Source organism: Thermobia domestica, chromosome 8 (assembly GCF_964235325.1).
Source record: "Thermobia domestica chromosome 8, izTheDome1.hap1.1, whole genome shotgun sequence".
NCBI lineage: Eukaryota > Metazoa > Arthropoda > Insecta > Zygentoma > Lepismatidae > Thermobia > Thermobia domestica.
Window position 1 is genome coordinate 198,934,810 of NC_137461.1, and position 144,179 is coordinate 199,078,988.

Sequence of the window (144,179 nt, forward strand, 5' to 3'; positions counted from 1 at the left end):
GGATCTGTAAGTTTGGTACCAGATCTTCACTGTGAATGTGGCGAAACTGATAATAGAATCATGAAAAATATGTAACACATGGTCGATACTGATTCCACTGAAAGAGTTAATATTGCCTCAGTTGCTACAGATGTTACGATTTCCACACTATACCATTTCAAACAGAGTTACCAAAAATGTGGCCTGAATGATCTGTGGATTGTCAAAGACACACGAATCTATGAGGTGCATACCACTTCACAAAATGACGGAGAGCATGGACAACAATGTTCTTAAGATTGGGACAAAACTTGTATCACTTAAAACAGCAATGATATCAGGAACCCAGTTAAGCAAATTTAAGGTTGCTTCCTTAGATGAAGAAATGATAAAACATGCCGAGATTTTTATCACAAAAGTACTTGGTTCATCAAAAACAACTTGTGACAACTTTAACAATGCCACAAAACGAAAGCTATCAACTTTTCTGAAATACGTCCAACATCATCAACGACAGTCTTTAATATACAGAGCGCATATCTTGAACCCTATATATGAATGACTGTGCCGAATGAAACCCAACCACTGAATGATTTAGAGTATGGTTACAGAAAAGAAGCAGGAGATTTTAAGCCTATATTAAAGACTGAATATTTGAGACCTCCTGAATTAGTCTCCTTTGTACGTGTAAGACATGGGCAAAAGTCAATGATTGTCTTTACAGAGTGAAACAAGTATCGTGTTGTCCAATCTGCAAATGTAAGGTGAAGAATATTTGTGTAAACGTGGGGTGAAAATGTCAGTTTATCACACATTTTTGCACTGTTGTGTAAGAAGAATAACAAATTGTTGTTTGAGAATATCACTTGATATCAAATTTGGAAAACATTTCTTAGTAAAAAATATGAAATATTTAAGATTTCTTGTTTTCACTTGGAAATTAAATACTGGGTATTAATATTTAGTGAATTTCTAAGATCAAAGTGGCATATAGTTCTACATCTATCTTTTAGTGTTTCCACGTCATTAAAGGAAAATATCCAAGAAAATATTTTGTGGGAATTTTATATTTATTTCCCGTAGACCTATACATCCTTGTCATAAGGTATAAAGGCACATATGTTACATTAATCCACACCATATATTACATCTAATCAAATGAATTATAAAACGAGATACTATTTTTTTTTATCTCTAAGACAGTTACAGTCTGAGCTGGAGATCTTTCTATGTGACAAAAGTACTTCCATTGAAACGAAAGATTGTTACAGTTACCAAAATAATAAAATACAGAATACGTTACTACGCCACTGCTAGTGAATCAATCAAAACAAAACTTTCAGTATACATTTACCACGTAACAGAAAATCTACATACATTTTCTTCCTTGCCTAGAACCCAGCGTTGCTATCTAACAATAGCAAAAAAAATCGGTAAAAGGGAAATTTGCAACATTTAACTCTTTTATTTCCCTTTGTGTGTACTACTGACAAATAAATGACCTCAACTAAAAGCCTATACTATTGGAATTCGAACGAAATATAATTCATAAATTTGCATGAGCTAGATCCATTTTCGAGTGTTAACTGAAGATAAGTGGTGTGTGAGTTCTTTCAAAGTGTTACTTTCGTGTAACTGAAATGCCTCAGAAAGTGTACATGGAGGACCCAAATGAATATCTCTCACGAGATCCGCGGTAGAAAGAGGGGCCGCGGTGGCTCAGTGGTAGAGCGTTCACCTCTGGTGCTTGGGGTTCCGCGTTCGATCCCAGTCCCCGCCAAGTGGACTTTGTGGTGGACAAACACCGTGTGCGTGGGTTTTCTCGGGCTTCTCCCGTTTCCTCCCACTTTCTTCATTCCACCATTTCATTCATTACTCATCATCACCGTCTCCTTTAGCCTAACCGGCATAACCGTGGGACGTAAAACTCAAATATTTCATTTCATTTTTCCACGGTAGAAACACATCTCGTTATAAAGAGTCAGGTGTCTTAATTTTGGTCGATACTATCACTCTAGTGTTGCCCTATCCTTGCATTCACAAATAATGTTGTAAATATTGCGTTTATAATTAATATTTAAGGAAAATTGCTTTCTGAATTTGAAATAATCAAAGAAAAGTTTAGGAAATACCAAAGGACTATTCAAGATGGCAGCCATTGCACAACAATGACCCTGATTCAGAACATGTAATCAATATTTCTAAACAGTAAATATAGTAGAACCCGATAAGAAACAAACCTCCTGGCTCTCAAGCTCCCACCTTTACTGTCCCAGCTGCGAGATTAAAAGAAAAAGAATGATTAAGAAGGAATTCGTGGACTGAGATAAGATGCGAAAACTCGAAGGAAATAGCAATGTAATAATGTTATGCAATAATGTTTTGCATATTATTAACGCATGTAAATAATACCTTCTGTTTGACAATGTCGAAGGTCTTATCATCATTCATGACCTGTTCTCCGATCGCAAACTACATCATACACCACTGGATATATTTAATGCTGATTGATGGAAGTACAAGCTTATATTATATAACAAACGGTGCATCTATTATCATAATTTTCGTTTTAGTTCAAATTAAATAATGAAGAACTTGAAGTTTAATTTGAAGGCAAATATTTTTATGTTTTCTCTCCGGATCATATCTTCCACTATATTGAAGTATAGTATGTAGACTGTAAAAAGATCAACCTAAAAAAAACACCAATTAAGGAGCTTTAACCAAACAAGATGAGAAACACTATATCGGCATAAAAACAATTGTTTATAATATTTACACGTCACATCCTTTCTATTTTGTACGGTAAGAAACAAACGTCAATGTCTGTATTTATTTTAATCTTTACTTCAAAACAAATTATGTTAGTATTGTATATCAGTAACTGACATAATATTGTGTTCTCTCTACATGATAAATATACTGATTAAAGTGATAGGTATAGATGCTTACATATGTATATATTGCAAACTTATGAAAATTGAAGCCAAGCATTGAAATCACAGCCGAGGGAGTAATTAAGTTTATCTCAAACCATGTTCCCCCAGGAAAGTGTTAATGTAAATCGTAATCATGAATAACCAATACGGCATCTATGAGGATACGGGAGTCCTTAATTATCAAAAATGTAGAGGACAGGTACGCACATTGTTATTAACTACACTTATGCTTTTATTATTTCTTCAACATTAGAAATGAAAGACTTCTCATGTATAATAGCTATATTTTACTAAAGTTGCATGACTTTGTTACAAATTATTAAATCATACAAAAACGAAACATAGAGCAATGGTAGCTGGTCCATTATTATTACGGCATTCCTCCACAACATTGATGACATGAATTTCTTCCTCTACTGTAAGAGCCCTTGTCAAGAAGTTCCTGAACATGTTTTCTAAGTTGTTCTTCAGATATGTAGCGGAATCACCCAACTGATATGCCAACCCAGATCTGAAAAAAAGATATATGAATTCAAGTTACAGTACTTCTCAAGGATAATATAAATTATTTCAACAGAAAACAGTGCAAATAATGAAATGCGAAATTGTGTGCACTTTATTAAGTTGATATTATAAGTAACTCTCTCAAATGACTTTGAGACAAAAGTATTCTAATGTTGCTTATTAGAAAATAAACGGCATTAACCTTCTAATTGGTTATAATGTTTTCATTTTTTGTTTTTCTTCTTATCCTTGTATAAATTATCTTTGTGGGTTAGATAATTGATGATCTAGCATTATATAAGCGAACGATCCTTCTTTTCTCCTCTCATTAATTTCAGCCGAACTGTCCTAAGAGGGACGTTGAAATTTATCCTGAATCTTTTGCAGAAACAAAGAAAAACAAACTTCAATGTGAAACTGCATTTACTTGGACACATTACCCCCTGCAAGACTATAATTTTATCCCAGGGTATAACTAATGACAAGTAAGCTTCGGAGTAGAAAGGTGTGTCAGTAGAGACAACCCATTCGAGGAAAGTAAGCTTCACTTTGTAAGCTGTGGAAATATTGAAATCTGAGGAATTATTTGAGAGGTTGACTAACTAAACTAACTAACAAACTAACTTGGCAACTAACTTGAAATCACTTGGAATTTAATCAATGGTATAAGGAGTGTGTTACAATACATCCAACGCGGAAAGCTGTTTTTGAACTCGATATACACTCACTTTCAGGAACAACAAATGGTCATGAATGATGGTGTTTATGGTTCATAACGAAATATTAAACACTTTTGTAATTTCTCACAGATTATGCTACGATTCTCAGCAATAAGTTTGTCCAATGCTCTGAGTGCCCCTAGGAATAAATACTGTAAACTCGCATTCACCAAAATGTGGGTAATTAGTGAAATAACACAAGTCTATCTTAGAAGCACTTTCTCTATTCAAATATCTTATTATGGTCGAACTCGAAACAAAGAGAAAATGGCCCACCCCTATTTATATGTATCATTTGTAAGATTTTTTAAACAGTATATTGTAAAACCTTATAATACATAGTTGTGGTGTCATTTGGAAACCTAACTGAAGTAATAATTGTTCATGAGATATTAAACTTTTACGCTGGAAAATTTCAGTTTTGGTGTTAGGCCGTGTGGCATTCAAGCAGTCTATATGTGTGACTCGTTTGAATTTTAAATTGTACCATTATTAACTTGACTTGCATAGTTAGTAGCAGGAGTGAGGTTCACTCCCTCTCTCTCTCTCTGTGTGTGTGTGTGTGTGTATGTGTGTAGCTTTTCTTTTCAAAGGCCTAGCAGGATATTAGTGCCCTCTAATACCTTAGTTTTAACCAATGGCCAACTACTGATAAATTAGTACAAAATTTTAATAGTTCGCCTTTACAATCGATTCCCCTATGTTGCCAAAAATGCCTACTGCAAACTACACTACGATTGTTGATCAGATAGTTGACAAACTTTAAAATGACCAAAAACATCGCATATAATAGCTTTTAAACATTCGTCTCTTAAACTTATATATATATATATATATATATATATATATATATATCGGGTGTTCTAAAAATGGCGCCCACGGGTCACAGATCACTATTCTACAGGACAAAATAAAGCGAAAATACTATATGCTGGTGTTTGCCTTCCGGGGCTTCGTTCAGCCGCTATTGGGAATCACAATTTCACAATCTGGCAATGTCGCAGATTAACTTGGAGTCATTAGCATTACTCTACAAATACAACAATCAGTTGAATCGATTGCTACACTAATAAGTGGTGCTAGTATCAATTCATATCGACTTTAGCTATTTGGAATGAATCGATATAAGTATTTGGTAGATTGGTAGATCTAATCTATGGTTCTTTATTTGCAACGTTGCCACATAGTGCAATTTGTGTGTCCAGACAAGGACTCGAAAGGTATACAATTATATATATATATAGCTTTATTTTAACTTGTAGAATAATTCCCTGTGGTACATGGGTGCCATTTTATATTTTTTCTTGGTTTCTTTACACCGATTTCTAGTTTACACCCATTCAAGCATTTCAGTTGCTATAATTATATTTGACTTTATATATTTTAAATTTATTTATCTAATTACAATTCCGAATCAATTAGTTTTATCAAACGATGAACTCAAAACAACAAGTTCCCAACATATATTAACTTAGTGTTTTAATTATGCGGTGGTATATAAAATGCTTATTTCTGTTCCTCCTAGTATACACCCACAAGTTCATCAACCTAGGTGCTTGGCATTGCAATAAAAGATTTCATGAAACTTTCATCAATATTTTAGTAATATTGTTCGAAAAAGCTCAGCACTATTTAATATATTAGAGATTTAAAAATCGTAATCCAAACTGCAAATAGACACTTGTAAACGATAGTGTATATTTTGTATGTATTTCTAAATATTGTTTCTATTTACGCGCTAAAGTGTTACTTAAAGGCCATAAGCTATTAAAAAGAAGAAGAAGAAAGTATATGAAGAAATATTTTAAATTTTTGTAATATATCGAGGTATTCGTTGCGTTTTCGTTGATATGGTAATGTAAAAAATATGGAACGAAGGAACATATTGTTATAATTGGATGTATATTATTTTAATGTGACAAATAAGGTATATGTGGACACATAATCTAAAAGTGCATAACTGTGGTGCAATTCACTTGTAATCTCGTGGACTTTGTAAGTATTGAAAGTGTTTTTGAATTAGGGAATGCAACGAAGAAATAACGATACACATTTATATGCCGGAATCGTGGAACCTTGAGATTAGTCAGAAGTTTAGTAAACTATCTCAACATCACAGAGCACATCTTACTACGTAATAAAAGACAAATATTTCGAAGAGCCAAAATGAATACCAGTACAGGACTTGAAGATCTTAATATTCCAGCAATTGAGACTTTAACTGACGTGATTGATCTTTTACGACAGCTAGGTCAGCAGAAAAATTCCATGACACAAAATTTGGATTCCAGATTGGAGCGATTGACACAACAAATAGGACAGCAGATGGATTCCAGATTGGAACAAGTATCACAAAATTTGGATTCCAGACTGGAACAAGTATCTCAACACGTGGACTCTAGATTGTAACAAGCGAAACTACAAATAGGACAGCAGATGGATTCTAATTTGGAGCAAGTAACGCAGCAGATAAATACCAAACTGGAAAAAACCGACAATAGGAAGAGCAAATTAGTAATGATGTAGTAGAAACGCAAGTCAACGAACATACATATCAAACTCGGAGATTGCAAGAAGAGGTGCAGGCCATGAAAGAGAAAATCAGTACTGCAAAGTGTAATCCTGATCCTTTCCTCAACGTGGTGTATAAGGAACATAGGACAAATCAATCAAGATCCTATGAAGAAGACAGCAACCCAACAGAAGGGTATTCTGAAAGGGAGGACACGATCTCTAATATTGAGGACGAGGAAATAAGAGCACGTCGAAGGAACCATACACACGTAAACTAATACATCTAATGTATTTTAGTACTAAGTGTAATCCCGTGAAATTTAGGGAAATCAGAATCTTAACTAAATTCAGCGGTAGAACTGAGGGCATCGCAACTAGTACCTTTTTGGAAACATTTGAAGAAGAATGTGATCTAATTGGTATGGATAAAGGTTACTTTCCTTAAAATATTGCCACATATATTGTTACCACCTTATTCAGTATATTATAAAGCGACCAGAGGTAGTCTGCGTAGTTATTCAGGTTTTAAAAATGAGCTGTTAGCAAATTTTGAAAACGATTTTATGTTAGCAGACCAGGATGCTCAAATTAGAAACCGAAGATTTGATCCTAAAGTAGACAAAAGTCTTACAGATTTTGTAACTTTAACATATAATGATTTGAAGCAGATCAATCCATATCAGCAAGAATCACGTATTATTGCATCAATAAAAATATTATTACCGTTTAGGCAACAGCAAGTATTGATCTCTTCTCAGTGTATTAATTTCTATCATTTAATAATGATAGTTCAAAATTATGAGAGTCAGCCTAGATTGCAAGGTAATAATAACAGAAAAGAAGCTAACCCTATTTATGTAAGAAATACCAATGTTAGAGGAGATTATAGTAGTAATACGAAAGGTAATGTTGAGTTTCTCAAAATAGCAATGCAGCCGAACCTAATTTTAGAAGAAACAGAAATAGTAGTCGTACTGCTTTTAGGAATAACGTAAACATACGATCTAATTTTCCACATACTTCCATATTTCGTATTAATTACATAGGTTACAGAAATTTTCAATATAATAACCAAAGAGCTGGTGGCGTAAATAACATATAGGACTGTACTCAAGATTCTGCCGTTCAATGCAACCTAATCGAATCTTTTGGTAATGTCAGTTAAGCTAAAATTACGGCGTCCGTCAAAACATATTCCACTAGTTTTGTGTTTTGTTTCACTTCGAATATTGTTATGATATCTTTGTAAGTTTTATATTGTTATGATATCGTGAACTCTATACAATTACATCTATGCATCAATACAAATATTGTCTATCAAATTTATGCTAACTATGCCCGAATAAATGAAATAGGTTATGTTGTATTTTAGTTTACATAAACTTTATTGTTAACAAGTGTAAATTATATTGAATTAAAACATCTATCTAGGACCTAAACAATAAGAAAACTTACCACATTTTGAATATGCCTTTCTCATCAATACTTTTATAAAATTAAAATAAAATTGATTATTGGATAAATAAGAATGATATTGAGATAAAATGAAAATAATATATTATTTCATGAATTGTAACACTGGTCTATATCAATTTTGCTGACTGGAGGCTACTAGCTGTTCTTCAATAATTCGAGTGTGCTAAATCCAAAAATGAAATATGTTTTTCTCTATCACGTCAGGTATTTTCACAAAATGAAATTTTATCTACTATTTCATGTATGGTTTAGAATCATAAGTCGTAGCGTAGTTCTACAAGATATCACAAGATGGCAGCACATACACTGTTACGTTTAATTTTATTTTTACGAGTTATTAAATAATATATTAAATAAAGTATAGGTAATTCAAAACCATTTCAATTAAAATTGAAGAGGATAATACATATGTAAAGGGTTGAAATAAGGGAGCACTAGCAGCTGAAATTTTATGCAGGGTGACTAGTTACGCTGCACTCTTTGTTTATGGAATACACGGCGAGTTAATAGATTGCGAAATGTGTGCTAGAATTTTGTGGAAGCGTTGCTAACATTTACTGATCTGGTTATTTCTAGTATTGGTGCACTGTATTGGTGTAGTGATATCTACAGGATTACAACAACTATAGTGTAGACTACACACATTCTGATCAAGTTGGCAGCTGTATCGAGTATAAGTAACATGACATCTATTCGTTGAAAGTGTAAGAACGATCCGGATATATTTTGCTATATTTGTGGTTCTTTCACAATCCCGAAACATTGAACAAATATTTCGGAATTTATACGAAAAGTGTATCATGCATATTTCGGAATTAAATTGGGCGATCAAGATAAACATGGGCACCACATAAAATATGCAGGACCTGTGGAGAAAATCTCAAACAATGGGGCAAGGGTCGAAGAACAAGCCTTAGTTTTGGAATACCAATAGTGTGGCTAAGGCAGCAAAATCATGTAAATGACAGCTATTTCTGTATGGTAAATGTATCTGGTATGAGCAGGAAATCTACAGTAATGAAATTCATATCCCTACATGCAGCATAGTTGCAAGTTCCAGTGATGATGACGATTGCTCTGTCAACACAAATTCAGAAGTAGTGACGATGATTTTGTGTTGCCTGACGAATGCAATTCATACAAACCCTTCATTCAATCAGAATTAAATTATTTCATTCGCGACCTTGCTCTACCAAAAGCGTCAGCAGAATTGCTGGGTTCAAGACTGAAAGAAAGGAATATGTTGCACCAGGAACAACTATCGTATATTGGGACGGAGAGAAGCTATAGGATCTATTACAATATTTTCAAAAAAGATGAAAAACTTGTGCATTGTACAGATGTAAAAAGACGAATTGAAGCTATAGGATGTGATAATGATGCCAAAGAATTCGTTATTGACTCTTCGAGAGGAGTTTAAAGTGTGTATTGCTGCATAATGGCAAAAAGTCGGCATCCATTCCTGTTGGTCACTCCGCACATTTGAAGGAAATCTACCAAACGTTGAAAATGTTCCTTGAGAAGATAAGTTATGAGAATGATAGATGGCTTGCGTGTGGGGACCTCAAGGTAATTTCAATGTTACTGGGCCAACAAACAGGTTTTACGAAATATGCTTGCTTTATTGGTTTATGGGACAGCCATGCAAGTAATGAACACTGGATACGAAAATTGTGGCCTGCCAGAGTAGATTTTGAAGTGGGAGTGAAAAAACATCCAGATCGAACCGCTTGTTGACCCTAAGAAAGTGTTACTTCCTCAACTATACATAAAGCTGAGATTAATGAAACAGTATATAAAAACTTTGAATCAGGATGGTGCTTGCTTCAAATACATTGACACAGGAGAAAGTGAAAGCTGGTATTCTTGGCGGCCCCCAGATAAGGTTGCTAATGAAAGATAAAGATTTCTTACAAACCATGAACCCCACAAGAAGAGATGCATGAGACGTTTTTGTGCCGTTCTTGCAAACTTTCTTGGAAATTTTAAAGCGGACGACTATGAGAAACTTGTCGACAATTTGTTGGCCACATTTCAGAGGTTAGAAGTAAATATGGGTATGAAGCTTCACTTCCTACACAGCCATCTAGACTATTTTCTTTCCAAACTTGGTACCCTTAGTGAAGAACAGGGTGAACGATTTTACCAGGATATCAAAACCATGCAGAACCGGTATTGGGAAGGTGGAACGTAAACATGATGGCGGACTACTGCTGGTGCTTGCAGCGTGACGTTCCGGAGGCCACTTACTCCAGAAAATCAGAAAAACGAAAGTTTTTGCCTAAGTAGGTAAGCAGGTTGTGTTATTTTGTTGTGTGCATTTATCAGCTTCAGGTCGTAAATGAAATTGAAAAATGTATTGGATTATACTACATATATATATAGTATAATATGTGTGGGTGGGTGTCAGTAACAACTTTATCGTAAATTGTTCCATATTATATTAAGTCAACAGTACAATATCTAATGTAAGTTTCCCACTAAGATATATGGAACATATAAGAAACTTCTATCAGTGTAAGTATGATCCGATTGTGTAAAATTCTGACTTGATAGGCAAAAACTAACTACACCATTGAAATCAGCGACTTAGATGTTTTAAGAAACAAGTCAAATATCTCAGTCAGCAGAAAAAAGTTTTGATAAGTAGACAAGTGTAATATATATATATATATATATATATATATATATATATATATATATAAACTATTCAGAAGTAAGGTAGCTAGGTATATGAAATGTTTAACGGTCCAGAAATCTTTCTTTAATTGTAATCAATTTAAAGACGTCCTGTAGCTCTGGAGCCATTATACAACGATAGTGTATATTTTGTATGTATTTCTAAATGATATTTCTCTTTACAGGCAAAAGTGCTATTTAAAGGGCGCAAACGATTAAGAAGATAAGGAAGAAAGTATATGAAGAAATAATTTATTTTTTGTAATATATCGAAATATTTGTTGTTTTCGTTGCTATGACAACTTAATTATCATCTTGATATGGTAATGTACAAAGATATAGAACGAAGAACCATATTGTTATAATTAGATGCATATTATTTTAATGTGACAAATAAGGCATATGTGGAAAAATATATATATTCTGAAAGTGCATGCCTGTGGTGCAATTCATTTGCAATATCGTGGATGGTATTCAAAGTATTTTTGAATCAGGGAATGTTACAAAGAAATAACGTTACACTTGTCAGAACATATACATAAGATACATCACAGAAACTGCTAAACATTTATTTGGATGTTTAATAGAGATCTGCTAAGCTATGTATTCCTGGAAACTCGTTTGCCAAATCAATTGTATCTCACCCCTTCTGTGAATGCTACTGGCCTAATATTATTAGATCAAAAGAGGACGCAATACAAGTAATTGAATGATGCGTTTAGTTTTCTTACATCTTTTCTTTCTTTCTGAGATACTAGGGTAAATCATTACCTCTGAGAGGTATAAACTCTTTGAATGTTGATGGAGCACGTAAATGTTACGTCTTATTTTCCATTCACAAATATACATAAATACTTACGATATGATAGCGTTAGCTGATGAATATAGCAATAAAAGTCGATTCGTATTTATTTTTAGATAAAGATCAACGTACAAGTCCGAATTAAGGGGAATGGAATTCGAGCTGTAGGCAGTGTCGTTACCATTCCTTCCTTTGGTTTCCACAAAAATCTAAGAGAAATACAAACAATAAAAATAAGGTTAAATAATAGGAAATTAAATACCTTCAAAAAATTAAATTAAATTAATACTAACATTTTTTATACAAAAGTACTGTGCATTAATTTATTTACTTCCTTCTTCAACAGTTATTATTCACAACACTGTTAAGTGGTAACTCGATTCCACTTTTAATAAAATTTATTTTTAAGTTGGTGAAAGTGAGGAGAAACTATGAGAACATTAATTGTTGATTCTTGTAGCTAAGTAAACCCACATTCAGAGAAGTTTTAAATAAATAATTTCAAATATATTGAATGAAAGCATTATGGTTATAAGGGTATACGAATCCATAGATACTGATAAAATAAAAGTAAATTAAAATTTGACTGTGAAAACAGTAGTTAGTTGAAACAAGAATGTTGTTATCATATTCAATGATTTACACGAATGTACAAGTGAATATGATGTATGTGATGATCCAAATATAATTGTAAGTATGGAAAACCCCAGTTACTCACACTCGTATTTGCCTTTGACAATCCATTGTGTTTATTCAAAGTGTCCTTTTTTATGTTTTTAAGAATACAGTGGTTAATTTTGTGTTGAACTAAACTTTTTATCGTGATTAATGAAAAATTATGAAAAAAAAAAACTTGTACAACGTACGATATATATTCCACAATATTTATAACACATTAGCTAAAGACTCGTTTCTTCCTTTCGCATGCTACCATTATTTTCATTTTTCACTGAAAACTAAATACTAGGTATTTTTTACTAACGACGGAAGGGAGCCATGTCACTCAGAGATAATTGCACCAAATTTGGTGTAGGAGTCGGTAATCAGAATAGGAACGAACGTGCGGAAGCATTCGTTTTGCTGGGGATCGGAATTATTAATAAGGAGCTATACGGTTCTGAAAAAGTATGACCTGTCAATCGGATATTGATGGGAATGAGTCTTTGCTAGCCTTTGCACCCAATGCAGAAGAAGTTAAATGAAATATAAAGAAAACAGTAAAGATAAGCTGAACAGAAATTGCATCAATATCCGCCCTCAGCTCCAACAGGCGAATGTCCGGATACTAAATCTATCAAGTGCCCTTGGAATTACCCACCTTCTCTTGTTCATTGGGCATGCGTCACTAGTAAGTCTAATGATGCATATATGAAAAAAATAAAAATATATATACACATATGAATACCTCATAATAATGATTCAGGTTTTTATTTAAATAAATTGTCTAAACCTACCACTACGTTTACTTTTCATCCAGTTGAAGTGAAAGATATTGAGATAGCGATTACTAAAATGTGTAGCAGTAGATGTGAAGATATTTATAATCTGAGTCTTATTCTGTTAAAATATAGTGTAAATTTCATAAAGGAACCTTTAACTCATATTATAAACTATTGTATATTAGACTTTTCTTTTCCTAAATGCTTTAAAGTAGTGAAAGTAGTACCTATAATGAAAAAAGGAAATAAGTCTTCTCTTGATAACTATAGACCAATTTCACTGGTTCCAGTTATATCTAAAGTTTTTGAGATAGTTTTGAATGAACAGATTGTTAACTATTTTGAACATGATAATTTATTTAGTAATTCTCATTTTGGCTATAGATCCAGACTAGGAACTGTTAAGGCTGCTGTCTCATTTTTGGTAAATTGTGTTTCTAGGTTGGGCAGTAAAAACTTTGCTCATGTAAAACCATATGATAAATCGAAGCATTTGATACGGCGTCTCATGATATTATGTTGCAAAAACTAAAATTCTATGGTTTTGATAATGCAGCACTATCACTTCTTCATACGTATTTAAATGGACGATATCAGAGAGTATTGTTATGAAGGGGAAAAGTCTAATCTGTTGCCTGTTAGACACGGAGTACCTCAGGGATCTATTCTTGGTCCGATTCTTTTTATTATTTATGTATATGACCTCCCATACAACGTCGCTTCACCCTTCGTTAATAGTTATTTATTGGCTGATGATCTGAAAATTTGTGTTAACTCACGACAAAAAGACTCAGTTCTGTCTATATTACACATCATCTCAGATATTATTAAGGACTGGTGTACTTCCAACTTGCTTTGTATTAACTCTGATAAGATCAAAACTTGGTGGTGAACTAAAATAACAAAAATTCGAATGCAGAACTTAAAAATATTCCACTCCTTTTTTGAGGTTTTTAATTGATAATCATTTGAACTGGGACGACCATATCCTTAACGTGGAATCTAGAGCTAGTAAAAGAGTTTATCTAATTCGTAGATTAAGATTGTGTGTAAGTTTAAAGGTACTTAAAACTGTTTATTATGCACAAATTCACAGTCATTTAAGTTACGGAACGATACTTTGGGGTCATCAGTTCTCCATTAAAAGCCTATTGAAAATACAAAAGATATGTGTAAGATTAATGCTCGGTCTCCCTAATCGTGCACATTGTAGGTCAAGCTTCGTTAAATTAGGAATTATGACAGTACCTGCAATTTTCATATACCAATGTTTGCTTTACGTCAAGGAAAACAATCATATTTACAATCAGTTAGGGTACTCTCATACGTATCAAACTAGAAACAGGAACCGTTTAGGATTATTTAGATGTGAACATAGTAAGACGCAAAAGACCTTTTACTATATTTTATAATTTTCTTCCCATATTTCTAAGAGAACTTCCATTTCTGGCTTTTAAGAAAGAAGTACAGAAATTACTTATTAATAATTGTATATATAGTGTTGAAGATTTTTTTGAACTCAAACCTGATAGTTAAAATATTTGCGTCTGTAATTCAGTGATCTTTGTTTATATTCTGGTATATTATGTTATGTTATATAAGCAACCCTAAAACTTTCAACTTCTATTTCTGACGATTGTAATACATCTGATGTTCTCAGATGTTTCTGCAATAAAATTTATTATTATTTATTATTATTATTATGAGTCATGGGGGTCGCCAGAAGTTTTTCCGGGAAGGAGTCGAAATGAAGGTGCTGTATTTCTTCACACTATAAGATGCTGTCACTACGCAAGTATTAAATGTTTGAACCCACCAATATTATCCGCCTACCAAAATTGAAGTATTGTGTGTTTGCGAAGAAAATTTTAATATATAATTCGGAATTAGTGATGTTTAAAATCGGAACGAGTGTGGACGGCCATAACAAAAATAACCGTTTGAATACATACAAGACTGTTCATTAACACAATTACTTTAAAGAAAAAGATAAAGGAAATATTTGAATTTGGACTACTCACCATTAGAAAGCAGCGAATTGTATTGGACAGAAACAGCCTCATAAAAACTTCGTTCGACTCCAAAAATAACTCACGCATGTTTGACCAACACTGCCATTTAATTGTGTGAACACAAAGCGAACATGAGCGTGTCCTGACAACGATTCATTTCTCTGTGTAGATTTTCTTTATTTGCTTACTATCATGCTTACTATCATGTGCATGTTTTCTGGAATGATAGTGAAAGTGAACAAAAGGTTTTGAATGCCGCAGAATAAGGAAAAGAATATCAATCCTTTTAAAATTAAAGGATTGGCTTTTGATGCTCGGGAGTGAATCTGATAGTGAATTTAAAAAAAAATGTTAAAAGTAATGTTTGAGGAGTCACTACATGCTAGGCATGCTAGATTTGAGAGGACAAAAAAATCCTGTTCAGAATGCTCGTAAATGCTTGGTTAAATCGGTTTTTAAAGGCCTATTGAATGAATATTGCCTTCTGTAACTTTTTCTCTAATATTCCAATTACATCGTGGTTCAGAGGTTGCATGCTAGATATGAGAGGACAAAAAGGGTCCTGTTCATGACGCTCGCAAATGCTTTGTTAATATTTTTTTAAAGATCAGTTGAATGGTCATTTGCCTTTCGTGAATTGTTCTTTAATAAGGTATTTGCTTTGTGGCTCAGTGGTAGTATACTTATAAGAGTTAATGTCTTTAATAGTAGAACAAGAAAACTAGATGAAGTAGCCAATAATTGTTCTAAATTTATTTTCTTTCCTATCTTAAATTCTTAAATTCTCTTTTCCGTTCATTTAGGACAATTAGGTGACTATTATTTTCCGGCTCTTTATGTCACTCCTTATACAGATTAGTATAGGAGGCATTCCAATCAGTTTGTTCTGTGAGTATGTATGCGGAGTAAAGTCAGATAAAATTCCAAAGCAGCTGCCGAAGAAGTATAAGAGGAGGTAAAAAAAATAAGAACGGGAAGAAGAAGTCTGAGAGGTGAGTGATGATACACCTTTTTTTATTAATGGTAATTGTGTTGTGTTCAATTTACATTTGTGAAGGTTGTCCTTTTGGGAAATCGTATTTCATTCCGTTTTGTATTGGTAAACCTCAGAATTCGTCTCAAGAGTCTGTTCGTCAGGGACTTGTATTATTCTCCTAGCCATAGTTAATTTTTCCTCCCTCATTTTCATTTTCATTTTTTATTTTTTTGACAATCTTATTTAGATTTTTTTTGAAAATGAATGCATAATAATAATCCATCATTCCTCTCAAAAGAAAAAAAAATTCTAAAAATTTTTCTTTACTTATACATTTCCTTTTGCTAGTTTTTAAGTTTCCTGGCCAGAGAATTCGAGTTTATTTTGGCGTCTAAAGATTAATTGATCAGAATCGACAATGACAACTCTTGCATTGACATTTCTGAAATTTAATTTAACTGAGTATTAAATTAAGATCTTAATACGTTAGAATATTTTCATGGAAAGAGTATTTGTACAGATATTAATAGGGTGTTTAGGAAGTAACGTTTTTTGGATCCTAAAGAGATTGCGAAGACTTATTAAATTGAGGCTAGAAATATTGAATAGACTTTTGAATAAAATTATGGAATTAGGTTAGAATATTTTTCTAAAAGATTGAATTATAAATGGAAACAAATAATTTTAGATGGTGTATAAAATTAGAAGCCAATTGAAGCAAGAATTGGTTTTTCGAAAATATTTTTGAATTTAGAAATTTAAATATCAATTAAATTTCTTTCGATAAAGAATACTGTGTGATAGTTAGTTAATTTAGATTGTAGAACTAGTTAGTGAAATTGAAGCGCATGAAAAAAATAATATTTTAAAGAAGATAATAAGAATTCTGAAGAAATTGCAGAAAAGGATTAGGCTGTATAATATCTTGACTTATTTTTTTTATTATTATATTTTTCTTTTCCTTGGAGACTTCAAAACTATATATATATATATATATATATATATATATATATATATATATATATATATATATTTATTTATTTATTTTTGCATATATATTTTCGGTCATTTTTTTTAATTTTACAGGATTAATTGTTGATTGTTTAAGATTGTGTATATACATCAATCTAACGTTTTGGTGCATATACACGACCCTTTATTTGTTGTTAATAAAATTATTATTGAAAGTTTATTTTTTCTTTTTTATTATTTTCTGTAATATTATATTGTATATCCTGTGTTCGTTTTGGAGAGGAGTATTGGTTAAATAGATTAATTTAGCTAATTGTCACATCACTAGAGGACGGTTGAGATCTTAACGAAATTAGTTCCGTCTTCCTGGGTTTACTGGTTGAAGTTAGCTTTTTAAAATCTGAATTCATTTCGGATTTTGCCCTGGGGGACAGGAGCGTTACAGGATGTTGGGCCTGGAGGTCACAGCATACCTTAGATTCCAATCTTTTGGCTATTTATTTTGTTTTTGTTTGAAACAATTTTGGTATTATAAAATGCAAGGGCTCTCGGAAGATCTGAGATCTCTATTTACGCAATTGCAACAAAAATACGAAAAAGACTTCTTCTGGAACATGACGCTCTGTACTGATGTAATTCCACGGCTGAAAATAATTCTGCACATGCCAGAAGTTGTGGGGTGTGTTACTATTCCAAAGAAGGGATTACCTCTAATTACGTATGTCATAAAGTAGTATATTTTTATCGGAAATATAAAGAAAAACTTCTGCCGATTCACTTCCTGAGTGGGTAATCCTTTCGTCAGACAGCGCTTATAAAAATAAGAGTATAAATTCCCTTAGTTGTGGTGGTGTTCCTTATCTTGTGCTGTGCTCGCCTTGTGCGGTGCTTGGTTTAATGTCGTCGTACGGAGTGTCAGTTAACACTTCCTGTTGAAGTTATGTCAGGTATGTAAGCAATGAAGCTTTAATATTTTCTACTCAAAGGCAAAGAAGGTGCAGATATGAAGGTAGGGAGGCTGAAACTTCGCACTTTAATAACTTTCCGTCACTCAGAACATTATGTCTAGCTTAGTAGATTATTTTCGCAAATCTCCATTTTATGCGTCGGTAGAATACCTTACAGTCGTGAGATAGCCATTGAGGTAAGGGCTATTCAAGCTGATGTTTAATATTAGATAAAGAAACTACATAATTGGTCAAAATATGACAATGAAGACGACCCTTGTAAACCTTAATGGATATTTGAGTTATTTCAACTTTGAAGAATTCTTTTTATAAAAAAAGTATTGTGTAAATTATTATAACTTATCTCGTAAAAAAAATTACTAGCTCAAAAGGATTATTTCATTTCTTCAAATGGTTCTAGAGTGAATGACCACTAACAGCTATCTGGAGGATCAGTCGATAGATATATTATGCTAGTCGATCCCGTTAGTGATTTAGCTAACGTCCCCCTTTTCTTTATAAATTATCCTGTGAACTTGGCACTGATGACGGAAGGTTTGACCGAGACAGGCTAGATAGCGGACTACATTGTATCTTATCCAACTGACATGATACTGGGAGTTGCTTAAGCAAGTACTGAATTAGAGTGTAGGACGTCGCTGTGAACGGAAGGATTGTCGAAATCGAACCTCCTCGGAGGAATCTCACTCTCTTCCTAATATTATTGTTGCGGCACTTACTCTGTGTGCATTCTCAACAATAAGAGGTTTGCTTAGGGAAGATTCCCCTAGAAGAACAGCCTAGGACTAACCTCGATAATAGCAGACAAGGGAATTCAATCCGATAATGGGTAAAGTAAGTATTTTTTTTTCAGGATCCTTCTAGGCAATACATAACTAGTGTTATACATATTTACTTGGTTACTAAGATCGCTGCTTGACCATTGTCAACTCTCACAGTTTTTCGTACTAAATGCGGGGTGTAAATACACCCACACAAATATATAGTAATAATATATAAAGCAAGAGAGAATCAGGTTTCAACAATGATTGGAAACAACTATGCTGCTGCAACTCTGGGGCTATCAAGTACTTACAAGCAGCAACACTGACCGAAGACACATATTTGATGGGAAATTGCAAGTTTCTTATTCTGTGACTGTATGTGGGAATCTGCAGCAGCATTGAAATAATGGCAGATCGTCTTCTTCGCCAAAGTTCTATTGAGAAAGAACTTAAAGAACTATTAAATGAATCCAATATAGAAAGTAGTGAGCTCGAAGATAGAGTCTGGAAATAAACCTGCCAGACTTTGATGTAGAAGCCAGTGATTTAAACATTTTATTTGATAAATGGAACAAATGGAACAAATGGAAACAGTGGTACATTTGTTGTAGTGAATACCTTGTAATATTCATGATGATGTGGTGATGTTAGTTTGCAAAACTGACAGACAAGTGGTACCTTGTTTGCTTACGTTTTACATGTGCATTCTACAGGTGCAAAAATCTGACGTTGCACTAATAGAAATATTGTAACTTTATGTTTGGTTGGCAACTCTGCTTTTCTGGTGACATCCCCTATAGAGCCCGATGGAAGCGCCTCACGTTATCTATCTTCTTACGGAAACAAAATTTAAAAGAATTTCCCCATTCCAAGGATAACCGGCATATAATGTATAAAAGGTTTTCCCTGAATTGATTGGAATACTGAAATATACCCCACTCCATCCTACTCTACCGTACTACTTCCGAAATGAGGTTAGAAGCCGCCTTTGTACACGTACTACACTATTAATCTGTATGACAGTTTTCTATAGATTCAAATAAAATAAATATCTAGGTAGATCATAGTTACTAACATAAATAAAAAAACTTAAACAATTACACACACATACATTTGGTAATACTGTATTTAGAAACCTACTAATAATAGAGAATAAAAATATATGTCTTAGACATCTCAAGTTTATATCAAACAAGATAAATTATTTTCTGTAAGAAATAATGAGCTGTAAGTTGTGGACCTGTAACCTTGCTGTTTAGCGGGGAATTAACTTCAAATCAAAATCAATGCATTTAATGTAGCTCGTTTTTTTGGTTTCTAACTAAGGGACAGTTTTCGTTTCGATTTATAATTTGTCTATCTCATTACCCCATATAAGTATAGCGTTTGTGTTTAATATTGGAAACGGACCTACAATGGAAATGAAAATAATACTTCCAGTACAGGAAAAATAGTCCAAACTGAAGACAAATAGTATAACAAGCTGAAAATGTATGGACTTGCTCTTTGAATAACCGTGAGTACCATCTTCAAAATCTTGCAAATGGTCTGCATTGAGAATTTTATTACTCAGATTTTGTCGGAGGGTATATACTGAAGCATCACTCTGAGTTTTGAGAATAATTTTTCAATGTGTAATTTATACAGGGGAAAAAGTGGATCCGAAAAGGTAGGGGGACGGTAGGTAGCGACATGACGTCACACCGTACCCTGCCTATCTTTGCCCATTGTAATTTCTTAGGAATATGGGGGAAGCCGTACATCTTTTGGAGATGGGGAAGCGGAGTCCCTCGCGTTTCCCCGCACTTTTACCCCTAAATTTATATATCTATCATTTAGTTAGTTAGGATAATGTATCAGAAACAGAAAAAGTTAGAAAGAATTCAGAAAAACAAAACGAAATAAACTTTAAGACAATAGAAATGCAGACGCACTAATATTGGAACGCCGAACTACCAAGAAAACACTGAGGTTGTAATTTCTTGTATGAGTTCAAGGAATGTTTGGTAGAGTTCATTTTCTTCATCATTTTCTTTATTTCATCATTTTCTTCAACTTGCGGAGATTTACCATTTTGGCATCCTTCACTATTACAATGAACATAGTCCACAACTCATTTTAGGCTGTACTTACGACCTAAAATACTTGTTCCACGTGGCAGCTTGGAGAACATATTACATTTACAACGTTTGACTTCCAGCAGGTCTTTAGAAGCAGGAGCTTGGTCAGTCGTAATGAGTACCAGCTTCCCATACTCAAGCATCTAGCCCAATTCCGGTGAAAGTTGCTTCCATGAAATAATTTGAAGATTCACTCGTTGGCAGTGCAATTACGATACTCTTTCTGTAGGTGGCGGTCTCTTAGATTGAGGTAGAGTACAACCATTTTCATGTATAGTTTATAAAGCACGGCACTAAATCGGTCTGAGTTGTTTCCACCATATAATTTAACAAGAAATTGGATGCCACTGGATGCAATAGATTCTTGGGAGAAGTTAACGTCGCCAATATGTTCACTGAGGATTTGATGATGATCCTTTTATGCTGAGAGCATTTTTACACAACTTTATTGAGGAAATCCAAACAGAGTGGATGTGGTAGCACACACAGTCGTAGCATGGCTGAACAACAGATTCGGCTGAAGACTTTCCCTCACATTCTGTATCATATGGCGCTTCGTATAGTCCCAGGCATCAAGTGGACATTAGCCATTTCCGTTTCTAGATGATGAAGTAGCATATTGAGAATATCTGCAATATCAGCAACTACGGTCACTCCATGAACTTCTAAAGCTATTTGAAGTGAGGCTGCAACGATTTCAGTGTTCGCGTCACCAGAAACTTGGATCACCTTAAGCCATCGTCTGAAAGACGATTTCTGAGTTTGAAAATGTATTGTCTTTTTTGCATGGATTTACAAGAAAAGCATTTTGGTTTGTTTGGATTTTCGTATTTTTAGTAACTTTTACATTGATTGACATGACTTTAGCAGAGCCCATTGATTTTCAGGGTCTCTAATGAAACGCTGGTCACGGTAGCCATTAAATACTACTATAATTTGACTGGACCTTCCATATTTACTGTAAATATATTGTCGGTACTGTTTGCAGACATCTAAGTAGCTCCAGTTGTAGGCGACCGAATGTGATGAAGAAGTACTCAACCATCTATGACATTTCTGTCACACACTTTCAGTTGTGGAGCATTAGACATATCCTTTATTAATATTGTTATTAGGTTAGCCTTGTCGGTCTGTCTTATTAGCCATCTTTGAACAGTGCTGCAAGGTCAGCAGTAAGCTCACATTTGAGTTGCTCAGCCACATTTTCATTTCATTTACCAACTGCAATAAGTCGCAAAAACAGTAGAGATGGATCAATATGGAGCACTGTGTGTCCAACATTAATTCCTTTCTGCGAAGTTATTAGCGTTTGAACTTGATCTGCTTTTTGAATTGATGATTTGCAAAGTTTCTTGTTGTCCAAAGTCTTTTCTACTCTTGCGCCTACAACTTCAGGATTATCGCAGTTAATTCCATCTCTCAAAACAGCACGATTACTTGATGAAAACTTACTGATGTCATTTGGGTTGTGAATTTCAGGAAACTCAAATCCTTATTTTGATCAGCTGCATCACGGCTTCTTCTAGTCGGCCTCATTTTTAGCGTGTTGTTCTCCGTAAATGTGAATATTTGCAGTTAGTGAAGTCATAGCTTCGTGGACAGAGGAGCACACAAGCATAGTGGGGACCCAATTCAATCTCACATTGTCAAAGAATCCCCTTTCTTCTCTGTTCTTCTTGCGAATATCCTTCATCATTTTCTTTAAGTTCCTTCATTAATTTCGCACAATCCATTACGGGTATGCAGGTCGTTATCTGCTTATGTTCCTAGCCACTCGCATAGTTGAGAAAATGCAGCATTCATATCTGTATTTTCAGTTTTTCCCCTAAGGTCCTTTTCACTAGTGATTACAGGCGTAGCCTTTTTCCCTGATATGAATACAGTGTGACAGTATTTGTGATAGACTGCCTCTGCATTCATCTTTTTTAACATCCAGGGGTAACATTAGAATAAAGTAAGGAACGCTCTTCTACGGCAAAATTTCCTCCCTTTTTAGCTCTTCTTTTCTTTAATCTGGTTTTCAGCAATTACTTCAACATTGATCAACAATTAGACTGAAGGCGTTGCGAACAGCTAATAAAATGAAGACCAATGTCACGCTTGTTCATGTCTCTGGAGTAATTAATCAGGCCCAGATTCGGTTCACTGCGTAAACTGTTTAAATTGGATGTGTGGCAATTGTAATGAGAACACTACAGACCATAGGCACCCGAAGGGAAACAGGGCGGAGACCGGACCCCACCTGGCACACGACAATGTACGTAATATAGCAAACAACGTATATTAAATACCAGAAATACCAGATGTAATATAGCAAGCATGGAGATGCCCCCCTAGAAAATTTTCTTTGGGCTCCACTGCTACAGACCCTTATTATGAATGTCCAATGTGCAATACTGCTTTACCTAATTGAGCACTTCCAGTTCCGTTAAATAATTCAATACTCTATTTTTGTAATTTTCTTCACTCAATTATTGTAATCTAGGAATGTATGTTTTCCTATACATAAATTGTACAATTAGTGGTTTTAATAAACTAAAAATAGGGTAAAATATTTTTAAAACTGTTTTTAGGCGCCGATGTAGCCTCCATTAAGGACAAAGTTTCTAAAAACAAGCCTTATAAATGACTTCCCAAAGTTACCCGTATACGGGGTAAAATTGGCACCAAAACCTTTTTTTTTAAATACAGGTACAAATTCGAATTTTGTAAAAGATATTACAGATATTACAAGAGGAAGGTTCAAATGTCATGTTGACTTTTTTCTTAAATTGAATCTTCAATAGGTTCTGAATCTAGAAAAAACTCAAAAAAACTTTGCCACTGTTCCCCAATTTTACGGTATTCATACTGAGACGTTCTAAGAAAACTTTAGTTATTTTAAAGGCAAAACTATTTTAGAAATGATCTTATTCCTATCACACTTCATATTTGATTTAGTTTATTTTCTGTCAGTATAATAATATTCAAGGAAATGATTAACAATATATCATATATGACCCTCAAATGTCAATTTGTGCTCTATTTGCAAGTCATTGATTTGAGCGATGGAGTATATGTACTACAGTGGCACTGTGTATTTAATAACACAATTTAGTTTTACATGTTTTTAACTTACCGCGGCAGATTGGAAAGTAACAGGAACATGCAAGTTCATTATCTCAGGTTTGCTACTGTTTAAGACTATAACTCCTCCTAGGCTAGTTCGCATCAAAGAAGATATGCCTTTCAGAGAAATCTTTGTATCAAACATTCCCCATTCCTTCCCATCTGGATAATTTGGTTCAACCTACAACAATTTATACATGTAAATTAAAATGATATATTTTGTTTCTAAATATTTTGTATATGATGTATTAAATGTTATCCAGTGTTTCAATAATGCACTTCAATTGGCTGAAATATTAAAGCAAAGATGTTCAGTTTCGAACTCTTTATTGCATAAAGTGGTAAATACACCTAGTTGGAAATAATGTCAAAATATAGCATTTAATGTTGACTTCAGAAACTAAATATTTAATATATGTTCTCAGATTTTGGAAAATTCACTCTTGAATTATCTCTTTGTTAAGTGACACATCTTTTCTTGAAGTGTCAAATTTAATGGTGACAAGTCAGGCGAATAAGAAGACTTAGTAATTTTACATCGATTTCAGTCAAGAACTCAAGTGTCCATGCAAGTTATTTTAGGTGAACTTTCGTGTTGATCGAAACTTCCTGGAAGTTCTTTATGAAGTCACTGTTTGTCATTAAGTCGTTAAACGATAGTTAACATTTTACATTCTTAAATATCTAAGTATATTCCTTATTACTATGAATCCCCCTTGTTCCTGCGTTTTAATGTAGTATCAATGAAGAACATTTCTTTTATTTATCCATGCATTATAATGCTATGCGGTACAAACACAAATTATCAGTTCCTACTTTAACTTCTTATAATGCATGGATACATGTATTTTGTTCTCAGATACATTTTATTAGTTCAATAGAAGGTTGTTTGTTGTTCAAGGTCATACTTGTTCGTCAGACTGCCTTTCCTTACTCTTAAGAAATTATCTTAATTAGGAGCAAAGTGTTCCTTCGATATCGAAACATTCTCGTATCTAAGCATACTTTGAAATTAGAAAACAGCATTTGGAGAATATACCCTTTATTTATGTCACACTCAGCAATTTTTCATGGGACACAAAAAGAGCTTAGTCAAGTCTGAACATACTTTTCAATACAGATCACACTTATAATACATTCATCTACAGCAGAACTAAAGTAGTATCTCTTGGTTATTTATTTTCACTACATCAATACTAAAAGTTCGTTAGAGTACACAAATACAAGGAAACATTGAAATTGTATATACTGACAGTTTTTTTGTAACTTTCAAGATCTTGGATAGGGCGTGTTAAACACTCTTTCCATGTTAGCTTTTGCCATTTGTCTCATCAATGTTAGTTGCAAAGATTAAATGTACTAGTTTTTATTTTACTTTTATATAAATAAATTGATATATACTATTTATTTATTTAAACAGAAGTAGATGAATAACTACAGAAAGAAATTATGATTTAGATTTGGTTCTATTAAGTACGAGATATAGTACAATAAATGTATTTTTAACCCTTTTGTGGGCTAATTTTTTCTACAAGTGGTGGGACGACCCAACCCACACCATGTCCATGTTACCCAACACACACTCAAAACAACCAAACAAACAAAAGAAATGATTTTTCTACCGCAATTCCCATTTCCATAGTGAAAAGACTCATAACTAATGGGAATATTGCTTCCCAGTTGAGCAAATAAGAGTGTACTTATGCTCCTTTGGCGGAAACGCTTCTTCACATTCCCCACGAAAAGGTTGGGTGTAGAACTGTAGTCCATTAAAACAAATGGACTTCAAATGGCCATTCACATATAAAGAAAGCCAATAAATTTTTAAAAAAATACGGTGTTTCTCAGAAATGAAATAAATAAACTGAAAACGATTTATTTTAACATGAGAAGAAATACGTATTATGTAATAATTATTCTTGACTTTAATTTATTCTATCCATGAAATATTTGTATTCTTTGTATTGTTACTGTTCATGTAATCGTCCTTTTATTTATTTTTCTAACGTTTTACTCTTCTTCTTACTATAGAGACAATAATCGAGACTGTTATAAATAAATATGAAACATAAAATAATAACATAAACGAAATTACGCTGTTCAAAACTACTGTATAAGGCTAGTTATTGAAAAATAGAATAAATGTTCGCTCGTGTTACGGTTATGCTTCCTGTTCATTACAGCTAATAAAACTATATATCTGGATAGGTAAGTTTATGAATGTTCTGTCAAAAAACAAACTCTATATTCTCATAATAATTATAATTGTTTTAGATATAGTACTGAAAACATCTATCAATCTATCAATCTATATATATATATATATATATATAGAGAGAGAGAGAGAGAGAGAGAGAGATCGTTATTACATAGATATAGATATAAATATGCATTACCTTTATTATCTCTGAAAAAAAGCAACGTATCGTAAAGGAAATCACGAAGTTGTTGAGATGCTTTTTGAAAAATTTTGGATACTAATAGAAAACCATCTGCTTTCTCAAGTGTTACATTAACATAGGATCTGGAAAGAAAACCAGCTGTATATTTTTTCTATAAATTTACATAGATGTAGTTTCATACTGAAAATATATTTTATTGATGTATGTTACACAACTAAAAGAGTGAAATACAAAATAAAAAATCTTAAAACTCCTCTAAACCACCTCAGTAATGATTTAACTAATTATTCTTAGAAATTATGAAAAGTTCCTTACAACTTAATTTGTAAGATTCTATGTTATTCTCTGTGATATTATGGTAAAGACGATGCTTCAACCACTCATTGTTATCTTATTATGCAATAATTGTGCTTCTTATGTCATAAAATTAAAGACTAAAATATTTTTTACTTAATATTATGAACAAAATATGTGTTTTATATATGTATATCAATGTTTCTCGTAGATAATGAAAAATGATGTTTCGTTTAGGTAATCTTATTAATAACAATTTCTCTTTCAACAAGTTTGAAGAAATATGATTAATAATTGTTCTTAAGTATGTGTATTTACATGTTTAAAATAAGATAAATTTATCTTTATGAAGAGTAATTAATGGTGTGATTGTTTAGTTAGCTTCTGCCTCTATTATGCAATAATATGTCTGTATAATGAAAAGGTCACATTAAGGTGAACAAAATTAGATGTATGAACGATGTAAATATTTATGTATAGCTTATATTGACAATATTGGAATATAAGTGCATGCAATCTTTAAGAAAAAATGTTTGGTACCTGTTCTATAATTATTATAGCTGCAATTTTGTTGCAGTTTTCTACATAGTGTAAAACTAAAAATTAAACTCAATTCAAACCTTTTGTCTGTTTGTGATTAATAATCGAAATCAGAGTAAAATCACTTTACTAACCCATAGTCGGATTCTAATTTACATACATACCACCACAATGTCATTGAAAAATACTTCTCTTCGAGGAACGTTCAGATGAAATTCATCTATACGAGATTCGTAGATCCTAGAATTAATATAATTATATGACACTTTCTTCTAAAAGATACATCTAAGACAGATTCTGTTCTAGTTTGACAATAAGCACTATTTATCTGTTAACCGTCTTCACCCATTGTTTCTACGCTAATCTAAATTGCAGCTTCTGGAGGGAATTTTAACATTAAGGGCTCGGAAGTTGAGAACAACCTCCGAAAAATTAGAATGAAATAAACGTTACAAAGACTAAAGCAACGGTTGTTATCAGATATCGATCTCTATTAAATATAGAATTAGAAAAGGGGGAAGCAAAAAGTTACTGCTCTTTGATATATAGATTGTATTATCGGTGAGGACATGGAATTGTGAAAATAAGGATGAAACTATTTAATTCAATCAATTGCATGGATTCGCAAACATATATCCGAAGAAATAGAAGTGGGTTAATTTTACTATGATTGTATGTTCTTTTTTTTTATATTGCTACCTTAAAAGATACTGTATTTAACGTACGAATTGTTATCAGCATAGCATTTACTAGTAGTATTACTCTACTATATTCAGTTGAACGGATGAAATTATCATGCTGGAAAGTCAGTTAAGTTATATTCAGTTAATTTAAAACACAGACATAAAGTTGGTATACAAGTTTGTTCTTATTGTTCCATTCTGATTCTCTAAAGAATTAAAAGAAAGACATATAATCTATTTGCGTTTGTTCTCTGCAAATAACTGATACTTTTACACACCGATTCGCACGTTGTCGTCTTCGCTAGAGGCAGTACAGAAACGCATTGTTTGGAATGTGCTGGAGTCTCTTCGTTGTGTTATTCTGGTTGCCTTTGATAATGACTAGTCATTTACCTTTTAAAGAAAATTTTCGTGTAAGTAACTGGAGCTAGAGCCGATGAGTAGGAAATAGTGCGCAACGGTGATTTTACTATTGAGCAAGACGTCAGACAAATCCTCTTGGTTTGGCTGATTTATTGAATAGGTATTTTCTATATGTTGTTTTAGAGAACTCTCAAACCTCTATGCCAATATTGTACTCGCTTTTATTAACTTTTATATTTCTTCCTCAATTGTCGGTGTGAAATCAATATTAAGGAGAAAGAGGTAAGAAAAGAATCTGATCGTTTGAAATAAGTAATGAAATAGTAAGGATAAGCTTTTTGATACATCCAATGCGAACAATTTAAGCACTTCCACAGATATAGAAAATTAATCCGAATGGAAATAAGAGTAAGAACTTCTGCGTTATGTAATGAACCTAAGTATTTTCACCCCAGAGGGCCATCTTATTTTCTTCTAATTATGGTGAAAGGAATAGACATTTTAAATTTGTCGTATGCTTCAAGAATATCACATAAATATACTTATAGGAACTACATATACTTTATAAGTTACTTATAACTTAATAAGTAATTTATTAGGACATATATACTTACTGCCCGGGTTCAGGATTCGGTACTTCGACACCTATAAAATACAAAAGTATTTGATTATTTATATAACATGTGCTCATAAAGTAACCGATCTTTTAGAGTAACAGTCACCTCTCTTAACAATACATTCTCATAGTGTAAAAATACTGGAAAAATCTATATCTAAGCTGAATATTATAGTCAATTTAACTGGAGTGATGCAATTAGTATCTAGGTAAGCGTCCAGACAATGGATATAGTGTGAAATCGTCGTACGAAACTGTTCAATGCTTAGTTTCGTCGTCCTCCATGACACAATTCTGAAAATAGTTGTATTACACTGCAACATCCACCAATTTCTCACAATACACTTTCTTTCGTTGATTTGCTCTTGTGTGAAAATTTCGAAGCAACCACGCGCTTTTTTCATTTTCAGATCCGTGCTAAAATTAACTTAATTTTTTATGAGTTTATTTGACGCATGTGCTGTTAATCATACATCATATCTCACCCTTCAGGAAATGTCTTCTTATTTTTTCTCATTCTTCGGCGTTCGAAAGAGATCTAGTCTTACCCGGAATGTACTTGAACCTGAACCCACAAAGTGAGGGTGATGTATATATTTCCTGAAAGCCTGGGTCAAAGTAAGATCAAAATCAGTTACCAAAATTGGGGAGGTCTCACGCATTCCGCTTGAGGGCAGCACTTTACTCATTGTTATTATAATCTTTAACCGTGTCCATAAAGTCCGTTGGAATCTCAAAAAACCTGAAACAGTGAGACAGGTATGAAAATAGAAAAACATGTCTTTCCTCATTTCAAAAGTACAACGTATAAAAGTAAAATAAATTGTCCCATTGTCCCCGCAGGCTCCCAGAAATATTTTAAATGGAAAGTGGGGGTCAACTTGCACTTCGTATGAAAGTCTGTGTTAAATGAAGTAAGATAAATCAAGTCTCGACTAACTACGATAAGCCTGTGCAAAATAGTGCCGGGTCAAAATATCAACACACTCTTCATTGCAAAGTCTATGGCTACTCGTATAAATCTGAGAGGTGGGTTAGGTTTAATAACAAAAACACGGATATGTCATTATTTCAAAACTATAATGATTCAAAGTAAACAAGATGTTTCAGGTTCCTCGTAGGTCGCATATTGAACGCATATAACTTGTGAGAAAAAAAAAAAAAACTTTTTGCAGTTGATCAATCAGAGCAGGTAACTTCTATTATAGATACATATTATAGATAAGGGTATATATCCCACTTGCTTACTGACTAGAGCATGTGATTTTGATACTTGTGGTCCTGGTTCGAATAGTTTCCTGGAACACAAAATTTAATCATCATTCCCTTTCATTAACCATCCTTCTCCTTTAGCTTAAAAATAATAGCTAAAAGTTTCACACTAACACATAGACACACATTCTGTGGGAGAGTAAGAGGGGCATATACATCCAGTAAATATGTGCCTGGTTAACTAAATTACTTGTTATAAATGACCATATGTATTATATAAAAATCCCGGTAGTATTTTACAACAATTTTTGTTAAATCACAACCGTCAGAAATACGTCTCAGGAAACTATTGTGAGCAGGCTGCAATGCTTTTACAGTTTGTGATATAATTTAGTAATAGGTTTCTTATTGATACTTTCTTGATATTTAGTTCTTATTACCATTTTAAATTTGTTTTCAACAACATTCGTCCTAACAACATTGCATTGCACTATTGCATATAAAATTCGGTTAAGAAGTTTCTAATGACTATGACCTACATCAAACCTATATTTCAATATTTGTGACAGTAGTTCCTTCGTGTAAGTACTGAGATGTGGTAAGTGTTATTCTGATAAAGATGTTTCACTGGGAAATATGGTGCATTTATTGAGGAATACGGGAAAATATTATACCAGTAAAAACCGACACGAAATAAAACGATCTACTTAGAAGTTATGCTAATTCTGCTTGATTCTTCAGGGAGACGGTAGACACAGCGGATGTTTCAACCAAGTTGCAGGCAAAACCAACACTTTCATATATCAAGGAAAATAGTTACATTTTAAGGGAAAGAATGAGAGGATATAACGAGTAAAGTTGTACAGCTTCAATATAACGATGGTATACCAATTTTAATTGTTTCTCAAGTCTATGATCTTTTAAATGCCTCAATCTTTCAATGACTCAAGAATACAGAAACATTTATATAGCTGCATCAATGAAAACGTCTTGGATATATTAAAGATGCAATTTATTATATTAAAAATCGGAAACTTTATAAGAAAATCGATTAATAATATAAATTAGAAAATTAATATAATAATATTTCCATCGATAGAGCTGCATTGATGTGTCTGGAGTTTACAAACAACTACTGTATCAGTTTCTTGAAAATACCTCATAGTACAGCGCGTTTTCAAATACATAAAAAAAATCTGACGCAAATTTTAAACGCGAAAATATAAGTACAAATAAGGGACGTACGAAGCCAAGAAATGAATGTTTACAGAAAAACAATTTCTTCACATACTTAAACGTAGTGTGCTATGTATTGAACACTGAAGAGTACCATTTGAGTAATACAGTGGCCTCACTCCCGAAGAATATGAGACCTAATTTAAATAACATCCACCTATCTGCTCAAAATCATTGCTCTACCTTCAGGTTTACAACAAAAGTGTGAACAGAGGACAGAAAGAATAAAGGAACCCTACAGACCCGAGTCATCCAGCAGAAACACGACATACTGCCTACTGAAAGTAGACTTCGTCAATCCTGAATCGGAAACTCAAAGTTGGAAATCAATATTTATAAGACAAGGGACAATGCCCAATATTGACATTAGCCCCGAACGTCCGTAAGCCAGGATCGATCCCTGATCGGAAATTGGACTAATATACAGAACAGCAGAGGAAGATGAAGAGGAAACCTTTTCATCCAGAAGTGATGACTCAGGAGACCTACGTATAAGCCACATGAAGCGGATTATGTAATTACTTTCACACATAACTTCGTTCATATCTACTCCTAAGTCCAAAGTATCATGACCGTATTGTAGTATTTCACTATCTAAGACAAATAAAGCTAAGCACAAAAATAGACGTTCAATGTGATTACGTAGTACACGTGCACAACCTCTCAGCATTGAGAGGTAATTTCTTTTTATAAAAAATAACAAATAACCTAGATACAGTCTTTAAGAGTTCCGTCTTTCTAGAGTACTTCATAAACAGCGTGACTAAAGACAGGCAAGAATGTAGTTGTCACTTACGCATAGGCAGCCTAGTACAATCATCAAATTCTCAGAACCCAACTGCTTATACTTTCGTTCACACTGACGTAAAAGACATAGGCCTATTACGGGAAACTGATATAAATGTACTATAGAAACAAGCAAATAATCTCTTAATAAGAAAAGAGGAATATTGGAAGATATAGTAATTATGGAATTGGGTAAGGACCTCAAACATCAGTAAAAATTGAAATACGTGAATATTGGTGAAGTGAGCTAAAGTTTAACGTATAGATTCGTGAGATATGAAGAAAGAGGCTATTACCGCAACCAGATCGAAGGTAATATCCTTATTTGATCAGTTCAAGTTGCTAGATGATCTTCCAATAGGTGGGAAAATATTATACTTTATATCTGAATATACTCCCTACTGCTGTGTGTTTACATACATAATAAAATCACTCGCATTATATAATTACCCATCTATAAGTGACACAGTACATATATCGTTATAGCAGAAAATCAGATCCACTTGACATCCCCGAGTTAAATTACGATGAGCTTGAGAATTAGGCGAAGATATTCATAAGCCTACGGTCCTGGAGACATTACATGTGTCTTTAAATATTAACACTGATACGCAATCTATAACACAAGAGACGTTCTTCTGGGTCCCTTAAAAATCTATAAAAACCTCAAATCGCTTCTAAGCTTTATAACGACCTTGAAGTGACATCAATATTCTGTTATTGCGTTACTACAGGATAAAAAAAAAACTTTAAAGCCAACGTAACTACATCTGACAATATATTTCAACCAGCGCAAGTAACTGTCTCTTCTAGGACATCTTAAGAGAACTTAAAAAGCCTCCAGAAATTATTGCAGCGAAGTGCTGACAAAAGAAAAAATAACTAACTAAATAACTGTATGGCCTATGGAACCCGGAGGTTCAATGCCGTGTTCATAAAAGCTCTCCACTGACTTCTATCTTTACCCACATGGATCCAGTTTCTACTTTGTACTTTTATCTCTGGGAGATCCATATTAATATTGTCCTCCCATCTGCGCCTAGGTCTTCCTAATGGTCGTCTTCCGATTGGTCTTCCAGTAAAGACTTTGAAAGCGTTTCCACTTTCCTCCATTCTAGGTACATGACCTGCCCACCTAAGCCTCCTAGACTTGACGACCCTAACAGTGTTGGGTAAACCGTATAAATTATGTTGTTCCTCGTTATGAAGTTTCCAAAATTTCCCTTCCCGTTCCTCTTGAGTCCGAATACTCTTCTCACGATCTTGTTCTCAAATACTTTCAGTCTATGTTCTTCCCTCAGAATAAGCGACCATGTTTCGCAACCATACAGAACAACAGGCATGATTATCATTTTGTACATTTTAAGCTTTAAATCTCTCGACAGAATTCGCGACGACAAGAGATTTTGAACCGAATAGAAACAAGAATTACCTACTTTTCGTCGACATTTAATTTCTTCGTGAATATGATTTTCGTCTGTTAATATTGATCCTAGATATTTGAAAGTATCCACTTTATCAAAAGTATTATTTAATATTTTAACGCAACCACAATTTGCCGTATTACGGTCCCGACGCACTTCCATGCACATATTTAGTTTTCTCTGCATTTACTTCTAAACCCATGTCCCTGCATGCGTTTAATAAGATCTCTGCATTTCTTTCTATTGTTCTCCTATCATCCGCTATTAAATTTATATCATCAGCATATGCCATAACCTGGTAAATACCGTTCAACTCTACGCAGTGGTTGCTATCTTTGATTTTCCTTATAGCGTATTCCAGAACAAAGTCAAATAATAATGGCTACAACGCATCTCCTTGTTTCAGGCCATTTTAGACGTGAAAGCTCGTGGACAAAATTTTTTCTATCCGGACTTTACTTTGGTATTCATTTAAACATATCATAATTAATCTAATTAGCTTTCTCGGTATTCCAAATTCTGTAAGAACGATGTATAATATTTCTCTCCTAAGCGATTCGTACGCCTTTCTAAAATCAATAAATAGTTGATGTACCGGGGTATTGTATTCCCACTTTTTTCGAGTATTTGCCGAATGGTAAATATTAGGTCGATAGTTCATGGATTTCACCTAAATCCGTACTAATAATCTCCAATAATTTCATTTTCGTAGGAGGTCAATCTTGCTAATAGAATATTTGAAAGGATTTTATAGATGTTAACAGAAGAGAAATGCCTCGATAATTATTACAGTCAGTTTTGTCACCTTTCTTATGAATTGGAATAATGACTGATTCTTTCCACTGTTGTGGCAATTCTTCCTTGTTCCAGATTAGGAGAATGAGTTTGTGTATCTTGTTCCACAATTTTCGCCACCAGCTAAAATTAACTCAGCCGGAATTTCATCTACACCCAGAGATGTGTGTTTCTTTAATTTCTTTATAGCGGTTTCTACTTCTATTCGGTTGGGTTCTGGAATATACGGTTCTGCGGTGTGTATCACTTATTCTCCACGCACATTAGTTTTTGGCTGCGTGTTCAGCAAATCGTCAGAGAAATCTTTCTGTTTATCTAAGATGCTATCCGTATCAGTGAGAACTGTACCGTCAGCTTTCTTTATTGTATAAGCACGAGGTTGACGTATAGCCAATCTTAAATACGCTGATCCCCTTATACATGTCCCGAATGTTTTTATTTTTGCTATTATCTTCAAGCTCTTTATTTTAGGTTTTAAAAAATCGCGTTTCTTTCTTCTAATAATTTTGGAAGTTTCCCGCCTGATATTCGCGAAATTTTGCGTAGTTATTTCATTCTCATTTTGTAGCCAGCGTAATTTTGCCTGTTTTCTGGTCTCTGCTAGCTTAATGCATTCCTGGTCGAACCATGGTTTGTTCCTACGTATTTCCTCGTATCCCAATTTTTCTTTTGCTGGAATTTTAATGCTATCTCTAATTTCAATCCAAGTAGCCTGAACACTAGTGCACTCCGAATCTTTTAAAACCGAGAATCTATTCGAAACTTCAATGTGGTATTCCTCTCTTACCCGCCTCTCTTCTAATTTCTTTAAATTAAATCTCTCCGTTTTCGGACATAGAATATTACTTTTATTCAACGATAATCTCTCTTGTATTATCGCTGCTACCAGGTAGAGATCATTGTCACAATCAGCCCCTCTAAGCGACCGGACATCAATTATCCTAGATTGCCTTCTTCTATCTACTAAAACGTGATCAATTTGATTATGTGTTTTTCCGTCTGGTGATGTCCAAGTGTATTTATGAACGTCGCGATGTGTGAATTTTGTAATCTTTACGATTAGGTTTTTGCGATGTTGCAAAGTTCACGAGTCTAACACCGTTGTTACTACTTTCCTCATGGAGACTTTTGTTCCCTATAATCGGTTTGAAAATACTCTCTCGTCCTACCCTCGGATTGAAATCACCTAATAGAATTTTCATATGGTATTGCGGGAGTTGGTCAAATATCCATTCTAGTTCTTCGTAAAAATTGTCTTTTTCATCATCATCCTTATCTTCAGTTGGGGCATGTACATTTAAAACAATAATATCACACTACCGTCCGTTAAGAGTAATAAAAGAAAGTCTGTCAGTAACAAATTCAATCCGTTTAATTGCTGGTAATATTCGTTTGTGAACGAAAAACCCTGTTCCTAACTGGTGCCTTTTATTTCCTTACCCGTAAAAGAACGTAAAATTTCCGGAATTCACAGATCCATTTCCTTCCCACCTAACTTCCTGAGCTCCTTCTAGGTCCCTGCTGTACTGCCCTGTCGCGACAAAACGCTGTAACTTTGGCGAAGCAGTTTTGAGAAAAAGAGCCGTAAAGTCGCTACAGACCGCTTAATTTCCTACCTACATCGAAATTCTCTTTGGTATATTTTCAAAAGTATTTGACTCAGCTCAACGCTGGGTCTGGTGAACATAAGTATCGGTGGGGGAAATTCAAAAATGCTTATAGCGACAAAACGATGTAACTCAAGTTACTGCGTTTTGTCGCGACACGGCAGTGTATTTCTCTAACTCAATCGTTATGGATTTTAAAACGCCTGCCCTATAAAGACTTCTAATATTCCATGTTCCAAATCTCATGTCCATTTTCTTTTGCTGAGGTCGTGCCAAGTTATCCGTCCTTGTCCGAGGCTTTTGAGAATATTTCTGAACAAGTGACTTTTTTACAAGTTGAGGTTGTTAGCCTTACCCAAACACCCAAGCTGGAAGACCACACCTAGTCGGCTGTCCGCGTCTGATTATTCAGTATATTCGCAGCTACAAACTGAGGACGCGCCATGCCGTGGTGACAGGAATCCACGTTAAAAGAAAAAATTGTAACTGAAAAGAATTCAGTGGAGGCAACAGCTAATATTGAGTGTCTCTATCCTAAAGCAAACCCATAGCAGAGGACTTCTACGTTCAACAACTACAGAAAACCAAATAAACTGATTCATACCTAATAAAAAATATACACTCACAAATGAAAAGACAATATCCGAGGAAACAAATAATTAGGAGCGCCAGAGTGATCACAGGTTGACTTGGATAATATGATCAGTAAAAAGTTTTAATACGTTAGTTGTTAATATGTTAGGTAGATTAAATGACAACTTACTGTCAGATAAATATACGTAGAAGAGTCATTGTAGAGCCTTCTGGATGGGAAATTATAACACTTTGGTAGGAACGTTATCTTTTCACCAGAATGTCTAGTTTGGGAGTGGTAATACCTTCATAGTAATTCTAGAAATTTCGACTATCCTAAGAAAACAATCATTCAATATCTTCATAATACAGAACTTTAAAATAGAGTTGTAGGGAATCCAATATGGACACCAATCGCTACACCATTAAACAAATGCCTCACTAAGTCAGCAATGGACTTCGATACCATATACTCAAGGATAAAATAAGGAACTTGATTACTTTATACAAAACAAGAGTAAGGTGCCGAAATCTATATTATAAAATTGAAAGTGATTATGTTTGTGACTCTTAATCTCTTGAACCACCGGACCGATCTCAAATTTTCAACATTAATGAGGTTTGGTCCTGGGAGTGTTTTCATCTATTCACGTTGGTGGTGTAACTTATTGAAATTAAGAAAGGGGAGATGTAAAAAAATAAATAAAACTTAGTAACACTTGAACCAAATGACCAATCTCTATAAACTTTTCAACATGGATGAGGTTCTTGCCCAGTAACGGATCTAGTCTGGGGCCGGGGGGCCTAGGCCCCCCAGTTCTCCGTGTGGAAAAAATAATTTAAGCTATTATTTATATATTTTTGAAAATTTATACTAAACTCATGATATACCTATCATAGTCTGTGTTCTGACTGCCCCAGAGTTTTTACCTTCTAGATCCGCCACTGTTCGTGCCTCGGATGGCTTTTATCATCTCACTTTGATGAAGCAACGTAAGGCAGCGAGAGGAGGATGATACAAAATTCAATATATATATAAATAAAAGTGACTATGTTCGTGAGTTAATAACGAACCGCCCAACCGATTACGATCAAACTTTCAACATAGATAAGGTTAGGGATTGAATTGGTTTTCATCATTTCACTTTCGCAGTGCAACAGAGGTGAGGGGGATGGGGATAGATATATAAAAATGAAAATGAAAGTAACTGGCTTTGTGACTTCATGACTCTTAACCACTTGACCGATCTCTATCAAATTTTCAACAAGGATGAGGTTCAGAAGGATGAGGTTCAGACCTGGCATAGATTTTCTCATATCGTTTTGATGGTGCAACTCAGAGAAGAGGGAGAAGAAGATACATGAAAATTACAAAAGTGACCAATATTAGTGTTGAATCCATAGTTTCGGGGTCACTGAGATTAATAGTGAAACTTCCGATCAAGTTTAAATCCAAATTCATTCCCACAATTTGGGGATGGAGATGGAAGCGAAGAATAAAAATGATAAAATGATAACCAATTTTAGTGTCGAATCCATAGTTTGCGGGGTCTTTGAGTGACGTTTCTGATGGAGTATAAATCGAAATTCAGTCATACAACATGGGAGACAGGAAGATATATAAAAATGATCGAAAGTAACCGATATTAGTGTCCACTCCGTTGTTTCCTAGGTCGCTGGGATAAACAGCGACACCTCCGATGCCATTTAAATTCAAACTTTGTCACGCAACATGGGGAAGGAGGTGAGGAGAAATATAAAAATGAGTGGAAATGGCCTATGTCAAAGAGCGCTTTAGTAATTGTCAAAAGTGACAGAATAACGAAATGTATTACAGGTTTTTCTTAATATAACCCAGTGAAGCGGGTAATTGATAATAGTAACTACTAAAGGAGTAATATCAACTTTCTTTGTGTTGTTTGATTAGGATGCCCAAACTTAAAATACATTTGTCTGGAACAAAGACGTACATGGTGATAAGTTATTTGATATATTCTCACAGATTGTCTCCAAACTTGAAAAAAAAAGAATGAAATGAAATCTGTGAGTTTTACGTCCCACGTTTATGCCGGCTAGGCTAACGGAGACGGTGAGGATGAGTAATGAATGAAATGATGGAATGAAGAAAGTGGGAGGAAGCGGGAGAACCCCGAGGAAACCCACGCACACCGTGTTTGTCCACCACAGAATTCACTTGGCGGGGGCTGGGAACTAACCCGGGATCCGAAGAACCAGAGATAAACGCTCTATCACTGAGCCACCGCGGCCCCACGACTCCAAACTTGTGTTGGAATGACAGGGATTCTGGCTTTTTAAGTCTAACTATGTCGAAGACATAAGATGCCGAAAACTGAAGGTACACTATTGACAGTTTTGCTTCAATGAGTGAACATTCTTCTAATAAGACCGGATGTTTAGGGGAATCTCAAGCCGAAGGGCAAGTTAAGAACGAGGTTCAAAGGTTGGAAAGAGGAATACAAAAGCTTTTATGAGTATCAGAAGCGACAGAAGAAGTCTTTAATATAGTTAATTTTATCTCTAGAGTATGAAATCAGTTGTATTTTGCAGCAGAATAATGGATGGATCATTACACTAGTTCCAATCGTGACAACTAACACCAGAAACTATTCCTAATCAGCTAAGAATTTACTTGAAGGCGATTTATTTACCCACAGTACCAATACGCTTTCATTTGCTTCTCACTGCTGATATCAAGTAACTTTATTCTAGTAAGAGTTGCAATAATGACATTAACCCGAAGCACTTCTGAGTGATAACTCAGTACAAGCTACAGTGATAAAGATGAGATGTTTAACTTGTACTCCGTACATACTTTTTCGAGGCAAACGCAATGGAAGGTTAGATCATGCAATGTGACATTCGACAAGAATAATATTATCATATTTGACAGGGATTGCTTACCGAAACAACTAAATTCAACACTGCAGTTGTAATATTAACTACAACTCATATAGTGATACTTAAGTTCAGGTTCCATCTTTATTTACAGAACAAACACACGAGAAGCACTTTAAATCATTCTTCAGACAGTTCAAGGTATCTAGTGTCATGACTAAAAATATCACTCATTAATTTCATTGTCATGGATTATCTTATAAAGGGCATGTTGATTTTGTGGCGCTAAGAAATAAAAGAACTCGTGAATGTTGTTATAAATAAAATTTCATTTCAAATTAATACACTTGGTATAGACTTTTTGGGCCTGTTGTAAATTTTGATCAAGGTTTAGCAAGATGTAAGAGATGTGTTATTGCTATAGACAAATCATCTAGCGAGCACTCCATTGCCTATAGAGATCATTCCAGCGTTTAATTAAGCAGATACTTAAAGAATTTCAATGATAATCTTTTTCTGGGATATTACGGACAATAATAGACAAGTTGAGTTGTTGGGAGCTCTAGCTATAACTAGCATTTTCAAGCCAAATCTAGAACGTGGATTAAATTATGACAATAAATAATACGCAGACAAAGAATAAATGTGCAGTCTAATAGTGTATATTTCAGCTAAACAGTTACTCATTTTAAAGAAAGCGTATGGAGTCTTAATAAACATCATGTGCAACGATGTTTAACAAGAGGCACTGGGGTTTAACAAATCTCCAGTGTAGAAAGGTTGAAACGTTTTAAGAAAATGAATAGAAGTGGCTTTGTGTTCACTATGCAAGTTATACTAGTAGAGGATCCAACAATAGGATCCTAGGAGGCTCTAGCACTATTCCTCTAGCGATATACACTAAAATACTTATAGAGGAATATAAGGAATATGAGAAGTGACGTAATATTATAATTTAAAACACATTGCTTAAGTTCATAGTCTGTAGATAGATTAGATGTCTTTGTCGTATAAATTGATGGTCCAAGGAAAGCAAGAAATTATTATTGCTACTTAAAACTCCTTACCAACCACGAATATATATATATATATATATATATATATATATATATATATATATATATATATATATATAGACAGAGAGAGAGAGAGGAATAGCTTAACATCCAGCACGTTCGTGATATGTTTATGCCAGTCACTCTTCCGAAAACCAACACAATGCTTAATGCATACGTTGTTGTAACTTTAATTAAACATACTACACCTGGACGCATTACGCATATTACTGCAATGCATCTTAATTCATTAACAGAAATTGTGTTAACAGAAAACCTATACTGATACGATACACTTGCGGCAAAAGAGAGCAATATAGTGTTGAGTGCCTTCATGGGTTCAATTTTCTTAATTCTGGTATTAAAGTCATTATCTGATTCTTCGTTTTTAATAATACACACCAGCAAAGTTCACAAAATATTTGGTCTAGGAGTTAATTCGTGCGGTTGGTACGCACACATTGAAGCTGTAGTACAAACACAAAATACATAAATACCTTAAGAAAAATATTGTCCATCGCTAGCCACAACTTTCGGCCATCTGTCAGGCAATGTACGGATTCCGTGGCGAAAGAAGTCCTCATCCTTGGAAGCGATCCAGTCAGAGACCCATGTTTCGATATCTTCTGAAGAAGTAAACCTCTGTCCAATCAAATCGTTGTTCATGCAATCGAACAAGTAGTAGTCCGAAGGAGCAACGTCTGGTGAATGAGCGGGAGGGGTAAAACTTCCCATCCGACATTTTCTAAATAGGCTTTGACCGGTTTTGCGACATGTGGGCGAGCGTTATCATGTTGAACAATAAGTTTATCATGTCTGTTCTCCCATTCTGGTCGTGTTCTGGCCAGAGCTTGCTTCAAACGCATTAATTGTCGTCGATAACATTCTCCATTCATAGTTTCACCCGGTTGCAGCAGCTCATAGTACACCACACCTTTCATATCCCACCATATGCACAGCATAACCTTTGCACAGTGAATATCTCGTTTTGGTTGTGATGGACCTGGTTCACCTGGTTTCACCCAGGCCTTTTTTCGTTTAGGGTTCTCGTAATGGATCCACTTCTCATCACCCGTAATAATTCGATGCAGAAACCCCTTTCTGCTCTGTCGTTGAAGCAGCAATTCGCAAATGGTTTTTCGTCTTTCAACGTCTCTGTCTTTCAATTCATGTGGAACCCAATGTGACATCTTTTGAATCATTCCCATGGCTTTCAAGCGTTTGGAGACTGTTGTTTGATCAACGCCTAATGCTGCTGCAAGTTGTTCCAGCTATTGACACGAATCCTGCTCGAGCAATGCTGTCAATTCTTCGTCTTGAAATTTTTTTGGCTGTCCAGGTCGCTCTTGGTCTGCCAAGCCGAAATCACCACTTCTAAACCGTGCAAACCACTTCTGACACGTTCGATCAGCTAGAGCATGGTCACCATACACTTCCACCAAAATACGATGACTTTCAGTCGCACTTTTCTGCATGTTAAAGTAATGCAGCAGGACACCCCGCAAAAACACTTTATCAGGCACAAATTGCGCCATGTTCACTTAATTACAAACTGGTGTTGTTGACGCTTTAATCCACTGCCCTATACTACGAACGATACGCGATGACAGGGGTTTGCAATACATGTGTGGATACACGGAACTGTGGGACGCTCCGTTCGTTGCGCCATCTCTTGTCCACCCGCACGAATTAATTCCTAGACCAAATACTATCATCAAATTATTGGAACATGTATGTAACACTGTTCTAACGCTAAAGTAGCATCTGCATAGCAACATTCACAACGGTCACTATAACTTTAGGGTAGATTTAGTGTTTAGATGTCAATCTTATTCAGAACAGTACGACGGTTAACAAAACATAAAGGTTCTTGACTGACCAAATTAGATATAATGGCCTACATAGTACACTGTAAAACTAAAACACTTTTTACACACTTTCAGCACCGATGTTTAGGGAAAATTTGATGAAATGGTGCTGATAAAGTGTGCTTCACGTGTCAAAGAGCGTCCATTCTCAAAAGGAGAATATATCTAGTGTAGCATATTCAAAACACTTTTTTCTGGGCAACAAGTTTGAAATCTAAGTGATGACACATTTTTCAAATACGTCTGGGACATATCTTGGAAACACAGTATCTAAAAGGGGTGAATATGTGTAATCTGTAGGTTTTCAAAGTGTATCGGTAATGTTCACTATATCCTACTCTGAGTAAAAGTAGTTTCTTTTTTTTTTTCAGTGTAGTAGCACGTTGGAATCAAACTTTCTTAAAGAGTTTGTCTTGGATAATAATGGTACAAGTCATTACGTAGAAGTTGAGCATAGTGGCAGAGATGTTAACTTAGAACCTGATATATATTCCTGGAATTGAAAATTAAATACTACTAATGAATGATAATGTGAATGTTATGGAATCGATAGCAATATATTTGACAATTTATACGTTCAATATTCAGTTGAACATATGACGCTAAATGATCAAAGATGGCGACTACAGAATAGACGCAATGTTACATTCAAACCACATAGTGAATTCTAGGAGCCAATTGTGTATACACAAATGATACTATTATTCTTTGTCGTACAACAAGACAAGATCAGGAATATTGAACCTAAAACACAAGATAAAAATAACGATCTAGTTAACTATCAATGAACTGTATTCAATAAAGTTACCACTACAGCTATCAGTTTTACAAAACTTGAAACGGAAATCATACCCAGCCCATTCTTTGTATTTTCAGTGTTATTATTCGTCAGCATGTATGATTTCATTTGACAAATATTACGGCCTAAGTCCAATTCAAAATCTTACTTTTAGTACAAAATCATTTAAGGTAAATACAATAACATCCAAATCCTATGGACCAGGGATTTATTGAATTAAGTTGAGGGATATAGGAAGTTTTCATGTTCAGGCAAACAATGTTGCTGCAACTGAAAACTTCAATGATTATAAAAATGTATTTAACTATATTGCTTTAATCGCTAACAAACAGGAACGAAAGTTATTAAATCCCACACATTTGATAGCAACTATATTAGACTTTTTCTCTTAGTTTTAAGATCGGAGCGCCAACGGCTTTCTAGCTCCTTCGTTGTGGTACATTTTTATATATGGAATATCACAACAAAATGTAAAATACAGCAGTCACCCTACACTATTATAACACAACATAGTGGGATCATTTCAAAATTTGTATGCAAACGGGAAAACAGTCTAAAATATAATTAGACTTTTAATATTATATATGCAACCAGTTGTTCAGTCATTGAACGTGTGACGCTACTTCATAACACGAAATATTTGACATTGGGCACTTCAGTTGAAAAATCATCCTAAGTCCATAGACATACGTATGTGCATATTATTTACGTTGATATACCATTTTACTTTAGGGAGGGACAAGAACAAAGATAATTAATTAAACAAATCGCAAAAAAGTGCTTTCAAAAATATGCATTTTTATGCTTTTCCTTCTAAATAAAATACGCTGCTGGACTACGTTTTTCAGTTGAGGTTTGCAATTAGTACGGATTCATGTATACAAAATTTCAAGTCGATATCACAATTTCATAAAAGACACATAGAAGGATGCTGCACTTGTTAACTAAAACCAATTATTTTGCCTCTTGAACTTATTACTCTTAGCGAGAAGTAATGCAACTAGTATCTACGTATGTCACACTGATAATTTTTGATTTCAGGGTAATGTTCCCACCGAAATAATTTATATTCTAATATGAATCACTTATCATCGTTAGGATCTAATGCCATTTTATTTATCATTTCAGTTCTTGGATATTTTTGATAAGAATGTATTTGTCATTTGCTTGCCAAGTTAATTTGCGGATTAAGGTTTTATCAATCACAGACATTGTAATTGATTTCTTAGCAGTGTTATCAACACTTATGATTTACTTTAGCCACTCCTTGTTTACCAAATCATAACATAACATATTTGCATATAGTCTTACAAACTGTATAATATAATCCGAAGTAGCTTTATGCATAACTAAGTTTGACGATTCAAAATGCTCTTCTCCATCATAAGTGTATTTGTCTAGGTAAAAAGACATCTTCTTCAAATGAAATAGTGTCAAGTTCTCATATGTGGCGCTCCACTCATAATTTCGTTGATACATTATCTTCATTATTAGTACATTTTTGTTATACTTTTTCTGCTTTGCACTAAGCCAATATCTAAAGATTTTCGTACGTTTTAAGTAGATTCACCGTTATTTACTAGCTAGCAATATCCTTCTCCATACTGTTTATTACAATTCCCAGCAAACGTCTTTTCTTGCACATATTCCTTTCAACCAAATAAATTTCCTTAAAGACAGCACAACATTCTTTTCTTTAATATAAGCTTATGATCCATAAAAAGCTTCAGCAAACAATAGTGCAATATACTTCTCCTTGTCTTTCAACGTAAGAATAATTTGTTTTTCTTACTGCCTGCAAGACATTGGTATTCTCGACCAAATGGCAAATCATAATAAACAACACGAAATTCAATTGTATATTCCAAAATCAAGTTAAACAAAAGAAAAATCGCATTATTTTCAAATGCCTTAAATATATACCTTAATTCTGAGTTTCCCTACGAAAACCACATCGTAGTAGATATGTCTTGATGGGTTAATCGAAATTGCTCTGTTCTATGTTGTCCTCATGTATATATTTTTGTTAGCTTTCAAATGTAAAAGTGACATTTGCCATATACCACGCATATATTATAAATAAAATATTTTTCATATTATTGAGAAGTACATGTCAGGATTTATAAAAGATCAAGCCTGATTTTGCAGTTAATACTGCGTCCTATGCTATCTCCAGCCTCAAATAATATTTGGACGGATGACTTTTGTGTTCCGTAAAGCAGACAATATATACATTCCGATATTTTGTGAAAGCATGGTAGATTAATTTCCTTACCTAAACTATGCAAGATGTAAGGAATACACCGATATAATTGAACAAAACGAATTTGGTATGCATATCTTGAAAAAAAGTGGTTTAAAAACTGAAGTACCGTTCTTTACTTTGTGTATCATGTTGATATCTTTCGAAGTGTATTTCCAAGTAGTTCCACGAATAATTATGAATCGTAACCAGTCAATTTATGGCAAATAGTAGGTTGCATTTTTTAAGTTTTGAAAATTATATAAACTCCTCTATCTAATGAACATTGGAATAGAAATGCCTTGCTTCAACAGAGCATCATTTGCAACACTCAGCACAATTAGATGTGACAACACTGATCTAAGCTTGTTCGAGATGTAGATATAGAATATATAACATTGTCCAGTTTGTTTCACTTTCCATAGATTCTAGAAATTTTTGGGCTACTTTTGAGCCTTCATATAAACGAAGATCTGGGCATTGTCTAAAGCTATCTCTTGCCAGAACCTGGTAAGCAAGACTTCATGCTCCATGTTACAGATGGGATGATGTATATGATTTCAAACTGCCTGATATCCTTAAGACTATTACCGTCAAGGGAAGCTTGAAGTCACAATAGATTACAATCTGAGCCTTGAACAATGATTTGAACTTTTTGAGTGTTTATTTGTGAGAGGTTTTGACATAAGAGCAAGTGTTTGTTAGTACTTCTCACAGCATTTACGGTATATGCTATATTTTTCCCTCTTAATAATGCCACAGAAGAATGAAATGACAGTAATTACACTTGCATTCGAACAAGGCTCGAAAAACACTTCACCCACATTTAATGTGAAGTATTTTGTTTCCTTGATTCAGTAGATTAATAGGATATATTCTTTCCATAAGATGAAATTTCATATCTGCGTAATATTTCCACGATCGTTCTCCCTTTACAAGTAAACAGATATAAAGGTGTTGTTTCAACGTGACATAGTCTTTTGTACTACTGCTCAAATTAGCACTGTGATGCAAGGTCACAGAAACTTTGATGCCATTGAACACTATCTCAGTCGTACGCTGCATGCGGTATAGATCGACACTAGATTTAGATTACTCTCAAGTGGTAAAAGTCTACAAATATGTTATAAACAAACATTTGTATTCATTGTTTCGATATTAACAACAACCTATATATCTTGTATATCTTGAATTTTCCTGGAAAATTAATCTACTTAAAAGCTCAACATTTAGAGTATTTTCCTAATATTACTTTCAATTTACATGTTGGCTCTCAGTGACATAATGTCTATCCAGAACCTTCCACCACCATTTTATTCAGCAGCATAATTCTTAAAGTTGTTCATATAGAGTTCTTAATTCACTGTTTAAATGTACAATTCTATTGCTATTCTAAACATAACAGCGATGGATTTCACTACTTGGTACTTAGAGGTTAGACACTAGTCCAAATTTAGGTTCGTTTGACGCTAAAAGTTCATTTTCTATACCTTGAATATGTTTAATACCAACTAGTCTGTAATCAATGAAAAAATTGACATGTTTTGTATTATTGTTAGTGATAGCTAAATTTTGTAAATAATTTTTAAATTCAATTGGGTTAGTGATGAGAAATTTCATCCATAAAATTGTTTCCTTCAATAATGAAGTTCTCGATACCATATAGTCTGGTTAGATATACAGTATTTATCATAGATATGTTCTTATTACAATCTGGTCTACTCACGTTGTATACGTATACTGGCATGGGACGATATTTGTATTATGGCACTTGTGATGGTATTTATGAAACATTTGAGTGTTGCATGCAATTATGACTATATTTCTAGATGAATTCTACACGGATTATGCTTACACATACGATTATTCAACAGAGCCATCCCTTCCATTGCAGAAGTATTCAATTAGATTTTACTTCCTTTCAAGTGTATGTTGGTTCTCTTGATCTCCGCACTTTTGGGGTAAACAACAGCCTTAGGCATTGACATAGAACTATCGACGTTCAATTTGGATCTTCTTCTTTTGAATTGAGGAGTTGTACTATCGGATATACACACGTAAGCTTCATTTCTAATCTCCACACCGACAAGGGATGAGTGGTGATCTTGCACTTCGCACTTCTGGTATATTGTTTCATCTTTGAATGACATTTAACCGGCATATTTAGATATGAGTAGAAGTTTTTCAGTCTAATAGTTTCATTCAGTACCAGCAAGAACAATCCCCAATACATATTTCGCACGTGATTCCGGAATGGTTCGCAGGAGAATCTGTGACTGATTTAATTCTCTTTCTGAATCATGGAACACACCTCAATCCCATGCAAAATGTATAGGCAGAGATGAAGCGTACTCTAAGGCAGTTGACCTGAATCAGATACACGAAGATTTTGCAGTGACCTGTGAGGTTGGTTTCGGTAGTATGGTTGAAGATAGGGGAAGGAAATAAATTCGTCATCCTTGTAATAGATTCCATGCCAGAAAAATAAAGCGTATAATAACTGTAAAAGAGTGTTGGATACTATATTAGTGTTCCAATCCCAATTAACTATATAGCTGCTTCTTGGGCTGTTTCTTGAATCAGATGCAAATGTCTCACATTTAGTGATTATAATACTACTATGTATATCTAAGATCACGTATTCCATGCTGTATTGTGAATGTTGAAAAACAATTTCGTATTGCAAATGGCTGCAGACAAATATATAACACACATGTATTGCTTTTTCACATTTTGAGCTCATCAGTGGCTAAGCGGTTAGCGTACGCACCTTTGGCGCGGGAGACCCGGGTTCGATTCCCGGCGGGAGCTCACGTGGTTTGGATTCCACGTTAATCAGGAGGTACACGTCTCATATAGCCTCGCTGCTGAAAAGGGACGTTAAACTCAAAATCAACTCAACTTTTTCACATTTTACTTAACCCTAGGAGCACCAAGGGGGGCTCTGAGGCCCACATATTATTTTTGTTCTATATCTAACATTTCTAATTGCATAAAAAATCTTAAAAAAATGATATTGTCAAGCTTGACCCCATTAATCAGAAAACGTACTTGCTTAGTCTTTAGTGTTGTGTTTTTTTATTTATAAATAAAGTGCTGTGGGTTATAAATAATGTCTATTTATAAATACTAAGGAGCTATTCACCGCATACACTGACTGTTATATTCCAGTGTTTTCGCTACTTATTTTACTTTCCTTTGAAACAGTTTCGGTATTACAACATGCAGGGTCGCTCTGAGCTATTATTATGGTGCAGTGTTGCCAACTGCACGCTATAAAAATTAGAATAAATATTATTTTCTGATTACACTGTTCTACAAAAAAATAAAAAAAAGTTTTATTTGTGGGTAACAAAGTAGTGATTCTGAAAGGAATTTCACTCCTGAATTCAAATCTCATTTTTAGTTTTTCTGCATCAGGGTTAGTTTCGGAGTAATCAGCACGTAATGTTTGTGTTTGTAAAGCATTACTATATATTGTTGACACTATACATTACATAGAATTGTAGGTATGCGAAACAGCTGTCGACCGTACATAATGGTTTACTTTTTTATTTGTACTGAGTGTCTCTCTTGTCTCTAATGATACCCCAGCTATAAGCTGCCAGCACGATGGGCATCCACTTCCCTTCATAGCGTTTTTCAATGGTGGATACATCTTTATGAAATCTTTCTCTGTGTTCATCAGAAATGTCACAGCAATTACTAGGGAAGTAATCCAGAAGTGAGTCCATGATATGCACCTTCAAGGATATTTTTCTCCCTAAATCCTGATAAGCTAGAAGCATTTCATCCACCATCACCTTGTATTTAGGGTCCCGTCTTCTCCCGAAGAAGTTTTGGGTTACTTTCGTAAAACTCATCCATGCGCGCTTTTTTTTTTTGTGTGTGAGACATGCCTCAAAACCTCTATCTTTCTGACCTACGAACACGCCCTCTCTTATTTTTGCAGCTGACAGCCGAGGAAATGTGTCAGCAAGATATGCAAATGCTGGCTCATTGGGATCCATTGCCTTTACGAGCTGTTTAATAAGTAAAAGTTTTATATGTAGGGGTAGAACAAAAACATTTCTAGGATCTACAAGACTGTCCCGTTGCACATTCTTTTCACCAACTGTCCATTTGCGTTTAGGCCACTCCTTTGTCACAGAGTGGGAAGTTCTTTCCGGACTATCCCATTCACACAAAAAACATGCATACTTCGTGTAATCTTGTTGCATCCCTAATAATAATTCTATTGCCTTGAAGTCACAACACAACTTCCACTTATGTTCATTGTACTTAATTGAGGTCAATATCTTTCTGAAAATGTCATAACTCTCTTTGGTAAAAGTGGCATATGCAAATGGAATTGAAGGTAGTTTATTCCCGATATGGAGCAATACACCTTTTAAGTTATTCTCCGAAGCATCCAAAAATAATCTCCATTCACCAGGTTCGTATGTTATGTGCAAGGCTGTTATTAATCCATGAACATCATTGCAGAATGTCACTGTCAAAATAAGACACAAAAGCACGTTCTCTGTTCCTGAAGGTTATGTTGGTTGTTTCGTGGAGAAGGTTATATTCCTGTAACCTGGAGCCTAACAATTCTGCTTTCTGCTTACTGAGTCCTAAGTCTCGCACTAAATCATTTAAATCATCCTGCTGTAATACACGTGGCGTGGGCGTACTCGTGCCTTGATACGGGGGATCCCTTCTTTTTCCGGAGAAGATGTAAGTTCTGTAGTGCAACTTTCTTCACTATCACTCATCTATTCTATATCTGTGGGCCTTGAAAGAACTGGTAAAGTTTCAGAATGTGCCACAGGCTGTCTTGCTGACGGCAGATCCGGATAAACAATATGTTTCTTTGATTTGCTGTTCGTGAATCCCTGAATTTTGGTTAAGCAGAAATAACAGTCTGTCAAATGGTCCCTTGGTTCCCTCCAAACCATCGGTACAGCAAATAATGAAACATTTTTCCTTGCCACCACTTAATTAATTTGCAATAACATGTAGCATAACACATATTAGGTGACCCTTCTTATGAAAATCACCAGCTCCGACGCCAAAGTACTGGTTATATGCTCTCTTGATGATGGGTGTCATTTTTTTCCTGTTCCTCACGAAGGTTGACTCTCCACAAACATAACAAAAGTTGTTAGCTGCGTACTTACAACCACGACTGCGATGCATTTTTTTACTTTACATAAACACGAACAAAATGAATCCACAGCATTCAGTTTCCATACAGCAAGTAGTATTAACGTCCAATAAAAATACCAGATTCACACGCTCAGTTTAAGTCACAAACTACTCCCAAAATCCCATTGTAACAACAAAACACTGTCGGGCAAGTTTTGCCAACCTCTCGAAAATGAAAACTGTCAATTTTGCAAGGTCTTGGTTTCCAAATTCCCTTTTGCCACCATATACTGTGTTTGGCATGTATATGAACATATGTAGTACATAAATACTTGTATTACTCGTAAACTATCCCTGACGGATCAAATCGGATGTCTCATTTGAACTTCCATGTCTCATTCCTTTCATAGTACAAAATTTCATTTCATAAATACAACCCTTGTAAAACAGTGTTATTTTTGGCACCTAAATATTTTATTTTCTATTAGTTTATTCCTTCAAACCTGCTACACACACACACACACACACACACACACATATATATATATATATATATATATATATATATATATATATATATATATATATATATATATATATATATATATATATATATATATATATATAAGAAAGAGATAATCAAATTTCAATAGTTTCCATTGTGATGGAAAGAAACTATGCCTTGCAGTGAATCCCTTGTAATATTCATGACGCTTTGGCGGTGTTAGTTTACAAAACTGATAGACAAGTCGTAGCTTGTTTGCTTACATGTTCAGGTGCAAAAACCTGATGTTGTGCTACTAGAAAAATTGTAATTTTTGTTGGGTTGGCAACAGAGCTTCTCTGATGACATCCTCTATAGTGTCTAGTGATCGTCCCTCATACTGTCCATATTTTCGTGGAAAGAAAATTTGAAAGAATTTCGCCATTCGAAGGATAACCGGGATGGAATTACGCAAGATTAATCCTGAATTCATTGGAATACTGAAGTATACCTCACTGGTCCCCATTCTACCCCATTTTATTGTACCACACCAATATGGTTTTAGAAGCCGCCTTTGTACACATACTATACTGTGCTAAGTTGATATTGATCCGTTTGATAGTTTATCTACACAAACAAATAAAATAATAGGTCATAGTTACTGGCATAAATAAAAGAGGTAAAATAAACAACCACACACATATAGTTGGCACCACTGTACTTAGAAATCTAGTAGTAATAGAAAATGATAATATATGATGTCTTAGACACCCCAAGTTCATATCAGACAAGATAAATTATTTTCTGTGAGAAATAACAACCTTTAATCTTTCGGCCTCAGAGGCCCCCTCGTTAGTGTTCCATGTAACCCAAAAATACCTTTGTGTTCCTAGGGTTAATTTGTATGTAATGCTAATTTTAATGTAATTATTTCATATAATTATTCATACATGGTGGAATATGTCATTGCGTATCAAGAAGTTTACTCAAACGGGAATTGAACTTACGATCTTACGATAAAAAGTCCCACGCTTTACCACTGAGCTAGCCTGAAAATTTCTGCCGAGCTCTTTGTGAAGAAATACGCATAAATTTCCAATACAACGGCATTCATATCTGTTACTAATACTGTTGTTATTTCACTTTGACTTTTTAATTTACCTATGGATGGGAGAACTACGGTAGCTGTCTTTTCTTCTCTACAAAAGAATACTCTTGCCTTCTTAGATTGTCCGTTTGTTTTTTCGACTGCATATTTCGATCATATTGGAAGCCAATAATGCAACACCGCAAAATATTCTTGTTAACTCTAATGTGTAAATGACTCATAATAAGAATATTTTTTTAAGAAAAAAGGAAGAATACGGTGCTTTTGAGGTTAATTTTTATTTTTGCAAAACAAAAGTGGGAGTGAAATCACCACGCACGACGTGATATATTTTTCCATAAAGTCTTAAAAGGGAACTGTACGAATGGGGCACTCGAGTTGCCGGACGAGGTGCATCACATGTGAAAGAGGATATAAAAAGATGTCCATATGCAAAGTTGTAGCGGCTGAGGGCAACATGGACGAGCGTGAGAGGCGGAAGAATTGGGACCTACAGTGGGACTTAATAACACAGAAATATGCAGAATCACACGTTTCGCTCCCGAATGGTGAAAGAAATGCATATCAAATGTATAGGAAGTGGAATATAAGAAGAGGTGCTATATTGTGGGGGATATGGACATCATGGGCTCCATCTTGAAAGTAGCCATCTTGAATTTGAATCCAAAATGTTAAATGAAATGTGGGGCATGTTGTATATCAATTAAGGCTGAAATTTTACCAGAAATGCATTGGTGTGAATAACTTTATAGTTTCTTTATTGTAAGTTGAGAAATACGAACATGCAACAACGTCTGGAGGGGATATATGGATATAGGCAACATAACAAATGTTTCATTTGAGTCCTGTTAAGATACAAGTCAATTGTTCAGCAAAGAATACATGACAAAAAGATATACTGTACGCATATGACAGTGTTCGTGCGGAAAACCATATTATCTAAACCATTCGCAGAATGTAGTCACTGGATGCACCTCTATAAGAAGAGTACAAAAAGTGTGTTCACATGCAATTCACTGGGAATGTTGCAGGGGATAAAGATTGCTGTCTGTGTGTGAACAATATACGTACTTGCCTAAAACACGTTTCATTACACCGTGAGTCGTTTGAAATACAATAACATGAATCATAATATAGGCAATTACAAGTAAATATAGGCGCAAAAAGATACCGTACCAGTCTATGAAACACAGTTGATGTGGAGGGTATCGATAAGAATGTGCTGGAAGCAAAATACATTTTCGCAGTGTGCACACCTGACGAAGCTGGGATTAGTACACTGATCTTCCTGACAATCTGCTGCTATGTCAGAATCAAAACAAAAGGTCATTGGAGTTTGGAATTTTCCCGGATTTTCTTCAAGATATTCAGCTACGTAGAGCAAATGCCTTGATATTCGAAGGAGTGTCTCGCATATTCGCGGGGAATTTACTTGTAGGTTCAGCAGATATTAGAAATAATGGTGATAACAGTTTACCATCCATCGTTATAATCGGCATTATCATATAAGAGTGCGTAACTGTTGTCGGTGATCCAATGCTAGAATACACCCGTTTGACGCCTTTAGTTGCCAGTGTTCTGCCTGAAAGAAGTTCCTTATCAAATCGACTTTGATCTGTGTTAACCACTTGGCCTAAATAGAGGTTTTCTTCCACGATTATAGCCTTTGTTTCCTCGACAAACACGTCTGCAGTTCTCATCTGCTAGACACTCGTCTATGATAACTAACGTTTGATATTCTTCGAGCACCGTATCGTTATTTACTAATAAGCGTCTGATGCGTTCAAAAGTATTACGATCTTCTCGACGGGGATTATCATCGGACGTCCCAAACTCACGAACTAATAATGCTACCACTACTTGGGGATTCATGTTCACGAACAGCGCCCAAATACCTTCTACACTTCAAGCACTACAACACAAAACGTCACTTTATAACACTTATTTACCAGAAAGTGAACGACTTAGGTCACATTAAACTTCGCACTAGTCACTCTCTTGTCTCTGTATTTTCGTCTACTTGCTGCTGACGCACGTCAGTTATCCATATCGCTCGCGTAGTCTCTCTCTGTCAACACAAAATGTTGTCGATGGCTCTGTACTACCTGGTCCGACCTCTATCGTTTGTAACTTCTTTTTCTTACGCACAACTGGTTTGCATCTAGCCACAGAGTTTATAATGATATACATTGAATTGCAATTGAAATGTAATGCAACAAAAAGCCACATTTACAATATTTTATATTACAATATCTTATAATATTAACCAATTAAGTCTATAAATCACAGCATTATAATATCAGTCACTTTTTCCGACATTCCTTGTGTTGTCCAGTGTTCAAACTCCTACGTGCCAAAATTCCATCATTGTAGGCTTGTAATGCAACAAACAATATTACGAATCAGAAACTGTCGTCAGCCTCAAAATAATTACCTTTGGATTTTTTACTCTTAAGGTTTATTTCATGGGTATGTGACATTTGTTTACCAATCTCTGTGCTCTTTCTTACATGCTCGTTTTTTCTAATTCACAAGACAGTTACAATAGCAGTTTTCACACCAATGAATTTCTGGTAAAATTTCAGCCTTAATTGATATACAACATGCCCCACATTTCATTTAACATTTTGAATTCAAATTCAAGATGGCTACTTTCAAGATGGCGCCCATGATGTCCATATCCCTCACAATATAGCACCTCTTATTATGTTCCACTTCCTATACATTTGACATGCATTTCTTTCACCATTCGGGAGCGAAACGTGTGATTCTGCATATTTCTGTGTTATTAAGTCCCACTGTAGGCCCCACTTCTTCTGCCTCTCACGCTCGTCCACGTTGCCCTCAGCCGCTACAATTTTGCATATGGACATCTTTTTACATCCTCTTTCACATGTGATGCACCTCGTCCGGCATCTCAAGTGCCCCATTCGTACAGTTCCCTGGTTAGTAGAGGTATTAAAACTGAAAACTAACTAAAGTGAAGGGAACGCTGAAACAAGTGTCGTAAAATACCAGATATTTAACAAAATACTGTGTCCTGAGTAGAGATGCAAGGGCTCGGAAAAAAACCGGCTTTTTTTGGAAAAAACTCGGTTTTTTCTGCTTCGCTTTTTTGCTTGGGAAATTTTGGCTTTTTTCAAAATACTGCTATAAATTGATAAAACAGACTTTGTATCGCTTCTCTATAACACAAAAAATCATTTAATTAGTGGTTGATGCTGATAATAATATAAAACATCGAAAATAAAATATGAATTTTGAAAAGATATTTCAAACAATTTTTCTTCAACATATTTACATTATAAATTCCACAGGATTAACCAATGTATATAATAAGAATTTTTTAACCTCCTATATACAAAAGTAAGCAGAGTTGGCAAGAACCGTGGTTGTTTTTGAAAATGCCAAAAACCCGTTTTTTGGGGATGTTTAAACCAGGCTTTTTTGGTTTTAACCAGGCTTTTTTGGTTTAAACCAGGCTTTTTTGATTTAGATTTTTTGCTTTATGTATTTATATTACATATTCACAGAAATAAGTTTGTTTCGCCTTGGTGTTATTATGCAACAGCGGGGTTATGCCGGAAGAACTCCCATAACCTTAAAGAAGTCCGGTCAGTAAATTTCTTAAATTGAGAATCTCCCACCCTAGCCATTGGGAAAATCAAGTCATTACTTGAAATGTAAGACAATAACGGGAAAATCCTGTTATTGCTTTGCATGTAAAATTTAAAGGTCAACAACGTACCATAATCAGTACGTTAAAACTAAGGTTTTAAATTACAAATTTAGTACGTAAATATCATTGAAAGTCCAATCCAAGCTAATGTTGGAAGCTACGTAGGCAATCGATAAATTTTGCCAATTTGTATCAATATATTTAAGCAATCTTGTCTTCTTTATAAAACAACACGCATTTAGGCATGCAGAAATATACAATTTGGTTTGTTTCGCATATTTAGGCTTAACATCCTTACGAAATTCGAGGTTATCAAGGAGAAGACTTTCGCTTAAACTGACATCCGAACCGCTACTTGGGTTATGCATGAAAGGTTTGTGGTTCGATCGAGAATTGAACATGGGACACCTTGATTAAAAGGTGAAAGGGAAATAAAACTATTGCAGGTGGTTTGATATTTGGAAACGTCACCATGAAGTTCACACGATTCGCATTTTTCATTCTTTTTATTTTTGTGGTTTAAACCAGGTTTTTTAAAAAAAAAAAGTTGATGTAAACCAGCCAACCCTAAAAGTAAACACTTCTTTTAAAAGAATACACAAATAACTAGCAAAATAGTATGTAGTATTTTTACTTCAAAATATTCCATATCCTTTTTTTGAAACAAAATAAAATTAAAATAAAACATAAGAGAAATACTTAGATTTATATGATACACTTAAAGGCTGCACATCTAGAGCTTTTGGTTCTGTATATTCTTGAAATTCTACAGTTAAGTTTTATAGAACCACCATCACAGTTTAACCAATCCTCAAGTTTTCTGAATTTTTAACAAGAGGGATTCAACATACCATTACGGAATTCCCCCCCCCCCAAAAAAAGGACTACGGAATATATTTAAGTTAAGCTAAATACAACTGCACAACAAACATGACTGAGTTATTAGCTTTTGCGCTTCTATCGGGAAGTCCGGGATTCAACCAGCATTCGACCATTCTGACAAAGATTTTCTTCATTCCATCTGTGAATGTAGAAATAGTGCGTATACTGTGAGTTGGGCGACTTCCTTTCTTATTGTTTTTAAATCGTTATTATTACTAATTACCAGCAGTGACGGTTTTGCGAAGGTTAGGGGGGCGGTCTTTCGGACTGAAGCCCGTTCCCCAAAGTTACGGAATGTCTGCAACAAACGAAATAGCTATTATTTATGCCTTTACTCATAAACTTTAAGCTCCCGTCAAATAAAAATTACGAATGTTTAAAAAAACTAAACATTAGTAAGAGAAACCCTTCCCAAAATACTTTTCTAAATCCGCCACTGATTCTCAGTATAAAATGATTTTTAAAGTTGTATCCGGAAGATTATTGCTAAACATATAAACGAAACGAAATATTAGTTATGCCTGTACTCATAAACTTCAAGCACCTCCCAAATAAAATTAGGACTTTTTTGGAAACGAATCAATCAGAAAAAAACCCTCCTAAAGTACTTTTCTAAATCCGCTACTGATTATTTGTATAAAGTGGTATTCAAGGTTGGGTCCGGAAAATTATTGCTAAATCACTTCACAGCTACAGTATAACATAAATGTGGAAGTACGGTTTGACGGATATATTGAAAAACGTACGCTTTGACCGATAAATAGAAAAACGGGCAAGTTTAACTTTTGCGCTAGAAGCTAGAGTACTAAAAGCTCTTAGAAATGAAACACGGATGACAAACTAAAGAAGAAAAAAGATGTCGATAACTCAAAAGTTAAAATAAAGTTAAATAGCCTCTAAAATTACCCTCAAATACTACATTCTTCATGTTAGCTTTAATTCGTAAAACATGTGCTCCATCCATCTTGATAGTGAATTTCAGAGCGAAATATCACATGCAGGTCATGGAATTCTTATCTAACTATAGAATATACTATAAGAAAGCAATTTAGATAGAAAAATCATGAAGTTGAAAAAAGCCAAAATTTCCAAAATTCTCGTTGTTTTCCCAAAAAAGCCGGCTTTTTATGTGAAAAAAACCATCGATTCAAAAAAGCCGGCTTTTTTGCATCTCTAGTCCTGAGACAATTAAAATTTGAACAACGTTAATTTTTCCTTGATATACCTTAGGTTAAATAAGATCACTTTGCAATTTTCTCATGATATCAATCGCTTTGTATATACTAAATAATGTCTTTTTTTAAAGATTTTTTGTTCGTTGCAGTGACAGGTTTTATTCTACTTTTTAATGCAGTATGCTACACCAACATCTTTCCAAAACGATAGAGAACTTATAGAACACCGTATTTAAAAGAATGCTGATTTCTTAATTCTCAATTAAGAAATCCCTATTGCATTCTTGGTTCTCTAATGTTGAAGGACGTGAATAATTAGAAGTGTGAGTGCACTTCTGTTCGTGTAAATACAAATTTATCAATTCTAATATTTGCAAATATAACTTTATGTGGTATATAAAACTGCTTGTATATTAATATTTAATATGAGAAACATATAAAGTGAATCATAAACCAAGAGAAATAAAAAATATAATCAATATAATGAAATTGAGAATTAACAAAGCGAGGATAAAATAGAGATTTAGATTAATAGACTAAGGTAGATAAATGAAAATAAGTTGAACCTTTCTGATAATAGAGTAGGATTGTATATAGTGCATATTAATGAGTGCCTATTAATCATTATATATCTTGTAATTTAAAAGACTGCTTATTCATGTGCGTGAAATATCATGTTGTATTCTTGGATAACTGTGATTTGAGTTACTTTGTGTATAAGTTATATTGGTCTTGATTTAGATTATCAATGATTAGTTCTTGTAATATTATATTTACTCTCTACCTTCGCTTACATTACATGTTTTAAGGCTATTTTTAATGTACTCTTTACGTGGTTTTTGCCCCTATACTGTTTATTACGTTCTAACACAATATCTTGTTTATTTGTCACCACTCCTAACTGCAAGTTTAATGTGTTAAATAATTGACAAATTCTGCTGCCTTTCGTTCTCGCACTTGTATCACAATCAAGTGAAATGAGTGTTGTAATATATTATTTAAATGTAATGGCTAAATAAACAAAAATTTTATAATAATCACCCGGTATTAGGGAAAATGCCCAAATGATACGTTATGCATACTCATATTTAAAAAATGTGGACATTAGGGATAAAATTCTTAGTTGTAGTTGAAACTTCGTCATTTGATCCCGATTTTATGATCTCACAGTATCATTAATTTATATTTTTCGCTATTTAGAAATATCTTGAACACTATAGTTATATATGCAAAAATGAAAACAGTAAAATACTTAATTTTCCAAAATAAATGCTTTCCATTAAGGAAAACAGAGAATATGACACTTCTGATTATCTTGAAATGAAAAATAAAATGAAATGCAAACTTTCGGTTTTACATCCCCCGGATATGCCCGCTAGGCTAAAGCAGACGGAAATTATGAAAAATGAGTTGAATGGTGGAATGAATAATGTGAGAGGAAACGGGAGAACAGCGAAAAAACCCACTCACAGGTGTTTGTCCACCTCAATGTTGACTTGATGCAAGCTGGGATCTAACCAGGGACCGCATGCACCAAAGATGAACGCTCAACCACTGACCCACCGTTGCTCCTCCAATTACTTTGAACATTTTGATGCTCTATACTCAAAATTAAATTATTTTAATGAACTTTTCTTGTCAAGGAAATAGAGATCGAAACTAATCTATTTCAATATTTGAATAGTTTCTTTATGTCTAAATTTCTACGCCCAGAAACCTATGGTAAGGTACGAAATAAATAGTTTGATTTTAAATATTTTATAATTCGCTACTAGTGTTATGCAGGAGTAATAAATCTGAAATACATTAAAAGTACTTATCAACAATATATATATATATATATATATATATATATATATATATATATATATATATACCGTGAAGAACGCAAGATCTATTTTTAAGAAACCTAGTTTAAATCTACTTACAGTTATCAGAAATGAAACGTGGGGTATGAATATGCCACACACCCAAAGAAAATATTGCAGAAGTAAACATACCTGGTGCAGGTACGCTTTCAGTAGCAACTGCTAAAGCCACTAAGAGAAGTAAATGTTTCATTTTTGAAGTTCAATGAGATATATCTAAAAGAAGAAATACATTAATGTTAGGAGACAAGATTTACAACATTCATATTGTAACGTCATTTCTTCTGCTACGTTACATCCCCTGATTCCAAATCTATATATTGAATATTTATACAGTTCACGAGATTATCATGAATCACACAACGCGGTTATATACTTTTATATATATACAAATACTATATATATATAGGGTGAAATGCACAGTTATTGGCCACTTAAGAAAAATTTTGAATTTGGAGTTTAGTAGTGCCCTTATTTCTTGCAATTTAAAACTAATATTTTTTAAGTGGACTTATAAGGATATTAGCTTTCGACTTCGGTTATTCTTTTTGCTCTAAGTTATACAGCATTTTTACAGAATCTCTTTTTGTAAAAATATGCGAAAATGTACAGTAATTGGCCACATTTTTTAGTGATTGGAAGGGGTTTGTACTAGTGATTGGCCACTAAACGCAATCAAAAATTTTTGAGCTTAATATGAGTACAATTTTGTTCTACAGGCTAGAAATTAAACACCAAAGTCACTATTATATTGCCAAAAGTAGTTTAGGATTGTGAAAATGAAACAATGCATTTTGTGGTTATTTTTTTAAAAATCTATTAATTTCTAGTTAACAAAATATTAATTTCTATGTTTTATGTTTCTTTTACAGTTTTAAAAGTTTACAATGTAGAAATTATGAGAAATACAAAAGTAACTTTACTTGAAAAATATTTGAACATTATATAAATTAGGCTTATATAATATAAAAATAAATAAACAGTTCTTACATTTAGTCCTTCTTTCATATCATACTTTTTGTAACACTCTTTCTATTAGCTTTTGCAATTAGTTCCAATATTTCAGCCAATGACTCTGTATCACTGTCACCAATCTCGAAGTTGCTAGGTACATCACTTTCATCATCAATGTGGAAACACTTGTGGCATACATAAATATCATCATCTGGTGAGAGTGAAATGTTTGGTTGATGATTTCTGGGGACACATGATTCATGAGTCGCATTATCACATTCGCTACAGATTAACATATGCTTAGAATCGCTACCTTTACAAACAAAACATTTCTTACTTTCGAAAGTGTTACTGAGATCTAATTTTCTTTTTGTTCTCTTTTTTGGGGCTAGAGACTTCATCGTTGCTTTGGATTTTCTAGTTTCCTCTCGTTCTCTCTTTTTGCGTTCTTTGTCCTCATTTAATTTAGCCTTTTCTGTTAACTTCTTTTCACATAACATCCTATATTTTTCTGACGTTATTGCATAAGGCATTCTTTCTATGTTCCTCTTTCCTTTTCTTTTAGAGGTTTCGGGCCAGGCCAAGTATTCAATTATTTGGGAATGCTGGGTTTCCAAAAGAGGGCTTTCTGTTTCTTAGGTGAAACTGCACTGCTAATGCTTGGTAAAGGATCGATTATTCCAATGTTTTCACTCTGTTCGTGAACACTTTCATCTTGCACATAACCATCGTTCTCAATATTCGTCTGTATTTGTTTTGTTGCAATCGGGCTCCTTTCCACATCAGCACTATTAGTTACACTCAAATGGTTTTGATTGAAAAATTTCCATATATTGTACAAGATGACAAACTTGTTGTCTTCATTTACATCTTTCTGTTGAAGGCCATTTCTATCGTTTTCTTCAAATTTTTGAATTTTATTGTTACCTACAATACTGCAAAATTTCTCAAATGAAAGAACGGGAGTGTTTTCTGTTAACTTTGTGCTCACTTTTGTTCCTGAAGTTGTCAGACATTTAGAATAATCAACGGCATTAGGATCCCAAGGTATCAACCCACATGCTCTAAAACCGTTAATGATTACTGCAGGTCTTAAATAAGTTTGTATTACATTCTGTAATACTTCGGAAAAGGTTACCTTTGTGAGTACACAATTAGGATTTTTCCTGTACCAATCGCTAACAGCTTTCTTTCAACCAGAGTTTATTGGTTTAAAAGCAGCTACATCAGCTAGTTGCAAAATACGTGTCGAATTTGGGTAAAGGGCAATAAGTTCTATTCCTAGTTCTCTGCAAAGCTGGCTTAACTGATACGTCAAGTGAGTTTTGTGGCCATCAACGAAGAGGATGACAGGGAGCTGAATCCCTTCTTTTACAATATAAGGATAAAATATATTTGCTATATATTCATAAAACACTTCAGATTTCATCCAACCGTTTTCACTTCTACCAATTCCCCAACCTCCAGGAACAGAGTTTATTACTACACTTTGAATTCTTTTATATGGATAAACAATCATCGGCGGACACAACTTACATCGGCAATCATCGGCAGCAGCGAAGCAGAACATCACTGTCAGATTTTCTTTGGAAGAGGACGTTTTTACGTCGTAAACGTTTTAATCACCTTTGAATGCAAGAACTTTACCACTCGAAGAGCAGACATGAAAATTAGTTTCATCTCCGTTGAACACTCTCCATGGCTGTGTTAGGATGTCTTGCAGTCCTGATTCCTGTAAATAACTGTATATTTCCTGAAACCAACTGCGAATGTCGTTCTCCCTTATACAAGCACTGGCGTACGTTACATCTTCTGCAGTGTGCTGACTCAGTTCCGGATGTCTCTTTAGAAAAGCCTGCAATATTGTAAAAAGAAAATAAGTTAGTCGCTCTAATAAAGTAGAAATAAAGTTTAGAAATATAGGCCCTATCTTTAAATTTTAGATTTCCGATATAAATTTCTACACTGAAAACAACAACATAAGAAATCACGTTTAATAATGCTATGAATGTCACCAATACTATTATTACCATCTCTTAGTGGTCGACTAATGTTTGATTCCATGCAGTTTGAATTAGATTTATATTAAAGCATAGTAATTCAACTTTTATTAAATATAAACCCTGGAATATAAAAAAGGTATTAATTAAAATGTAGCTAATGATTCCAATTAGTTGCTTGAGATGAATACTATGAAAGAGTGAATGCTACTAATAATATATCGAAATATTAATGCAATTTTCTGTATTTTCCGTTTTTGTAAGTGAATACATAGATTAGTAGACCTAAGTAGAAACATAAGTATTAATGCAGATATCAATTGGGCTTACCGAACAATAGTCTCTTCTTCCTCTTTAGATAAAATAGGGGAAAGACCAAACCTGTTGTTGCAATCAGAGTTCTTTATCTCATATTGCAACGTAGCTCTTGGAATTCCATATTTCTTTGCTATGGATCTCTGAGATGCTTTTGTTTCATGTAACTCACTGAGAGCCTTCTCTATAATATCCTTATCGTAGGGTATTTTAGCAACTTTTGGCATTCTTGCGATTACGACTGCAAAGCCAGAAACAGAAAATCGAGAAATCAGAACTGTACATAGTGATTGGCCACCCGATATATTTAGTTATTGGCCACCATGCCAACAACTGGTAAATACATTCAGATTAACGTGTGAAAAAGATATGTTTTATAAAGTGCATAATAAAGGCTCAGAATATTTTTAAATTGCCACATTTATTAACTGCGTAAATACATAGTAATTGGCATACGTGGCCAATGACTATAAATGAAGAGTAATCAGGTTATAGTTATTATCCACCCCCCGAAAATGAAGAAAATAAAAAATAGATATCAGAAATTCTGTTATATAGTGCTTCAAAGCTTAAGAAATCCATTATCATCAATTACCACAAGAAAAACAACTTTAAATCCTGAAAGCAATTGGTTTATTATTAGAATAATCCTTAAGAATTTCATAAGACTTACCTAGAATTTCAGACTGATCCGCACATGTCTTCGCTTCCTACATTACAAAGCATTACAAACGCGCAATCTTGCGGAAGAATGACAATTTACAAACAAAGAAAACACAATCGCCGTCCGCTTCAACAACATAATTACGAGAAATTTCCAAGCACGTCCTTATTATTGTACTTTTAATCGCAATGTGGCCAATCACTATTTGATGGCCAATGACTGTATGCTTTACCCTATATATATATATACAAAACTATACTTTTGTATATATACAATGTCTATATATATATATATATAGACAAGTGCTTGTGTCTTTAAAATAACACTTTTCCCGTAAATATTAACAATACTTAAAAAGTACGTATAAAAATAGACACTATCGTTGTATAATAGCTCCCGAACTATGGGGCTTCTTTAAATTGATTACAATTAAAGAGAGAATCCTGGACTGTTAAATATTTCATATACATAATTACTTTACTTTTTGAATAGCCTTCGTATATATAAAAACTATAATTCATAAGACAATATATTATTTTAATTTTATCTCAATATCATTCTTATAATTATTCAATAAGCAATTTTATTTTAAATTTATAAAATTATCGATGAGAAAGACATTCAAAGAAATAGGATAAGTTTGTTCGTTATTGTTAAGTCCTAAAGAGATTCTTTAATTCAATGCCTTTTATAGTCGTTAAAATAAGTTGGTGTAGGCTAAGATACAATGTAACGTTTAATTTATAAGGGCATATTTAACATAAATTTGATAGATAATATTTGTGTTGATGCTTAGGTGTAATTCCACAGAATTTGAACGAAGTAAAAATTACAATAAAATCATAACCTAATAGATTCTAAATATTTTCGTATATAGATTGGACATTATGATTAATTCTCATGCATTCCGCGCAATCATTAATATAACTGTACATAATTTGAACGAAGTACGAATTACAAATGAAACCATAACAATCCCAAGCGGCATAAAAACAAAAATTAATTGGGTATGTTTTGACGGACGCCATAACTTTAGTTTAAGTGACATTACCAAAAGATTCGATTAGGTTGCATTGAATGGCACAATTTTGAGTACAATTCTGTATCTTATATACTTCACCAGTTCTTTGGCTTCTCTTTTGGAAATTTCTGCCACCTTTGTAATTACTACGAAATCTGGAAGTTCGTGAAAAATCAGCTCGATTATTTACATTATTCCTAAAAGATGTATAATGATTATTTCTATTTCTTATGAAATTAAGTTTGGTCGTATTGCCATTACGAGAAAATATGTCATTACCTCTCGTATTACGAACACAATCTTCTCTCATATTGATATTCCGAACATGAATATAATTAGCTTGATTTCTGTTATTATTACTTTGCAATCTAATCTGACTTTCATAATTTTGAACTATCATTATTAAGTGATTAAAATTAATACATTGTGAAGAGATGAATACTTGCTGTAGCCTAAACGGTAATAATTTTCTTATTGATGCAATAATGCGTGATTCTTGCTTATATGGATTGATCTGTTTCAAGTCATTATACGCTGAGATTACAAAATCTGTAAGACGTTTGTCCACTTTAGGATCAAAACGTCGGGGTCTAATCTGTGCATCCCGGTCTGTCAACACAAAGTCGTTCTCAAATTTTGCTAACATTGCATTTTTAAAATCAGGATAGTGACGAAGACTGCCTCTGATTGCTTTGTGCCATACCGAACAAGGTGGTAACAAAATATGCGGTAAGATTTTGATTAAATTAACCTAATCTATGCCAATTAATTCACATTCTTCCTCAAATTTCTCTAAAAACCTACTCGCTGGGATGTCCTCAGATCTGCCGCTGAATTTAGTTAATGATCTTATTTCACTGAATTTCAAGCGGCTATTACTATTACTAAAATACCTTAGATGTCGAGGTTATACGCGTGTATGTTTCCTGCGACGTGGTCTTCTTTCTATATCGTGTTTGTCACATTAAAATATTATACATTTGGTCCTTACAAGATGGCTTCTCGTTCTATATGTCTTTTCTTAGTTACCGTAACAACGACATCAACTAGGTAAACAAGTTGTCACAGCAACCAAATTAAGAGGTATCTCTATACGATACAAACTCTTAAACTATTTCTTTATATTTTCCTTATTCTTCTTCTTAAGTGCTTGTGCCTTTAAAGTTACATTTTTGCCCGTAAATATTAACAATACTTAAAAAGTACATAAAAATAGACGCTATCGTTGTGTTTTCAAATCAATTATACTCTAGAATCAGAAACAACATAACACAGTTTTTAAAAACTGTCTCTTTACATTTCCATGCTAGAAATAGTTTCTAAATTCCAGGCTACATATAGTGTAACTTCGAGCTCAAATATTCAGTTTATAAGAGTATTTTTAAGTTCTATAAGCTCCTTTAAATATACAGGATAATAGACATTAAATAACATTTCAATTACTCTTTCGTTGCAGCTTGTTCTTGAAAATCAGCATAAGATTTACTCCTGCTACATATTGATTAATATCAATTTAGAAATACTTACTTTCAAGATGCTGAACTCAAGTGGATGTGAAAGTAGTATCCTGGTAATGCTCTATTTATGCAAACCGATAGTTGAATTCACTCAATTGAGCAATATCACAGTTGGAAATCCAGGTGTTTTGACAAAATATGCAATGTACTGAAAATTAACTAAAAGAGCACGTGTAGATAAATTACAAAAAAACTGAACATTTACAGCTGTTATAAAAACCCTTATCGAGAAGAAATGTTACATCTTCAATTTGTATATTGTTATAAACATATTTATATATTTGAACAGTTGCAATGCATATGCAGATTTGTTAAAAATTCTGCACATATTTAAGGTTACGCAAGAGTAAATGGACTGGAATTTATTTGAAAATAATTATACAATAAGATTTAGTTTATTGACGTTACTTATTAGAACACACATAAATCATTGTTAAGGATCATTACAGTAACCTGGATGACAGAATAACAAGTAGAATACTGTCTTTCTTTTCCTCGTGCTAACAGTTAAAAATGAACACTACAGCGTTTGGCGACTTAAGCAGTCTAACTAACGAGAAACATGATGCACAGAACTTGTTCCTTCATTTGAATATTTTTTAAATATCTTTATGTATATTTGAAAGCTGAAGTATTATTATCTGAATAGTTCCAAAAGTATAGAGGAATATACTCTAATACTTGTAGCAGCAGAACTTAAACTCAGTCGTGTTTCAATAATTAACAATATCCAAAGAAAATAGGTTTGTGCAATTGGCAAATAAGAATATACAGAATTTTTAAGGTTATCGGATCAATCAAATTTACAAAAAGAATTCCTTCTTTGGTTTGGGTCGCTAACTCCAATGTGAAGTACACCAAAGTTTGTTAATAGTAAAATGGTGTGAAACACTGATAAACCGATCAGAATATGGTCTAAACCTCTCAGATCAAGCACTAAAATGTTCCGGAAGCCCGTAGTAGAAACTCTCAAGCATATCTCAATCAGATTTAAAACTGGCCAACTTTACCAAATGATTATGATATGATCTAATAAGCTAAACAGCATACAACCAAGCAAGGGTCCATCTGTTTTTCTCCAGTCTACGTTCAGTTGCATATATCAATCATTATTTCTCATCACTACGTTTCATATAAACTTAAGTTTACACACTGTTGGAAGGGATGAAAAGAGTTAGCCAGCATGGAGGAAAGTTATACAATTTTGAGCGAAAATGACATATTGATGTGTAATTCGCATAATTATACATATATTAATTAACTACATTCATTGCATAATTATATATTATTTAACTATATTCATTAAGGTTAACAAAGTATAAAGAAACAAGACGGCTGCAGACATCCAATTCTTTTGTCCTTAAAAAAAAAGAAAGAAAGAAACAAGATAGAAGGTAGTCCTAATTTTTTACGGCCACACACGAGAAAAAAAAATAGGCAACAAGCTTGTAAGTTCGTGGTTTCTTTCATGAAATTTTAGACTGTAGCGTCTTTACCACCCTGGAGAGGAATTTTAACATAGACAGTTCATTGACTGATTCGAAACAGACCATTTATTTATTTTAAGATTGTTACTTGTAGCTTGTCACCAAAGCATTTTCAAGAAAATGACCATAGACATAACAGACGAACTGCGGTTTTAAACCATGGGTGAACCATTCCCCAAATCTAACTAACATACACACAGGCCAGACTATCTGGAGACATACTAACAGAAACAGAATGCCCAATATGTTGTCACATTTATAAGATCAATAAGCACGCAAAATTTTAATGTATAAATAAAGCTTCGGTACTAAGAGAGTATAATAAAATAGATAACATTGCCGCGAGAGGGATAGTACTATTTAGTAATGCGACGAGCGAGAATAATGAGCTATATAATGGATTATTAGAATTAGACGCGTAGAGATGTGGCAACAGTTAAACACATGTTTGAAAGAAATTACCCCAACGCTGTGAATCTGACACTTCGCTTCGGAAAAGAAGAGAAAACCACCCAAAATCGGCTACGTAAGGGGTCCAGAATGGCTGGCCATGACGCTAGAAAAATATTTTAATTATTCTACACATAAGCGAAAACACGAAACGCATGGTGACAGAAAAGTAACACGGCTAAGTTTTGTGGTCATTTTAAGAAATTTTCTCAAGACTCTCTGGCGTCTTGCGATATTTATTAAGACACGAAACATGTACCACGAGGAGACATAGTCCTCAAGAGCGGTCAGTCTCCAGCCGAAAAAGGGAGAGGAAAAGAAAAGAAAAGGTCTTTGAAAAGCAACCCTAAGAAAAAAAACACCACAGAACAAGGAACGTAGAAAGAATAGGGGGTAAAATACACAGGAAGAAAAAGAGAGTGGGGGAATTTTACTAACTAAAATTACTATAATACGTAAGAATGATCAAATTGAGTATATTTTATACGCAAATGTAAACAAATAAATGGAGCACTATTTCTTTGAAAGGATGTCTGTTTGTCTGGCTGGCTGTCAATCTCTATCTCTATGTATATGAGATCTATATATTACATATAATCATATAAGTATTAACAACATCAATTAAGTGCTAGGCAAAATGTCATTCCTGAACTAGTTAAAAGCTGTACATAATCTGCGAAAATATTTAGAATAAAATCTGATTATTATTATTATTATTATTATTATTATTATTATTATTATTATTATTATTATTATTATTATTATTATTATTATTATTATTATTATTATTATTATTATAACGATTACTGGTAACTAGTATTTTGCATAAAGAATTATAAAAAAGGAGGATCATTTAGCTGTGTATAACATATTCAAGTAGATATAGAAATTTTATAGGGATACCACAATTGTCATTAGTCTTATGTAACCAACAAATATTATAATTATTAACAATATCAGTGATAGAAATATTGTTTTATTCAGCATTATTAATACCACCACTCTTATAGCAAGACAAGATTGTCATAGAAATATAAATATTCGTATTCCAGTAAGAAACATCTGAGAAAATCTAAGAAAATTGTCATAAAAGAGTATAATATTTAATAAATCGGGTTTAATAAATAGTAAAATCTATATTTGAAAATAAGATAATTTCGTAAGGCATTCACATTTGGCACTGGAGGATCATTCAAAATTGGTCGCGCGGTAACCTCAGCAGGGGTCTCTGGCTAAAGAGGGTGACTTTGAAAAAAAAGGGGAGGTCTTTCTTAAGAAACAGGAGAAAAACCAATGAAAAGAGAGGGTGGTCAAGAAAAAGGAGAGAAACCAATAAGACAGAAAACGAAACTTAATGAAACAAAATGAAAAGAACAATTATTGGTTAGATTAGACAAGGGGTGTGTCAAAATGGTCAGAGTGTGTAAAGGACAAATAGGAAAGGAGAAACAAAAAATGAATAAGTAATTAGTGTGAAATGATAAAGGAAGAGGACAGAAAGAGGACGAAAAAGTTTTTAGTTAGGTTGAGAGAGTCAAGTTGTCGAGATCATCGAATCGCGAAGTCCAGACCGAATTCAGGGGTAACAACCCGTGTGTAAAATTAAATTTCCTCCCTCTTGTTTTACAAAATAGATGTAACTATTGGTGTTAAAGAAAAGGCCAACTTATATTTTGTGTTAAATGAAGTATAGAATAATTCCAACCAACCTGTAAAGATAATAAGACTTAGACACAATTCTACATTTAATATAAAGTTGATTCTACAAGTAACATTTATCATTCAACAACGTGATAACTGTATTTATATTTGTAACTTTTATTTTATCTTTCATTTCAATTATTAAAGTAACCAAATGAACAATGGAGTTTTCATTATCCAAAATTTATTGTTGAGCAAATAAAGAGTTAAAAGAGTAATGGTACAGGTAGCTTTAGATGGAAAGCTAGCAGCAAACGGAGGCTCGACAGAAGCCCGAGGCCACGAAACCCTGAGATAAGAGTAAGTAATATTTTGACTTTAAGTTTCAGCAATTTTCACTTTATTACACAGTACGCTTCCAGCCAGCGCGGCTCATTATACTATTACACATGGCGCTTCCATCTTTGGGGCCAATGAGCTTCTGTGCAGAGTGTTTGCTATTAGTTTTCCCTCTTAATCATGTTGGCCTAAGTTGTTAAAGAAAAAAAAAGTTGGTCCTTTTCTTTAGCAAATGTCACTTCTCAACGTCCAGTACCCCGTGTGTAGGATTTTGCTCGTAATTTTTTAAATAAGTAGCATGATTTCTGATAACTTTGGTATTGATGCAAAATTGATTTTCTCAGATGTACTTACTATTTAAGTGTTATTATGTGCTATTTAAGTTTTATGAGTGATTTACGAATTTGAATTTGGTCATTTTTTTCTCATTTTTCTCTGCTCTTTTAAAGAGATAGTGCTTTATTTGGTTATTTTGTTGAACTTGATTAGAACGAAATGTTGCGTAAGCCTAGAAAAATCCGCGAAACGCGAACTCAGAAAGGGCCAGCTAAAAAAACTAGTAATTTAGTTAGTGAAGAAAGGAATGAACTACACAACATGGAGCAGGCAAATAGTAGTCAGGGAAGTAGTAGTCTTAGGTTCGAAGCTAGTGGTAGTGTGGAGAATAGTAACCTTACGTTAGATAATTCGGTTGGCCAGGGATTAACTTTACTTGATTTAGCGAATATTTTTCGACAAGCTATTGCTAGATTGGAGAAAAAGTTGGATGATGCAGTACAAAATCTAGATTGTAAAATAAATAGTGTGCAGATAGAATCGAGGGAATTAGTAGAGACTCAAGGGGTCGAGTTACGGGAGTTTTGTTGTATGCAAACAGAAGGGTTACGAGAAGAGCTAATTGAACGTTTTGACACCATAGTTCGCGAAAACACAAGTGCTATGAGGGAAGAGCAAAATTCGTTAAACACGCAAATTAGTTCCGTAAGAGAGCAAGTAGAAACTTTGCAAAGAGATTGTTCTTCTGTACGATCTGAAATCAGGGGTTTGAACGTGTTGCCAGTCATACGCGCGGACGATTCAAATCTTGGTAACCATAGTAATAACATAACACAAACAGTTGGTAATCCGCCTTCGTTATGTCAAGATAGCAGCGCGAATATTTTCTTACATAGAGACCTCAAACTCCCTATATTTTATGGTTGCGAACACGAAGTGCAAGCCTTTAGCTTCATTCACGAGTTAGAAACATACCTGCATTTAACGCAGACACCGCCTGAACAAATGGTCAGTGTCAGTGCACACTCATTACGTAATGACGCAGCTTCTTGGTACAGAATATTGAAACAAAATATTTCGTCTTTTGAAGAAGTCAAGGCAGCATTTATTTCAGAATATTTGGGGGAGGACAAAATGATCGATTTACGAGCGGAAATATTAACATCTCGGTACCAACCTAACTCCGGAAAGAAATTAACTGAGTATTTTACGGAGATCTTACAAAAGAATAGTGTTTTAGAAACACCGCTGGATGACAGGACACTTATAAAAGTGGCCAGTAGGCAAATGCCGTATAATGTAAGGCGGGTATTGATAAGTGCTCAACCACAAACTAAAAGTGAATTCTTAAGACTACTCCGTGAATTGCAAGAAATTCCCACCCATGGGGGAGGGGGGAGTAATCAAAACAATGCGCCCCGGCAAAGAGGACATATAAATCACGTACAATATCAGAGAAGTAACAGAGAGAATGGGATGAACTCAAATAATTCTCGTGATTTCCCGCGTTCCGCTAATGCGAACAACAATTATAGAAGGCAACCGCGTAGGGAGGACGATTATCAAACAGGGCATAGCAGGAATGAGCGAAGAAATGTCAGGAATGGGGGGAGAGAAAACCAGTCGCAACATGATAATCAGAATCGGTTTTCAAATAATGGTCGAGGCCCTGAGGTCAATCATGTACAATATGGCAGACAAGAGAACAGGAACTATGATCGCGATCCAAATAGTAGAGAGAACGTATCACGCGAAGAAAATGCCCAGGGAAGATTTGCGGGAATCGATCCGGGGCTGCCGCAAAACACAAACAGAGCGTGACTAACGAGACCGCAACAGCAAAATACACCGGGGGGAGAAATTAATCAAACCGTGATATTAGATAGAAAGGAATCGAACCAAGAAAACAAGATTGATACCGAAGAAGATAGGGAAACTTGTTTGAAAACAAGGGAGCAAATAACTTCAATTTTTGATGAACTCATTACCGAGAATGCGGAAATTCCCAGGCAACAAAATGTTTCAGTGTTGCCAGAAATAAAAATAGCTGTAAAAATTCTCTGCGACTCGGGCGCCAGCATTTCTTGTTTGAGTGAGACCCTATGGTCACAAATATTAGAGAAGGATCCTAATGTACCACATTTAAAACCCGGAGCCTTAAAGATTCTTTCTGCTTTTGGTACGAGAGCTGCGAAAGTTATAGCACAGACGTTTTTGTCAGTTAAGATAGGAGGAGAACATTTTGATGTTGTAGCGCTAGTAGTGCGTTCTTTGGTTAGACCATTTATTCTAGGGGGGACTTTCTTTGAAGAATATAAGGCTGTAATGGATTATCAGCATGGTCTGTTAAAATTAGAGAATGGGAAAAAGGTAGTTAGTGTCCCTTTCGTTCAGGAGGATACGTCTGAAGTGGTAAATATTTTAAATGAACTTACCCTTGTTGTTCGAAGAAATACAAGAAGAAGCGAGATTATTGCCCCTTAGAAATATAGAGGGATTCGATCCCTGGACCTTAAAGGGAATGGAACCCATAACATTAATGACAAACATAAGCGAAATGGGAAGTAATCATACTAACATGGACCAAAATAACGGTAGAGAAATTAAATGTAGTATGAGTGAAAATGTAAAGGGGGGAGGAAAGAACAGTGTTGCCAACCCCTATTTACCATTGGAATGCGCGCAAAATATGGGAAAAGAAAGGGAAATTAATGTAGTAATGGACTCCGTCTCTCCACATGAGTATGGAGAGCATAATAAGTTGTGTTTACATAATACGTCTTTACCCAGCCAAGGGGCGGGAGCAGTTAGTAGAATGAGGCGTTTCAACGAGTTAGAAAGTGATATTTGTCCCACCGGATCGTGTATTCCTGTCTTGGCGACTTCTGTTACTAGTAATATCAAGTGGTCCAAATTTCCCACAAGGGCTACCCCTGAACAAATTCGCGAACACGTTATGCAGGCGGAAAATTTAACTGCGGAACAAAGGCAGCAGTTGGAAACACTGCTGTTGTCACACCAGAAAGTTTTCGACAATAAACCGGGATTATTAAAGGGATATGAACACCAAATAGAGCTCACAGACCACAAGCCATTTCAAGCAAAATTCTACCCATACCCTTTTAAATATAGGAAGCAAGTGAATGAGGAAGTGGAAAAATTATTAGCTTGGGATATAATAGAAAAACAAAGTACTGAATATATGCCACCTCTTGTGATTGTCCCAAAGAAAAACTCTGAAGATATACGAAGTTGTTTGGATATGCGTAATCTAAATGGTCGAATACGCGGTATGAGCGATATTCCTCCTCAGCCTTTTGAAGTACTACAAAAGTTTGAAGGAAAGAAGATTATTAGTACATTTGATCTTTCGTGTTTTTTCAATCAGATTTCAGTGCGAAAAGAAGATAGAAAATTCTTAGGTTTTGTGCATGGTGGTCAATCGTATGTATATAAAATATTGTGTTTCGGATTAAAGACAGCAGTATCCTCGAGTATTAGAGCACTAAAGACAGTATTAACAAATGAAATTGATGAGTTTTGCGAGGCGTACATAGATGATGTCATATGTGGCTCGGATTCGTTTGAAAACCATTTAAGACACTTAGACATTGTGCTGGGAAAATTAGAAAAGGCAGGCCTAACAATAAAGCTATCAAAATGCAAATTTGCCAGGCATACAGTGCCTATATTAGGCTATGTTTTGACTCCTTCTGGAATCGAAAAGGATCCTCAGAAAATACAGACAATAAACGAGTTCACTCCTCCCAGAAATGTAAAATAGTTGAGGTCTTATCTGGGATTCCTAAATTTCTACAGGGCGTTCCAAAATAAATATGCAGATTTAGTCTCGCCACTTTTGCCACTTTTGCGCAAAGGAACGCCGTTCCGCTGGACTCCTGAATGTCAAACGGCATTTGAAAACATTAAAAGAGCATTTTCAGAGGAGGTCACACTACATCGTCCTATGGTGGATAGAGTGTTTTATTTAGCAGTTGATGCAAGCAGTGTTGCCATCGGAGCGCAATGTTTCCAGTATGATGATAATGGGGACATTAGAATAATAGGATTCGCTAGTCGAACGCTGAATAAGCATGAGATCCACTATACAATTACAGAGCTCGAATTTCTATCACTGATATATGGCATATCAAAATTCAGAGTGTACCTAGTTTCATCAAAATTTATTGTGTTGTCTGACCACGCTGCGCTTAAATTCATTTTAAAGTGTAAGCTAGGAAATGCTAGGCTCTCTAGGTGGATATTAGCCATCCAAGACCTGAATTTTGAATTCCGGTTTGTACCTTCAAAACAAAATATGTCAGATTATCTTTCGAGATACCCAATCAATTCTGATTCTGAAAGTTATAAAATAAATCAGAATCCAATTTCGCCTGAAGTGGTGGCTGAGTTAACATGTCGGATACCAGGCGAGTTACGCATACTGTTAGCTAATTTGTCGACACTGCAACAAAACGACGAGGTCCTAAGTAAAATATTAAATGAGATAAAAGACGGTAAGAAACAACAGAACAAGTACTATAGATATTTGGTACAAAACGGGTTGTTATGTAAAGAAGATAATAAGGGGACGCGAGTTTGTTTGCCTAAAGAAATTAGACTTCCTGTGATGGAATATTTTCACAATTTAGGACATTTTGCATACGAGAAAACGTTGGCTTCAATTAGTGAGTATTTTGTATGGCCGGGGATGAGGAGAGAAGTCAAGCAGTTTACCGCTTCGTGCGACATATGTCAAAAATCCAGGTACCATCAGAAATACAAAGCGGGTCCATTAAAGCCCATAATCACAACAGGCGTGGCCCAATGTGTAAGTTTGGATCTCATAGGGCCATTGCCGCGTGGAAGAGGAGGCGTTCAGTATTGTGCAGTGTTTTGCGATCTCTTTAGCAAATATGTAGTAATATATCCTTTAAAAAGGGCAACTACAGAAGCTGTATTAAACAGATTGAAAAATGAATATTTGCTAGTCAACCCAGGGGTGCAAATCATTCTCACGGATCGGGGGACACAGTTCTTAAGTAGGAAATGGAAGAATGGATTAGCGGAACTAGGAATCGAACACAGAACTACTACACCTTATCATCCTGCTGGAAACCCAGTAGAAATTTGCAACAAAACTGTAGGACGAATTTTGAGAATTCTGTGTCACGAGAAACACAGCAAATGGCCATTGTGTGTTAACTTTGCAGCCAATTGCATAAATTTATCTGTTCATAGTTCCACGGGGTGCACGCCCTTTGAGTTGCATTTTAACAGAAAACCAACAAACGAGCTTTACAAAATTCTAGGGTTGGAAACGCCCCCTCAGGACACACAAATGAGAATAGAACTAGCTCGTGCCAAACTGAGGAAGAAGGCAGAGCAACGTAAGCGTGCCTTTGACCAATCACACGCTCTTGTGACTTATAAGTTGGGACAGAAGGTTCTTTTGCGAAACTTTCACCATTCAGATGCCTTAAAAGGCGTGACAAAGAAGCTCCTATTAGTTTTCCTAGGACCGTACGTTATTTCCAGAGTCGTAAACCCCAACGCGTACGAACTCACAGAGGTCAATTCCGGAAAAGTAGTAGGCGTATACAATGCCATTCACTTGAAAGAATATATCGAGAGGCAAGAAACATTAAAAAAAAAAAAGAGAGAGAGAGAAAGAACAGACGAGGAAAAACATACATATATGTAGAGAGAAAACAAATAGAGTACCCAAGTTAGTTACGATTTTGTATAATTTCTTTAGTGTAGATAGAGAAGGGATGTAGATGTTTAGAACAGTGTTGCAAAATCACGTTTTCACATTTTCACGCATTTTCTAAAATGATGAAAAACTGAAAACGTGAGAGGGGAAATATGTAATACGCATAATTATACATATATTAATTAACTACATTCATTGCTTAATTATATATTATTTAACTATATTCATTAAGGTTAACAAAGTATAAAGAAACAAGACGGCTGCAGACATCCAATTTTTTCTCCTTTAAAAAAAAGAAAAGAAAGAAAGAAACAAGATAGAAGGTAGTCCTAATTTTTTACGGCCACACACGAGAAAAAAAATAGGCAACAAGCTTGTAAGTTCGTGGTTTCTTTCATGAAATTTTAGACTGTAGCGTCTTTACCTCCCTGCAGAGGAATTTTAACATAGACAGTTCATTGGCTGATTCGAAACAGACCATTTATTTATTTTAAGATTGTTACTTGTAGCTTGTCACCAAAGCATTTTCAAGAAAATGACCATAGACATAACAGACGAACTGCGGTTTTAAACCATGGGTGAACCATTTCCCAAATCTAACTAACATACACACAGGCCAGACTATCTGGAGACATACTAACAGAAACAGAATGCCCAATATGTTGTCACATTTATAAGATCAATAAGCACGCAAAATTTTAATGTATAAATAAAGCTTCGCTACTAAGAGAGTATAATAAAATAGATAACATTGCCGCGAGAGGGATAGTACTATTTAGTAATGCGACGAGCGAGAATAATGAGCTATATAATGGATTATTAGAATTAGACGCGTGGAGATGTAGCAACAGTTAAACACATGTTTGAAAGAAATTACCCCAACGCTGTGAATCTGACACTTCGCTTCGGAAAAGAAGAGAAAACCACCCAAAATCGGCTACGTAAGGGGTCCAGAATGGCTGGCCATGACGCTAGAAAAATATTTTAATTATTCTACACATAAGCGAAAACACGAAACGCATGGTGACAGAAAAGTAACACGGCTAAGTTTTGTGGTCATTTTAAGAAATTTTCTCAAGACTCTCTGGCGTCTTGCGATATTTATTAAGACACGAAACATGTACCACGAGGAGACATAGTCCTCAAGAGCGGTCAGTCTCCAGCCGAAAAAGGGAGAGGAAAAGAAAAGAAAAGGTCTTTGAAAAGCATCCCTAAGAAAAAAAAACACCACAGAACAAGGAACGTAGAAAGAATAGGGGGTAAAATACACAGGAAGAAAACGAGAGTGGGGGAATTTTACTAACTAAAATTACTATAATAGGTAAGAATGATCAAAATTGAGTATATTTTATACGCAAATGTAAACAAATAAATGGAGCACTATTTCTTTGAAAGGATTTTCCTATGTCTGTCTGTCTGGCTGGCTGTCTCTCTCTATCTCTATGTATATGAGATCTATATATTACATATAATCATATAAGTATTAACAACATCAATTAAGTGCTAGGCAAAAGGTCATTCCTGAACTAGTTAAAAGCTGTACATAATCTGCGAAAATATTTAGAATAAAATCTTATTATTATTATTATTATTACTATTATTATTATTATTATTATTATTATTATTATTATTATTATTATTATAACGATTACTGGTAACTAGTATTTTGCATAAAGAATTATAAAAAAGGAGGATCATTTAGTTGTGTATATCATATTCAAGTAGATATAGAAATTTTATAGGGATACCACAATTATCATTAGTCTTATGTAACCAACAAATATTATAATTATTAACAATATCAGTGATAGAAATATTGTTTTATTCAGCATTATTAATACCACCACTCTTATAGCAAGACAAGATTGTCATAGAAATATAAGTATTCGTATTCCAGTAAGAAACATCTGAGAAAATCTAAGAAAATTGTCATAAAAGAGTATAATATTTAATAAATCGGGTTTAATAAATAGTAAAATCTATATTTGAAAATAAGATAATTTCGTAAGGCATTCACATTTGGCACTGGAGGATCATTCAAAATTGGTCGCGCGGTAACCTCAGCAGGGGTCTCTGGCTAAAGGGGGTGACTTTGAAAAAAAAGGGGAGGTCTTTCTTAAGAAACAGGAGAAAAACCAATGAAAAGAGAGGGTGGTCAAGAAAAAGGAGAGAAACTAATAAGACAGAAAACGAAACTTAATGAAACAAAATGAAAAGAACAATTATTGGTTAGATTAGACAAGGGGTGTGTCAAAATTGTCAGAGTGTGTAAAGGACAAATGGGAAAGGAGAAACAAAAAAATGAATAAGTAATTAGTGTGAAATGATAAAGGAAGAGGACAGAAAGAGGACGAAAAAGTTTTTAGTTAGGTTGAGAGAGTCAAGTTGTCGAGATCATCGAATCGCGAAGTCCAGACCGAATTGTGTTTCCTGTGAAAATTTCATATTTTTGTGCAAATACATTGCCAGAGCTGAAATCAGTGTTAGAAGTTTAAATGTATCCATCATAGGATATAGTCTCTCGAATTTGTATATATTTTTAGGACTCAGTTATCTGTTCTGACTGTCTCTTTCCTTCTCACTTGACTGATTTTACCAACTTTCCACTAACACTGGAAAATTTCTCAATTTGTGTGAATAAAGCGAAGCGATTTATTCAATTTATTTTAGTTATATTTTAGCCACTTTGAAAGTGTATAGATCGTAATTGTAAAAAACACACAAAATTATATTTTTTCTTTAATATTGAGATCGGTTAACGTGTTTCTCTGTTACTTTGTATAATCTTAGAAATTTTACGTCTGGTTAAAATGAGCCAGAAGGTTAGGAGTGTTACATCTTACATATTAATTATTACGTACAAATCCAACATTCCATGTATCCATGCATATGTTCAGAGATAGTCCAGGAATATAATTTACTAATATTAAGATAAAGAGAAAGCTATAAGTGATTTTTGAAATTGAAATATTATCAATGCTGACACAAATTTGATCTGATCTCGGTGCAACGTGCAATTTCAAGTTTGAAGAAATTTGTGAAACGATGTGTTTTAGAATAACAAGCATTTATATAAATTCAAGTTGATTTATTTATTCATTCATGTCCGGCGGTTGCGCTGCGGAACTCCGTGCAGTATCGTTTGTTTTTTGTAGTTTAGACGAAAGACCTTTAACGGGGCGTTTTATTACTTTAAGAATTCATAATTCATTATATCCTTAACATCCATTCACTGACCACTGTCATTTGCGCAGAAGTATATTCGAGCATTCAAAGTGGGTGGCTAGGTTTTCCAGCACCCAATGTGGCACGTGCCAGGTCACGTAAGTATAACTGTTATTATCCTTTAACTCTTCTTCCCTGATTTTCGTGTCAATAATAGTTGGATATATATTCTCAGTTGAGAACTAACAGAAACACTTTACCAGTGACGTAGCGGGAACAAATCCGCAACTGTGGGGAGGCATGGGCCCAAGAACCACTAAATTGTCCTTAGCCTCCTAATCTGTAATATATCATTATGATTACTATAAAGAAAATAAGATTTGGCCCTCTAATTCTTTTGTGTGACCTCTAATTTCTTTATAGCTTCCCAGACTTTTGTAACTGGTTGCAGTTCTCAGCATGCCTCGTTTCCTGGAGATCCGTACTTTAACAAGTACAACTTTGTAAGTTTAGTGTAATTTGATACATAATTTTAGTTATAATGCCTAATACATAAACTTATGCAGAACTTAGACATTGCCAGTAATACATCTCTATCTACATGTCTGTACGCTGGAAAGTGTGGCATAGTTAGGGACGAATTTGTGGGATTTGAAGCACTATAGAATCGAAAAGGCCAATCGGGAAGATATATTCTAAAGCATGTAACCAAATAAAGAAGTAACAAAAGTCACAAAACAAAAGGTATTTTCATTCATACAATAGTTTCGAATGAAAGTAATGTAAAGAGAAGTTTAAATAACTCTAATAAGCAGCATATTTGTTAACTAAACAAAGTACAAACTGATTTTGAGTACGTAGTTGCATATACGTATTCATATACTGTTTAATTAAACATATAGATGTTCCTACAATAGCATGAAGGTTTCCTAATTACTTGGGGGTAAATAATCATACTACATTTACAAAGTGCCACTATCATATGGCAACTTCAAATCTGAAAGGTTGAGTAGGTGAAAAATGCAGAGAATGTGGCGTAATATGTAGGTGTCTAGTAATGTGGGTCCATTAATAGCATGAATACTATGGATTTTTTTTCGCCACAATGAATCTTGATCTGTAAAATGCGAATGGTGAAAGGTACTTCATATATTCATATTCTTGAAAAGTGAGAAATAGAAATCTAGGATGATTGCTAATAAAAAGTCTTGAGGTGGTTGATGGGCTTAATATAAAATCAACCAATCATTCAGTAACTTTTGGGGAAAGCCTATGTTCAATTGGTCTCACACCGTGAATTGAATGCGAATGGAGATAAGGCAAAGATCAGTTTTTGGTATGGGATATTCAACACACTACCTGGTTTTGGCATTTCAGTTACACCATGATTGCGTAAGGACACAGTAAACATGGGTCCTCCACAGAGCGTCATGAGGGCGTGTATACTGTACGAGTTCAAACTAGGGTCAAACGCAACAGCAGCGGGGCGGAAGACATGCCAGACCTTTGGTGAGGGTGTCGTGAATAAGCGGACAGTGCAGCGGAGGTTCAACAAGTTTAATGACGGTGACGAAACATTCGAAGACGCACCATGTACCGGAAGACCTACACATGAGCAAAAGGAAGATCTTTAGGCAGCAACTTAGGCGAGCAGTGGCCAGGCATGTGTGGAACTGGGAATACAATTCAGTGTGAGTGGAGAAACCGTTTGGAAGCACCTCCATCACCTTGGGAAGCACTACAAGTTCGGTCGATAGGTCGCACATGATTTGACTCCGAAGCAGAAGGCAATGTGAGCAGACACCTGTGTTTTATTGCTGTATCGTCTGAGGAAAGAGCAGCTTCTGTACAGGACGCTCAAGTGGGTCCAGTTCGAAGCTCCACGGGGCCATCATAATTGGTTAGCATCCCGTGAACCGGTTTCCAAACAGCTGAAACCAGCACTGCACCAAAAGCTCGTCTTGTGTATTTGGTGGACTGCCCGCGGCACGTACATTTGGAACTGATACCAGCTGCTCAGAGCATCAATGCAACTGTGTATTGTCACAAGTTGAGCCGTGTTCAAGAAAGCTCAAAACTATGCAGCCAGCACCTCTGAATCGCAAAGTGGTACTCCTGTTACAGGACAACACTAAGCCCCAAGTGGGTAGGATGACCCGGAACACCATACTACGCCTTGGATTGGAAATACTAGTCCATCCACCATACTGCCCGGACATTTTACTGTCCGATTATCACCTGTTCCACTCCTTGGACAATCACCTTAAAGGACGCCAATTGAAATCCCTAGTTGTTGTGCAAAATGCGCTTGATACCTGCTTTTCATCAAGGCCCATAGAATCCATGGCCTTCCAGAACGTTGGCAGGAGGTTGTAAATGATGATCTAGAGTATGTTTTATCTTTCAGGTACGTTTTAGGTGACATATCGATGTTCGGTGGTGGTGAGTGAAAAGGCGACAGAACTTTCTTGGTTACCTTTATATTGTGTCTGTATATAATAAAGATAGTATATGTGACTAAATGGAATGATAATTGTAACATACTCTAATTTCTACCTAGGATGCTAGTCTTAAGGTGATGTCTATTGACTAAAGGTTGGTCAAGCTGCAAATACATGCATGCAAGATTGAGATACTGATACGTCTGATCTAACACAAGTGAAGCAACTTGCCCGATTATCAAATTATGAGTATTATTATGCAGAGTGGGTGATCTGTTTAACCTAGGAGTGTTAATAAGAGATTCCATGCAATTATGTTGCTATTAATAAAGTTTCTAGGCTAATAATATTGCTAATTACTTTGATACGTACTATAAAGCTTTAAGTGGAGTGGGTGTTCTAAAGGGAAATAGATATGTGAAGTTGCGTTCGATATGATTGTTAATTTATTCGTACATTATGTATCTCAGAATGAGTTGAGTTGAGTTGAGTTGATTTTAGTTTAGCGTCCCTTTCAGCAGCGAGGCTATATAAGACGTGGACCTACTGATTAACGTGGAATCCGAACCACATGAGCTCCCGCAGGGAATCGAACCCGGGACTCCCACGCCAAAGGCGCGTACGCTAACCGCTTAGCCACGAGGGAGCTCTATCTCAGAATGAACGTTAAGTGTCTAGAACTACTAAATATGTAGGAAAACAGTAACATATATTTGCAAATAAAGTGAAAAAAGAATAGTGAAATAACAGGAATGATACCCTTGATGATTTGAGGATTGTAAAATGATTTTTAAAATATTTATGAGGTGTACGTGTGTTATTTCTTCATAATGCGTTTCGACATATAACCAGGAATCAGAGTAAAATTGTATAATAGTTATTAACATTTTTTTTTTGCATCTTTAATTCTTAATGCAGACCGAATTCTAAAATAGGTAAATATAGAAGCTATTTTCTTACAACTTTACTGAATCTAAACAAGGATCACTTGTATATACAAAGCTAGTTTATATTTTATGGTATATAATTCTTGCTACTGAATCTATGAAAACAGCTAATGTTAGGTAACATTTGGAATCCAAGCATTTACGATACAAAACCTACTTCCATTCAAATTTAGGGAGATATGGTGGCTGCGTGGAGGAGCGCCTACTTCTGATAAGTATGTTCCTTGATTTGATCCTCAGCCAAGTAAGTTTGTGCTGGACAACATCCGTGGGGTTTCTGGGGGATCAAATCTAGGACCATGTTCACTAGGATCAAATCAAGTTCTTTTTCATCCCACATTCTTAATAAAGCAACTTTTCCATCATAATTCGGTTGACTTAATCATCCGTTTCCATTAGCCTGAAGTAAAATAATCATGGGATTTTAAACTGAAATATTTCATTTCACTTTTTTCGAGACCAAATTTTAAAACGCAATAAAAAATCCAGAATACTCAGATTCTCGAAGAATTTATCAAGGTAAGCGTTATGTTTAACGAGATGCCCTGAATTTACATAGAACATTTTAGTGTAAGCATTTAAAACAATGCAAAGTGTACTTCTCTGATGTTGCGAAAGTAATTTCTTAAGATCGGTTTCTAGTGAGAAAAGTAAAATGCTTCTATGCATGAACATATAGGAACTAAAAATATGTGATATATTAAATAAAACAGATTCTAATTTCTGGAAAAAAGGCTGGCAACAGTTTTTCATTACAAATTGACGGAATCAGTTGCACTACAAAAAAATATATCCTAATTTTCATATGTTACATGTAGGAAAATAAAATTATTATAGAAGGTATCTTGTTTCCAACAGATGAACTTCTACAGTATGCAACAGAATGCACTTTTTATCGAATTCCATTTCATGGGAGAAATGTGTGGGCCTAATACAGACTTCCTCGTATCAGATAGCGAAATTGGACATACTTCTCAAGAGGAGAATGTCAAATGGAGCTGCTAATGTGTTTATCGAAAATACTTGAAAAAAAGGATGATTCGGTAATCATTAAAGAAAGTATATGAAGCACTAGTTAAGATACAAAATTTCATCATATCTCTGTATTTGAATTACATGATCTTTGAATTGCAGGAATTGAGGGAAAATATGTGAAGAACTCCTTGTGTCTTATTGATTGCGCATGCACCTCTGACAGGGAAGATCTAGGTTTGTTTCCTGGTGATAACTCAAATATGTAATAACCCACGTTAAGCTGGGTCAACATCTCATAGAGCTTCAGCACTAAAAATACGCTAACCTTCAAATCAACAGTCGATTAATCAATGTAGGGCATGTGAAGAAATTGGGATTCGCTATAAGTAATTGCCTTTTAATGCAGATGTGTATTGCATATTTGGTTTAAAAATGTTGGAATCATACTTTGAGTAAGTGACTAAATATGACTGTTTCTAAGTAATAATAGATTTCAATTGATTTATTGAATAATTACCTTGGTTGGATATGCCAGTTTTTTTAAGCAGATGTTTGGTTATTTTAACATAATACATCTTCAAAGTAGTTGTATCAATATATTTTTAATATTTAAAACGAGGTTGAGACAGCAATTATAAAAACACGACTGTTGGCAAGCTGGGCTGCAGGTAATATTCTTAACATCTTCCCTACATTGAATTTATGTCTGAAGTTCAACGACTAAAGATTGTCAGAAGTGGTTCATCAGGATTCGTTGTTGAGCATCTGAATGATTTAGAAACTAGCTTCAGAGATTACTTTCTTTCTGAAATCTCTTTGACAAGATACTATTTCTTGGTTAGCCTTATAAATTAAAGACTTTGTCTAAGAATCGGTAGCTTGATCAGTTTAGCGTTGCTTTTAGCAGCAAGGTTATATGAAAGGTAGACATACAGCTTAACGCGCATTCCAATACACAAGACGTCTCATCTGGAGCTTTATTTGAGGGGAAACAAGACGAAATTGTTGATTCCTTTAATACCAATTTAAAATTTTATCGCCATTGAAATATCAAAATATAAGGCAACAGAGTCAAAGTTGGCAGACAGAAACCTGATGGTGCAAATTTAGTGAGTGATTAAGCTTAATAACCGGTGCTGCACGTGACAGCGCGAAGACAGCGGGTCAAAGCTGCTAACTATCAGAGATATTGGGCCAACCATGATTGGCCACAAACGATACAACACGAGGGGACATGGGCTGTATGAGTCCTTGGATTCCCTCCTGATGTATAGTTATCCACGTGTCTTCAAAATGATACCACAACTCGTCGTCTGTGATTGGCTAACTATGAAGGTGGGATAGGCGTTTTGAACTATCAACCAGAGGTGTTTAATCGGCTAGAAATCGACGGAAAACGGCGTTGAAGCAAGAGAACGAATTTTGTCCAACGAGTAGATATACAAGTAACTTGAACGTGTACGTTGTTATTTTGCAATGGAGTCCCTACCATAACTTGGACTAAAGGAAACATAATTGATTCTAAAACTTAGTAAAGTATCGTTGGCTAGTCAAAGGCACGAACGGGCATGAAATCCAATGGCACCCAAGCCCTTTACATCTGTTGCCTTATGTTATCAGAAAAGACTAATTGAAGTACTAACACATCAATCAGAAGGCGATTCAAAATTCTAACAACGCTCAGCTTAGTAGTACGGTAACGCAAAGAAGGATGCGGCTATCATGATACTGCAGGAACAAATGATATTCGCCTGAATAAAAAAGTACCCTACCATTCTTCTTTGCATGCGCTGTGTTCATAACACCGTTGTAGTTTCCCATACCTATGCTGTAAATACAAGCGGAAATGGGCCATATTCATTTTTCTCCCGTTTTCATAGATGATGCAAACCTGTTCTCGGATAATTGTTAACTGTGAAACAGAATCCAGTGCTACAGGTAGGTTGTCGGATATGACATTTTGAATCGAAGGGCCATACACACAAGTGATATATCCTAGCGGTTTATGGTAAAATATTATATTGTTTAGAAGTTGTTTACAAATATTACTTCGTAACCTAACAATGCAAGAAGTTCGGGGATATCTTCAATCATCACCATTTGTTAAGCACGTAGGTTTTGAGATATCATGTTATAGAACAACATAACAGAAACTCCACAGTTAGGATTGTAATTTTATGAAGATGTGCTATGGTTTATGGAAATGAGCTTAAGTGCAACTACATGTTGCCCTATTCTCTTTCGATAGCAGCTACCTAGGAAATCACTGAAATCACTCATAATAATTTTCACTGTAGAATGATATTGACTTTCTCCTAAATCGATGCAGCCTTTTATATTGTTTTTGACTCAGCTAAGTACACTGTGCTAGCAGTGTAGATGGAGTATGATATCGCAGTGAAGTATTTTCTTAAGGTTTCGATAATCTCAGTCTATGTTACTCAAGTAAATTTGCACATACATGTAAATCATAAAACCTGACAGGCTGTCGCTTGAAATATGTTAACAACTGAGAACTCAATGAACGTACAAGAGTGGTCATTATTTCTTGTAAATGGTTCCAGTCAAGGAGCTAATATCTAAAAAAGATATTTCGCTCAACCGGCGCTATAACTTAAGTTTGACACTACAGTTTGGTAGAATGGGTTATATATAAACACCCTAGATAGTATGTTACTTCAAAGTGTGGTATCACTAATTTTGTATTTGATCACGTAAATTCGGTCACATTCCGCAGTCGCTGTAGTTGCCTTAAAATGTGCACAATTCCGGTTAGAATGAAGGGATTGAACACTTACAACGAAATGTCATTCATTTTAACAGTTGGTAAATTTTGCTTTTTAATAGTGTCAACACTGTTTGATTTCAATAGCCGCCGCCCTCAATAGCTGATTTTCATTCCCCTTTCTACTTTTCCGTCCTTGTTTAGTTTCAGTTGAGAACTTGGTGGCAATGGACACAAAAATAAAAACCTCTCAATCATTTTGACCGTATCTTTCTCTTAATGTTATTTCTTCATCGGTCTAAAATACCGTATATTTTGCTTAATGGTGCTGGCTTAGCATTTTTCAGTATAGCTTAGTAGTGTGTCAATTAGATTGCATTATGTTTTTGACTGAAATGGATCGTTGTAGTCTCAAAAGAAGTGTAGATACAAAAGACCCGGACTTCAGTGACCAGATCCGTAATTCATTGGATGAGATTGAAACAGATTCAGGAAAATCCTATTCGGAGGTGGATGATTCCGATGCAGATCCGGACTTCGTTATTTAATGTGAAGAAGAGTGTGTTGCAAGTGATGAATCCAATGATGTTCTTGATGATGATGATGCTTTGATCAAGGACGATCAGGTTCAAGTAAGTGATAACGAAGCAAGTATACAAAATGTGGTAGCTGACAACGTTGAACTTCCCGATTTCTCTTTGAAAGACTAAGAAAATCCGAATATGGACCAGCTAATGCGTGGAACAGTAAACCTTAGCGAAGAAATGTGAGGACTCCTGCACGAAATATAATTAGAACCGACTACCAGGGATAAGAGGTCCTGCGAAAGCGTTGGGAAATAATCAAAGTAAAGTTGTAGTGTGGAAGCTTTTCTTTGATTCCGACATCATTGACAAAATAGTTACTAACACAAACATAAAATTGGCTACTGTTAGAGAAACGCTTGCTCCTGGCACAAGTGCTAGTAACTATAGAGATACAAAATATTGAAGAAATAAATGCCTTTATCGGACTGCTACTTCTCTCTTCAATTCTAAAATCAAACGATGAAGAAATGAAGTCTCTCTTTACCAATGATGAATTCAATCAACCCATATTTCACGCTACAATGTCAGGTAAGCGTTATAAAATACTGATAGGTTTGACAATTTACAAACACGTGAACAGAGATGAAAGATGATAAAGCAGCTCCAATTTCTGAGGTACCCGATTTCTGGTAAAGGAAGCGGTGGGGCAGTATTGATGGAAGAAGAAAGAAATATGAGTATACTTACACAGTCACTTATTCGACATTGTAATCCCATAGAGGGAAGTTACCGAAATGTTACGGCAGAAAACTGGTTAGGAGCTTGAGAGAAGAAAACTCACCTACGTTGGTACCTTGAAGAAGGATAAGCGTGCGATCCCTAAAGAATTTCTGCCAAATAAGGATCGCCCAGTTGCTTCTACTCTTTACGGATTTAGGAACAATATGACACTTCTTTCGTACGTACCCCAAAAGAATAAGGCAGTGTGCCTTATTTCAACTATGCACAACACAATTGAGACAAATCAAGAAAAGAAGAAGCCAGAGGTTATATGTTTTTATAACACACGTATGACGTTGGTGTTTTCTGCCAATCGAAAAGCAAGACTTTGGCCCCTAGTCGTGTTCTATAGGCATATAAACATAGCTACTGTAAACTGCTTCATAGTCTATATGAGCTTCTTTGAAACTACTTTGCAGACATGCCATACATTCATAAAAACCTAGTCCATGACCTGATTGTGCCACATCTTCAGAAGAGGCTAATTGACACCCTTAATCTTCCAAGAGAACTGAAGATGGACATCAGAAAGATTATAGGAAACAACCATTCCTTAACAAGGGCTTGTGTGCCGAATGAACGCTTGGATGGAAAAAGGAAAACTTGTGCCAAGTGTCCACCTGAAAAGGACAGAAGACGCAACATAAGTGTTTCAGATGTAACAGCGCTATTTGTGGACAATGCGATAGAAGAATGTGCTTTAACTGTGCAGCCGAATGGGCATAAAATGTGAAAAAGAACGTTAAGAGAGCACAGAAAAACATATATCACTTTTATTTTATTCAAACCACTTTTGTTTTTGTGCTTATGACAGAAAATACGCCAAATCTATGCAAATTTTTATTTCACAGTTTTGTCCTCTCTATATATTATAGTAAAAACAGCACTGTGCTGGCGATAAATAAAACATTTGTAACATAAATGGTGTTTTAAAAAGATTGTAAAGAAATATTCCCTAATTTGACAGCAATATTGGCAAAAAAATTCCAAATGACGGTAAAAATGACCGACGTTTCGCTTAATGTTATAATAATCATGTTTTGTTAGATAACAACCAGATATCATTCCTGTTATTATTAGATCTTACTAAAACATTTGATTCAGTTCATGACGACTTACTCCTAGCTAAAATTAAGTACTATAACTCTTCCACCAACACGATCCAGTGGTTCAGATCATATCTTGCAGATAGGGAACAAAGAGTGGTAATAAGAAACCCTAAACTTGCGGTACCAAACCGAATCAATCTTCAAAGAGGAGTGCGACAAAGATCAATACTAGGACCTCTGCTATTTTAGTCTATATACAGCAGACGCACCAAAGCTACACTCTAGAATACATCTGTACGCCGATGATACACAACTCTGCTTAGCCACGTCTCCAGAGCACGCCTTACAAAGTGCAGCCCTCATCAATCAGGACTTAGAAATATTTAGTGATTGGTGCTGGTCCAATTCCTTGAAAATAAATGCAAGTAAATGCCCATTTACAGTCATGGGAACAAGGGAAAGTCTTAGGAAATTGGAAACTGGACGAATTAATATTTCCATTCGAGACAGGCCGTTAGATTACTCACCTTCAGTAAAAAATCTCGGATTAATACTAGGTGGTGAGTTGAACTGGAAGCGACATATATCTACTGTATCTAGTAATCAATATCAATTCTGCGATTATTATATAAATATAATGATTTTCTAAATCAGAACACAAAATTGTATTTATTGAACACGCTTCTTATTTTTTCACTGTTCGAGTATTGCGATTCTCTATATGGACCAGCCATTACTAAATCCTTAGCAATATCAATTCAAAAGTTCAAAATGCCTGTATGAGATTTATCTATAACACACGAAAATGTGAACATATACTGCCCATACTAAATCAAGACAATATTCTAACAATGTCAAGGAGGCATTTGTTGCACCTGTACTGCCAGATACATAAGGTCATACACAATAATGGTCCCCTTTATCTTAAAAGTAAGCTGACGTTCCGAAATGAAATCCATCCATACGAAACAAAATGTTCCCGTACACTTGACATCCCGCGGCATACATTAACAAAAGCAGCGAAATCATTCTCTATTTCAGTTTTGAGAGCCTGGAATTTATTACTTTCCGATATAATCGAGTGCAAAGGTTTCTTGACCTTCAAACGTAGGGTAAAGGATCATCTTTTACATCAACAGAAACTTAGCTTGAATACCTACGCCTTAGCCTGCAGCAAATAAACGAATTTTGCATATTGTAGTATAGAGGACAAGTGCTAGGCCTATTGTATCTGAACAACTAACTATTATATTCTTACTTCATATTGGTTTTCTTTATATATATATATATATATATATATATATATATATATATATATATATATATATATATATATATATATATATATATATATATATATATATATAATATTAGTTTATAGTAAACTAAACGCTATATGTTTATTGTCAGCCTACGGCTGAACCTCGCCTCATGAGTAAATTCATTTTGAATTCAATTTAATTCAATCTTCAGTGCAATAGTTAAAAATTTTCTTCTGGAAATGAAATGTGTCATTACGATGTTCCATGTGCCATTGCATAAACTTTGTTTTATCTTCCCTGTCTTACTAGACATATCATTTGCACCATAGAACTTCGTTTCTGGAAGCAGTTTAATATACGTTTGATTTTCCTTGGTGTTAAAGAAATGAGGTAAATAATCTTTGGTTGAAGGTAAATGCTTTTGACAATTTACTTAATGCCATAGGTAGAAAATTCAAAGAGACAATGAATGTTAGGTTATTTAGTGTTAAACTTATTATCTTGTTTCCGTTCAACACGACAGTAGGTTTCCATTGATATTGTTGCACCATAGTCTTTAGGATAAAATGTCTATCATAGCCCTTTGCATCGTGTGCGAAACATATAATTATATTAATATTGGGACGACATTCTCGCAAATACTGAAGAAAATCATAAATTGGATCCTTTCCTTGAAAAATATGTCGTTGGGCACAAGTATTGCAAGACTGCAGGATATCATAATTTTCAAGGCATACATAACAAACATGCTATGAAACCAATAAATTCGAGACGTGGTCTATCACGTTATCGTCAATTTTCTTGTCCTGCATGCATTCTATATCATAACAAATCAATAATGCTTTCTTTGCAATCATTAGCGAAGGAACATCAGTTTTCAAATTTTGTCGATTGGAAATCATGAAGCATTGATGCGACGCTAGAACTATCTTCTTACATACATTATAAAACGTTTCATTACAGTCGTGAATGCATTGTCCACTTCGTACAAAAACTATATATCATCGAACATTTAGTGCATTACTTCACCGTTTTACAGACAGATTCTCCTTAATGATATGGTGTATTTCGATGATTGTTGAAGCATCCTTCTCCATAAAATTGACGATTAGAGTCGTTACACAGCATTGAACATGTTACAGGATAATTTTGCACATGTCTGTTACACTCACTGTATTTTTTAATGACAGTAGAACTTGGAGTCGAAGCAAGCAATAAAGACTGAATAGTGTCAAAATGACCGGTGGAACAAGTCAGATGTATGGGAGTGCGATTTTCATCATTGGGTCCCTCGTACATGATATCTTGACCAGAAAATTGGTGTACACTATAATTTTGTACTTTTTAAGATGTGTCTGGAATTACCGAATTTCATTCAGACTAGCACCATTGTCTAAACTGACTCCTACATCGGAACATAAGCATCCACTTCTTGGTCCACGATTCATTTGCTCTGATTTTGATACTTCTTATAACGTTTCACATCGTTCACGTTATAACGTTTTTGTATTTCTTCAGAACAATGGCAATTACAATGACGGACACTAGGCATCTTGATTCTTGATTCTTTACAATTTCTTTTTCTTACAATTGGTTCCTGCGGGTGGTGAATTAAACTGTACTTCCAACATTCGACTTTCAATATTGTATCGCTTGTAGTGTCGAGCTACTTCATTTACAATCGCAAAACCCAATTTGGCCTTGATAGAAATAGCAAGAAACGAACAGGAATAATTAATGTAAAAGGTAGCAAGAAAGGTATTTAGCGGCGTTGATTTAATTTTTCTGCAAAGAGAAAACAGAGAAAATCCTACACCAATAAACACACCTCGTGATAAGCAGTAAATCGTAAAACTTTGTTCAAACTTTTAAGTACGCAATTACTGTGGAGTTCCTAAGTTTGATTTCCATTAACCCTCGAGTAGTCGCGCCGCGGTCAAAAGCACCGCAGGAAAATTATTTTTTATCGTGTGCCCACTCTGTTTGTCCGACAGACTCCACCGTCTACCTGATCTTACCCCTGACCTTCCCAAACATTCCTGCTCAATCACTCCCTTATCCATTGTTTAGTTTAAATACTATTGATTGTTTAGTGACTCTGCGGTGCTTTCCACCGCGCGCGACTAACCGTGTAATGTTTTTTCTCAGTGTTGCGCTCTGCACGTGACCTTTGCATTGGAGATGTTTTAAGCTTTATAAACATAAATATTATTTTAATAGATGCAAGAGAGGTCAACAAAGTTAAACTGATACCAAGTGTGGGAAAATAGGAAATTAGAAATGAACAGCTTAAAAAAACAGAGTGAAAAGTTAGGAATGGACTATTCGGATAAATCAGCCATTATGATCTCGTGGAAACTTTGTCTGAGAAAGATCATAACAAAAAAGATAATGGAGAAGTGAGTGAACACGAAAGTGGAAGTGAGGAGTCTGTGAGCCAGTCTGAAGATCTTAAACCCAGAAACGACCAGCGATTCCCCGAATGTAGTCAGCGCCGCAGAGGTCGAAATAAGCGACGACGAAGTGTAAAACAGTGTAAATTTGAATATACCCTAGAATAATTCAATATAATGTTGTATAGGCGAAGTTTCAAAATAATAGGACCGCAAAATAATTCAATGTAAATTTGATTTGATTTCTATTTAGAGCCCTTTCAGCATCAAGGCTATGTGAGACGTAGACCTACTGCTTAACTTGTGATCCAAACCACATGAACTCCCACCGGGATTCGAACCCGGAAGTTCCACGCCAAAGGGGCGTATGCTAACCGCTTAGCTCGAGTGAGCTATAATTGAATGTAAAATGCGCTTTGAAGCTTTGTTTTATTGTAATGTGTATATAGTATTTATTTTACTAATTTACTATTGCATTTCTAATTTTAGACAAACCAAAGAGTTGACAAAAAGAAAAGATCGTCATCAGAATTAGAACTTTCAATAAAACCAGTGCGTAGTTATCTATCTAAAGAAATACGTAACGAAAAAAACACTTTATTCCAAATAAGAAATAAAAAAGAAAACCGTATATATTTAATAGTAGCTTCCACTAATTGTTACTACTGTAAAACTTATTATAATAATAAATATTTTAATCCCTCTTAATCAGAAAATATACAAAATTACGTTTCTAATACAAGAAAAAATGTTTAAAACGATATTTGCAACACACTATGTTCGTACGGTCCTTTTGACCGCGCGTGACTACTCGCGTTACTTTTTCAGTGCGACTTCTCGAGGATTAACCGCTCAGTTTTCAAGTCTTGAATAGTGCCATTGCTGAAACGGTCGTTTTATTGCTGTTATACTTAAAATCAAACCAGATTTTTTTTTAAAGATTCTTGTCTTAAATAGTTCTGTTGCTGAAATAGATAGTAAAAGGTTTCAGTGTCATCATACTAGAAAACAAACCCTGGACCCTTATTTAGCAAAGATGTTATTCATTACATCAACGATGATTACTTTCAATCAGCATGGAGACCTTGGTTAGTTCATGGTGAGAGCTTAGATTTCACGTTTCAAATAATCGTATTGGTAAATGGATAGTTTATTGTCATGTCGGAAACCGAACCCTGATTTTTTTATTCCATGTCTTAAACAGTAACATTGCTGAAATGGACCGTTTATGGTTAATGAAAATAATCTGGTGATGAAATAGGTACTAAACTATTTTGTTGTTGTTATACTGGAAATCAAACCAAGGACGTTATTTATTAATGGTGTTTTTCATTACATCATCTTGTGATTTTCTAAAAGTAATTTTTCTAGTTTAAATTGATCATGTACAAAAATCACGTTAGTTATAACTTTTTAACAAATTCTCGGAAATAAAACATTTTTATCCCCATGCACAATTTATAAAAGTTGATAATCAGATGTTAATGAAAATCGTTTAATATAGTTTACAAATAACAGTGCCTAAGAAATTCTCAGATATTGTAATATGTTTCTCACGTATAATTTTAGAAATTCAATATAATAAATAAGGTTTAAGAACCACCCCAATGATTTTTTTTAAAAAAAGGTTTTCGTAAAATTATAAGCATATCTGTTGTTAAAAATCTCAAAATGTTAATATTCTAACTGTCTTGTAGACTTACAAATTATTTTCAACGGTAACTTGGACGTTGAATTTTAGGAAGTCACACTGATAAAAAGTGCACGTCTTGTTTCATCAACAATCTTCGTCAATATGAGATTTGAAACTAAAATTTAATTTATGTAGCTCTGAAAACGTATACACTATTAAGTGCTGTTACTATCAATCAATCAAAACGAAGAAATTAATGAATGATGTGTCTGAAAAAACAAATGAAGACAGCTTTAACAATTACACATCAATGAATCAAAAACAAAGAGATTAACGAGTGATGAGACTGAAAACCAATACGAACACAGCTTTAAACATTATGGAATATTACGACATAATCATGTGTAGTGAAAAATCTTATAATATTTTCGAAAAACAAAACAATCTATCTACATGCATGATTTATAAATAATAGGACGTAATAAATTCCCAGACACTGTAGTCATAAAGGAATACATGAATAAATGAAATTGTTTCTACCTGTGTTGAGCTACAATCTTTGTGACAGAGAATCCTTATAATAGGCGTAAGCATTTCTTCTGACATTGGACTTCGAGATGAAAATTATGTGTACGCAAACTATACTCTAAATACAAAGCGGAAACAACATTTCATTTTGTTTTGTAAATTATAGTGTAAAACTTTTATCAAATCATTTGCACCATTAGAGATAAACGGTTAGATGCGTAGATTATAAATCTAAAAGTTGATAATCATGCGTTAGCGGAAATCTTTTAATATAGTTAATAAATAACAAAACGTAACAAATTCTGACAGCAATATGATTTGCATGAGCGATTTTAGATATTCAAAATAATAAATACGGTTTAAGAACCATTCCACTGATATTAAAAAACGAAGGAGTCCGAAAAAGTTTTTTTAAACAGCATAGAAATAAATAATAGTACGTAACAATTTCTCAGCAACATCAATGGGACACAAATGTGCAGTTTCTAAAAGTCTATATAGTCATTCATTAATAAAACGTATATGAAACGACCAGGGTTCGATTTCCGATGAGGCCATTCGATCCAACAACTGTAGGAAGCTTTCTTTTATCAGATCGACCATTCTGAATGAGGATTTTTCTAGTAAAATTTTAGTTTGAAATTTTAGTTTGACAAATTTAGTTCGAATTTTTTTACTACAAGTTTTAATTTGAGAATTTTGTTTTGAAATTTCTTAATTAACACTTGTTTTAAATTTTGTAAATCAGTGACCGAGGTGCTTGCTATGATACAGAAAGTTCACTAACAACACTTGCTGTCTTAGGTAATCCCCATCTCTTCCTTCATATCTTTTCTCAAGAAATAGAAGATTTTACCCGGGAACGGTCGACTTTTGACTTGTGACGCGAGCGGTCGACAGGTGAGCGCTGCGCTCACTTATAATAAAATCGTTTCTATAGAGGTTTATGACTTTATATTTATTTTCAACACATTTCTAAATGTTGACAGTTTGTGATTTATTATTATTATTATTATTATTATTATTATTATTATTATTATTATTATTATTATTATTATTATTATTATTATTATTATTATTATTATTATTAAAATAACATCGCAAATAAAATTATGATGCGTTTATATAAAACTATTTCTTATTACCATTCATTCTTAAAGTAGTTTATATTTTTATTATCAAAGGTTTTTTTTTATGAAATCAATTTCTGTTATCCCATAAGCAATAAAATTAGTTGATTATCGTTGTCACTTAAAATTATATTTTTATTATCATTATCACATATATCGCATAAGGATTACATTTTCTTAAAAAAATAATTACATAATTCGAGCGAGTTTTTAGTACATGCTCTTCACACTATTCGTATTTTGAGTTCGAAATTTCTAATGAAATTAAAGATATAAATATCTTAGTGTAAACACTGTACTTTTGTCTCTTGATACATAGCGTAGGTATTTCAATAAGACACTGTTCTATTGCAAGTCTCATCACTGTATTTATGTCACCCATTATACTTCCAGAAGATGTTGCCAGTGCGTTTCCCACAGATTAGCACTTGACAGGCACCATATCGTACCGTTTTCTTATGTTTTTCGCAAACCGTGGTTGGATCTGCTCCTTGTTTTTGTCCATGATCTCGAAAAAATCACTCGCGCCGTCGGTCGACAGGTGAGCGTGGCGCTCACAAATTACGCATTGTCACATTTATAAAGCCAATGCTACTCCAACAGGAGAAAATGAAAAGGTTACACTTGACTCTCAGAAACAAGACACATCAAGAGACAGCTAGACGGCGCCTCAAGTCTGTGACCGCACTAAGGCGGCTTTAAAACGAAAATATAAACCAGGGTGAGCGCTGAGCTCACCTGTCGACCGTTCCCGGGTTAAACAAGGAACCACTGGATGGATTATTTTATAGAGATGAATTACAACCTGTGACGTTATCGAAAACGTTTTAGATAGATAAAATCTTACGTACAAGAAGAACAGGTAGCAGAAAAGATCATTTTGCTGCACAAGTCCTAAATGGCTTAAGTCCTAAACGGCACTAGTCCTAAACGGCACAAGACCTAAACGGCACTGGGCCTAAAAATCTCTTGTGGTGCTACCATAGCGTAACTGCCAATACTGTCAATCTGTTAGTTAAAGTTTTAGATGTACACCTTCATATTACAAAACCGGATTCTAGCTTAGTTCTTACAAGTAATTTGTATAAATACATATTCTATCGTTCTGAAACCAAAATAATAATAAATAAAGCATATTTTTCTTTCTTGCTTTGTTGGAAAAATATTAACTACCTATCAAATGTGATTACGAGATCTTCCATAATGCTTTTTTTTTTTTTTTGTTTTCTATTTCCACCAATTGACCTTGTATTAATAACATAATATTGTGTTTTAGTTATATACGTCATAAATTTTGCTTTCTTTGTGTTGACTTGAAGTAAATTATTTTCTTAGACATACAACTATATTTATCATAGTCAACTCTTTCCGTACAAGTAGTTGTCAACTAAGTACTCTTTACTCGTTACCATTATTAACAATAGTTTGAATTTCACTAACATAGCTGTTACCGTTGGAATTAACTATTATTATCATAAATAATAGTAATAATAATAATAATAATAATAATAATAATAATAATAATAATAATAATAATAATAATAATAATAATAATAATAAATATATTTCAAATATGCTACATTTTTGAAACCTGAGCCTTGATTGTACGTAAAGTAACAATCAAAGGTTATGCAAAAAATTGCTTAACACCCAAAACAAACTGTTGCCCCCTCCATGTGAGAGTTCGTCTGTGCTTAATAATTACAGCAAATTAATAATGTTTATAATAGAATGTGAAAGAAACACTTTTTAAAAGATTAAAATACGTCAACATGTTAAAATAATTAAAAGAACCTAATTAATCATCCCTCTTGTACTTGCATTTGTTTAACTGGACGAACCCAGAACTAAAGGAAAACTTTTTCTGCCGAAATTTCATAAGCAGTGGAAAAATTCAATATTATAGAAATTGAACCTCCTTACCTCCTAAAATGTGTAATTTTCAAGACTCTAAAACATTTATTTTTTGCTTTTAGTTAAAAGTTGAAATATCGAGTTTCACGCATCCAGCTTTAGCAAATCGTTCTTTACTTTATAAATATTTTCTGAATACGTAATGAGGAATTCAAACATAAAGAAAGGGCACCCTTTATTCTTTCCCTTTTATGTGTTAAATCTTCATTTTTTTCTTTGTTTTACTGTGGAAAGTTTATAAATATATCAAGTTTCATTTTACTAGCTTCAGAGATTTGCTAGATACGCTACTCTTTTTTAAAAAAATCTTACCCCGCTGTTTTCACGATACGTATTTCCAAAAATTCTTTCTTATATCCTGCTTTCGTAAGAAAATGATTCTTTAACTTAAATTTAACGATTCTACTTGTAGTAGTATACCCAGAAAATCACTTATCTTAATTATTTTGAATAAGGGTACAGAAGATAAAGACAGTCAAACAAATGGACTTTCAAGAATAGTTTCCGATTTTTATTCGTACATTTCCCACTAGCTGGAGTTTTAAATTCACGCACTATCAAGACCCAGGTTTCAAAAGGGCAATAGACTGAAAATATAATAATAAAAATATATGTATTTTATGTATATATTTATTATGTATGTATATGTATATGTATTATATGTATATATTTATTGTCTTATTCAAGCTTTCGTAGTCTGGAAATATACTTTTTGTTTCCTTTAAATATGAAAAAGCCTGCTCCCCAGAAAATGTCTGCAATCTGCATCCATAAATGACTATGTATTGATTTCTTCAAATGTATTGCGTTGCGTATTACGTTAGTAATTTAGCGTTATTTGTTGATTTTTCTTGCTTATACATATCAACTCTATCAAACCACACTGCGATATACACTAACTGTCTGCGTTCTTAATGTATATAGTCGGTTTTTAATATTCACTTGTGAAGTATCTGGTGGACTTTTGCCCTACTTAAGCAAACTTTGGTGAGCTTTAAGTTAGTGGGCTTTTGTCCTACTCTTAATAAAATATACTCCACAGAGTATATATATTAAAATTCTGAAAGGATACTAGGTTTCAGAAGAGTCTGGTAAAATATGCTGCTTAAACATTTTTATTAAATTCTTTTTTTAGAAATTAGTTATGCGATTCTCGAATCTCTATTTCAAAGAAACGAATTTTTCTTATCCAAATATAATTAATTTTTAGAATGAAATAGGTCATTTAATCTAATTCATGTATAACTGCAGAACAGATAATAATAATTTTAGTAGTACAAATATAGCTGTTACCGTTGGAATTAGCTACGTTCGTAACATTATTGCCCACTAGTTACTGCATCGTCGCAATTTCTTATGATGATGGCGAATTTCAAAACTAAAGCAGGTGAATGAAAAAGGCACAACACCTAAACTGCAGAAGTCCTAAGCGGCATAAGACCTAAACGGCACAAGACCCAAAAATCATTTCTCTTAACTAGTCCTAAACGGCACAAGTCCTAAACGTCAATAGTCCTAAACGGCACAAGACCTAAAAATCATTTCGCGGCACAAGTCCTAAACGGCACTAGTCCTAAAGGGCACAAAACCTAACCCAATCCTCACCAGAAGTGCGCAGAGAATTTTTCTCCTGTTCTTCAGTCTCCTCCCACTTCGATTTCATGATTTTATACTCTGATGAAAAGTATTAAATACCGGCAAGAAAAATTCTAATATATAACCTGTTTTTTATGCGCCTTTCCAACCACTCGAGTTTACCCTCCCAAAAACGCTATGTCTTGGTCTGAGACCATGACCAAATTTTGATATCTTTCGGCTCACTTCTTGGACCCCCAGCCTACATACAGACACACAAATAGATAGATATATTTCTACACTTTTAGTTTAAACTGTCATTTGATTATTAATCTTGTCTGAGAAATATATATTACAGTACGTAGTAGACCAAAGATAAGTATTTGGTGATCGAGACCAGAATGATGTGTGCAATATGCCTACCATCTGCAGATGTTTAGTTGCTTACTGATATGTTTACCGACACTGGTGCAGATGTAGGTACGACGAAATTTTTCAATGTGATATTGCAAAGTTGCAAAAGAAATAAATCGGTATAAATTCTGAGTTAGGCTAGACAATCGAATGCGAAAACAGACAAAGGAACCGTGGCGCTCGAGACCTTGAAGCTTATTATAGAATAAATTCTTTCAAGTGAGCCCATTTCTCTGAGCCTAACGGGAAGGAACTGTGTGGTTCCAAATGCCTTTTTTTGCTCTTTGCTAAGTGATCTTACTCAAATCAGGAACGAATTTCCAACGAATATAACAATAATAAAAAAACTGATGCTCTCGTTGGGTTGGGGTCCAAAATAACTACCAATTACATGTCTACGGTCACATACAGAAAAAAAGAAGAAGAAAACATCATGTTTCATCTTGTTTCTATATATCCATCTATTGATTATTTGTGTCCTTTGTCAGAAGCGAAACTAGTATGTGTTATTTGTATGACGGTGTGCTGTCTTGAAACTCCGAATCGATTGCTCAAAAGCGCTCGTCGACAATATTTCACCAACAGAAAAGAAACGAATCATCCTTTTCATGTGATATGCGATGCAGACACCCAACCGTTTTTCCCCAGGGACGAGAAATGCGGGTGTTTAGTAGGCCTATCTACCTGCTAAATTTCGTTCAAATCGGCGGATAGCACTTTGTGGACGTTCCATGTTAGATTATTATTTTGCTATACCGGTACTATATTTAATCGAGCCTATACTCTAATTCCCCTTTTTAGAGAAGCGAAAGGCTTTTGAGTTGCGTAGATTTGTGTAATATATGTTAACGTCTAGAAGATACCGTCTCCAATAAAGCTCGTTTTCTTACTCATTTCCAAAAATAATCCACTCCCACGCTCTTATTTAAATTTCAAAATTTGAAAGTCTTTTTACATATTATATCCTCTTTGACAAGGCATTATTTCAATATATGTTTGTATGAACTAATGCAGGCGTCAATTCTCTTTCATAAGACTAATGTACTTTTTTTAAAATATGGAATTAGTACGGATTTGACATTTTGAAATATTTTTACATTTCGAGCATTTTGAAATATTTTTCCATGTCTTGATACTTCACCCCCTGGGCACCCCCTCTCAAACACCATAGATAATGTGCTAATGGGATCAAAGTTTCATCACTGACCACAGCGACCTCGAAAGATATGGCTCTGTCATTAATATCGAACATTTTGTATTATTTTTCATGTCTCGATATTGGTGACCCACCACTCCAACCCCAATACATGATGAGATAAAGTGGTCGGAGTTTCCTCACTGATCACAGCGACCCCAAAAACTATTTATTTGTCACTAATATCGAGCATTTTGAAATATTTTACATGTCTTGATACATCACCCTTTGGACCCTCACTCCAACTCCATATAAGGCGTGCTAATGGGATTGAAGTTTCATCACTGATCACAGCGACCCCAAAAACTATGAATTTTTTAGTAATATCTATCATTTTGGATTATATTTCATGTTTCGATAGCCCACCCCTATTAGGGATGTTCCTTTCCTTATGGGGGAGGGGATAACTTTGAAAGTAACATGAACTCGAATATACCCACTAAAAATACTTCGTCTTGATCTGAGACCATGATAAAATTTAGATTTATTTTCAATTCGTGCGGCTGGTACCCAAGAGCATACAACAGACAGACAGACAGAAGACATATTATCAAAACTAAAATCCATAATACATATCTTCATTCGTAATATTATTTTAGCATACAACAACAACAAGTGATACGTCTTTATCATTCAACGTTCACCATCTGCTCCCACAGAAGTTTCCAGACATTTTCCCACTAGAGCTGTGAACGAATTGGAATACGAATCATCAATATATATACACAATTATGTAGTCTGTCATCTTATCTTTTGTTCTTGAATTTACACAACGTATTTGTCTTTTTTAACGCTGAATTCAATGTATAACGAAAAAAAGGAGCTAACCTTGGTAACGTTAGAATTCAGTGTCATTACCAAGTACGTGTCTCTGAAACTCTTTGTAGTTAAACGAAGATACAACATGCAGTTTAATACTTCGGGCATATTCATAAGACGTGTGACTTAGGGGTGTGTTCCCGATATCGCACCGGGTTTTAAATCACACCACCCCTAGTTTAAAAGGAACCGTAGTGCCAACATGTAATCTGGTAGTGAAATTAAATACTTAAGCATATTTCTATAATTCCACAGTTAAGCGATGACATTCAGTAAGTTATGTGCGTGTGTGTAGTTGCAGTACAATTGGAGTATTTTTTATTAATTTTCTGGGTATTTCACAGTAGAATAGGAATTAAGGTAAGAGAATTAGCTTATGATTCAATAACTAGTAATAAATAAAATACCATTAATATTATAGTGGAAACCTAAAGTTATTCTTTTTTTAATTTTTGAGGTATGTAAAGGATCATTTTTAAATAAAATACGTAGTTTCCCAAATCGCACTACTAACGCATGTCCGAAATCGCACCAGTGTGATCTTGGCTCCCGTAGTGAAATTGTTTTTCCTGGTTTCTTTCTCATTACGGTTCACACAAGGTGGGTACACGACAATATGGAAAATGGTCTCTGGAGTAAATAAACCGTGCTTTAAAAGAGTATATAGGAAGTAAAGTGCGCTGCGCAGTCCAGTACCAGGAAAAAGTAGGACTACCAACGGGCAGCTATAAAGAACAAATTCTTTCATCAAGTCCTTACAAAAATATCATGAAGAACAAAGGCAAAGGAAATCAAGAGTGTCCAAACGTGTGGAGAGACCTAGTCTTTCTTAACCGTCAGTTAGGTCTGCAAGGGCTTCAGTTAATCTTAACACCAAAAAGTGTTTTCGAAAAGTAGATTAAGCTTCTAAATCACGATGCTCGGAGCTACATATTCCCAGTGTTTAGAATTTAGCTATTGAAATCGATGAACAAGATTGGTTTGGTACCCTTTGTCAACAAAATTTAGTCGAAGATTTGGTACAGTGTGTTTCTTGTAAAGTCTGGATACATGAGTCTTATACGGATGTTTCAGAAGATAAACGTGCATTCCAATGTGATTTTTGTTCACATAAGGTGTAGTTGTCCGTGTTTTCCATAAATAAAGGTACTTTACGTTTCATAGGGTTATGAACAACATTGCTATTGGATTGTTGCTTATTGAATCAAAACTATGGATATTTTTTCTTTAATGATATATTTTTCCTCGTATTAATAACACTAAGATAAAAAATGTGATTTGTTTTACATATAGATTGCATTTCTACTTGGCTCATTTCTAAGGTGTTATTTCTGTGCTCGGTTATTTACATTGCAGTTTTTTTCTCTTTAAAGATGTAATATTTCTCATCTTAATAAAACATGAATAAAATAATGTGATATTACATGGAAATTATAATTTGTTTTAACCATATGCTTTTCTGTAAAATTTGCACGTATTAAAATGACGGTGCGATTTTGGCTTCACATAGTGCGGTTTGGGAAACCTGTTGCGTAAATCGCACCAATTGCGGTTTTCTAAAATATCATCATTTTTATCATGATAAAGATAAGATATAGTTATGAAATTACTGTGAAAGAATTGGGAAAGTATAAAGTTCAATACGATCAAAAAATCATTTTAAATTTCTTCAAAAGTTTCGAATTGAAACCGTTTATGTAAAAAGTGATTGCGATTTTGACTATTCTCCCCTAAATATTATTATTTACTATTGATATTTCTAAGTTATTTTTCTACTTACCTATTTTTATAAACATAAAATATAGTCAAAGATTTTGAATTCATTGGAAGACAAAGCACTGCACACATCCACACTCTGTCACTTATCAAATACAATTACTCTTTACTAGTCATATATATATATATATATATATATACGTGAATACTATGGACAAAGCATGCCATAACATGAATTGGGGGTTTATTCTAAAGAATCTAAGAACTAATTACGTTCTCATATCATTTAGGCTAAAAAATGGTTTTGAAACTTTACTCAAAGCATCCTTCAATTTCAAACGGGTCTTCTAATATTCAGGGCCACATTAACCACATCAAATTTCTCGTGTGACCTCAAGGCTATACTAACATCAAATTCGTTGACATAATTTGATATTTGGGCTCTCTGCAAAAGTGACTTTGATAACTAGTCATCGTTTTCTATGGGGATGTGTTTAAAAAAATCTCATCATGGCTTCAACACAAGCATCATCATCATATATTATAGCTTCCGTTGATGTAATTCTTTATATAACACTTTCATGTACATCACAAGCCCAATGGGGGACTTGAGTAGACAGATTTTCATCCCAAGCTGTTAAACATTATGAAATGCTATGAGAATCTTCCGTTCATACTCAATGGAATCCAAATAACAAATTATTCACTCAAGATCTGAGAAAGTCACGTTTCATTTTGTTTATTCAGGCATCTCAGGGGGGATAGAATCAAGGCTAAACTTCGATGCTGCTGCTGATGTTGTAACAACTTTCACGTGGGACCCATGGCCAGGCACTTGCATAAAACAACTTCTTATCCCACGTTTAAAAAAAATCATGAAATTCGATATTCACCTTAGCAACTAAGATCAACTCGATCAAATGACACATTTCATACATTCTGATACCAAAATCTATTCCCATGGACACTCACGTCAAGGCCTATTCAATGTATATGGGGGCACCTGCACATACGAATTCTCATCGCATGATTTAAAAAAAAAACAACATAAAATTCGATATTCACCATAGCAACTAAGACCATAGACATCCAAGAGCATACTACCCTATTCCAGGTTAGCAACATACTAGTTTCGGCCGGTTTAGTCCGGGCGGAAGAGTCAAAGGTCAAATTCTGCTATCCGCCGGGATCGAGGTTTCGAACCCAGGTCTCGTATTTGCAATGATCATGGGACGTTATACCAACATTTATAATTTTATTGACTTCCTTGAAATACATAAATTTCATACACCTGAATGGCAAGTATGCAGCATATTCAATCACAAACCCCTGTCTAGTACTTTTTAAAAAATACAATCATTAGCAAAGGCAAGACATACATCTAACTCTGAATGTCTATAATGTTTTAGTCTACGTACTTTGAACTATATTCCTACTACGTATCGAGTTTAAATTCCATCCTCAAAGCTTTATCCAGCTAAGAGGTAATTTACGGTCCTCTCACTCCGTTCCCATCACTCATATACAAAATAATCTTCAGAGAACGATCAAACATGTTCAAACATGTATCTTTCCTTCGTCTTTCAATACCAGCTACATTTCTTTACAACTTGAAGATGCGTTTATTTATTATTACGTTGAACATTTATGCAATGTGATGTGTGCACTTGCAATTTAACGTTCACTTAAGCTATTACCGGGAATCCACTAAGACGTGTATACTATTTACAAAAGACACTAATGCACTATTATTATTATTATTATTATTATTATTATTATTATTATTATTATTATTATTATTATTATTATTATTATTATTATTATTATTATTATTATCCAATACTTACCCTGATAATATCTCTGCTTCCTTATTAAATATACCCACACACGTACCACTGAATATAGCACCTGCTTTATACGAAAGTCTCAAACATAATAGACACTATTCAAAGCAACTCACATGATCCCTGACGTAATTCCATTACAACCATTTATTCCATTGAATAAGCTTAAGATAATGTCGAATAAACGCAGACGTCGAAGATGACCACGTGTTTGCTGTGTAACCTTTGAAATGTGCTAGGGGTACAACGCCCCAGACAATCTTCCTAAGTTGATTGGATAATAACACAGGTTTAAAAACATATGACCTAAGAGGGGACGTGCTTAAAGGTTTTATCATCCAAGGAATCTAGAGAGCTGAGTAATAGAAGTTCAAGACATAACATGGGAGAATATGTTATCTCATCAAAGGAAATAAACAGTATCAATAACAGGTATCTCAGAAAATACATGGTGTCTTGAGGGCGGTGTCAATCAGTGTATGCGGTGATCATCTTAGTCGTCTAACAGGGTGAGGGTGTAGTGTAAGGGTGTTCGTTAAAACCTTGTGACCTAGGAGGAAATTGCTTAAAGATGTTATCATCCAATCAATCTAGAGAGACGTGGTTAATGAAATTTCAATCTACCTATTGTGGGTTAATGAAAGTATTGTTACTACCACCCACTCAGAAACGAAGTAACTAATAGTAGTGTGCAACGTGGCCTCTATCAACCAATAAGCATAGAGTTCAGCTAACGGAAAAGTGCTGTGGAAGGGTTGTGGCTATGATACCACATGACTGGAAGGGGTGGAGCTAGGGAGGGGGGCTTGGTTAGGCTGTTAATGGGTGCAGGGGTTAGGGTGTGGCCATGGGCCACGTGACTAGAGGCGTGGTTTAAAAGGTGGGAAAATTGTTTGGTGACGTTGGCTAGTTATAGTGGGACCCTTACTACTACCATGTCGGCATATAGCGGTCATGTGTGCAGTTTCTGTCAATCAGCGGTCCCAAAGGCCAAAAGGGATGGAAATCTCCCAGAGAGAGGAACAAAAGAAAACTTTCTTATGATAAATTCTAGCTCAAAGTTCGAAGAACTTGCGGTTTGACAGTTTTTTATAAAGGAGCTGAAAAGTGCTATCGGCTAAGTAATTACAGCATTGCAAATGTGCAGGTGGGTCTATTAACATTTCAGTTTGTAGTAATAGAGAAATTGTTATTGCAAGACATTATTGTGAAAATATGTTTCATTTCTTCATCTATCGGACGTCCCTTCGAATATTGTAGGTTATTGTTATCAAACATTTAGGACACTGACATATTGGTGTCGATATATTGATATGTCAATATCGATATCGATATATCGACATATCGCACAAATCTAGATCCGAGAAGAACGACTGAAATATACTGGAATCAACAATCAAAATGTAAATATGTTCTTCCGTTTCCTTACCCAAGTTTAGGGGAAGGGATGAACCCGAAGTAAATTTTAACCCCAAAAAATTGTTCAATTATAAGTAGTTATAACGTCCCTTTATTGAAAAATATTAATAGGAAACTATTACTGTAATTTACCTTTTACTTCTGTTTCCGATTGTCATCACAAATCAGTGACAGTACACATATTTTGCATAGTATAGCAATGTAGTATATAATTGTTCACAACATAAACCAAAGATGAAATTCCTGTGACATTAAAGTAGAATGTTCTACAAAATGATTATAATTCATTGTTTTTGTTTCAATCAGTACTTTTGCCACAGACTCAGAGCTACAAGACTAATAGAACTAGAAAATACAGATTTCATTCCCTTTTTTCTCAAACTAAAAAACTTCTGCATTTTGCTGAGATTGTTATTTTTGAAATACAAGTTCTCAAACGTGGGTTAATTCTTATCCAGGGATTTCGAGGAAATCGATACCCGAATATATAAAGTTTGTCGACTCTCAAATCTCGTCAGTGTGTTAAAAGAGATTTCACATTTCATGTTGTTATTCGTAAGTTATAAAAAGACTTTTAGTTGGCTATATATATGGCGAATTACTCAACTTACACATTTACAATTATTGAAAACTTATATTTATAATTTTTTTAAACATAAAAATTCATTACAGTTCAGTAGAATGCAGTAGCCATAAAAATATGAAGGGCATGAAATATTGTTTACTTGTTGAGCCGTGCAAACTGAATGTAAAAATGAGTGATTTTTCACCCATACTTTTATGTGGCAGAGTTTGAAGACATGTGCCTCGTGTCATTATTGATCCTGGTAATATGCAAGGGCTGGTAATAGGCAAGTTGGTGTGAGTTTTATTTGTAACTTGACTCGACTCGAAAAATTTTCTCCAACTGAAGTCGAGACTATCCAAAACGAAGCAATTTATATGAGTAATTTTAAGTACTCTTTATAGAAGAATGTGATACACAGGAATACGGAAGACAATACAATAATTTAACGTCCACTGCACTGCAATTATACCAATAATAATAATAATAATAATAATAATAATAATAATAATAATAATAATAATAATAATAATAATAAAGATGAAGAAGCAGAAATTTTAAAAAACTATTTTTTATCTTCCTGTTTGTCTCGTTCTATTATAACACCACGTATAAACATGAAAGGTGGAATGCTTTCTCTACGAATCCTAAAATGTACATAATTTGTTTACTGGTTGACTAGTGACCTCGGTGGTCGTGATATCTATGATGCAAAGATGTCAATTACGAAGTTTTCGGTTTCAGATCCCAAGAAGCATGTATTCCGGCTTGTGCCAAAAATGGTTAGCACTCAAGCACACTAGCCTATATTATGCCGTAACCACACTCGGAACGAGGATTCCCTCACTCTGAAAATAACTGCCCATAAATTACTACTTCAAAGATATTTCATTTAGACATTTTTACTACAGTAAAACCTACATATATATTTGTAAAAAAAAAATCAAGAAAATTTCGTAATTGTTTGTGTGAGCGCCAGAAAAATGTTTTGCAAATATGTTGAAATTGGAAAAAAAAATAGCTAAAATTTTTAAAACGTAACCACATGCGGTGACCGGAATTGCCCGCACTTTAGAAGTTTATTATCCTCTTAACCTCTAATACTGTTTTCCAAAAGTAGTCTTTATTCTTACTTGAAAGTACTTTTGCAAAAAATATATATTATACTAAATGAACACACATGAAACATTTCAATGTAAACACATTTAGAAAACTAATGCATTCGAAGGTTCATCCGCATCATCTTCACGATCTGACATAGGAAACAATGATTATGGTGGTTCAGATATTTCACTTTCAACTTCATCTCCTCTTATTGAGATAAATAATTCTACAAACCATTTCTGCTCTTCTTCATACTCCATTCCGATCACAGATATAAATGACATGACAATAGTATGATCATCTAAAAATAGAAACGCATGCACAAGCGGTAAAGGCTTTTTCCAGAAAAACTATGTCCTTCCGCAACAATAGTTCACAGAAAACTCAGTGTCTCATCTACACACGAAAGGAAACAAATTACGAAGGTACAAGGCGCTTCAGCTATGAGCATACAGCTATTGTAAAGCAATCACATTTTTGCTTCAAATGCTGGAACCCCTGCTAGCGCGTGTTGTTAAAGTGTTAAAAATTATCGTGCGCAGCCAAAGACGTTAAAAACTGATCGGCCCGTGCTGAAATTGTTGCCCGTATACATCTCTGCCTTGATAGAATGTAAATAATGATATTCATGCATACAAGACAAGATTTAACGAGGTTTTCTTCTCATAAAAATTTATTCTCCTCTCGTTATCGAGACTGGATACTAGAATTGTCCCCTCTCGTGAACAACAATAACGCTGTTCCACATTATTGCTTACATTTCTCATAGCTCTCGCTTTCCAAATAATCAGGTGATTTTTTCAAAACCAGTGAAAACAAGCTGTATGGACGAACTGAATATCAAACTCTATTTTGACTTCAAACTTCGCCTCAAAAGCAATGAATTGGCTCGCAACTACAAACGGATAAATTACCTCTAACTCGGCTCGTGCTCATCGTTACTACTTTCAGGTGTTCTGATTTTGGAATCTGCAATTGTGACAATTTTTATTGTTCGTGTTGACAAGTATTACAGGTTATAGATCTGAAGAGTATTTGTGTTTTCTACACCTGTGTAAGCTTGTGACACGCAAAATAAAGAGGCAGGCAGCTACTGTTGGTTCCTTAATCCAAACGGAGCTTAGGAGAATAGCAATACTATAAGAAATCATACACTTTCATATTTGTAAACAAATTGGTGTGATGACAGTAAATATAGAACTACCGTAACGGTGTATCTCTGTTTGCTTGCTGCAGATACATTTTGTACCCGCCACATTCAAAATTACTCTCTAGCAGTTGTATTCTTAGCATATTGGTAAGGAATTTGCTTCTTCTTTTCTGAATGTTCAGTTCGCACTGTTGGCAGTTCGAGTCTATCCCAACATTTCGACTATGTATATAGTACAACTGTACCGAAAATAAATGGCGGGTATACTGTAAATTAAATTTTTTCGTTATAATTTTGCTTTCGTTAAGTATTAGTTTTTATTTGCATGTTCATGAGAGAAAGAAGTTAGTAACTCATATTTCTTTAAACTATTATGCAAAAATAATAGGAAATAAAGATGACATAAGCAAAAAATAGAAATCAATGGCAACTTTCGGCTCCTACCAACATTGAGTGTACAAACAAATGACAGCACAGGAATCTGGAATCAAGGTAAACATGAAGTTTGAAACTGAGTTTTCGATACATTTCTGTTATTATTTGAATGCACATAGTACCACAAAGTCCTTAAACGCTAATTAAGTTAAGATTTTACATACAAATTAAGTTTCAACATTATAATTCCTGTTAGAAAAGTCCGAATAGTCAATGTGAATTTAAGATATTTGGTACTTTCGATAGTATGAAAAAAAAGTAAAAAGTATTACCTGTGTGGCCTAGTGGGTTGAGAGGCGAGTTAAAAAATTACATATCTTCTACACGGCAGTTCGAGTCCACCTTACTCCTTTAATTTAAAAAATAAACTTTTTAAACTACGAATATGCATTAGCACACACTACCTGGGTGACAATTTATATTATGATAGGCTATATTAATAGAAGAAGTGCAGACATTTATTCCATTATTTCTAGTAAGTTTTTAACAGCTCCAATGCTTGATCGTGTTGTCTGTCAATGCTATGAAACATGAAATGGTTTTAACATTACCAGTTTGCGAGGATCAACGCAATACTCATGGGAAATATAAAGCGTTAGAACCCCTCCCTCTAAATTCTCGAGTTTATAAAATGGCATTTAACATTTTTGCAAGTATCACTAACAGAAATTCTTGCTTGTGTAAACACAGCCATCCACTGTTAATGGGTACTGCCTTGACAAGGATGTTTTCGTTACATTGCCATATAAAATATATACACCACAAAATGGGTTAGATGTTCGATGGCACATATTAGACGTTCGGTACACATGTATAATGTATGTCACCAAGTTTGCAGGCAGGAACGAAAGTTCGGGAGGAAAGATTTAAAGTTCAATAAATAGTTATAAGCAGTCACATTATAGGTAAGGGAAGTATAGGAGACCAAAGAAAACTTTATGGTGATATGCTCCCCGTGCCCTGTTTGCTGTGGTCCCGTATGCCCATGATCCTTGCTTTTTGATCTTAGTAAGTGAAACTATCACTTTAATCATGTTTATACTTGAAAAACACACACACTTGTTAATGTTATCAATTTCTTGTACGAGATAAGTTTAACAATAAGCTATTCCCTATGTCGTAACCATAGTAGTATAGATTTAGTATCATGACCACCAAAGAGATGCCGCGCCTTGATAAACCAATATCTACTGTTTAACTATGGATAAAGGCAGATAGTGAGTATAGAAGGAGGTGATGAAATTGGGTCAGGTTTTTTTTCCTGGAGATAGATGACGAAATAATGTTAGGAAATGAGAAATGGTGAATGACCACTACGAAGGTCACAGTGAATGCTCCGTATTGCATGGCCCCTGGAAATGGCCCCCATGCAGGACCCATGGCCTCTGTGCAGGACCCATACGAACAGCATGTGAGCATATATAATTTATTACAAGCTACCTGTTAAAAAGATGTGAGAAGATAAAAGGAAACGACCCCTGTATAGGGACACCCTTCCCCTCTTTATTGAATTTTTTAAAAAAAATATGAAATTATATTTATGTGGACACAGGAATTGAACTCGGGAAACCCTTTAATAGGAAATTATTTTATTTTATTGCATTATTCAACCATACTTGGTGCTTGTACTAAAGACGGAGTCTTGTTCTTGCACATCCATCACCGAAGAACTTAAGACATGGACTGAGGTTTAATGCGCTTTGGAAATCAGGATGAATTGACCTTTGTACGATTAGATAAACTTGTTGAACGACGAAACATCATGTGACGATGTGTAATTTTGAACATTGATACATGACTAAACATCATGTGATGATGAGTAATTTTGAACCTTGATACGTGATTAAACATTATATGATAAGTAATTTAGGGCTACAACCGTATGATTAAGTAACACGTGATTGATAACTAACCACGTTTGATTATGCATATTGTGAACACGTGATGGGATGTTTACCAACACATGAATAAGCATTATATGACATTGCCATAAGTAATCTTGATTTTACATATTGTGAACACGTGATGGGAACGCGATGATAAGATATTATAAAAGGAACTGTTAACGTACTACGAAATAAGATAGATAGGGTATTGAACTTATATGATTAAAGAACCTTGTTATTAATTAAGATTGGCAGAACGTTGAATACACAAGCAAGAGATTACCAATGATAAATAAAACTGAATTTAACATTATAGATGTTTTGAACTTTTAAAACTTGTTGTTTTGGAAATAATATTGTTTTAATAGGTGGGTTTAAAATATCACGTGGTTTGACTACAACATGATAACATATTGTTTACATGTTTTCCGTATATCATGTGCTTATGATTACGGGTTGATTTTGAAATTATATTTGAAAAATATAATGATCATGTGATATCACGTTGGTGATAAAATATTTCCTTATATACTGGGTTTTGAAGAGAAGTTGTTCATAGAGTCATCAACGCTGTAGAGTCGATTAAGAATTAAGTAGAGAGGCAGATTTGAGATGGATTGTAATTTATTACATTCTAATATTGAACCGGCAAAGAAGAACTTTAAGTCTTCAGATTATTTTTCTGAAATTTCCATAGACGCTCCGGAATCTCCAGAAATAATTATTGAGGAGGAGATTATTGATCTTAGGGATGAACCGGTTTTAATTCCCACATCTCCAGTGGGATCACCTTCAATATTGGGAGCATCAAATACTGGACCATTGTTTGGTACAACATTAAAAATACCAGCAATGAAATGGACCTTAACGCCAGATGCTGAAGAAGAAGAAGCAAGACCACTACCGCCACCATTGATATATGTGGAGGATGAAGAAGCAAGGTTCCCATCGATATATGTGGAGGAGGGTGAAGCAAGACTAGCAGCACAACCACCATTGATATTTGTGGAGGACGAAGAGGAAGCAGGACCCCCATCGCCAGATTTATTTATTGAAGAGCAGGAAGAAGCAAGGTTTCCATCAATATATGTGGATGAGGAGGAAGCAGGACCCCCATCGCCAGATTTATTTATTGAAAAGGAGGAAGAAGCAAAACCAACACTGTCATATGTAAAGGAGGAAGAAGAAGTAAGGCCCCCATCGCCAGACTTATTTAGTGATGTGGAGGAAGAGGAAATTCTTCGTTTATTTCAGGAGTTGGACGATTTTAAACCTGATACACCATATGCAAGTGTTACACCATCACCACAAAAGGAACCAATGGATTTATCAGTGCGACGAAGAGAAAAGTGTGAGTGCGGTTTTGATATTGTGGACAAAAAATGTGTTCATGAAAGTATTTTAAATTGGAAACCTGAAAGTGTATTATTTTGTGAAGGCTGCAACTTTAATTATTACAATCAGCTTGCACATCATTGTTTGATGGCAAACCAACTATCATTGGAGGCAGAAGCTTGGCTTATTATATCAAGTGAAAATGTAAGAAGTGATGTTTATCTTATTTATTTGATTTCACATGCTAATATGTATGTAAATGAAGATTTGTTTAACAAACATTATAATGAATTATTACAAAATCCGAAATATATTGAGGATTTACCAAATATACTTTTGGAGAAAGACAGAAATGTAACATTTAATGCTTGATTTTTGTATATATTTTTTGTACATATATTATTTTTTGTATTATTATTATTTTGCTTGTATATATTTTTCTGATAGTGAAATAAATATTTAGCCAAAAATTTATTTTTGATTTTTATTTATTATTAAAAACTTTTCCTGAATAATAAAAATAGGTAATATACTATTATTGGGTATAAGAATTGGTATTTGCTATGAGCTTTAATTCAAAGAAACTTATTTTTCAAGTACACAAATTGTAAATTATAAAAAGTTATACGTTAATTAGAAGTGCAATATGAAAACTGTAGAAACTTTTTCATATACATATGGTATAAAAAATTCGAAAAAACAAGTTGAAAACAAAGCGAAAATGAAAATACAAGTTTAAAAACAAAATGCAAAAACGCAAACTAAAAATTTTTTTTCACATGCATGCATTATAAAATGCTCAAGTAAATTTTATGACATGTAAATTTTGTTTGTTATATGCACATGTTAAAGTTTTTAGTGGCATGAATTAATTTTCACAGAATACTTTAAGTATAATGCAAAACGCATTTACACAAAAGAAAAATACCTTTAAGGAAATAATAATAATAAAAAATGAAAACAAGTAATATACACTGATAAAATTTCATTCACAATAAGATATACACACAGATACATTTGTATTTTTAATGATGTTAACATTCTTTGATATAATGTTTGATACATTTAAGATTTATATTAGTATATGTACAATTACATATTGAACAGTTTTCTACTAATTTATACACATTGTTTTTATTATTATTATGTAATTGATTAACAGAAGAGTTTCCATTACAACTTTTTAAAATGCGGATTATATAGTAAATCTTTTTGTAAAAATAATTTGGTAATTAATTGAATGTTGTCTTTGTTTAATAAAATGTTATATAATGTCCATGTAAATTCCCAATCATCAATTTCAGTATCACAATGCACTGCTGCAAATTCTTCGTATAAACCATCAAAAGTTTGTGCGCTTACCATTTTACGCCATGCATTATAACATAACATATTATAGTCCGAAGTAATACAATCGTGTTCTTCTATTTTGCTTCTGTTTTGAAAACATCCGTAACATAAAAGTTCTCGATGTGGTTTCCATCGTGCAATACACATTAACACACAGTGTTCTTTTATAGAAAAAGAAGAGCAGTGATATTCACATTTGTTGTATTTATTTAGCAAAATACACCGATGTTTAAAATAGCGATTTTGAAACACATTTTTATCCTTTTCAAGATATGTTTCTCTTAAATCAAAAATATGATAATCATTAAATGTAATTTCCTGATAAGTATAGTTAAATTTGTTTATAAGATGTGGAAAAATTTTGGTATTTATATATTTTACATGAATTTTCAAATATTGTTTTAATATTTGATCACGTGTTGATTTTTTAATTAGGAAATTCCACACAACAGTATTAGTTCCTCATCGGTTTCAGTTAAACATTTATGTACAGATTTATTTTCACTACGATTTGCACAACCTTCACAAAGTAAAGGTTCAGAAAGTTTATAATTTTCTAGTAATTGTTTTACACAAATTTCACTTACGTTATTAGGAATACAATTACACTTTACTTCGTTAAATATAAGATTAGCATTAAAAATTGTATTTTCACTTGTTGCTTTCTCTTCAAATGGTATTTCATTTGAATCTCTGAAACTTCTTCTATACACTTGTTCGGGTATTGGCTCCTGTGTTGGAAATATAATGCGACATGTATCATCTTCTTCAGGAATTTCAGGATCATTTGGATTAACAAGTATAATTTTCTTTTCTTTTTCAAGTTGAAACTGTTTTTCACGTGGTGAAATATACTTAGAGTCTGCAGTATTATTTTGGATAATAAACGATTAGTTTGAATTTCACCTTTTTGATTTTTATTATGAGAAGTTGAAAATGGTTTTATATGTAGTGATGTATTTCTTTTTCGTTTGGCACTAGAGGAAACAGACGGCCTTTGACTGTACATCTTATCACGGTAGAATTCGCTTTATATCAGTATGAGCAATGACCTAATTTATAATCACAAACGTGCGCAGAAAATTGCGCATTAACATATTTAATTTTCTACGTACATTGGTTTTTATTGAAGATTATGTTTTAAGTGTGAAAATAGACATTTTATAATAAATTACATATTATATAAATATTGTACTTATAAAACATTAATCCATATATTATTGAACTTTTAAAGACAAGATAAAGGATACGATGTATAGGAACATGTTCATACATTTAAAGGTTGAAACTATTATTGAGCGTTTCGCAGTGCATAAGGCTATACATTATATATATATATATATATATATATATATATATAATTAAAATAAAACGAGTGTGAGAGGAATCCTTTAAATGAAACATTTGGATTTTATGTGCAAGTAAAGGAGATGAGGAAAAATATATATTTTAACGAGTATCTTACCCAATGAGGACATTTAATTGAATCTTAGCAATATTAGGAAGAACCCGGGACTGAGGTATGTCTTCAAGATATTCCTTAACTCACTATATGGAAAATGGGGGCAGCAAACAGACTTGCCGCAAACAAAATTTATTAATAATTTGGAAACGTTTTTACATATTGGCGTAATAAGAGGTGCTGGCGTAAAACTAAGGTATTGAGTAGATCGTTTCATTTTAACGCTGTATTTATATACATTGCTGTAATGTCATTGAGCAATCTTAGTGGAAACGCCCACTTAAATTTAAGCAAACAATCGTTTTCATTCTCTTTTATGCTTTGTGCAGTATCAGTTTACGAAAGCTTTATTCTATGTAGTTTTTAAGTTTACACTATTACTATTACTGACTGGCTTAATGTCCTATTCTTTGTAACTCTAATATTACCTTCCACGTACTGAAGACCGCACAAAACTTCATGAAGAAAAAGTTCATCATTCATATTGAATTCACCAGTAGAACACACGAAATCTATCTAAAACAAAAATCTAGCAAAACAGGCAATAATCAATAACTTGCTTTGAAAAAACAATAAAAGAAATTAATTACTGGTTAAAAAAAACAAGCTCACCTGAAGAAATGTTTATTAAATTGGTTTTAAAAAGTCTTGTTTACTAACTGTTTTCAATAAATATATTAATAATAATTATTATGAAATACACTTACCTTTTGATTTTTAGTTGTTCTTCAAAAATTGGTAAAGATGGCCTCGCTAATGTTTATTCTGCAACTGTAGGGTCCACACACTGTAAAACAGATATAATATTTTTCACTAAATGTTATATTTTTAATTCAGTACTACTACTTCTAGCACTAGTAATATTTACTTTAAAATAAGTCAAGGGAAAACAACGCGTTAGGTCCAACGGCGTACAATAAAATAATGTTAAAACGGAATATTATATTATATATATCATTATATTCAACAAGTTCACGCATGTTTTCACGTAATCATATATTAAGTATTGTCACATAGCGGCCTTATTCAAAAGCAATCAGTATAGTTTTAAATCGTCTGCAAACGGGTTCATAAAACAACAGGTCTCTGCGAATTTTTTCCGATTCCCATTCTATATCCGCTTGCATTAACAGTACATATCTATGTAGCCTTATTCCAAATTCTGAAATATCCTAAGACCCATTCTATGCACGTTTCCATTAACAGTACACATTTATGTAGCCTTATTCCAATTTTAAAATATCCTAAGACCCATTCTGTACACGTTTCCATTAACAGTACACATCTATGTAGCCTTATTCCAATTTTAAAATATCCTAAAGCCCATTCTATACGTATTTGAGTTAACAGTACACATTTATGTGACCTTATTTTAATTTTAAAATACCCTAAGACACATTCTGCTCACAGCAATATTTATTCTCAAACTAAATATACCAAAAGAAAAGGCACTCATTCTCTACTGCGCCCCACCGCAATATTTATTCTGAAACTAAGTATAGCAAAAGAAAAGGCCCTCATTCTGCACTCTGTAATTAAGCTTCCCCTTTGAATATCCCCTGAATATTCCCTGAATATCTCTAAATATTCCTTCAATATCCCTGAATATTCCTTCAATATCCCCTGAATATCCTTTGAATACTCCTTGAATATCCTTTCAATATTCCTTGAATAACCTTTGAATATTCCTTGAATATCCTTTGAATATTCCTTGAATATCCTTTGAATATTCCCTAAATAGTCATTGACTATTCTTAGTATACCCCCTTGACTATCTTTAGTATTACCTAATTACCCTTTGATTATCCCCTAAATAGTCCCTGACCATTGTTAGTATCCCGTAACTACCCATTGACTGCCTTTAGTATTTCGTAACTACCCCTTGACTACCTTTAGTATACCATAATTACCCTTTAATTATCCATTAAATAGTCCTGGAATATCCTTAGTTTGCCCTAATTAACCTTTAATTATGCACTAAATAGTCCCTGACAATCTTCAGTATCCCGTAACTACCCCTTGACTATCTTTAGTATACCCTAGTTACCCCTTAATTATCCACTAAATGTCCTTGACCATCTTTAGTATCCCGTAACTACCCCTTGACTATTTTAGTATACCTCCTTTGATTATTCTTAGTTTGCCCCCTTGACTATTCTTAGTTTGCCCCTATTTTGTTTGTTACTAACACATTGTGTCTTACATACTGTTTGAATAAATATTATAAGGATTGCAATACAATGTACAAAAATCATAAGGGGGTATCATTCCATAAAATGGTAGACACGAAGGCAAATGCTCCATAATAACAGCCGTGGTCTTCTATTTTCTGTATAAAATAAGTATTGTAATAATTTATAAAGTTAACTGAAAGGGTCCATTCGCAATTTTAAACGCAATAATTATTTACAATGCAGTATTGCACTTTCCATCTTGGTTTGCGTTAACGCAATATTTACATTATTTCTATTTTACAAACTAGGCAAGACATATACTTTTTCTGCAGTTGTAATTAAAATATAGCATAAAAATTACCATTTCTTAGTAAAAACACAATTATTAATAAGTTATTTCAATTATTAAAGACACTTACAATTTGCAAAAGATACATACGGTATCGCAACGCCTCATTAGCGGTGCCTCCTAGTGGGTGTAATCGTAAATACTTATTATCTTGTTACAATGATAATGGCGCACGTGCTTTATAATGAGTCCACGTCGTAAATGAATTAAAGTTTCTTTAAAAGGTAAACCTTTTTTGTACATAAGTTTATTTTATTTATTTATTTTTTATCAATGCTTAATTTATTATTAAAATATAAACATGTTTTTTTATACATTAAACAAATAATGCTAGGTTACAATATTTACAACGCTGTTTCCGCCATGAGCCGATAAATACATGCAAATTGTTGTTGTTGTTTTTGTTTTAAAAATCAAATTATATTTCGTATTTGTTAATGTAGGTGCTTAAAATATAGGAATCAGTAAAAATTAAACTCGTAACAAATGTTTAACAGATGGTGTCCATGTGGAAAAACGTGCTTGCATTTATACGGATGCATGCGTACATTTATTAATTTCAAGGCGTAGCAGTCGGTGTCCATGTGCAAATTAAATTTAGGGTTCGGTTTATAAAAACCATGCGCGCCATTATGTTAGCAGGGCAGGGCAAAGCCAATATACATTTATTTCCACAAATAAAATTAGAGTATATACATAGCAGTTGCGCTTAATCTATATAAAAAAGCATACGCGGCAACAAGTGTGCAGGGCAGGGCAGGGCAGGGCAGGGCAATGCCAACGCGCAAATCAGTGGACAGGCAGTGCAAAGCCAGTATACATTTAAGTTATTTCCACAAGTAAGTTTAGGGTATATACAGAAATCAATCTATATAAAAAAGCATACGCGCCAACTAGTTAGCATGGCATGGCAAAACATACGCGCAAACAAGCGGGCAGGGCAGTGCGAAGCAAGTATACATTTAACTTGTTTCCACAAATACGTTCAGGGTATATACATGGTTCAATCTATATAAAAAAGGATACGTGCCAACATGTACGCAGGGCAGGGTAAAGCCAACGCGCAAACAATTGGGCAGGGCAGGGCAAAGCCGGTGTACATTTAAGTTGTTCCCAAGCAACCAAGCAATTATTCAGTATTAGCAAACGCGTAGCAACAGGTTAAAACAAAATAATAATAATTAATTTATACATTATTATCAAAGGTGAACAATGCTGCGTTAAAATAAAGGCGCGTTAGCGATGGTCACGTTACGATAAGGGGCGTTAGCAATTATGCACAGCTTAGGTTAGTTTATTAAGGAATCATATGGTTTTCCAGTAAAGGCGCGTTAGCGAGTATATGCATCTTAGGTTAGCTTAATAACAAAGTGTTTGAATAAATAATATAATAGATAGGCAATTTAAGTTTTGTGCTAGGCAACTAATTTGTGCGCAAAAGTAATAATAAATAAATAAATAAATAAATAAATGCCAGCGCGCAGTATTAATACTAAAAATATTTTATAACGCATTCTCAAATGTAAGTTGGTGTCCGCCTTGGGTTAAATATCAGTATTAGCGTACGTGCAATTTTAAAAAGTACAAACAGCTTGTGCTAGGTGTACACAATAATTTTTATCTCGTGTTCGTGTAAGTGCAATTTTAAAAAGTGCAACCAAGATGTGTTAGGTGCACACAGTTCATTTTTATTTCGCATTAGCATAGTGCAATTTTAAAAAGTGCAACCATCATGTGTTAGGTGAACACAGTAATTTTTATTTCGCTTTTGCGTAAGTGCAATTGTAAAAAGTGTAACCAAAAAGTGTTACATGGTAATGGTATTTTAAAATTATTTTCGTAAATGCTTGCTATAATAAAAATAAATCTTGGTGTGAACGCGCAACATTAATAGCATTTCAAACAAAGGCGCGGTATTAATGCTAAAATATTATTCTATTTAATTTTCACAAATATTAAAAGTTTAATTCAAATATTGAGAGTTTAAAAACCTGCTGTGGCAACAATAAGTATTTCAAGTGAACTGAAGTTTTCTTTGGCAATTGTGTCTGGGCACCTCTGATGGTTGGAATTACATTTTTATAACAATCATTAAGTTTTGGATTTTGTGGTGGGTAAACACTTTAAGCCCGTGTTTTTTCAGTGTTGCTTTCTATAAATTTTAAAGAGCTTTTATAAAAGCTATACAATTATTCATTATAGTTTAATTGTAGGGAATTTCCGTTTCATTTTTTTAATCCATACGGGATCTGAATTAATATAGAGGTTATACTTTTGGCATTTTACCTTAAATAGCTAAATAATTTTGTGTTTTTTACACAAGATTTGATATGAAATAGCTTGGGCCAAAAAAATACCTATTTAATTATTTAGGGCACTCAATGCGTGTTCCGTGCTACCAAATAAATTTTACTATTAACAGAAAAAAAGTTTTCAAATTCTTTTAACTTGTCTCTATAATATTTCTAAAAATTCGTAGGTTCGGTCATTTTTAAGAACAGACTAAATAGTAAACGACAACCTTGTTTTAATTCTTATCTATGCGAACAAGCAATTATCTCAATGAGTTTGTTTCACCCTACAACTATGTATATTGGTCAAATAATAAGAAGAAAACAAAGTAGATATCATCATAACTCAAGTGTAATTTAAAACCTAGCGAGAAACCAAATTAGTTATGGCAAACATTGCAATAAAATTTTAAAAAAATTATTAGTGGGTGTTAACTAAATAGTGCCTCGTGCTGAAAAACCATGAACATTCAAAAGCGTTTTTTTAAACGTTGCTGTTAATAAGATATTTATATGGATCATTAGACAATATATTGCAATATAAGTTCAATATAGCCAAGAAAGGAAATATTAGACATTTATAACTTTGTTAGGTAGGTTTAAAAATTCAAAGGAAAGAAAACTAAAATTTTCCCATTTTATCAAAAATACACATTTATTTCCAGTTTTATTTACATTTTTTTATTTCAAATATTTTGAAATGTTTTCCCGCAGTTTCTCTTTCAGTTGTTTGATTTTTTCAAGTCTTATATATTTTTCATATGCCTCTATTAATACTTCATCCTCCCCGTCATTTAAAAACCGTAAATCATCATTCCCCTCCAGCCCCACTGCTACTGGTACTTTTGGGTCCATCGTTGGTTTTCCTACTGCGGTTTCCATCGGTGGTTCTGCTACTGCAGGTTCCATTGGATGTTTTAGTACTGCCGGTTTCACTCTTTCTGCTTCTTCCTCTTCCAACGTTGGTTTTCGTGTTACTGTTACTACCGGAAAGTAACATTTTCGTTTATTTTTTCTTTTTAACTTATTTTCCCCCTCTTTTCTCCTTTTCCGTCCCTCGGCCACATCCAATAGTGTATCCATTTTGTTCAGCCATTGGGTGTGGCTCGATGATGAGGAGGGGGCAAATGATGTGGACGGCTGTGCTTCCATTTATCTAAAATAAAAAATAAAACTGTAATTAGTATCAATTATAATTATTCTTTTTCTTAAAATATAAAATATGTATATATTTCTAGCATGTACTATCAAATTTAAGTTAATTTATTGTACCTAAAATTCTTCATATGTCTATCTAAACTCTCATAAAGTTGAACTTTGTGCAGGTTCATGTCTCATATAGAATTGCTGCTAAACGTTTTGGTTAACTGAAATTAAGCTGCCAGTAATATATTCATGAATAACATCTATCATGTAAAAAGATTCATGCGCTAATATTTTAATGTTCGGTGCTAGCAACCCCATGTTTAACTTTTGGTTGTGGTAGACTAAAAGCTACGTATAGCCACGGTGCTGAACGAAACTAACATTGTACAAAAATTCTTTTGTTTTTTCCTTTCCGTGAAACACTTGGGAAATCACTTGCCAATAAGCATACATGTAATTTCTCACAATAAATAAATAAATATTCTAAACGTTTGCTTAAATTAAGCTTCCATGCTTTTAAAAAGATATCTGTAATCTTTATCCTCACGTATAAAAAACTCAATCAATAATATTTCCATAATTAATGCAAGCAATCCCTGTACTCAATTTGTTCCCCTAGAATAGTCATTAAGGCTCTCTACTTTTGTTAGAACGGTCCTGTCTTGAATTTCTAGGGAAATCTCCTAACGTATCCACTTTTTTCCAAACATGTCCAAAATGAAATCGCGGTGGGTCCCGCCTTTTGGGCTCAATTTCTAATGCTTTTACCTAACATTCCCGCCTTTAGTGCAACGGTTCCAAGTCGGTTTTAGAAATCACTTAATAACCAAAATCCAACAAAACAAACTTAAGGAGATACGAATAATTAACACTAAAAAACTTGCTTAAGCTCAATTTGCAAATTTTAAAACACTCCTAAAATTCAAAAGTAAATCCGTCTTTGGAAATCCTTAACCAAAAAAATCTCTATATATATTGCTATATCTTCTTATGGTCAATAACAATGAATTATGACTAATCAAAATCAGTATAAGGACTATGTTAAACCTCAAAAAAATCCAAAATTCAAAAGGGGCTCATTGAATCTCACAGAGACGCGCCCGTGTCGGGAAAAGTTGGTGTACTACCTGGAACCAAAGAACCTGCATGTACTCAGGTATAACAGGGTTCGATATATTAGACCACACTTGCGGCCAACCTACTTGTGAATACAGCTTCATCACTCGCAAAATAGTGGTAGTGTTAGAGTTCTCGCTCAGGATCCTGTATAACGCACCCGCATTGTGTTGGTGCGGGCGGAGGAACACCCCGGAATGATTCCAATATCGGATAAAAGTCTTGATATATGCCGGACACTGATCGACAAATTGAATAAAAAGGGGGTTTTGCGGTTGACCATAATCCTCCCAAAAACAACTTACCCAATGATTAGTGATAGATCTGTGAGATGAGAGTCAGCCATGAACAACATTTGGTATTTTATACGAATATTGACTAAGCCTAACACGCCAGCGGAACGGGGCAAATAAAGGGCTTACGAGGAATACGAAAATAAAAACCACGCCAAATATGCCAAAGTAATAAGGATTCAAATCGTTTAGTCCAGATTTCATCATAGTTGGGAGTTGGGTTAGACTTAAAGGGGATGCCTAAAATAGTTAGGAAAGTGACATGCGGTAAGGCGGGAGAAACCAAGGGGTCCGCAGGTAGCTGGAAACCATTAAAAAGCAACACCTGAGTTTTAATGTCGTTATACTGTAATCCCGAACATCGGGAAAAACGGGTCATTACAGGAAACATGCCCTGTAGGTAGACAGGATCAACTCCGATTGTGTTCAAATCGTCGGCATACCCAAAAATGTCTTGACTGCGGAACAGGGAGGGTCCATTCGAGAACAACATTGCCAAACGATGTAGAAACCAAAGCAAAAAGAACGGTGCTAAGGCAGCACCCCTGGCGCAGTCCGCATCGTAAAGAAATATTTGGGGATAGATGTCCGTTTATTTGTAAACGGAACTGAGCCTTATCATATAGATTCAGAATTACCTGTTGGAAAACAGAAGGAAACACCAAGAATCAAGCGTCAGATGAGGAAACTGATGGTCTACAGAATCATAAGCTTTGACTAAATCCACGGCGAGTGCGCCAGCGGAAACGTTACAAAGATGATAATACGCAAATAGATCTCGCGGGGAGCGAAGCGTGTATTGGATGTTATACGAGTCATGTATCGCAGCTTGATACGGGCTAATGTATTTCTGAAGAATAGGACGAAGTCTGGCAGCAAGAACTTTCGTAAATAATTTAAGATCCACTGGTAATAATGACAGCGGCCGATAATTAGTCACAACTCGCGCAGTGGAGGACTTTGGAATGAGTACCACAATAGCCGTGTTTTGAAAAAAGGGGTCCCCAGATAACCAGACGTTAAACAGGGAAACTAATGTGTTGCTTAGAAAAGACCAACAACGTTTATAAAAAGCAAAGCTCAGACCATCAACCCCTGGGAAGCTACCTCCCTTGGTACGTCGAAGAACAGAAAAAATTTCATCCACAGTGATGGGAGGTATTAATTCTTGACAGTCAGTCTCTTGTGAGGCAGAGCAGACAAGAATTCAGGGGCGAGAGAGAGATCCAGAGTCTGCGCACACGTAAAGGCTGTATGATGCCCGGTGAATTCTTGTAGCATTTGTAACGAGTCAGAAACGACCATTCCATCTGCCGTTAGAAGTGATTTAATGTACGTTGCTTTTTTCTTCCGAAACAGGAGGTCAACTTGATATATGGAGGCAGATTCCTTCGGAAAACAATGATAAAGTCCTCCGAAAAATAGGCTTGTATTGATGCGTGTGAATCTATTTCAAGCAACCGACTTTTAAGTTCCTGAATTCTGATCCTATTAACCAAGTACGGGGAGGAAACCCATAACTCGCTGAGAGCTCGATAGAAAATTCTGACAACGTACAGTCTTGTTGTCGTGCCAATTTACCGCACCATTGGAAAAAACTACGGATTTAGGTTTACTGTATAAATGCCACCATGTATCAACATTGGGGAAATGTCGTAGCATCTTACACCAATACTCAAAACGTGTAAATTCGTCTATCACTTTCTCACGAAACAAAATAGCGTTACTAATCTTCCAATACGAAGGTCTTGCCCAGGAGGAAGAGAAAAAGGAAGCTTGAAAGCTACTTCAACCACAGCATGATTTGACAAATAGGGCAAAAGGGTTAAAACGTGAAGCACTGCCTTGCATAAAGGATCTGTGACATATAACCTATCGAGTCTGCTCTGAGTGGTCGCACAACGATATGTCATCACATGCGGAGAATTAGAGACGATAAGAGCATCATATAGTTTCATGGCACGCACAAGCTCAACTAGTAAAGGGCAGAGGATGAGGGTGTGAGGGAATCTCTGTGATCTATCACCGCATAAAGTCACCCACCATTATACATTGACTGACTCCGGGGGATCAAAGACGGTATGGTGATTGAAAAAAACTCATACCTCTCTCAATTTTTAAAAAATCCAGAGTAAACGTACAATAAGATAATGCCAATTCCTGAGATGTAACATCTGATTGCTCTACCGTCAGGTGAAAGCCTGACACGGTCAAAAACTAAACCTTTTCTCACAAGTATTGCTACACCAATCGTAGCTTCACAATTGATAATTGCATTACAATCACTGAGAGAACCGAAAGAGTGAAAAGTCAATTCAGTGAGACAACATACGTCAGGACGTCGACGCTCTATAAACTAACTGCTAAATTTTGTGCTGAACTTGTTATGCTCTGCACCGCTCCATATTTTGGCATATCTCACTTTTTATTTATATTACTACATAGTTGCCTTCGTTTTCAACCGATAGATAACCTCAGACCACTGAATTATGTTCAGCACTAAAATTAGTGAGTCGCCACCATGTTTATGCAAAACGTGGAAAATCCGATTTAGATCCAGATTCTTGATTTTGGAAGTAAGCGAAACCATGAAGATTTATTTGCTCACATTGCACGGTGCGAGATGAAAAAGAAACCGTGACTCACTGAGTGAATGTATGAAATCTCTTCAAGTAAATTTCGGATTTCAATAACATAATTTAAATAGATAACAACTAATTTGAAGACAAACAAATAATACTGTTCTGAAGTAGCTTGTTTATAGAATATCTTCATAAGGAATAGATTATAAATAGGAGTTCAAGTAGTTAATATTGGGCATGCCACTCATGACAACTTTCTTCGCCACGACCACCTTAAAATGGGTTGGTTCCGGTCACTGAAATTAATTAGCTACAGAATTTTCGCGTAAGCGTTACCCATGGTCAGAGTTTATCTTATTACAACACTGAAGTTATTCTTTATACAGTCAGCATTATCCAGAACTCATAAATTCAACAAAGGCAAACATACATTAAATATAAATTCTACCATATACTAAACACATTATTTATAACTTCCGTAAATACATTTATCTTCTTTAATATTATTTTATAATTATATCACTTATCTCTTTAAATATAGCCTTTGTATATACCATAATCGTTTTGGCATTGCTGTAACTATACGATATCTAACTTCATGTTTCAATATGCAACATTTATTGATTAACTCCGGTTTTATCCAATGGCATAGACTAAGTTTAATGCTGCGCTGATTCATATTACAGGTATCAATTATATAATTATCTGGTCAGTAACATACTACACGTTATGATTACTATAAAATCATGCCAAGGCAATAACTCATTTCAAATGCTATTTGTTCCCAAAGATATTCCATTTTACAAAAGTCTTAAGCCAAATTACTAGAATTTTGATTATGTACTTACTGATTACACAGTAATTTTCATCAGAATTTGTTTTAAGGTGAAGTGGCGGTATGGAAGAATAAGAGCCTAAGCCCCAGAAGAAAGTATTTAATTATGCATATTTATTAATTTACTGCCACCGTTAGAAATATCCTCAGTACGTTCAAAACTTAGTAATTACGGATTAATATATAACTTTTAACAGATAACGATTCGCACACATTAATAAGTTCTAAAATTATTATTTTTGTTAAATTTGCAGTTAAAAGAATTAACTGATTCACAATTACAATTCTTCCTCTCTTTAAAAAATATTTCTTCTTCCTCTGATATTTAATAAATTAAATTTAGTTTTCAAAGATTAATTTCGGATACCGACCAAAAAGTATGTTGACATATAACAAGACATATAACAAATAAAATCTACATAATAAACAAACACGAAAAGAAACAAGAAAAGCCAAAGAAACAAACAAGAATAATTGTGGGGCATAACAATTTCCCCCCTCCTTCAGGAAAAAAATTATCAGTGATATTTTTTTAAGTCTCCTCTATAGTATATTTTTCCATTAGTTTAATTTTCTCCTCAGGTGAACATTTGAAAAGTTTCAAGTTTCGGAATTTATGAGTTCCAATCGATTTATTGTCTAGAGTATCCAGCACTGCACAATTACGTAACACTTTAGTTACTAAATAAAGTCCCATATAGCAGTTCAAATATTTTGCCGATTCACTTTTGAACGCAGATGATAAATAGTGTGTCTTTTTCATTATTAAATCTCCAGTTTTCAGCACAATATCTTTCTCACTCGTAGCATTTGTAGATGATTTCGGCAGAACAGGGTTTCGTAAGGTTATGATTCTATCGTGTATATCCAAAGGATATAGTTCCTCCGGCCAATTATACGCTTTCTTAAATCTCTACAGATGAATGTCCGAGAAAGATTTCGGCAGGAATTTGTTGTGTCATGGTATTCACAGAATTATTTAAAAGATCTTGTATTGATTTCAACATCTTGTTCCATTTACTTTGTTCTTCAGCACAATACAGTCTTATAATTCGGTTAACATCTCGATGTTTTCTTTCTATTATACCGTTTCCTCTAGGATTATACGGAGATGTTAGACAATGCTTAATTTTTCGTTCCTGGCAAAACTTTTCCCACTGCGCCGAGGTTAATTGTGGTCCTTGATCGGTTACAATGGAAGATGGGTAAGGGAATACATAAAAGTAGTGATTTTCTAACGTTCGAGAAATTTCCGAGGTGTTAGCTTTACGTAGTGGGTAGAAACAAACGAAGCGTGAGTATACATCGACAATGAATAAAATATATTGAAAATCATGACTGTTAGTAAGTTTAACTTCTAAGTTTAAACAAATTTTATCGTGTACATAATTTGCGTCCAGATGATATGTTTCACATTGGATTTTTCGATTCGCTGGTTTAGTTTTAGCACACTCTAAACAGTCTTGGATGCAGTGTATCATGTCTTTTTTCAAAGTTTTCCAATAGAAAATTGATTTACAAAATGCTAAACACTTCTTTTGACCAAAATGACCCTTCTGATGGATTCGACGAACAATGTCCTTAGCCATAGTTTGGGGCACTACCAGAAGCCAACTCCCACGTTTCACGTTCTTAACGAACAGCAAGGATCTAAATAATTTAATATATTCAGATGGTTATGCTTTTATTTTATTCTTCACTGAATTGCAATAATCATCTTGCGATTGCTTCCTCCTCATTTCCTCAGGATCATACAAATCAGGATCTTCTTTAAATATAAAATTTCCATATAATTGGTGAATATCTTTACCCAGTTGTTTTGGGTTACGTGCGATGTCATCATTGGTAGATATATCAGGGGATACATTTCCATCGCAGCCTCCTACCCCTCTTTCCGTAGGCTGCAGCGTTAGTTTCCCGATTGCGGATTCTGAATCGGATGTGGCGCATTGGTAGTAGATGATGAAGCATTAATTTTCTCCAATTCAGAATCATTAACTCTTGTAGCATTAGAGTTCCCATTCTGGTTTCTACCCGTTGCAAAATTTCATCTTCTATTCCACCAAGGCGGTGGAGGAGCATACGGATTCATATACCATCCTCGATTATTTCTTCTCATATCTGAATAAGCTGGTCCGTAGTAATATGTCCATTTGTTCTTGTTAATGTTCTCGGAGGGTGATTCGTTAGCAAACGATGGCTTATTATCCGGGTTCTCTATTTGTGATGCAGAGTCCATCTTCATCCTTTTCGCATATCTTATTTGTGGGGTTCGCATATATGGCTTAGTATTCCCTAAATATCTAGGTTTCATCGACTCATTATAATTCCACGGATCACCGTAATCTTCCATATCAGCTATCTCTAGTACCAGATCATCCACATTTCGACTAGGCTGTATGTTGTCTAGAATTATTTCCATTAGTTCCCTTTCATTCCCATCCGTTATTATAGCATGATATCGTTCAACTATTGCCCATACGAAGTCCGTCAAAGAAGGATATTGGTTGCGTTCATGTCTCATATTTTGCAATCTCCGCTTTTGTACTCTCTCTAGTCTTGGGGTCAAATACTGTCGTTTGAAGCTATTGACAAAATCCTGCTAGGTATGAAGATTTTGCAACACGTTCCTGAACCATGCTTCGGCTCCTTTAGTTAAACATCTTTGTGTAATTACCAGTTTTTCGTTTTCACGCAACGTGAAGAGATCAGTGTTTGGGTGAGCTCTTCCAAAAAATCTTTTGCTATTCCGTTTGGCTGACCGTCGAATTTAGGAAAATGGCTTAAGTCATTCATTGTTATTCGTCCTATCGTTCCAAGCGTTTCTGTCGGAATCGCACTAATGTTTTTTCCCCATTATTGGATTATTAGGCACAGAGTTCTCTACCACGGAACATACAGTTTGAGGTGTAACTATGGAACCAATACTAGATCTGTTAGTCATCAAGGAATCATTGACATAAGTATTCTGTTGGTTACTGGTTACCGTTGTGAACGTAGTACTACACACCGTCGCATAACTCAGTAATATAGGTACTAACGGAGAATTCTCGTGACACACTTCCTTCCCATTCATGTAAGACTGTTCTTCACACGTTCTTTGATCCTTCAATTCTTCTTCTAGCTTCGTTATACGATTTTTTACTTCGTCCTCCAGATTTTCAATTCGGCGAGTATTATTTTCAATTTTCTGACAGTTCTCCTCTTGTCTGCTCTTAATCGTGGCTACTTCCAGACTGACGTCATCATGAACATTGACTAATGAATCAACAGAGTTTTCAACATCTTCCAATCGTTTCTCCGTTTTTTCCTGTTTTTTCTTTATACCTACAATTTCTTTCTTCAATTCTCCGATAGCTATATTCAAATCCTCACGTATTTCTTCCTCCAACTTCTTTCCGAACGTTTGCATATTATTAGCCAATGTTGTTTTATTATTGGCAACTTCTAATCGAAACTGGGATAGTTGTTGCATAAGCAGTTTAAACATTTCTTGGTTGTTTACTTCTGATGACGACGCATTCGGTTGTTCCTTGGCTTCGTGTAAAACCACTGACTCCATCAGAATACAAATATCTTTTGTTTTTTCTGCCTGCGCCTCTTCTTCAATTTTTCCTTCTTCCTTCGAATTCTGCAATTCTTCCTATCTAGTTTCTTCGTTTGGCACTTCTCCTTCTTTTGAATTTTGTACTTCTTTCCGTTGAGCTTCTTCTTCTTTTCCCAGCTCTCTCTCCTTTTCTTTTTCTTTGTCTTCTTCCGTAGCAATATCTCCAAAATCATCCTCACTATCTGTCGTGTTATAATTCTCACTTCCTTTCGATTGGCAGTCTTGACTGATCCAATTCGTGAAATATTCAGTACCTTGTTCTTCTGGATTTTCCATGATTCCCACACATCGCTGGTGGAACAATTTTGTGCATTTAACACAGGTAATTACTTTGTCCTGTACATTGAGTTTCCTCTTGCCTCCTTCCTTTATCGTCGGAACTATTTCCCCGCAACACTTAAAAAAGTCTTTTTCAGCTTCAACACTGGACATATTTCTATTTAAAGTTTCTAGGACCATAGCACCTTTTCTTCTTTCTCGACACGCTCACCATATTTACTTTCTCACATTCACAGTTAATATTTGGGGGGGGGTTCAAAAAAATTCCTTCATATCTTATACATCCGCTCCAGCAATTTATTAAAATCTTCATGACTACTTGACTTCTTTATCCAATCTTTGAACCGGTTGGTCCATTTGTGTTTAAGGAGAAGTATGACACAAAGAACTATGCAAGTGTCACAAAAGGTAGAACATAAAGAGAGTAAAAAGTGTAGTGGTTATGAGCAGACTGAAGAACTTCACGTAATAATGTGTAACAAGTACGAAACTAAACCTCGGAACGAGCTCAATGAACGAAATCTAACAAAGAAAGAAAATGTAAGTATTTTAATCCCGAGAGAAGAGGATAATCAGAAAGATATTGCCAATACTAATGAAGGAACACCAAAACATGGGAACAAACTGACGAACGAAAATATTTTATTTATGCTACACCAATGTTTTGGAGAACTGACGAGTACGATAAGTACATTCGTAGAAGATATGGAGCAAAATATGAACCAATTAAAAGTGGAAATAAAAGAAGAATGTCAAAAGGTTATAGCAGGGTTGAGAAAGAACCGAAGAAATGAGAAAGGAGCAGTAACTCCAATAGATATCATGGAATATCCTGCAGCTGAGAAAGTTGAAACAGTAGAATGCGAAAATGATAATTATAAAACAGAGGAGAAAGATATACCAGAAAGTGTGACAGAAATCCAGGTAGAAGTTAAAGATAAACATATATCTCTGAATGGAAAACAAACGGTCGATACTGGGATTTTGGAATTGAATCGGAAAGTTATTCCCGGACTGTTGTCACAAGCTGATACAGCTACCACTGGCTTGCTCACTATGAAGACCATTAGCTACAGAGATGTGCAACTTCATTTAGCAGGAAGAATCAATAGTGTTGAATGTACACCATTAATGGAATACAGCCGTAAGAGAAAAGGTCAACATACTCAACTACGATCTGACAGAAAGAGGCAGAAGGAATCTCGATGGGAACATAATGTTATCCGTATGCCAAAGAGGAATCCAAAAAACAAAATTAGGAAAGGAACTGGTTGGAACCGAAATCGGCTGAAAACGAGAATACGGAAAAAACGAAATTCCTTTGCAGGAATTAAATGCAAGCAGAAGAGGAAATCTGAAGAGAAAAAGAAAAGAATATATGTAAAGAAAACTAGATTGAAAGAATTTAGATTGAAGCGACAAAGAAAGAAATGTTTTTACCGGACACGGTTAAAAGCTAAAATTTTAACGACCGTTAATTTTTTTTTCTCACAAGTGTAACGAACCTTGTGCCGTTGATTGTTTGACACTTTTATTAGTATAAAGCAAGATAAAGAAATACTGATTAATATTAGTCAAACTATCATGTGACACGGTTCTAGTTGCTGGAAAAAACTTCGTAAGAAAAATACCTCTAAATATGTAGGCTTCAATCTCCCTAAAAAAGACTAGCAAATTTACTTGATTCAGTAGTATTCGTAATATACCAATTATAAGATACAGTTTGAAATAAAAGAAAATATTCAATTTAAACTTTATTACTAAAATTTAAATATTTTTTTAAAAATGTAACAAACCAACAACAATAATAACTTTGAACTCTATGAATAATTTAATTAATATGAAGGTTTAAATACGATTAAATATAATTGAACAAGAAGTTTATATTGATTGAAAAATAGTAGTCAAATACAATAAATTACTTTTTGTTTTATAATTCAATATGAGAACAATCTGATCCCTCTTAACAATTTCAAAGGTTGCCTAAAAACAACCGGTATGGAAAGTCGCAAAAACTAAATCAAATGACCACGACTTTAACTGCAAATCTAAACATCACGAAATTTAAATACTAATAAATGCGCGAAGCAAACAAGTAGTAAAATCGACGCCGAAGTTCTATTTCTTCCAAGATAAAGTCTCGAAAAATAGAAAAGTAAATGACAAAATGGGACGCTAAATATAACCTTTTTTAAAAAAAAGTTTCTGAAATCAATGTTAATAGAATTTTCTTACCAAGATCTAAAGTCTAGTAATCTAATAATCTAACAAATCTAGCTACTTGGGCTAGTAGGAAAAATTATTAGCTGAATTAATAATCAGGGTTTATAGGAATTAAGGTTCTAATATCTACACTCAGGTTTATACTCACCAATTCAAGACTGCTCCATTCCACCTCTGGTATAGTCTGTCAAAATTCTCCTCTACTAGCCTCAACCCTTCCAAATTAGTTTTGTTAATAATACGACACTTGGCTGAAAATTCAATATAACTAGCGAACGCAGAATCAAATTACGAACGCAAAGCCAAACGGTTGCTTTAAATTTCTTCGTATTCTACCGATCACATACTTCCGTCAAAAGCGATCAGATGTATTCCACTAGGTACTCCCAGACGGACATTCCACGCAGCAACTGACTGGCTCACGGCTTCCGCACACGAGCGAGGCAGCTGCCCACGCGCAAACGAGCAGACATAACGTCATAATTTTAACCTTGAAATTGTCACAAACAAACTCGCTTCTATGTCCTTCGTTCATTTTCTCATTACATAAGATTTTTCCTTTTCTTTTTTTATATACAAAAATTAGGAATAACTTATACAATCAAAAGTTATACATTTTCTCTTTCTTTCTTTCATATTCTTGTATATTCTTGATATTAGTCCATTTTTCCGATTCACTTCAAAACGCCAGGATATACAGGGTGTTCCAAAAATTAAAGGCAGCTCCAACTCAATGTAGCTGAGCATGCTACATTTCTCCCCCTCCAAAGAAAAAAAATCCGAGAAGGATATTTTTTTGTATGGCCACCAGGAATCATCCACATTAATATCTCAGCTGGAAAAACTCATAAAAAATATATAACAAAAACTAGCATTAATAAAATGAAACACTCTTGTACAATTACATTTAAACACTTCACAATACATTTAATATAACTTCAAATATATACCATTCTCAAATTTAACTTGAAAATTTAAATTCTTTCATTATTTAATCTCAAATATTAAAATTCTTTCCAAAAATTTAATTTTTAATCTCATTAAAACTTCAAAACATTTAGAATGATCTATTTTACAAATTAAAATTTATATTCCACACATTAAAAATTTCATAACAAACTTATACAAATTATATCAAATCACAACAAATTAAAAATATTTTATTTCACTAAGACATCTTACTCCTTTTACATTTATTCTTACCCTTACTGTCATTCATTTTCCAGAAAGCTATGAGAAAAAACCTTCTGATTGAATTTTTCGAAACCGTATTTAAACATTTCTTCTAGGGAAAAACTTCTTAACATCCGACACATGAACTCTCTTATATGAGTCTCGAGAATCATCAGCATCAGATATCAATAGGGTATTAGGAGTCAAAAACCTCCGAATAATAAAAGGTCCATCCCACTTAAAACTCAAAGATTTTGTTACCTTATCGGCAAGAGAGGACTTAACATGAGATTTTATTAACAGAAACCACAACTGGACCTCTAATTTTAGATAATAAAGATTTCCTCTTTAACCATGCCGTTTCCATATTCTCAAGAGCATTGTGCCATAAATAAAGCATTCTTATGTGTGAACAATTCTTGGTCACAAATCTTCCATTTCAATTCTAATAGGGTGTTCAAGGGACGTCCAAAATATAATTCGTATGGAATCGATTTAAGTCCTGAATGTTCGCAAATATATTCAATGTATACTGTAACACAGGTATAAAATTAGACCACTGTTGCTGTTTTTCCGCACAATAAGTGCAAGACGATTTCAAAATTTTTATGAATCTTTCAGCTAAGTTAGCCTCAGCATGGTATGGACTGATCCTAATATGTTCTATTCCTAGTAAAAATAAAAAAGATCTAAAACGGGCAGACACAAAGACAGATGCATTATCAGTAGTCAAGAATTCCGGAATTCCCAGCCTACTAAAAACATCCATTAACCTGTTACAGATAACAGTACAATTCAAAATTCTTAATTTTTCGAGAAAAACAAATCTCGAAGCATTATCCACCCCAATTAATATAAACTTAAAGGAATTAGAGGTCGGCAAAGGCCCTATAATATGAACCATTACATTCTGTCCAACTCTTGTTGAAAATTTCGAAATTAATGGACCCACTTTCTTTTTATTATTTTCTTTAACTAGTTGACAGGTTTTACAAGTTCTGACATAGTCCTTAACGTCATTTACTACTGAGTCCCACGTGTAGCGTCGCATTATTTTCTTTGAAGTACGAAAAGTCCCGGTATGACCACCTGTCAATTCGTGATCGTGAAAGAACTCGATCACTAATTTGTGCAAATTCTTCGGAATTACTATTTTAAAAGGAAGGTTTAAGGCTTTACTCTTTTTCATTAATATGCCATTATTTAGAACATAATTTCGAATGTTCTCACCATATTCCAGCCTTTCTATAATATTTCTCAACTCAGGATCTTCTTTTTGTAACTCCGGTAAGGGCTCTTTCACTATAGGCAATTGCCAAGAATTTGTCATTTTAAAATTCTTTTTCATTATAGCCATACCCACAGGTCCGTCCACTTGCACAAATTCAAATGGATCATACATCCGTGTCATGAAATCTGCAACTACGTTATTTTGGGACCTAACATGTTGGATAGTAAATGAGAATTGACACAAAGTCTCGACTAAAGGAACATATTTTAACAATCTCTTAGAATTACCCAAAATCCAGGATAACGCCTTATTGTCGGTAAAGACCACAAACTCATTAATCAAATAGTGGCGAAACATATAAATTGCTTTAACGAGACTGATCTCATAAATGCTCCTGTGTCGGTCAGCTTCCGTCAATTTTTTACTGAAGTACGATACAAGAATAAGATTATTATTCTCATCCATTTGACTTAAACAAGCTCCAATCGCTTTTCTTCCCCCGTCAACATGGATGAAAAACTTTTTGGACAGATCAGGAGTCCTTAATATAACATTATCTAATAATTCTTGCTTTAATTTATTTAAAGTTTTCTGATGTTCAATCGTCCATTCGAATTTTCTTTTAGTTGATTTTAACTCGCTTAATGGACCCATCAACTCCTGAAAACGACTACAAAATCGAGCATAATACGAAAACAGTCCACAAATTTTTTGTACTCCGCGCCTATTTCTAGGTGGAGGGATTTTCTTAATAGCTTCGACCCTTGATGGATCAATTTCGATAGTATCACCATCAGTTACAAATCCTAAGTATTTTATCTTTTTATAAAAGAAAGCACTCTTATCAGGGGAAACAGTAATTCCATATTTTCTCAATCTTTCGAGGACCATATTCAAAACTTTTTTATGTGATTCTACATCAGATGTACATATTAAAATGTCATCAAAATAAGTTTTTACGCCTAGATCCTTCAAGTCACCAAGAATTTTATCAATTACCCTCGCTAAAATACAACTTCCAGTCTTTATACCGACTGGTACCCTCGTATATTGAAAACTACCACGTGGGGTAACAATCGTAGTTATTTCGCATGATCCCTTTTCCAGTTGCAACTGGAAATATGCTTTGGTAAGATCCAGGCTCGTAAAGAATTTCTTTCCCGCTAAACTCGTTAAACACTCTTCTAAATTAGGCGCAGGATAAACGTCATCCTTAATCAAGGAATTCGCCTTACAGAAGTTACCTACAATACGACGAGTTCCATTCTTATTTCGTACTAAGAAACAACTACTTCCATAATCCGAATGATCTACCTCTGTCAAAATACCCTGAGACACAAGGTCATCGATAAAATCACAAAAAAATTTTCTTTGTTTTTAGGAATCGTAAATGGATGCTCCTTAAATGGTTTTTGTTCTTTGAAATAAAGTTTAGCTTCAAAGCCTTGACAACATCCTATTTTTTCTGTTATAACATCAGAAAATTCAGTACGAAGACCATCAATGAATTCTAAAATATTTTTATCTTTATACTGAAAATAAGAAAACCGAATCTCTCAATATATCCTTAGAATTGTCTTTTGAAAACGACTCCGTTTGCAATTTATCCTCAGGATCTATTAACTGTTTTTTATTTTTTTACTAATTCTAGGAATTTATTAGATTGCTCTAAATCCATATCTGAAGCTGCTGAATCGCTATCACAAACGTTCATATGAACCGCTGCAACACAGTCTTCCTTTCCTCCCACACATCGTTACACTGATTTCTGTTCAAGTTCAGAATAGCTAGAATTGCCAATCACCACTTGACGATGTTTTATTTTTTCCTTCTCTTCTTTTTCTTCTTCACATCAACCTCCATTTTATTTCCCTATCCATTCTTGAGTGTAGATCCAAACTTATTATCCGTATCTCCTTGATGCAAAGATGCGGAAGGAAACAATCTCGGATTCGCATCTCCATCAGATCCTTTTTCCAAAAACTGAAGATAATCGGGTCTACGTTGTCTATTTCTCAAATCATGTGAAAACCCATTATTCTGAGCTAACTCAGATAAATTCACACAATTAGAATCCACAGAGTGTCCAATTAAAGTCTCTTTTTGTTCGGGTTGATTCAATCCAAAAACACGATGAATTTCTTCAAGTTGTGCTGAAGTAGGCATTTCCAACAGTTGCCGCTCAATGGTTGATAATTCTATATCACTTTGGACCCCAACATCCAATGATCTTCTGCCATGATGAACTGTCTGATTCCTTTCCAAATTCCCATAAGATCTTGATTGGCCAACTGTGTACCCCGATCTAAGTCCGTTTCTTAGTGACGAATCATCTCGAAAAAACAACGAAGTCGATTTCTTAGGTTTAAGTTCATTCCAACCTACACTTCCTCCTTGATGGTCAACACGATCAACCGACTTAAATCCTGAAGTCGAATTCCGAAAGGATAATGTATCGTCTCTAAAATACAGGATAACTGATTTGCGATTATTACGCAAATTCAATCTTCCACGAACAAAGTCCACACTCGAAGAGGTACGTTTCAAAAATGGAGTTCCCAGAAGGCAAATCATTAACCACAAGAAAACTAACTCGCTCGAACCAACCAGAAAAATTTAGAGTGAGCTTAATCTCCTTACTGGATTCATAAAATGATCCCAAAGGGGCTCGAATTACAATCGGAGTGGTTTCCTCAAGATAATGAACGACCCCAAAACGTTCGACAACCGATAAAGTAAGTAAATTATAAGACGACCCACTATCTAAACAAGCACGAATTAACTCATTATTAACGCGAACATTAACAAAGGTAGCTACTGTTCCGTCTAATTGCGAAGGTACAATATTCTGTTTTTCCGAACCCGTATTAGAATTCATTGATCGTCGTAAATTTTTGATTGACTTTTACCAAAATCACATGATTCAACTTTTCCTCTATTAACACTCAATGCATTAGAACAATATTCTCTATCATTTTTCTTTACCAAAGCAATTGAAGTACCCGATGACTTATTTCCGATTGTTTTAATATATTCAACCTGATCTCGAAAGATTTTTGAAAATTTGAAAGAAATTTCTCTAAGTTCTTCTAAATTTCTTGGAATAGAAAGACCAAACATTTTAAATCTCACCGCGGGATTCATGCCATCAAGCATAATACGCATCAATTTTTCTTCATCGCCGCAACAATCCAAGATCAAAGCAGTATAATAAATATCATTAATATATTGATCAACAGTTTCAGTTAAACTCTGCTTCCTAAATAGCCTTTCAGACATTAAAGCATGCCTAACTGAATTCGTGATAAATTTCTCAAAAATTAAATTCTTGAAACGCGGCCAAGAAATATTGAAATAAATAGCTCGCTGAATTTCCTCCAGAAACTCTCCTTCACTTTTAGATAATAATATACTATAAATAGCATTCAAAGGAAAACTAGTATTTTCAATGATTTGCTCTAAGTTGACCAACAAATCAAAAATATTATAGCTATTTTTTCCATCAATTTTCCTAAAATTCTTAAATTTCTGATCTAACAATTCAGCAATTTTTTGAAGAATAAATTGATCGCAATAATTGCCAGAAAACAACATTGGAAGCGGTTTAGGATTTAATTCCCCTAAATGCTCTTTTCTTTTTGAACTACCCTCACACATCTGTTGATTACTTTTATTTATTAATACAGTATTTCCTCTACTAAACAGATTAACAGGCGTAGAATTTTTTATTGCTGAAACTCTTCTATAATACTGTCCTAAACGTTGATGTTTGTCAAATCCCATACTCTGGCCCACAAGTTGAGAACTCTCAGATGGTAAGTTAAATTCTACCTGTCTATTAGCAATATTACTAACGCTCGAACAAACTTTTCCCAAAGGATTTAAATTACTAACACATCCTAACGGGGCATTACTATCAACATACTCAACTGAGGGAGCTTGACCAGATTCTGACTCATTCAAAAACAAATTTCCTCCAGAATGAAAACTATTTCTTTCCAATGACCTATTAACTGTTGAAGGAGATTGTGCTAAACAACTAAAGTCTCTACTAAAAGGATTCTCTAAACTAGAACTACTTGGCCTACAAAACATATCACGCTGACTTCTGTCTCCTCCTACATTTTCACTCGGGCTATTCAGCATTTCTCTATTTTCTCTTGGATTAAAATATAACAATGAATAACAATGAATCGGTGTCGTTAAACTCATTGTCGATCTATCAAAGATACTATCGTTAAATCCAGTTTGATCAATTGTATTCCAATCAAAACTTGAATCTACCTCGGACATGTTTATGCTCACGTACTCCTCCGACATTTTCATTCCATATAAATTACAAAAAATAACTAGCAAAATACAAAATATAGCAAAAATATTAAACATATAATATTACCAAAGCAAACCACAACTAAATCTAATCAAACTACAAGATACCACAGAAACTATCCCAAGGGTTCTAAAAATACACAATTCAATCGGATTTTGTTTCCTCGCTCTCTGGAATTTTCTCTCTATACGCACAAATAACTGTAATAAACCAGTCGTTAATCTTATAATTAAGAAACAATTCCAAAAAATGAAAAAATATTTGCCTTACAAAATTCAAGGAGAGATGCCGCATCAAACAAGAGGTGAGTTGCTGTGTGGAACTTGTAACGAACCTTGTGCCGTTGATTGTTTGACACTTTTATTAGTATAAAGCAAGATAAAGAAATACTGATTAATATTAGTCAAACTATCATGTGACACGGTTCTAGTTGCTGGAAAAAACTTCGTAAGAAAAATACCTCTAAATATGTAGGCTTCAATCTCCCTAAAAAAGACTAGCAAATTTACTTGATTCAGTAGTATTCGTAATATACCAATTATAAGATACAGTTTGAAATAAAAGAAAATATTCAATTTAAACTTTATTACTAAAATTTAAATATTTTTTTTAAAAATGTAACAAACAAACAACAATAATAACTTTGAACTCTATGAATAATTTAATTAATATGAAGGTTTAAATATGATTAAATATAATTGAACAAGAAGTTTATATTGATTGAAAAATAGTAGTCAAATACAATAAATTACTTTTTGTTTCATAATTCAATATGAGAACAATCTGATCCCTCTTAACAATTTCAAAGGTTGCCTAAAAACAACCGGTATAGAAAGTCGCAAAAACTAAATCAAATGACCACGACTTTAACTGCAAATCTAAACATCACGAAAATTTAAATACTAATAAATGCGCGAAGCAAACAAGTAGTAAAATCGACGCCGAAGTACTATTTCTTCCAAGATAAAGTCTTGAAAAATAGAAAAGTAAATGACAAAATGGGACGCTAAATATAACCTTTTTTAAAAAAAATGTTTCTGAGATCAACGTTAATAGAATTTTCTTACCAAGATCTAAAGTCTAGTAATGTAATAATCTAACAAATCTAGCTACTTGGGCTAGTAGGAAAAATTATTAGCTGAATTAATAATCAGGGTTTAAAGGAATTAAGGTTCTAATATCTACACTCAGGTTTATACTCACCAATTCAAGACTGCTCCATTCCACCTCTGGTATAGTCTGTCAAAATTCTCCTCTACTAGCCTCAACCCTTCCAAATTAGTTTTGTTAATAATACGACACTTGGCTGAAAATTCAATATAACTAGCGAACGCAGAATCAAATTACGAACGCAAAGCCAAACGGTTGCTTTAAATTTCTTCGTATTCTACCGATCACATACTTCCGTCAAAAGCGATCAGATGTATTCCACTAGGTACTCCCAGACGGACATTCCACGCAGCAACTGACTGGCTCACGGCTTCCGCACACGAGCGAGGCAGCTGCCCACGCGCAAACGAGCAGACATAACGTCATAATTTTAACCTTGAAATTGTCACAAACAAACTCGCTTCTATGTCCTTCGTTCATTTTCTCATTACATAAGATTTTACCTTTTCTTTTTTTTATATACAAAAATTAGGAATAACTTATACAATCAAAAGTTATACATTTTCTCTTTCTTTCTTTCATGTTCTTGTATATTCTTGATATTAGTCCATTTTTCCGATTCACTTCAAAACGCCAGGATATACAGGATGTTCCAAAAATTAAAGGCAGCTCCAACTCAATGTAGCTGAGCATGCTACACAAGGCTGAATTTGTTACGCACCGCTTGTATGCGTGTCATAACAAGTGTGTGAACAACTTTACATTTTATATATTATTTGTTGTTTAATGTTCGTCGTTTTGTCTTCAGTTTATTGTCTATCATTTTGATTTCCAATTGCTTGTTTTCATCATTCTTCATCTTCATCATTCCTGTTTTATTTATCTATTTTCCATTTTCTTTGTTATTAATGTATTGTCAGCAATGTACATAAAATTTGGAAAAGATTTTCTCAATTTGACTGCTAGAAGAAGAAAAAGACCAAGAACAATCGTAAAAAAAACAGGAGATCAAGAATTAGTTTGAAACGGTATGATTGTTAATATCACTATGAAGTTCTAATTAGTACCGGACCCAGCCGGGTCCTTGTCTGTCTTCCTTGATTCGATGTCATGTTTTTAACAATATTTATGATAATACTCTAAAAAATGCAAAATTAATCAAAATTCCAGTAGAAGTGAATAAGATTGCTTTTAATCCTAACTCTGGTACCATTATAGTTTAAACGTACATTACGGCAAGCTTTGATATCAATGTTCTTTTGCTGCGGTCTGTAGTTTGTAGACACATTTCCATATTAATCTATGAAGGAAGGAAGATATAAGTATAAATAAACGTAATCATGTTATAAGCAATTAAAATGAGATAATATTGTTTTAAGTAAGAATGATCCTAATAGGAACTTTAGGATTAATTAATGAAAATAATTAATAAAGTAAATGATAAATGGAATTATAATACATGGAGATGAGCTATAACATTGAAGTTACGCATTAAATGGAGGTGCTCGCAATCTACTTGGCCAAGGCTCATAAAGATAAATCAATTGAAGCTAATTATATGGCGATTTAACCTGCCTAACATCCAATCTAACCTAGTGGAAAACTACCTATGAAGAGGGATACTTACTTATGTATACGTGAAGACCTGAAACGTCAACAGTATACCGGAGTTATGTTGAACATCAATGTTCAGTACTTTGTTTATGAATAATAATTTCTCGGAATTTAAATCAGAAATATCTTTATCTGTGTTAGTGTGCATTAATCTTTGTTGTTATTTAATCTTTGAGTTGTTTTCTTTCATTCTGTAACTATATGATATTGTGTATATTATTCATTCGTTTTGTGTCAATTTGTCTAAAAGTTTAAATTTTACCGTATTTGTTATTCGGCTCGGGGTAACAACGTCTGTGTCAAGAACTAGGAGCGCGTTATCCATAGCTCAATTAATTGACTTTCCAGAATACTGTTCTGGTGGCGACCTACGGGTTACAACTTTCGGATTGCGTGGGGACATAATAATGAATTATCGACATTGGGCCAAAATTTCCAACCATAATGTGACGAGGACTGTTCGTCACGACGAACTGCAGACGTCGCGGATATATTGAATCGTCGTTATGGTGAAGAAAGTAGTGAGACATTTCAAACTGATCCTATTAATATTAAGAGTTATAAGGGTAAAAGCATTTAACATGGGCATGCTCTGAGTCACTATGAAAAAAGACACATAACAGTACTTACTTGAAAAACCCTTAGAAATATGGGGAGAAATGACCACATCAAATCTAATAATCTGGTTTCCTTGTAAACAGCTAACAAGAAAAAAAGAAATAAAAAAGAAAACCACACATAACCTGCGAGGCGACTCAACGCGTAAACATTGCTTTTATCGTATCGTGAAAAGAAGTCAATCTATTAACACTCACTGCAGTTCAGAGTGGGAGGTAGCTCGTTCATGCGATAACTTGTCACGTAAACTTGACTGTCTCGATCATTGTGAAGCACACTGGGAAGCAGTGTGTCCATTCTTTTTATTTGCTGACCTTGAAACTCTCCGACATTTTTGTTGCGATAGAGAGTCAGACTCCTCAGAAATAACACTGTGATAAATTAGAAAGAATAAAATTTTCAGAACCATTAGTATTAGACTCTGCCGAAATCGTTGTAATATTTTGATTTGAAAACTGAACCGACATCTTCGAAACTTCCAGTGGCGTATCGGGAGGTTGCTTTGGGGGCGCAAGTAGTGTGGGCGCTTCAATCTCGGACTGCAATGTTTTGTAAGACGAAGAGTCAATTTAACGGCGGGCTAGTTCAGGAAAATCATCATCATCAAGAAATGGAGTAACCTTCGCATGGCCGGGCAAGGGTCCAAGTGTGCCCCTGCCAAGCGGTCCACACATCCATGGGTAGGAGCAGGACGCGTCACTTTCCCTTTTTCCGCACTATCATGCCACTTCGAACTAGAACCGAAATATTACTTACTTCAGCTTTGATCATTGGAACGATCAAGCTTCTTACTGTAGGGCTATCTGCACCTATATGCACAACGAAATTCATTTATTCAATGACCTAGAGAGAAATTAGTGCCCACTAGTAAAGAAAATAACATAAAATCCAGGAAAAATACAAAAATAAAATCATACTATAAATTAGTTTCGCCCCGCAAGTTCAAAAGTACACGAATAATAATAATAATAATAACAATAATAATAATAATAATAATAATAATAATAATAATAAAATTATTATTATTATTATTACAAGCATCAATTGGCCGCTTTGCTGAGCTAAACTGAGAAAAAATAATATGCTCTGTTATTCAGTCACTTTTTCTATTACTAATGCGCTCTTTGATATTGGTCATTTTCTTGAGTTTTGTATTTCCCACATTGCGGAGCATGGCATCTTCAGTGTCTTTGTTCATCTCAGCCACCCTGAAAACTATGAATTCGACAATGATATTGGTTATTTTGATCATTTTATGTCTGCCCTTCCTCCATGTTGCGGGCTGAATTTGGATTTAAACGGCATCAAATGTGTCACTGTTCACCTCAACGACTACAAAAATTATAGATTCGATACTAATATCGGTCATTTTCGTTCTCTTTTAAATATTGCTATCCTTCCCCCTTCTTTTATTTACACCATCAAAATGATATGAGGAAAACCAT